The sequence below is a fragment of the Phragmites australis genome, chromosome 22, assembly GCF_958298935.1.
Source record: "Phragmites australis chromosome 22, lpPhrAust1.1, whole genome shotgun sequence".
Taxonomy (NCBI): domain Eukaryota; kingdom Viridiplantae; phylum Streptophyta; class Magnoliopsida; order Poales; family Poaceae; genus Phragmites; species Phragmites australis.
The window spans coordinates 8,499,375-8,643,553 of NC_084942.1; the positions used below are offsets into that span (position 1 = coordinate 8,499,375).

The 144,179-nt window shown below is 41.0% G+C and overlaps 6 protein-coding genes and 2 long non-coding RNA genes across 32 annotated transcripts; 1 reads left to right on the top strand and 7 right to left on the bottom strand.

Annotated features, from left to right (window-relative positions):
- Positions 1-3,094: 3,094 nt before the first annotated feature.
- LOC133905262 (uncharacterized) lies at positions 3,095-3,662 on the bottom strand. Its single transcript, XR_009907598.1, has 2 exons — positions 3,620-3,662; positions 3,095-3,413 (listed from the first exon to the last, which is right to left on the bottom strand). It is a non-coding gene; the product is annotated as an uncharacterized LOC133905262 (long non-coding RNA).
- Positions 3,663-4,806: 1,144 nt separating this feature from the next.
- On the bottom strand, positions 4,807-17,732 carry LOC133905071 (uncharacterized). The gene is made up of 7 exons (XM_062346776.1): positions 17,458-17,732; positions 15,971-16,243; positions 15,739-15,844; positions 14,675-14,798; positions 13,831-14,577; positions 11,306-13,274; positions 4,807-6,008 (listed from the first exon to the last, which is right to left on the bottom strand). Exons 2-7 carry the CDS (start codon positions 16,152-16,154, stop codon positions 5,593-5,595), a joined length of 3,546 nt encoding a protein of 1,181 aa, XP_062202760.1. The 5' UTR covers positions 16,155-16,243; positions 17,458-17,732; the 3' UTR covers positions 4,807-5,592.
- A 1,766-nt stretch (positions 17,733-19,498) lies between these two features.
- Positions 19,499-27,831, bottom strand: LOC133905072 (uncharacterized). Of its 5 annotated transcripts, XM_062346778.1 has the most exons (8): positions 27,411-27,830; positions 27,255-27,319; positions 25,816-26,100; positions 25,611-25,716; positions 24,564-24,687; positions 23,727-24,461; positions 21,403-23,356; positions 19,499-20,368 (listed from the first exon to the last, which is right to left on the bottom strand). In XM_062346778.1, the coding sequence occupies exons 3-8, from the start codon at positions 25,994-25,996 to the stop codon at positions 19,944-19,946; spliced, it is 3,525 nt and encodes a 1,174-aa protein (XP_062202762.1). In that variant the 5' UTR covers positions 25,997-26,100; positions 27,255-27,319; positions 27,411-27,830; the 3' UTR covers positions 19,499-19,943. The 5 variants fall into 5 exon arrangements, with proteins under 5 accessions (XP_062202762.1, XP_062202765.1, XP_062202764.1 ...); XM_062346781.1 differs by lacking the exon at positions 27,255-27,319 and having other exon boundaries at positions 19,499-20,365; positions 27,411-27,831; XM_062346780.1 differs by lacking the exon at positions 27,255-27,319 and having other exon boundaries at positions 27,440-27,830.
- A 31,996-nt stretch (positions 27,832-59,827) lies between these two features.
- LOC133904961 (uncharacterized) lies at positions 59,828-69,137 on the top strand. Of its 5 annotated transcripts, none has more exons than XR_009907537.1 (4): positions 59,828-60,278; positions 60,359-60,555; positions 61,209-67,646; positions 67,915-69,137. It is a non-coding gene; the product is annotated as an uncharacterized LOC133904961 (long non-coding RNA). The 5 variants fall into 5 exon arrangements; XR_009907538.1 differs by having other exon boundaries at positions 68,085-69,137; XR_009907539.1 differs by lacking the exon at positions 67,915-69,137 and having other exon boundaries at positions 59,829-60,278; positions 61,209-61,330; positions 63,862-67,807.
- A 2,130-nt stretch (positions 69,138-71,267) lies between these two features.
- Positions 71,268-81,568, bottom strand: LOC133904391 (putative disease resistance protein RGA3). 16 transcript variants are annotated; one of them, XM_062345865.1, is made up of 15 exons: positions 81,480-81,568; positions 76,855-81,379; positions 76,599-76,720; positions 75,658-75,851; positions 75,320-75,379; positions 75,162-75,240; positions 74,976-75,054; positions 74,478-74,880; positions 73,854-74,368; positions 73,451-73,773; positions 73,269-73,349; positions 73,105-73,172; positions 72,575-72,661; positions 71,946-72,198; positions 71,268-71,814 (listed from the first exon to the last, which is right to left on the bottom strand). In XM_062345865.1, exon 2 carries the CDS (start codon positions 81,366-81,368, stop codon positions 76,869-76,871), a length of 4,500 nt encoding a protein of 1,499 aa, XP_062201849.1. In that variant the 5' UTR covers positions 81,369-81,379; positions 81,480-81,568; the 3' UTR covers positions 71,268-71,814; positions 71,946-72,198; positions 72,575-72,661; positions 73,105-73,172; positions 73,269-73,349; positions 73,451-73,773; positions 73,854-74,368; positions 74,478-74,880; positions 74,976-75,054; positions 75,162-75,240; positions 75,320-75,379; positions 75,658-75,851; positions 76,599-76,720; positions 76,855-76,868. The 16 variants fall into 16 exon arrangements, with proteins under 16 accessions (XP_062201849.1, XP_062201860.1, XP_062201848.1 ...); XM_062345876.1 differs by having other exon boundaries at positions 73,451-73,765; positions 73,854-73,942; positions 74,031-74,880; XM_062345864.1 differs by having other exon boundaries at positions 73,854-73,942; positions 74,031-74,880.
- A 26,742-nt stretch (positions 81,569-108,310) lies between these two features.
- On the bottom strand, positions 108,311-112,611 carry LOC133904298 (protein Iojap-related, mitochondrial). Of its 2 annotated transcripts, none has more exons than XM_062345765.1 (4): positions 112,224-112,602; positions 110,979-111,066; positions 109,844-109,941; positions 108,311-108,663 (listed from the first exon to the last, which is right to left on the bottom strand). In XM_062345765.1, the coding sequence occupies exons 1-4, from the start codon at positions 112,503-112,505 to the stop codon at positions 108,595-108,597; spliced, it is 537 nt and encodes a 178-aa protein (XP_062201749.1). In that variant the 5' UTR covers positions 112,506-112,602; the 3' UTR covers positions 108,311-108,594. The 2 variants fall into 2 exon arrangements, with proteins under 2 accessions (XP_062201749.1, XP_062201747.1); XM_062345763.1 differs by lacking the exon at positions 108,311-108,663 and adding an exon at positions 109,482-109,610 and having other exon boundaries at positions 112,224-112,611.
- A 16,467-nt stretch (positions 112,612-129,078) lies between these two features.
- On the bottom strand, positions 129,079-130,334 carry LOC133905011 (uncharacterized). Its single transcript, XM_062346697.1, has 3 exons — positions 129,854-130,334; positions 129,705-129,777; positions 129,079-129,602 (listed from the first exon to the last, which is right to left on the bottom strand). Exons 1-3 carry the CDS (start codon positions 130,238-130,240, stop codon positions 129,085-129,087), a joined length of 978 nt encoding a protein of 325 aa, XP_062202681.1. The 5' UTR covers positions 130,241-130,334; the 3' UTR covers positions 129,079-129,084.
- A 20-nt stretch (positions 130,335-130,354) lies between these two features.
- On the bottom strand, positions 130,355-131,786 carry LOC133905010 (uncharacterized). Its single transcript, XM_062346696.1, has one exon. The coding sequence runs from the start codon at positions 131,649-131,651 to the stop codon at positions 130,377-130,379; it is 1,275 nt and encodes a 424-aa protein (XP_062202680.1). The 5' UTR covers positions 131,652-131,786; the 3' UTR covers positions 130,355-130,376.
- Positions 131,787-144,179: the final 12,393 nt, after the last annotated feature.

A 144,179-nucleotide genomic window follows, 5' to 3' on the forward strand; every position in this document is an offset into this window, starting at 1 on the left:
AAAAGAGAATAATAAGTTTCAGGTTGATTGACAACACGCATACCGGTGAAAATATTGCTGAAAAAAATATCTCAAGTAGTTGAAGACTTTGATCTCACAAATAAAATATTCTAAATCACTTTAGATAATACCGATGCAAACTCTAGAGCCATGGATATTCTTACTCTATTGTTTAGTATATATGTTGAATCTTGTTACATCAACGTTGTGCTTGTCATATTATCAATTTTATAGTAAAATCCGGTTTGAAGAGGTTGTCGCAATACCTAGACAATTTTCGTACTGCAATATTTTTTGTAAACTTCTCTCACCAACGAATTGCAGCATATAAGCAGTACTGTGTTGCAATGGGTGTGCGTCTACGCAAGTTTTCTGTGGACATACCGGTAACATGAAATTCTACTTTCTGGATGCTCAAAAATATTATAACATATAAGAGCACATTTGATGTTTTTATTCATACACACTATCATCAGCATGGGGTCCAATTTTACTCATGGAAGCGTATTGGTATGCTGCCGAAAAGATACTAGAGTTTTTTGAATTTTTTTATGATTCAACTGTGAGTTTATCAGGAGTTTATTATCCAACATCTTGTTTAGTAATGCATAATATTATTGAAATTGTTACTCATTTAAATAGCTATGAAAATGATAATCTTCTAAGAGATTGTGTAGTTCCTGTAAAATCTAAATTTTTAAAATATTGAAAAGAAATTCCTTTGTTGTATGCCTTTCCTTTTATTTTAGATCCTAGAGCTAAAATCGCAGGTTTTTTAGAGTTCTCACAATTCTAGGTGATGCTCTTGGCTATGATTATTCTACTTATTATACTAATGTTCGTTCTAAGTTATCCGATGTTTATAGTAAATATGAAACAAAGTACGTCGATGTTCGCGTGCAACGACCTCCACTAGCATCCACAACAAGTAAGAACATGATAATATGGGGGAAAATATTTAGTGGTGATTCTTCATCAAGAAGTTCAGACTCCCAGTTACGATCGTCTACGACTACGAGCGTTGGAATTCCAACATCCGAATGAGAGCTAACTAACTTCATCGATAACGACGTTATCAGTCATGAACAAGAAAATTTTAATATACTGCAATGGTGGCATGAGCACAAGATGAATTATCCAGTGCTTTCACTATTAGCACCAGATTTGTTAACGGTTTCCGTATCTACAGTTTCTTCTGATGCTGTCTTCGATCTTACTGGAAGGATAATCTAAGAGAGAAGAACAAATCTCATAAGTGAGATGGTGGAAATACTCACCATAGTAAAAGACTGAAAACAAGGTGAAGCGCGAATGCAACACACTGAAAAGAACACTGAGCTTCAAGCTTCATTCGAAAATTTGTATCTAGATATTGATGAAAACGTGTAATTTCTCATTTTCTGAGCTAGGTTGTACTCTTTTTTCTTTTACTAGAAAGGTTTTTAATAAGGCAACCTATCAATAAAGCTTTTTTTAGAATTAATTATATCTCCCTATTATTTCTGATTTTTTTCTTCTGATTTTTCTTTATTTTTTTCGAAAGTGACCGGGACCCACCACCCACCTATGATCTTGGCCTGTAAATAGCCACTATTTATTCATGCCAAACTTCCACTGATCCAAAGCCACTTGCCCACCTCAACAAATCAACTCTATATTTCCATTCATGGATCAAGATGCCGAAAACTCACGAGCATGGTTATGGGTGTGACAATATTTTGAAAAGGTCTTTAGAGAAATTAACGGGAAACATGTAAGATTTGCTAAGTGTAATATATACAGTTATGAATTAGGTACCAGGTATACAAATGGAACGAGACACTTGAGGAAGCATACTTATTACAAGCAAAATTCTAAGGTTTCTAATGAAATCATGTAATTTTCGAAGCATAGCTATATGTTGTACTCTTGTTTCCTTCTTGTAGAAAGGTTTTTAACGAGACAACTAATCAATAAAACTTATTTTATTTATGTTTTATATTTTTTTATTTTTTGGAATTTTGTAGCTACTAATTTTATTTCTATTTTCGGAGTGCTGCCGAACCGGCCGTGCCCATCCGTCCGACGGGCCAGCCATGGCTCCTCCGTGCCCACCGGTCCGCCCGTGCGCAGCCATGCCGTCGGGCCAACCATGCCGCCGGGCCGCAATTGTGCCCGGGCTAGCCCGGCCCGGCACGATAGATGATGGGCCGTGCCGTGGGCCGAGGGGGTGGCACGTGGGCCGGCAAGGCACGACCCGTTACAGTAGCCGGGCCAATCGGGCAGGGCCGTAGCCCGCCTGACCTAAAGGGCCCTTTTGGCCATCTCGCTTATTTGTCACTCTCCATATTGTTTTCGTTGATTTGCCATTCAGCCCTATCAATGTGGACTGTTAATCATTTGGAAGTGATGAATTGGGATTTGCTGATATATCCTTTAGCCTTCCTCACAGAGAGTAGTATCACTCAAAACCATCAGAAAGAGAAAAGGAACATCACTCAAAACCATCAAGTATCAGAGAGGAACCAGACACCGAGGATTTCTGACATTTAGGAAAACCCACTGAAAATCTTGCCTTGTAGCCATTGTTTTGATGTAAAATTGTGTTATATTGTTCTTGCATGTTACCAAACCAAAATATATATAACACGAAATTGTCAAGGTTTTCCTTAACATCCTACAGTACTATGCTATTTGTTTGACACTTTGACCACTATCCATGTTTCTGCTTGTGTGACCTGTATAATCGGTACTGATAATATTGCTCTGTCTCTGAACGTATAGTATGTTTTGTTCACCTTGTTTCTTTGTATGAAACACTGTGTGGCAACTTCAAATTCAGCATTCCTTCTGTTGTCATTCTTGTACTTCCATGCAAATCTAACCAAATACATTTGTCTGGACATGTCTATGCACTTTTCGGTTGGTGTTGTTTCACATGATTTCAATGGCAGTTATTGGATGTCATAATTTGTTTCTTCAGTTGCAGGCTTGCCAAGTGACAACAGCTATCACTGAATTCTGACAACATTTATCAGCTTATTGTAAATGAACAGCTATCAGTTCATGTCAAATCGCCAGATAATGCAAAATGTTAACACATTATAAAGAAATAGGAGCCAATGTTCACTGTTCATCCATTCATGCAGCAACATGGTAAAACATGACAAAAGTACAACAGGAGTTCACAAATGACACTAACAAGACAATAACATCTCAAAGACGCTGACCATGGAGGTTCACAAATGGTACTGACATGACACATAACCCTGCTTGCCTCTCACAAATGACACTGATTGGCACTTAACAGTGCTTAAATAACAGTGCTCAGGTCCTCTTCTTCTTTGGACTGAGCTTCCTTGGAGTACTCTTTTTGGTTGGAGGTGAAGCTGTCACAGCGGACTGAGAAAAGTCTTCTCCAAGCACCTTGTGACCTGAAATCAGAAACAAAAACAGCAATTGAGTGAGAACCAAGGCAAAGTTTTACACAATCACTGACAGATCCTATCCCATACTCTGCTCATGCCGTTAAACTTCAGTGCACAACGAGCATCGCAGTGCGCAATTAACTGAATCCGTAATAGATAGCTCACAATCACAACAATCAAGCCTCCGGTCCAGTCAAGCCAGGGTTACTTACCGCAAGAGGAGCATCTGGGTACTCCATGCCTCCAATCCGTGGCAAAAAAATCAATTTCCTCGATCTACATGCGAGTTGAACATTATAACGTCAAAACATTATACATAGGGGCTGTCATAAATTTTTCCAGGATTTGTCCCATTTCATTTTATTCTAGATTTTACCTTATTTGATTGGACCTGTATATCCCTCATCCTGTCTGCTCAAGGGAAAAAAATATAAATATGAGAGAAAAAAAGGGCAAAAGCTATAATAAAAGGTTTATGATAAGGCAAAATGATGTTTCGTGGAGTATGGCTATATCGTGTACCAGGACGATCAGTGTGCCAGGTTACTAGCAAAAACATTAAAAGTTGTATTAAAAATAAAATCATGCGTGGTGGATGGCATGAATGCGATTTCATTTTTTGCACTTGCGTTGCTCATGGTCTGTAATTGTTGTTTCTTTATTTGATGAGTTATAATGTAATTCACTCAATGTGTTCAAAAGATGTAACGATATGAATAGTTATTGGAGCGTGTAAATTAGGTGAGTAGTTGTGCTGACTCCATTGCCAAATTTATCAAAGCAATGTAGTGGGTCAAGATTTGGTAATTGGACAAGAGGAAACCCAAAATGGGGCCATTTTGGGGCCTATTTAGGACAGTCACGACTGTGAAAAAGCCAACTTATAGTGACAGTCTCTTGGATATCAACTACCCAAAAAATATATATTTCTTAGTTAATTTCTACTCCCTCTCTGCTGCTAATTGCTGCACATTATTGATTCAAGACGGGAAAACCACACTAAATTCTTGGAATCAAACATGAACAATACTCTCAATCTATAATATAATAGATCTAAAAATAGCAATTCACAGAATTATTCTATAAAACTAAGAAGAGAATCGGTATGCCACTTACAGATGGCATGGTAGGCAACCTCGTGTCACAAGCCCCAAAAGTTTAGTTCTCCTTATTTGTTATTCCGTTGACAGGTAGCGTTCGGCCAGCACAAAGAAAAAAAAAAACCCTAGTTGGCAAACCAGCCATTTCGGAAACTGGAGTAATCCTATATTAATAAAGGGCTTACAAAATTTCTACTTACATGCTGACCTGGACGACGAAAAACCTGACAGGATATTCTTTTTAATTGGTCCGTTGAGGGTCAGCATGTAAGATTTATTTATTTTTTCAATAAGGAAGCTTTATAGCATGTAAGATACATGGAGACGACATACAAGACTTCGGAGCCATCCCAAACAGGGCCACAATACACAGAATTCCTGCAGGAAGAGGAATTACAAGGGGATGCACCGTTTGGGGCACTCTCGACGCTGGTCCTGAAGTTGCACTCAAACAATCAATTGCAATCACTCAGTCATGAAATGGTATCTGCTTAACAACACAATTCCCTTATTTCTTTTCTTCTGGCCAACACCGTGAAGATAAACCAATATACATTTACAACTTCCTATGTATAGATACAATGTATTGCCATTGAGTCAAAACCTACACTTGCACTGCACCCCCTGTCAGGTATGCAGACATGTCGGGTGCACTCCACAAATGTGCGACACCATAACAAGGCACGTTCGCATTCGTTGTGAAAGAATACACACATTAACACAAACATCTGAAGTAGGAATTTCACACCCTCCCTTTGCGAGGAACTGAAATTGCACACTCTGCACAAACTAAAACCGGATGACATGACAAGCAAAACTTCATGGAATAAACACGGAGACCAAAAAGGAGAACCAAGAATTTACAGAAGAAATTGAGCACCTCCCCCCCCCCCCCCCCCCAAAAAAAAAGATCAAATTCACCGCCACCAGAAAAATTTGTAGCAGAAACCTGTTCCGAACTCATTGGTTGTCAATGCTGACTGAAGCAGGTGGGTGCAGGTTCATTTCTGCGGCAAAAACAACTAGCAACCATGGATTCAACATAGATCATAAGTGTCCTTGGCACATCGGATTGATGTGCAACTCTACATAATTGCACAGTTGCACTTTGATTCGAGCTTTGGAGGCTTCATGCTATCAGATGTCCTTGAAATTTCAGGAACAGGACGCACAGGTACAGGATCTTTAGCAACTACTTCCATCTCAGCAGTTTCTGTGATGGTTCCACCTTCTGATCTTTTCCTGTGTCTTGGCATTCGTCTGTGGGGCAGCTTCAGTGAACTATCCCCCTTCGGAATGAATTTTCCTACCATGGTAACTGTTGGGCGAGGAGCAGAAGCAAGTTCCGATTCTTGCTCACGCTCCAGTCCAATTGTTGCAGCCCTATATGCAATGTCATGAACAATTGAGCTACATAAGAGAATTGTATCAGTAGCCTCTTCTAAGGTGAAGCATCTCTGAGTTTGTTCGCTTGATCCCTCAACTGAAACCGGTGATTCTTCTACAGGTCAGACATAAATTACTGTTAATTGTTATATTCATTGATGTAGACATCAAATGTGCTTAATCAAATTCAAATGGAAAATGTGCTGGACTTGAAGCATAACCAAAATGCATAATTTACTTCAGTCGCTAGACATTAAGCACAACAGAATGCATTAAACAATCAATACTAAAAATGTTAAGCACATGTGCAGTGTAGATGCTACCTCAGCCCATGTGGCCCATCTCTCCCTTGTACAATGTATATTATCTAAACCTAATATGGATAAATATGCAGTTGTAAATTATATTCCTGTCCCCTAAATCTAACACTAAGTATGCATGATGATTGAAGCTTGTGTCCATGATACATCTATCCGTTGCCAGTTAGATTGAAGCCTCAAGTGCGTTTGTTAGATTGTACATGTTCCTTCAGACTACATTACATCTATATCTATATCTATACTAACATAAAAAGCACAAGTTTGGCTGGAACTTTTGATCTTCGTATTTGACGAATAGTCCAGATCTTGCTTGTGTTCCCCCCATAATTTATGCTGATTGGATACAGTGATTGGATCCACCCCACAGATTACACCATACCAATCAATTAATTCCTCAATTAGCGTAATTAACTTTCCATCTAATCCCCCTCCCCCCAACCCATTAACTTTCCATCTAGTCCCCTCCCCCCCCCCCCCAACCCATCCAATGTAACCCATCCTGCCAGAATCCACCCCACAATCATTCCATCTAGGCCAGCCGGGTTCAATGTATAGCAACTAATTGGCTCCAACGTATAGCAAATGTTATTAGCTTTGACATTCTAAAAGTGTCAGAAACCTAAAGGTTCGATAGTTTTTTTTACAAAAAATATAACAAGAACTTTTGCAATTCATCAAATAAGGATATTGCGATCAAGTCACTCTGATTTTTACGTGGGTGTGATAAAAAGGTTTTAAACGATAAAAAATTTATCACGCGTGTGACAGCCCAATTTCCCCTTTCTCTCGCTGCTGCCAACCGGGCCCACTCATCATAACCATCCCCTACCTCCTCCCAATCCTTTATCCAACCGAATCCGCCGGCAGCCGCATCAATTCCTGTCGACCCCGCGAGCAATCAAAGCAATTCATTGCCGATTGAAGCCTTGGATGGAAACCGACGACCGCTCAGTAAAGTTGTCGATCAAATTCGCGAAGGAAACCGCAAGGATGAAAGGAAACCAACGCCAGATTTCTCGTCGCCGCATTAAGACCCCAATTGACCGATTCAATCCGCCTTTCCCCTCTATAAAACCCAAATCAAACCCTTAGCCGAGCTTCTTTGCACCCCACCGCGTCCAACACCCCAATTCCTGTCATTTTTGCGCCACCAGAGCGACCTCGCGACGCCACCGTAGCTCCGCTACACCCCGCCGTCGTCGCCATGCCGCTCCAACCCGCCTCGACGTTGTCCGAGCCTTCGCCTGTGTGAACCGACCTCACCTCGACGTCCACGACCACTTGCCGTCGAGATTCGACGCCGCAACTGAGCCCTCGTCATCGCCAGACCTCCACCGAAGAAGCCCGCCATCACCGAGCCTCCTCGAACTTCCCCGACGCGCAGCGAGTCATCAAACGAGTTCGCCGTCATCAGCCCGACCTCCTCCGCCGTTCGCCGGTGTCTTCCGAGCCTGCGACGTTATCTCCACTTCTTCTCTGACAAGTTCTGCCACCCCGAGCTCGCCGCCATTGTCGCGTTCACCAGTCTTGAGGTAGCCCGTCTTCCCAACGTCAGATCTTGAATAGCCGGTTAGGATTAGATCAGAGATACCCCTTCATGTTAGACGATCTCGGCCGTTCGTTCTTGATCGCGTGGCTCTGTTTTAATGAAGTGCCCTGTCAGCTTTGCCACATCAGCGATCCTAGTCAACGTGCCACGTGTGCGGTCACGTCATCATTTTGTCCGACATGGCAGGTCCAGTCAGTGCTCTCTTGTCGAGTCAGCAACCCAGTCAGCCGATGACGTCAGTGTTGCGCAGTAAATCAAATTTCCGGTTAGCAAATAATTCGCGATAATCCGAATATTCCGAAAATTAGTTTTTTTCATTATAAAAATTCCAAAAAATAGAAAATACTTTATATAAATGTTTTTAGTTCTGTTTTTATTTCTGTAAATGTTATTTAATGTTTTTCTAGTGTAAAACTTATTACAAAATGCTAGAATAAATGTTTTAATTTTGAAAATGGTTTAGAAAATATATATTAATTATGATAGTATTTAAAAATGTTTTATTTGATAAAATAAATGATTTTAATATGTTTTGTTGCATATAAAAATTAGTTTTATTCTAGAAAAATGCAAATAAATTGTATAAAAATGTTTTATTCAGTTTATGCTATAAAATAATTCTAGAAAAATTTAAATAAATGTTTTAGGCCTTTTAAAAATTAGGTTTAATTCCAAAAAAATAGTTTTTAGTTGTTTAAAATTCATTTAGCCGTAATTTTCACATCGTTGCTCCTATTTAGGTGGTCCTTATGCGCAAATCTTCCTAAAATCATGCCCTAGCCAGCCTTAGAGTTTGTTTATTGTGTTAACTTTGTTCTTAGTGTTTGTTGTTTTATTCGCGTGTAGATAAGTTTGTCCCGGAAACGTTCGACAACATCGATCAAGACTTCAGTGATTTCGCGCAACACCTCGGAGAAGGCAAGTGTCCTTGAACATCTTGCATCTATTTTTATAAAGATTTGTTTTACAACTTGCATGCTGCTCAAATATGATATCCCATGGTTAGAGTTTAATAGTTTTCACCAATATTCTTTATAGTCGTAGTTTTTGGTTATAGTGCTATGGGTAGATTATGCTTAGTGTTTCTTACTCATGGGTAACTTAGGCAAATGATGTTTTTGTTTAATAATGTGAATCATGATGATAACTTTGGTAAATGCTTAAACTTGGAAAGTAGGGTCTGGGCAAGTTTGGCTTGATGGTTGGCCTGTGGATGTGTTCCAGGCAAGAATGTTGACTTTGTCGGATATTGGTAATCTCCCTGTGTTGGATGATGGCGGTCTTGCCCAGACCATGATTAAGTACCGATTCGTGGAGTGACCACCTATGAAAATAGTACAACCACAAATCTAATATGGGATGGGCCTAGCTGAGTAATTCGCTATCCTCTCAGCATGGTGAAGATCATTTGGTGGTACGGGGATGGAAGGGTGTACTTTCTGAAACCGCAAGAAGCAAGAGGGTTTCTGGGGTGAAGGGTGTACACTTATGTATGATGGTGAAACCTCAGCGGGTCAACATGTGCTAAGAGAGGCGTTGAAAAGGCTTTGCAGTGGAATTCTAGCTGCACATCTCGAAAGTGTGTAAGTGTTTGATCGACACGGGCAAGAAGAAGGACACGTCTTGTGGGTAAAGTGTACGACATCTGCAGTGTAAAAACTGATATATCAGTCATGCTCACGGTCATGAGCAGCATGGACTCCTCAGATGATTAGTCGGGTGTTTCCAGGATGGCCTTTGGTTGGTTCAGGTGGATCACAGTGGTGGGAACTGTGATTCAACCTTAGGTTTTGGATAGAGGTGGACGGAACCTCAGATGAGGAGCAAGATGATTGGAACCTTGGCTCAAGTTTTAAAAGATCTTTCACATAGTAAATATGTTGCTTTTATAATTGCTTTACTACTAAAATGGTATTTTTGCAAACAAACCCCTGAGTTAAGACATTTTTGATATTGGCCTCATGTTATACTTTCTCACACTTGCTGAGTATTCCATATACTCACACTTGCTATACCCAAACAATGTTGCTCAATCGAGGAATATTTTGAAGACTTCACAGAAGATAGTGCATTCTAGGGTGTGTTCTCCGTCGATTGCCTGTGATGTCGCCCGGAAGATTGAAGACTACGCTTAGTTCCGCTGCATCATTGGTCCCTTTTTGTAAGAACGAAGGTACGTTTAAGTAAAGGATATTGTTTCTGCTATTCACTTATAACGTCACTATATGTATGTAACTTGATCATGGCATACATATAGCTACATTCAATTTGATCTTAAAACCGGTGTGACAACGCGCAATTGCACGGGCCATTCTACTAGTACATAGTAAATGCACCACTATATACTCATAAAGAAATTACTTTCTTGGCATTGGCGATCTTCACCAAAGGAGGTATTTGGTCTGATGCATAGATTTACATGAGCTTAAACAGTCATACTTTTCATAGAGAAATTATGAGTTATCTAGTCCAGTAAGGAAAATGAAATTATCGTTCCCATTGGACCCAAAATTCCCCACTTTCTTGTAAATTTCCCAGGTTATCCTATATTCTTATACAAATGGTACCCATTAAATGCAATTATTTCTATAAAGCTGCTCTCAGGTTTAGCCTTCCAATCCCTTGCATGGATGGCAGATTGCATCTGCCTTGCCATCCTAATCGACCGCTTGCAACCCTTTCTTCTCCGCTCCAGTGTGAACTCTAAATTTGGTCATGATAGAATACGGCACTGGGCAATCGATATAATTAAGCCAACAGCTAGCTAGTATTCTATATTCCTATGTACGAATACTTTATTTTTCAACCGCGGTTTCCAGAATCCATGCAGTAAACTGTTTGAATTTTCATCTCCACATATACAAAAATATCTAGGTTTGCCACATACAAATAATAATACTAGCAGAGTTTACGAAACTGTTTTGGGGGTTAAAACCAGAAGCAGACTGATTCTGCTTTTAGCCTTGAAACCAGCGAGTTTCTGGATCCCAAAACTGGTCGACTTCCGTACAATAGTTTCCAAACTGAATTCGTACTCCCAAAACTTTTTTTCCAGGATTTGTAAGTTTGACCTAGGGTGGGTACCAAATTTAACTAGTACCCACCAGTTTGGCTGAAAACCTGAGTTACACGGACCGTTGCTGCCGGTATTTTCTCAACCCTGATCACTAGGTTTTCCGTTAAAACTGTTTTCTCAGTATCATATTCTTTTCCCTGAACTATAATAGTTTATTATTGAAACTAACAGTTCCTGTCTTAAAGACCTTGAGACGTAAATAAAATCACTTGTACATTAGCAGAGGTAAGTTTTTTCGTTGTCTTGTAAAAGAAAATGATTTTCTCAACAATGTTCTAACGTATCTAGCAAAAGATCCTTAGTATCACTGAAAATATGATTGTCAAATAAGGTTAAATTATGATATTGAAAATGCTGGCGAATGTGCATCAGTTACAAGTAGAGTACTGAAAACATGAATTTGAGAAAACCAGAACTTTTTCAAGCAGATAAGTGAATATGAAAATTAGCAAGTCATGAATGCATACCATCACCAGGAAGCTCCATTGTGTTAGCCACTGTTGCAGAAACCAACACATCCTCCTCAGAGATGATAGACACACAACAATCATCCAACCCATTTACCTCATTAGAAGCCAGAACTGCTTCATACTGCATTTGATAATTATCAATGCCACACTCGTTGCTTGGATGTTCTGGAGTGCCAACTGAATAGCACTGAGTGACAGCAGATGTAGCTTCTTCAGTTTTTTGTGTGCAACTTTCATCAGTAGCCAAAGACAGTGGGATATTACTACGCATTTCGGTATCTGATGAACACAAGTTGGCACTTAAGTTATCTTTGTGAGCCATCCCACCTGTACTTTCGTTCTGAATAACTGCATCTCCAAATGATTCACTATCATCATTAACAATAGCCTGGGCAGCAGACCAGCACTCTATAGCGCTTGAGAGAGTATACTTACAAGATCCATCAAGTTCTTCAGTACAAATCATTGTTCTTGAAGCACTACTTTCTGAATTGTCAGTTAGGAAGCCAGTATCTACAATTGCATCACTCCGAGGACAAAGTGAAACTGAAGAATTGCTAATTGACATATTAGACATAGATGCAATGCTTTGACAACTCATGGAACTACTAATCTGAGTCTTCTCAAAGTCATACCAATTACTTTTAAGGCGCTCTGAATGTACATCTGGTTGCCTTGATGACCCTTGATCAATGGAAGAAGCAGCTGATGAGCTGTCCCTTCCAATTGTTCGCTTCAGCATACTGACATTATCCCTTGTATAATAGGGTTCCGAACAGAGAATGTTTGTAGCAGCTAAGGGTCTCCCTTCTACAACAGGCCATTTGTTGCTGCTTGACTTCTGCAATAAGAGTACTGAAATCCCAGCACCCTCAATATTTTCAGCCTTAAGATTTGGATGCCCAACTGATCCCAGTTTATGATAATTATCAATGGTACGTGTATCAGAAACAAATTCAATGCTTTCACAGATTGAATCTGGCAGGCATTGGGTCATTTCATTGTGTCGGTCGCCAGTATGGTCTCTTAAAATGGCACACTTAATTACAGATGTTGGTTCTGTTTGTTGAGAATCACTTCCACTATATTGATGGGATGAAATGTCAGTGATATTTCCTAGTGAAGAGTCACCAGTATCATGTGGCCTTAAATTTTCAGCAAGATTCTCCACATGATGCCCCAACAGCATTTCCTCAGTGGTGTCCACTGTTGACTGAGATAGAGTACACCTTTGCAGACAATCAGCTTGAGGTTCATCATTCACCAGCTGACTGTCAAGAGACGCCTCATTAATATCTTCACTGCAATCTGGGCTTATATGAGGAGCTTCTGATGTAAAGAAAGGTTTGGAGTTTGTAGTTTTGTGATCTTGTCGATGTGTTTCTTCCAAAGTCTGTATCTTAGGGTCCAAAAAAGAAATCTCATCTATTAAAGCACATTCTTCACAGTAATCAACTTCTCCATCCACATTCATTGCATCGAATAACTTCCCACACCTAGTGCATCTGGCCATTTTACCATGTTCGACCTCAGAAATACTTGCAACATTGCATGAAGTCTGAGCTGTTCTGCGTCTTTCCATGTCAAGGTCATGTCTGGTGCTTTCTGCATATTTTACCGTGCTTGGTGATTCTGGGCCACTTTGAGTTGTTGCTAAAGTACACCGATGGAAATTGGGTCCTTCATTCAGCTCATCCAATTTATCAAACATAAATATGTCCTCATGAATTACGGAACTAGTTGTCGCTTCACATTCACCAACTACATCACGCCGTTCTTGGCCATTGTCCATACAAGGGCCAAAAGTGGCACCAAGCTCAGAGCTTGCATTACTGCTTGTTGTGAGTGAGGAATTGTGCGACAACATAGGCCGGTGCGCGTCATTTCCTTTGCCGACACCAAATGTGGTGGAAGGGACACTTGATAGAAGTGGCCTGAACATATCCTGAGGAGCTTTGCGATGATCCTAGAAATGGAGTATAACAATTTTTTGTATCTTGCAGACAATCCAAAAATAAGGCATGAAACAAGAGAAAGAAGTACACCCACTTGCATTAAAAGCAGATCAACTGCACCTATACATCAGTCTAAGTGCCTAACAAGTATAGTTCCACAAGAGAAGCTATATTGAACAATGAAATGATTACAGAACAATTTGCTATATGTAATCATGTAAAAGTACAAGGTCATATGAAGCCAGCAACACAATGAACAAAGACAGCTTTGGCCCACAACATACCAGCAAAGTAGGAATCCTCTCTATTTTTTAAGGGAGCATGTCAAACAAAGGCAATGACAAAATAGTTTCTAAGGTGAAAAATATATAAAGGACAAGTATATTCAGTAGAAAACCACATCAGCTGGCCAAAATCAGTTACAAAATTACACACAAAAAAACTGTGAGGTAAGCAATGTTGTTCAAGTTTACAAAACGAATTACCAAATAGATGCAAGGGGGGTGCTACCATGTAATGCAAGAACTTATATAATATCATCATACAAAAAAACAGAACAATGCTTACCATCAACCAAACTGCAGAATCAAAGGACCGCTTTGGAGCAGAACTAGGGGAGAAACTCTTGGATGCCTTCTTTGATGATGCAATAGTTCTGGTTTTCATCATTGCCAAGTTCTTTCTTACAGCTGGGCTACTGGAGTAGCTAATTGGTACAGACTGCATGGCATCCAGATCATCTTCAGCAGAAGATGTTGCGGAGGCTTTGCTGTACGAGCTGAAACAATCTCGGTCATTGCTATGGGATGAACTGGCTCTTCTTGACGGAGTAGGAGACATTGATTGCCTCCTGCCTCTCCAACCCATGTCCAATCCACTGAAAGATGGAGGGGATCCACCCCTTGAACGGGTAGGACGATCAGACAGAGATGTGCGGAGGTTCGGAGGTGCGTCAAAAGAGAAACCAGGGTCACTTGACTGCCAACCGTGATGTTTTGGTGAAGATGACCTCTGATTGGATTTAACTGGTGAAGCTCCCCTTCTTCCATTAAGCGTCGTGCCACTTGAACCAGTACTCATCCTCCTTGAAGCAGGACTTGGTGACCTTCGTGGAGGTGTTAATGTCTTAGAAGCTGGAGGAGTTGAAGACCTTCGCGATGGTGTGGCTGGTTGCAGGGCAAGTGGTGGGCTACATCGAGAAGATGAATTCGATGATCTTGTCCTTGTCAACACAGGACTGCTACATGAGCGTGGTGATGGACTAAGCCTACTTGGGCTTGCACTGCTTCTGTTAGACCTTCGAGTATTTTCCATCTGTGTAAAATCAGAAAAGAATATTCACACTTGATAGGTAGGTATTATCAACTGAATATTAAGAATACCAGGAACCTGTCATGAGATAAGCACTCACTGTAGATGACCTCGAAATTGATATTGGTTTAATCTGCACCCTGCCCCTTTGAGCCATACCGATGCACTGGTCTTCCTCATCATCCAATGAATGAAAAAGTGGGGTCTCTGGAGGAGTCAACAGCCTGTGAAGTGAATAGTTAGATGGTAGACCTGTGAAGTGAGTAGTTAGATGGTAGACATGTAATGGTTTACATCCGACACATAAATGGATAATTTAATTGAAAGAAGATTGAGCAATGCACCAATTTAATTGAAAGTCCAAAATCTTAACAGAATGCTTAGTGATGAATAACAAAAATCACCCCGCTGTTTTGGTGGGTCTTCAGTTCAGCTGTAGTACGGCTGGTGTCGATTGGGCACACCCAACGAGCTCCACCTAGGGGCAGCACAACCTAAGCTGCTGCATGGCTAGTTTCTTGCCCATCAACTAAGGAGAGTCTTGACTGTATGATTTTATTACTTTCTATGCATTAACATATCATTGTGAGGCAACTTCCTCTCTATACAATGGGGAGGAATCGTCAATAAAGGGAAAGAAGGAATTGTCAAGGAACACCCCCCCCCCCCCCAGTCCCTGTCTCTCTCCTGTGGCAAGGAAGGGGGCGCTCTCCTTTCCACGCCACAGGTTCACAGCTCCAGGATGACAGCAAGGGCCAGGACCCCGACCTTGCACCTCATCCACTCTCATATCCTAGACTTTTGCTCTCATATTGCGTAAGGTTAAGAGCAAACATATTTGATGTCAGAGGACCGATGATGAGGATATCTCATCTGCTGAACTACCTAAGCCACACCACACAATTAACCAAAAGACTGAGCAGTTTGTAACTCACTGCTTACCTACTAAACATCAGATGGTAAGAATCAATCTCTAATAAACATACCAAAGACAGGTATCTGCAATACATGTTAAGCAAGAGAAATTGACATCCACGACAAAGCTCCATGAACTATATTCATTGAAACATCTAAAAGGAACTATATTTGTTGAAACAAAACAAAGCAACATGTGTATTAAGTATGGAGCAAAACAAAGAAACATATGCTACCATGTGTACATACCAATCATAATCGTTTCTGTCACCATCAACATTAAGCAAATCACGGTTTTCTCCTTGTGCAGCAATGTTGACACCAAGCTTTAAATCCCGAAAATAGCTCAACTTTGCTGATACACAGGGTTCAGAAATAAAGAACTAACCGTTAATATCAATCATATCACAAAGTTGACACAGGGAAGTACAATGATACAAAACTATAGGCAGGTAAAAAGGACTATATTTACGAGCATTACAGATCGATTCATCAAAATCCTCTGCTGGTTCAAGTAAGAAGTTATCCCTCTCATGTTTCTGCATATCAGTGAACAACGTGAGTTCGTCATCCTTTGATTTAGCAGGCAGAATGCTCCCAAAACTGTGTCCCCTCTTGTGGAAAATCTCTTTCGGAGATCTCCTAGGTGATGGTGAGGGCGGCATCTTTATAGACTATTCGTCTCTCAAAGGGAATGGTGCTATGCTCCTTCTTTCTGAGATATTGGATTGAGACCATAATCCATTTAAAATACCTGCAACATAGGCTTTTGTCAGTAAGAACTAGACAAACAAAAAATGCACCAAAACTCAGAAGGCATTTGCCATGTATCACTGTGAAAGATATAAAGAGTTTCTGACACACTACAAATGAAGGGAAATAAATGAACGTAATAAAAGAACTCGTGAGTTGTGAACCATGCATTGCCCAAAGTAACCAATCCATCGCACCACCACACGAAATTATCCACTCAATTACACCTACAGAGCTAACATAGTTACTAGCTTCCTAGAAAGCAAGCAAACAGGATGAACCAATCAAAAAGGCCCCAAAAAGAACCCTAAAACTTGCAGTTGCCCATTCTTGTTGCACTCCAAAGCCCAAACTGCCCAATCCATCACATTCTGGATAAAAAGATCCACCCAATCGGGAGAAAAGAGCCAACCCAGTGGCACCTCCCCCAAAATAAGCCGGATAGCAAGCCAAACCAACACAACACCATCAGAAAAGCTCGCATTGAAGTTCACTATTTCGCAATCCATAACATCACAAGCTGCGTCTAGCAGATCAATGGAGCGAAATAATCTACTAACCAGACAAAGCATATCAAACATACACAATTCAAGAAACCCTTAAAACAAAACAACATGCCATAATCAATCTAATAACTTATTCCCCCAAGCGGCACCTTGTGAACAAGAAATGTGCCCGTAAAAACTTAGAATTACACTCGATTGAACTACATTCGAGCGTAAAGCTTCCAGTCTTGCTCTACAGCACTTGGACACCAAATTCAAGCACTCGCTTCTAGTTTTACCGCGCTGTATTCAAAACCAAAATGGAGGAGCAATAGTGACACCAACGAACAACGAGTTCTTCAAACTCCAAACGAAGAGCAGCAAAATTCGAGCAATCTTACCTCTTCCCCCCAAAAAAATGCCCCTACCAATTAGGCAATCACACGAGTAAACTTGACCGACCATAAACCCCCCAAAATTGAGCTCGAGTACTGAACCCCCACGAAAATGAACTGCAAATTGGGTTCCACGAAGTCCCATTGTATCAGCTAATGTCGATCTTGCGCCATGGAGATGAAAGAGAAGGACCTAATCTACCCATGGGTGGATGGATGGAATGGATTAGTAGGATAACACTACGGGGCACACAAATCCACAGCGAACTGAAATGGAGAGGAGGAACCAACCCTTACAACGATGAAATCCATCCAAACAAGTTAAGATTACTCACCAGCTCAAGAAGAAACCAATCCGCTTCCGGATGGATCTCTTCGCTCCACTCGATGCACGGAAAGAGGAGCGGCGCTGTCGCTGTGGGTGGCGAGAGAGGAGTGAGGAGCGGCGCGCGGAGGATCCGGCGGAGAGTGGGAGGGAACGGCGGCGCTGTGCCCGCCTGCGCTGCTCTGGGACTGGGAGTGGGCGAGTGTCACTCTGCCGCAGCACGCTTCGCCGGTCGGTTGCGTCACCAGATTTTCTGCGTTGTTTTTTTGCTCGAAAAGGATGGATTTTCCGTTGCAATTTATAAACCAACGGATTTAGGTATAGTTTGGAACCCAAGAATTTTACGGGAGTTTGGTAGTAGATTCAGATAAAACAATTCGAACACGTCGCTATCTGAGAAAAAAATAGCACATATTCTTACATATCAATGTTTATAGAAATCTTAGTCTCACTGTGCCGAATCATCAGCTCTTTCACGTAGCATCTCTATCATATGTCCAATGTTCTCAAAGTTTCAATTATGTTGGATTTTGCAACAACATCACTATAGTTGTCTATGTTGAACTCTTGGTCACGTAAGAGTAAGAAGAGATCACGCTTTCTAAGTTAAAGCATCTAAAAACTCGAAAGTTTTTAAGCGGTCATGTGAACGTTAGAGGGGCTTCCTTTATCGCTGGGTTTAGAAGAGCTTTTAGGGGAGGGAGGAAGGTCAAGTGGAGGAGGCGGGCACAGGGTGGAGCAATACCAGCCGCGGGAGGCAGAAGACCTTTGGTGGGCCAGTACTAGGGTGGTGAGCAAAAAATAAGTTGTTAGCTAGGAACAGACAATAGGCCCAATGAATTGCCTAAAATAGCCTGAGTTTACACATCAACAGATTTTATAATTTGACAGAAAGGAAAAACTTGTAGGAGAGCTCAAACAAAGCTGACTTCCTGTGGGCTTTGGTTCCTTTTTCTAAAAAGAAGACCTAAATGACAAGCTATAATTATCATTTTTTGCGAAATGCGGAAGAATTCATAGAAAAATTCCTAAAACCCTGCATAGAAACTTAGGCCGAATATCATTTTTACCTCTCGTATAATTCCTTCCACAGCTCCCACCTCTACTACTCTACATACTACAATGATTTAATCCGAACTAATTTGTTATCTTGTGGTCCAAACCATATGGGCGATATAAAACTTTTTCTGTTAGCAGATGACCACGATAAGAAGGGTTCCTATCACATATGTGCAATATAGCTACCCTTTGACAAACACTGTTTGTGGCGTGGATCTGATATTAATAACAAGGGGATTCAATTGCCTTACTTCAATAGAAACATTTGGCATTGGCGATTCAGTTCTTTTGGGGGATCTTGGGATTATGCAATGGCGGTTTCTTCATCTCCTTATCTTTGCGAGAAATAAAAAAATGTTGTATTGAAGTATCCATCTCCTGATCTTGGGATTATGCAATGGTTCGTATCTCTCACAGCAGGCATCAGATGCTCACGGAATCGTAAGGCGCAAGAGAAGGATTTTTACTCATCCAGCCGTGCTTATTTCATGTTGTTCTGATGGGTCAGGGTCAGAAGGAAGTGGGAAAGACCTTTAAACGGCTATAGGAATCGTGTTGTTGTACCAAGCAAGAGACTTTTCTTCTAGTCACTTCTCTTTCATCGCCTTAACTCTCGGTCTCTCGGAATTCAGCGTGCAAAAAGATCTGTCATGTGGCTCCTATGATTGTGTTAGATGCGCATCCTTCTGACCCTGACCCATCAGAAGCTTTGATTGGAACTTCACTCTGCCATTGATGGATAGTCATAGTTGCGTGTTGGTGCATTTGAAGTCAGAGAAATAATTCATATCCAATGGCAGAGAGAATTCAAGGTTGAGTTTGCACTGATTATTCAGCAAACAAATGAGCTCTTAGAATGCAGTCTTGGCTGACTACTCAATGTTCCTTTCTCTTTTTTCCCTGTGCATAAACCTTGAGACGTTAGAATATCAAAGTGCATAGTAGTAGTAGTAACACCGGGAACCTGCAGTGCTGAGCCGTCGTAATCGGTGTGGAACAAACACCCACAGTGATAACATGCATGGCAGAAAGCCAGAAACTGAGCTACAGGGGTGCTTACCATCATGATTCACAACAAGCCACGTGCATTGCAAGAAATAGGCTACTAGTAGTTTCACACTTTGGACAAACCGCAATGGACCACATGACAAGTGGAAAATTTCACAAACAGAATGAGGCGGAAAAAGGATTTACAAAAGAATAACTCGCAGTGCATTCTGTCACCTAAAACACAGCAAATGCACCATCAGGAAATAATCTAGCAGAAGACCCATGTCGAACTCCACCATTGATGATAATGGGTGCAGCGGGTAGGCATGCTTCAGCTCTGCACCCAGCTTGCATTCGAAATTATCAGAATTCCTTGTAATGCCGGAAGCGTACATGGATTCCAACCAACATCCCAAATCTCCTTCGCACATTGGATGGCTGAGTTAGTTACATAATTATACAGTTGCACTTGGACTCCAGCTTTGGAGGCTTCATATTATCAGAATTCCTTGTAATGCCGGAAGCGGAACGTACAGGTGAGGAATCTTTAGCGATAGAATCTTTCTCAGTTTCTGATACAGTTGTTTCACCTTCCAATCTTTTCCTTTTAACCTTACGATTTGATGCTCGTCTGTGCGGCAGCTTTGGTAAACCATCCTCCTTCGGAATAGATTTTTCAACTATGGTAACAGTTGGGCGAATAAACTCAACACATTTTGATTCCTGCTCATTCTCCAGGGCAATTGTTGCTGCCCTGTATGCAAGGTCGTGAACAATAGAACTACAGAAGAGAATTGTATCAGTAGCTTCTTCTAATGTGAAGCATCTCTGGATTTGTTTCCTTGATCCTTCTACTGCCACAGGAGATTCTACTACAATTCAGAGAGAATATATTATATTAAATACTTATTATTCACCAAAGAACACAAGAAATGTCATTGGTTATGTAAAGAAAACATGGCAGGCATGCATATCTCTGAAGATACACCAGGGCTAGAAACTCTAAAAAGATGGTAAATGGAACAAAGTACCATTTGGTTGATATGAATATGTACGAAATTCATCCTTGTACTACTTCTAGTTAATCATTAAATCCTTTTTGTTTCTCAAGACCACAGAAGATACGGGGGATTTGCCCAATTGCCGCTATTTACATGGTGTTTCGACAAATTGCCACCCCTCTCTCACTGACACATGGGACCACCTGTGTCAATGACATATAGGCCAGGATGACAATTCTTTGAAACGCAGCTAAATTAGTGGCATACAAGCAATTTTCCCAGAAGATACACAATGTCTACTAAAAGGGAGGCAACAGTAGCAATATTAGCTGTACATCTGTACAATCATTGGACTATAATATCAATTCAGTTCGCAGGAGTGGAAGCATCTAAGTTGACAGACATGCCAGAAAGATTAAGCATAGACAGCAGTCAGCAGCAACAACCCATGCAATAAATGCATTGGTCAGATAGATACATTTAAGAGTAGGAACTAGGAATTTCATACTAAACAGATCCATGGTCCAGTGTGCACAGAAACGGTAGAACAGTATGGCAAAAAAGAAAAACCATGAAGATGTTTTTTGCCACATGGAAATTATCCACCCCTCTTGTAAATTTCACACATTAATGATATTGTTATGCATGGTCCTTTGCCAGAAATGATTAACGCACCTACTTGAACTGACTGCTTACTTAATCCCAGAATTATATCCATCTTGGATTTTCACCCCCTTTGGTTCAAAGTATAAATCATATCCACAAAAGTGTTCTTATATATAAAACTATGTCCCAGACAAGACAAATAGAGGGCCAATGCATGATTAAGGCAAATAATGGATATACATGAGCTTTGGGACATGCAGAACTCTTGGAGGTGGAAAAAAGAATATGGAAATTCATACCATCATCAGGAAGTTTCATTATGTTAGTTTCTTGCCCAGAAACCAACACATCCTCCTCAGAAATGGCAGCCATGCAACAGTCATCCAATCTGTTATCATCATTTGAACCCTGAACTGCTTCGGACTGCATTTTAATATTATCAAAGTTGTTCTCGTCACTTGGATGTTCTGGAGCACCACTTGTATAGCACTGACTGATGGAAGAAGTATCCTCTTCAGTTTTTGGTATGCAGCTTTCCTCTGGTGTTGAAGACTTTCGGATATCACTTGGCATTTCGGTATCTGACAAACACATATTTGTACTGAAATGATCATCATCAGCCATCCTGCCAGTACTATGATTATCAATTGACGCATCTCCTTCTACCTTGCTTTCAAAGCTTGAGGTCTTCAAGTCAACAAGGCTGTCATCATTGACATTAGCCTGTGCAGAAGAAAAACATTCCATAGCACTTGACAAAGCATCCTTACAAGAACTACCATGTTCTTCGGTAGAGATCACTGTTCTTGAACCACTGCTTTCCAAAGTGTCAATTGGGAAACATGTATCTCCTATTGCATCACTCTGAGGGCAAAGTGAAGCTGAAGAACTACTAATTGACATATCTGACACAGAAGCAATGCTTTGACGACTAATAGTACTGCTTATCTGAGACTTCTCAAAGTCACCCCTCTTACTGCTCCTAAGGCGCTCAAAACATATGACTGATTGCCTTGAAGACCCAAGATCACTAGACGAAGCAGCTGAAGAGCTGTCCCGTCCAAAACTACGCCTCATTATATTGACACCATCTCTTGCATAATAGGGTTCTGAACAAAGCATATTTGTAGCAGCGAGGTCCCTCCCTCCTAAGACAGGCCATTTGTTACTGTTTGACTTCTGGAGTAACAGTATTGATATCCCAGTGCCCTCAGTATTTTCAAGCTTAGGGCTTGCATATGTAGTTGATCCCAGTTGATGAGAATTATCACTGGTCACAGTTTCAGAGACAGGTTCATTACATTGGGACAATCCATGATTGTCATGGTTCATTTGATCTCTGAAAAGGTTGTGCTCCACAGATGTTGGTTCTGTTTGTTGGCAGTCAATTGCACTAGATTGAGGAAATAAAATATGGTTGCTATTTCCTAGTGATGAGTCTTCAACATGTGGATTCATATCTTCTGCATGATTATTTCCCTCCTGTCTCAGTAGCATTTCTTCTGCTGCGTCAGCCATTGAGTGAACTGGAGGGCACTTGTCCAGGCAATCAGTGTAAGGTTCATTGTTCACTAGTTGATGATCAAGAGATACTTCTTTACTATATCCTACACAATCTGGGGCCATAGAAGGATCAGATGCAACGTAAGGTTTAAAATTTGCAGTTTTATCATCCAGATGGTCCGCTTCATCCATAATTATAGGATGAGCAAATATATTCCCAACCTTTGTTGCACATTCATCACAAAAGTCACCTTCATCCACATTCATCACATTGAAAGACTTTCCACATCTCGTGCAAGTTGCAATTTTACCGTAGCCAACCTGAAAACTATTTGCAGCATGGCATAAAGACTGATTAGGTGTTCCACTTCCTTCCATGTCAAAGTCCTGTATGTCACTTTCTAGATATTTTATTGTGATGGGGGAGTTATCTGTATACTTTGTGCTGTTCTCATGGATGCTTTCTTCAGTCAGCTCATCCAATTTATCAAACATAAATATGTCCTCATGGCCTCGACAGCTATCATCTGCCTCCCATTCACCAACCAAATCATGTTGCTCTTGGTTGCCATTCATATAAGAGCCGGAAGTGGCACCATGGTCAGAGCTTGCATTGCTGCTGGTTGTCAAAGGGGAATTGTGTGAGAACATAGGCTTGTGCACATTATTTCCTTTGCCAGCGCCAAATGTGGTGGCAGGGACACCTGATAGAAGTGGTCGGAACCTATCTTGAGGAGCTTTGCGATGATCCTGGAAGGGATGATCATATGTTTCATCTTAGTTTCATGTATCAACTTGAAAAAAATCTAGATCACAATAAACAGAAATACAGTCTCGATTTGCAGTAAAAGCACACTCACTGCATCATTCATATATAACTATGCAATAACTTACTATGTCAACATATTTTTTAGTAGAAGTTAGAAATGAATCATTTGCATAAAGTGCCAGTTATCTTCAATGAAAAATGCACCAGCTGACCAAAATCAAGTTACACAAAAGAAGAATGAAATGTATGCAAGGTGTCCAAATTTACAGAACGAATTTCCAATTAGATGCTAACATGTAAAACATGACGAAATATTCCACCATTGTAATATAAAGGCAGAGGAATGCTTACCATCAACCAAACTGCAGAGTCAAATGACCGCTTTGGGACAGAACTAGGGGAGAAATTTTTGGACAGATTCTTTGATGCTGCAATAGCTCTGGTCTTCATCACGGCCAAGCTCTTTTTTACAGCTGGGCTACTGGAGTAGCTAATTGGTATAGACTGCATAGAGTCCAGATCATCTTCACCAGATGATGTTGCTGAAGCTTTGCTGTACGAGCTCATACGATCCCGTTCAATACTGTGAGAAGAACTGGCTCTTCTAGATGGTTTGGGAGACATTGATTGTCTTCTACCTCTTGAACCCATGTCTAATCCACTGAAAGATGAAGGGGATCCACCCCTTGAACGGGATACTGGACGATCTGGTAGAGATGTGCGAAGGTTTGAAGGTGCATCAAAAGGGAAACCTGGAACATTTGATTGCCATCCATGAGGTTTTGGAGAAGAAGATCTGCGGTTAGCTTTCACTGGTGAAGATCCTCTTGTTCCATTCAAAATTGGGCCATTTGAACCAGTACTCATCCTTCTTGAGACAGGACTTGGAGACCTTCGTGGAGGTGTTAATGTCTTAGCAGCTGGAGGGGTTGAAGATCTCCGTGATGTCGTTGGTGGTTGAAGAGAAGGTGGTGGGCTAGAGCGAGAAGCTGAACTAGATGGTCTTGTCCTTGCCATAGAGCGTGGCGACGGGCTAAGCCTACTTGGGCTTGCACTGCTTCTACGAGACCTTTGAGTATTATCCATCTGAATATGAATAAGAAAGAATAAAATTGATAGGTAATAATAGATGCAAATTGCAACCTGATATAATTCTTGGAATAAACACTTCTGGACATAAGCACTCACCATGGATGACCTCGAAATTTGTATGGGCTTGCTCTGAGCTCTGCCCCTAGAAATCTGAGCGACAGACTGGTCTTCTGCATCATCCAATGAACGAAAAAGTGGAGTTTCTGGAGGAGTTAACAACCTGTTAATTGGAAAATTAGATGGTGGCCAAGCCATTACTCATTGCCAAGATATAAATGCTGCATAGAAGTACAAGCGTAGGAAGTATGAACAGGGCTAGAAATGCAGTAATTAAATTTAATTTTCTGTATGATAAACTACACAGGCATCACAACACAGTGCTATGCTACGAATTCTTCTGAGCAATGATTCTCCAATAACAAGAAATTAATATTAACATTCTTCAAACATGAAAAGTAGGTCACACTATCATTATCTAGAGACACATTCAAAGCAGTACATCAACAGTAGAGGTCACTATATCATTATTAACATTCTTCAAACATGAAAAGTAATATTATTTACTAATTTTGGCATTTTTGCAAAGATATTCCATGTTTTTAGCAACCACAATAATAGTGTTTAGCTGTTAATGAACTACTTCATACAGAACATCAAATAGGATGCTTACAGAAAGGGAGACTTCAATAACTCATAATATCATATGAAGTAACTGCATATCAAGAAAGAACAGCATTAATAATACCAATTTCTTGCTGACATTCGTCAAGAGAGTTTAGTGATCAATAATTAAATTATTAAATATTTAAAGGTTCGCCCTTTTCTCGTTCAATGTAACATAGGATTGAAACAGAACTACAGGATAACCATGTGAGTTTTCTTTTTTCATGAGTTGTGACAGATTTGTTAGAACTGAAGCAACACGCCAAACAAGTTAACAATTACAAGCACCACTAGCGCAGGAAAAAAAAGTTCAATCCATAATATGTAAAGTATCATATGAATGTGACAAAGATTACAAAACAAGATGCAAGGCAGATAGCTGAAATACATAAAGTAACAGATGTTGGTAACCAAGCTAAGGCTACAACAATTATACCATAGAAACTAGACAAGGTAAGATGTGCAATCAAGCGTGCATACCACTCATAATCATTTTTATCACCATCCACATTAAGCAAATCATGGCTTTCTCCACGTGCAGGAATGTTAACACCAAGCTTGACTTCCGGGAAATAGCTCAGTTTTGCTGATGGATAGAAAGAAAAAAATGATAAGTAACCAAAACAAATAGATAATACTATGGGGCAGTTTAAAGGGGGAGGAGGATTGCGTTTATAAGCATTACCGATTGACTCGTCAAAATCCTCTGATGGTTCCAGTAAGAAGTTCTCCCTCTCAACTTTCTGCATATCAGAGAACAAAGAGAGTTCATCATCCTTTGGTTTCGCAGGTAGCACGCTCCCGAAACTGTTGGCCCTCTTGTGATAAGTCTCCCGTGCGGGAGATCTCCTTGGTGAGGGTGGCATTTTTTCTGGCCTCTTAGCCTCTCTACTGCTATTATGATCCTTCGTTCTGAGACGTTAGAATGCAATCAAAACTCATCCAGATTAAGTGGAACATATATCATGACCTGCAATACAATGCAATGTTACTAAACAACTGGACAAACCTAAAATGCACCTAAAAAGAATTATGATAACTATGAATTGTAAAGAAAAAAACAATAATACAGGATACATAAACGGCAAAAAAAATGAGAAGAAACAAAAGCAGAGTTCTCATCAAGAATTACCCAAAAATAACCAGCACACCACCATCTGAAATATTCCACCCAATTGCACCCGCGAAACAAATATCTTTGTACATTCATCAAAAGTAATCAAACAGAATAAGCGAACCAAAAAGGCCCCAAAAGCCAACAAAAGTTGAAGCAATCATTGTTTCTCCCATCAAAGTACCCAAACTGCCGAATCCGTCACATCCAGATGAAACCATCCACCCAACTGGAACAAAATAGCTCACACAATGAGGAGTTCCTGGCATCCAATTTTGCTATTTTACAATCCACAGCACGTCTTATTGCGTCAAATGAACCAAACAAACACCCCTCAAACAAGTCTCCAACAAAGTACCGCAACAATCAATCAAGGAGTTCCTCAAAGCAGCATATTAACAACAACATTGTCTCCTGAATAGCTAAAATGGCGCATCCAAATAAACTATCAAACAAATAAAGGTCCCAAAGTTTATCCCTTCGACTCAACATTCCATGCCCTGCACCTCCGCCATCCCTTGTTAGAGCTAAATCACCGAACCAATTGGAGGCAAACACATCGCCGACGGTGACAGCACGATTTAATTAAATCCATACTAAATGTTAAATCAAACAGAAAAATCTGAGCCAAATTTCGACCTTTTAACACCACTCCATCACACGAAACATAAAATTGCATCAGCCACAGCGCAAACATAGCTCCACGCATGGCACGGTAACACGGTAAGAGCAAAACTGAATGAGCAAAACTGAATGAACAACAAGAAGTGAAAAACAAAAGGCACACGAGATCGATGTCAAACTGAGCAAACAACTCAAAACCGAATCTAGAGAGCAGAAACCACTGAGTACGAACTCAATTCCACTCATTTCCCCGAAAGAAGACCATCAAACAGCAACTTACACCAAAAACAACAAACTCCAGCAAATCGTCGGAACTTCCAGCAACAAATTGGACCCAAGAAGCTAGTAAATATACCAAAACCAACCCAAAAAAATCATCAAAATACCATCAATTCCGGAGAAATCCTACTCCGGCGTCCCCCGCATTCCACCTCCCAGCCCACGACACCACCTAACACCACAAATTCAAGAACCAAATCACCACCTCAACACCACACAAAATCAAGAACGAAATCGCCAGCGCAGGACGCCACTCCACCCACCCGCATTCCACACCACCAGCGGCACGAACCGGAGCCTCCAGTCCACTGCAGACGCAGCTCACCGGCCTCGCCGGCCACGCGCCCCCCGATCTCCCGCCGCGGGCGCGAGCCCCGAGGCAGATCCGGCCAATCCCGAGCGGGAGGATCCTAGTCCCGCCGCGCGCTCCTCCCCTCCCGCGCTCGCCCTCGGCTTCCGGAGCTCGCCGCGTCGCGCACTCGCGCCTGGGTGTTGCCGCGGGGGGAAGCAAAGCGAGCTCGCTTCGGTTGCTGGTTGCCTGCGTCGTGCCCGTGCGCTCGCTGGAGGAGGAGGGGGGGGGGGGAGGTGACGGACGGACCGGGGAAGAACAAGTGGTTTTGGCTTTTTCCTTTTAATTTACTTTTTTGTTGGGCTGATTTCCTTTTTGGTTTTTTTGGAGTTAAGAAATGGGAAAGATGGATTAGTTGAGGATTAGGGGTGAGGTGGAATGATATGGTATGGGCGGCCAGATTACGGTTTTGCCCTTGGAAGAGGTTGCTAATTACGTACGTGGCTGGGGTTTTCTTCTGGCTTGGCTTGATGCCAACTAGCAATCCATTTGGGATCTTGTTACTAACTTTTGCCAGGTCCGATCTTTTGATAAGCGTTTAGTTAGTTGCACTGTTTTGGAACGCCGCGGCTTTTTCACAACTTAGACAATTAGCAGTGTGGTGAAAAAAAGTATATCTAGATCAGAAGGCATTCTTAAGGGCGATCTTGTATATTACGGAGGTCGGCTTTAGTAGAAAGAGGATAAAATCAATCATCAAGCTTACGACCCCCGGTCATAATAAAAAGAACCGAGGAATGGTAGTGTCGTTGCCGTTGCCACCATGGGGAGGCTTGCTAACGTGAGCGCGTAAACCTCCTACCTCGTCCGCTCCGAGAACTAGACACCTAGAGTCAGAAAAAATACGTTGCCGTTAGGAGCTCAAGGACCATCTGGCAACGGTGTCACCACCAGACCCGTGGTGGTGCGTTTCGGGAATGCTGGATCTGGTGATGGCATCGCCGTCGAGATCTCCTGACGATGCTCGAGAAGAAAGAGAAAAGAAGAGTAGGATGTCTACCACCAGGGAAGATCTAGAGCCCTATCGTCTTTCCCACACCTCCCTAGTCTCTCTACCCGGGCTGCCACCTGATCCAGACTTCAGCGCATAGATTTGCTCAGTGGGAGTCAGGAGCGGAAGGGAAGGGCGATGTGTTGGCTGATGGGGAGGATGAGCACTTTGTGTGGTGGGGGAAGAATGAGCCAACAACCTGTGAAGGAACCATGGGAGGAGATGATGAGTTGGTTGGGATTTTTTATTTTTTATTAATAGATGGGTCCCATTTAAGATCCACCATGCTAGATTGTATACACTGCAGAAATTTGCAAAGCCATACCATTATCTAAGAGTGACCTTAAGAAATGTACGATAGTGATGTCCTTAGTCTAAACCTAAGTGAAGATTGCTACGCAAAGTTACAAGAAGTGTGCCATCTCACAAGCAAGTTAGCAAAAATTACCTTAAAACGGAGTCGATAAAGAATTCTCATATAACATAGTTGACGGCATTGGTAAATAGGGATAATTTTTTTAGTTTTTTCATCTTGGGGTGCCATTGGAGTTAACACCATCTTATGAGGGCATTGACATCAAGAAAAAAAAATCAAGTAGTGGCAGCTGAGAGATGATAACTTTTTTTAAGCGGATCGGGGGTTTTTATAACTTTCGATTACATGATAGAGATTGTATAATAGTAAAACCTACAGGCTACCTTAATATTCACCGAAAATGACAGAATGTTTTTTTTCACGGAAAAAAGACGAAGTGTGACGCTCACGGTGTCAGCATGAGTAAATAGATCCACAACTGCATGTTATAACAAGGATGTGACAAGGATGTGACGACGGTATTGTCATTGGGTCGTTGAATTTATCTGGCATGGTTTCCTAATAAACAAATTATGTGGCATGACAAGTGGGCTAATTTTGTTAACAAGTAACCCTACAATGCGACACACGTTTATAATTAGATGAGATAATTGTGATTACAAACCATATTAGCGGTATAAGTGTTATTAATTAGGTGAGATGAGGTGATGGTGATTAGGTGTCACATTAATAAAAAAGGTGTTATTAATTGTTTGAAGAAGGTAGGGCTTGAAGTCAACATTGGGTGAATAATGTTGACATGCACACATTAACATTGGTGGATGTAAGAAAAAAGAAGCAGCAAACAGTGCCTCTTATATCAGTATTTGATTATCACAATGATTGAAGTACTAAAGAAGTCTAAGACAGAGGGAATAACTTTTGAGTTTGGAGAAATTGGTGATACGCTACTGCAAATTTAAGAATGCAATGTAGTGTATCTGCAACTGAAGTCCTAGCAGTGTCCTTTGGGCTTGGTGGGCTTTACCCTAATATGGCGGCTGAGAAGAGCAATGAGCTAGACAGATTCCATGTTTGACCATTCCATTCTAAATTTTGTATCTGCGTGACTTTTACGTTTGGATCCTGAGATTTGGTTAGTGAAACACCAGATTTTAGGGGAAATTTGACAGCTCATGTATCTGAAATTCAATCGTGTACATGCTAGGCGCTCTATTTCTCATCTAGAAGATGAAATCTATATAATTTCTACTATGTAAATGCAAAACATTCAATAAATCGTAGTACAACCTAGGACCAGATATTTCTAATGTGCTAACTAAAAGGTCACGTAGGCTTGTTCTTTCTTTAATTCATAGCTCACCAATCACCATGCTCCTTGGTGACATTAGCATTTTCCTATAGACACTGATAATGAAAATTTTCTATAATAAATTTAACAAAAGATAATAAAATTACCACGACATTACGAGGCAATCCTAATATGAAGAGAAAGCAAAAGGCGCATCCACCAGCACCTGAACTGAAACTTCCCAAAAGTGTTTTGCCACACAATGAAAGGACAATTATACCCTTAATCGCCTCTAGTAAAAACATGACTTTTTGCTAGTATCAATTAAACAACAAATAAGTTAGCCAAAGAATCTGCTAGATCAACGAAGAACTGCAACTATCTTTTTTTTTAAGAAAAGAAAGAAAGGATAACTAGTAACTACTACTTTGATCTTAGCAGCACCTAACAGCAACCGTTGCTATTGACAGTTGGATTAAGAGCAGCACCAACCAGTAGCCAGTTCTTTGGCTTGTTTGTCCCGCTCCCTTGAGTATTAGCAGCCAATCCTGTGGGTCCCACCTTGCGATGTACAAAGTAGGATACAGGCTAATCCATGCTGTCGAGCTGCGACAGGAATATATAGTGTCTTTTCTCCGACAGAGATGCTGTCTTCTTTGCCACGGATGCTAACCTAGCTAGGCATCTCACCGGCCCCACCTGTTGGACCGCGGTGTCACCACCGCCGTTGCTAGCTAGGTCGTAATGTCATGATCGCCTTAATTTTGATATTGTTATAGTTAATTTATAGTCGTCGTAGTTATGATAAAGTAAAACTAAGATAGAGGATCTTGTAGCGTGATTATGGAAGAAAAAGATGTCTTCAGATCATCATCGGTCGGATAAGAATAAATAATTTGTTTGCACCAAAAATTTGCTCTTAACAAAATTGTTCCTTGTACCTTAAAAACCCAATGGCCCGTTGCTGCACAGTAGAAACACGAGTCCAACGCAACAGTCGTTCCCCCTGTGACTGTTGCAAGGAGAACTGGAGAAAAAAAGAGAGAAGAAAAGCCCGTTGCAGAGACGAATGCAGCACGACCCGTCGCTTTCAATTCCAACCTGCCCCCACATGCTGCCATGGATTGGGCACGGCCGCCGAGTCCAAGCGTACGAGCGGCCGGAGCGGAGCCATTGCTGGTCCGCGCGCCAGTAGGTGAGCAGTTACCGTTAGCGAGATTGGACCGGAGGGGCAGTTACGGGAGTCTCGTAGGTAAACAGGCAACATCCTTAATTACAGTGCTTTTCTTAACGTATCAACACTAATTAACACGTATTAACACTTATCAATACTAATTTTATCATAGTAATTAATTTTATTATATCTACCATTATTTTTCCTACACAAATTATTGTTTCAATTATGCAGTCATGTCACATTGTATAGTATTTTTCTTAATGTGAGTTAATAAATGAGTTATATATTTTTTAAAAAAACTTTCTCTTCATGAAATATGATGTAAATTACATTATATTTTTTTTTTAAAAATTCATAGAAGGTTTAGCATTGTCTCTAGTATTTTTATAATTTTTTGTGATTATTTATTTATTTATTAACTTTATTTATTTATTTATTAACTTCTGGGGTTTTTGCAATAAAGCCAAACTTATGGGGGATTTTGCAACAAAACAATTTCTGATGGGAAAGTCAAAATCAAGTGATTTTTGGGTTCTTTTGCAATTATCCCTTTTCTCCATTTTCAGCTCAACGAAGATGCCTTACAAAATCCATCCTTGCAGCTTGAAGATAACCCTAAATTTCATGATTGCTCTGGGAGATGGCCATGCATGCACCACAGCTCCCCTCACCTCGATGAATATGGAGCGTGGACCAATTCGACTTTCCGTTACACAACGGCAAAAGGTAACCTAGCGACTTCTCATTTAGGTGCACAAGGTAGGAACCTAAAAGCGAGATACTTGACTGGAAAGTATCTGCTCACCTTCGGCTCCATCAAGCATTTCCTTTTCTGATATGATTCCTTTTTTTTTAGAGGGCAATGCAATGCCTATGCCAAAACGAAACAACAAAGCAAATAATTCTCAAATATTTCATTTCGTTTGAGCGATAGGATCGACTCAAGAGGGGGGAGGGGTGTGTGATATTCATAATATTTTATGAATACTTGTATGTGTGGGCTTGTTTTCTCTATTTTTGATAATTCAGGACATGTTTGGTAGAGCTTTCTCTGAATTAAATTCTTTGCGAGGAGTGATTCTTTGGATGAAGTGATTATATGGCTGAAAGTGATTCTCTAATGATTCTCTAAAATAAAATATATTAAAGAACTGATTCTGTGTAGGAAGTGAATCAGAGAAAACTGCTTTTTTCAGCCCTAGCTTCTAGTTCATTTCAGATAATAACTACCACAGATTTCATTCAGGAAGTTAAAAATTAAAAACTGCTATTTGACAAAACTCCTAATTCCAGCAGAAAAATAGCTCTAAAAGCTCTACCAAATAAGCTCTCAAAATAGAGAATTCACCCTTCCAACTTGAAGCTGACTCTGAGTCTGAACTTCATGGTTGCTTATGAGATGTCTTTGCGCCATACAGTTCCCATCACCGTGATGGATGTGGACCGACCAATTTGAGTTTCAGTTACACAACGGTAAAGGGAACCTGACGACTTCTCGTTTAGGTGCAGTGCAGACCTAAAAAACGAAATACTTGACTAGCAAGTATTTGGTCACCTTCATCTCCACCAAACATATCCTTTTCTGCTCATCTCTGGGATTCGCTTGTATTCCAAGTACATGTAATCGTTCGTCGCAAGATATAGCCTGACGGCCATATTTTCCGTTCTTTATTTAAGGTGATCGAGAGGGTGATTAATTGAAGTGTATCGTTCACACGAAACCAAAGTTGCATCGCATGACATGATACATAACCTTCTGGAGGGTTCGGAGGTTAATTGCAAGTGTTGATTTAATAGAAAAGGCATATGTAACAGGAAAAAAAGGTTGCACGATAAATCCTAATATACTTGCTAAATCCTAATAAACTGAAACAACAATATATCGAAAAGCAATGCTAATGACTTTTCAAAGCCAATTACTCCCTCAATCTTAAATGTACAACGTTTTGGATATCGGTACAATCTCCAATATGCAACTTTGCACTATTTTTATATAAAACTGATAATAACAAGTTATAAAAATACTACATTATGACAATATTTTTCATGACAAATATGCCTATATGAGTGATCTAATTAGTTATTTGTAAACTAGTTGTCAAAATCAGAGATATTTGATTGAAAACTTCCTAGTGCATCATACATTTAATCAATTGAGGGAGTGGATATCATTTTGACCATGAATTATATTATTATATCTTAAAATGGTTAAATTAAAAATATTATTTATGATTGTATTTGTATGGCAAATTTACTCGTAGCACTCAATATCCAAATGACATATTGGACAAGGTCAAAATTAATATGGTTTCGCTGCGCATAATGTATAGACTACAAGTTGACGAGGATATATAATTATTTATTTTATATCTATTATAAATACAATATATCTATAAAGTGTATCCATGTACATGCCCTTTACTCGTTTCGATAGGTGTCGTGACCGTTATGGAGTAAATAAGGCATGAGTTGAAATACCTGACACTTAGTCATGTCCAACATAGAGATTATCCCTGTATTTGGGAATCTCTTAGATATTTGAGAGAGTTGCAATCCAAGAAGTTTACACTCAAAGGAGTCCAAATATGATGGGACTACCTCACCTCGACTATAAAAAGAGGGGGAAAGGGTACGTCCAAAGCAAACGCCTTTCAAGCCATCCAATACGCAAGACATTGCAAGCCACCTCGCGCCTTCATGAGCTACGGAGTCGCGAAACCCTAAAGCAAGTCTAGTTAGGTAGGAAACAGAGACACCCAATGAAGATCAACATCAGTTTTGTGTAAACAAGTTTTATTTAAAGTCATAACTAATATTTAATTGCCAATCGGCAACCCCACGGATGGAGCATATAAGTCGTACTCCTTGGTTTCTTTATGAGTTTATTAGACAATACTCAATTCTTATAGACTGCGATCAACAATCAGACTTATATAGATGTGTTCTTTTAAGAATGCTCTGTAGGACATATTTACTAATTAAAGTCAACAGAACACATTAAGACAATGGCCAACATGTCTTACAGATTCCGAGAGTATTGCACCTTCACTGGAGCAGATCGTGAGAAGTTACATTGAGCGTTTCCCAAAAATCTTATTCATCCTCTTCCGGTGCAATATCTCAAGAATGATGGGTTTCAGAGATTTGTTCTCCTGATCATTGGTACACGTCAGCACAGCGGGGTGGAGTTGTCTATCTGTGGTGGCACAACAGAGAGGAAGATGCAAAACCCCTGGCTTTTGTATCCTCCAATGGCGACGGTAGCCAAGAAGTATATATAGAGAAAAATGCACGATTTAGAAGTGCCACGGTCAGTTTCTATTTATAACCGTGCAACAAAAGAATAAAATTTGAAAATGAGGCTACACATGTGCAACCTAATGAACCTGATTTTGTGGGCCATTCACGCATGTGTTATGGGCCCTTGTCCCGGCCCTAGCTATGGCTTGGTGAGATGAGCGAGCGTACATGTATGTTCTTTCTAGTCCTCATGAACCAAGGGATGAAGAGGAGAATTCCTTTTAAGTTGATATCTCTTTACCTCTACTAGTAAAGTGGAAATAAATAATTACAATATTCTTTCACATGTTGGACCTATGAGATTTATTAGAAATTATTCAAATATTATGAGCCAAACTCATATATTTAACACTTTACTCTCTAGTTTCTTAACCTGAATTGAGGACATTGTTGAGAGGAAGACTAAGATCCGGGAGGGAGAAGAAAAAAGAAGCCTTCCTCGCTCCAGCTTGTGCGCTGCCGATCACTCAGGCCCGTGTGCTGCCATGCTCGCCCTGACCGACCTTTGCCTATTAGGCTATCACTGAGAGACAAAGTGGAGAGAGAGAGATCTGGGTAACGAGTGAGAGAGATTGAGACACTTCTGAGCAAGAGTAAAATGGTCATTTTGTGAAAACCTGACATCTTCTTTTGTCCTAACGGTGAGTTGAGGTAACGGTGGCGATGAAAGTGGCATGGATGGAAAAGAAAAATAAAATTAGTGGCATAAAAAGGATCATAAGTTTATTTATGGCAAATCGAGAATTTTATTATCTATCAGTGCACAAGAAATTCTCACATCTAAATATTCTGCAGAGGGCTATTGAAAGACTTTAATATAATCTGACTATCTAAAGTTAAATACAAACTAATTGTAATACAATTCCAGCTAAAAAAAGGTCGTGTGGTGGCATATACTTAATGGAGGGTAATGCCTGTAATTACCGCTATCTGCGTGGGCAATATTCTAGAATTGCCAGGCAACAGAGAGGGACACCGCGGGAGCATCTCCTCGAGGAGAAGAAAAGGCAGCACTGTCAGCTTAACTAATCATGCACTCACTCAACAGCAACCGCCCACCTGAAAAAGCCTAATCAATCGATCAATTAATTAATCAACTGATTATTATACCTTACTCTCCATTGGCCTCTGCAAGATCCTCTGCTCGCCTGCGAGGCGCCAGCTATAGCAGCTAATCAACTTCTCCGTGTGCATTGCATGCTCAACAGACATGCATTGACCTTGCCATTGTTTTTTGGTGCCAAGTTTTTTTCTTTCTATTTTTCTATTGGACCTTCAGCCTAGGCATTCACAATGTTTGTGTTGCAAAATGGATTATAAGCTAGTACGCTACAAGAAATAAGGCAAATAATGAAGATTATCAAAGGGCACGGGATACATTTTTTAACGTGGAATAATCCTTGCAAAGGAAAATCATAGGCAGCTAGCAACGACTGTTGTATAAAGTATCGGATTTTAGTTGGTTCGTCAGCTAAGGCTCTATTTGGCATAGCTACCACTTGCGGGAGAAGCTGTATAATATCAACTTCTGCTTACTTATAAGTGTTTGACAGCACTTCAATTTTCATTTTTCTTTGGAGAAGCTGTGGTAGAAGATGTGACAAATAGGGTCTAAATCTCACGTGGATACACAAGGACATATAAGGGCTAAAATATGATTAGGAGTTAAAAGAAGATAATAAGTACTTTCGTCAATATCGACAGAATTGGGATAACATAATTAACAAGTTTGTCACGTCATGTTACATCATATTAGTGCAATGTTTTTGGGTGTATGCTCAACTCTTCGCTCCTCTAAGGAGCTCCTTCCTAGGTTAGTGAACCTGTCAAGCTCCTAATTACAAGAGCATGCAACAACCATGAAGAATTCTTTTCGCAGGAGTAGTTTGCAACCTGTCTCATGACACTCTTAGAGTCTTCTCAGATACATTTTGGAATTTTATATATTACAACAATGCGATCATTGCTTTTTAAGGAGTTAATAATGTATATGTGTCTGCGATTATGCACTTCAGGTGCATTTTCCACCATAAAATGGAAATATGTAGTACTACTTTCAATTATGTCAGAAACATAAGCTTTTGCACTTCAAAGCACATAATTACATAACACGGTGAATTCAAAAGCACATACTAGCAATGAAAAGATGGGTGATTTCAAGCAAAATTCCACTAGAAAGTACCACTAGAAAAAGTAGGAAAGATTACTACTTAGCACGGTTTATTGTGAGACAAGTACCAACCACTTCATTTCTAAAGGCAAGGGTACAGACTAATATTCTCCACAAGGAGGTCCGTTACATTGTGCACATTTTTCTTCTAACTATAAACGTTTAAGCAAGGACAAAATTAAACGAAAAGAGGTTTGTTGCTCAGTACATTGTTCAAAGTCTTGAAACTTTTAGTTACTAGTTCGATGACTATGATCCTTTGTAACGACCAATGTAAATACTTTTCAGGACGAGACGATTGTGTTACAATCGATCATTTATAACTTAACCAAGTTAGATGATTTTAAAATGTAACTGTTTGAGAAAATCGCAACCAGTTTTTATTGACATGCAGCATCTTGGGAAATATAGATGCAACTACCGCCAAAATGCAAGCGAAAAAAATGCAACCCCTTCGAGAGAAATGCAGCATCTTAACACACCAGAATGTGGCACATTTGGATGTAAAATGGAACACTAAAAATGTCAATTTGGGCAAATCTGTCATGTAGGTCCAAGTAATCAAGTGTCGTCCTGTGATACAAACTGACAAAGAAAAAGTAGTTTTGTGAAAAGAATTCATAACACCATAGTTTTACACATTAACTCTAGTTTTGTAAAATCATCTCAACTAATAGTGACCCATACGCATGGACTCTAAAGCGCCTTATATTTCAATTCAAAAGTTAGCTTAGTACTGAATTTACCATATACTACCTATATACGCTTGTAAAGGCAAATTCTATATTCTTTATTTAGGAGGTGGTTAAACTGGGCACATCTTTTCCCTACCTATTGACCGTTAAGTCAATGACAAAACAAGGTTTGTTTGTCGGTACAATGCTGAAAGCTTAAAAACCAATTTTTGTACTTGGAACCGTGGCAGCCGGCCGGCTTGACATTTTGCATTCTGATTTACTCTTTGGACTGCCGCTGCTTTATGTTTCTTTCAACTTTGATTTTCTTCTGATATACTAATCTATCGCATCGTTGGGACGCACACAACTCAAAGTAAAAAAAAATAAATCATATAATTAAAGTGCAAATGAAAAAACTCTCTGACAAAAGGAAAATAAAGTACTTATGGTGCTTGGTTCATGATCCGACGTCTACAGCCTTGACCATCTGATCTCGCTTAAAGATGAAGATCTCAATCTAGTACTGCTGCTACTACCGCTACCAGAGAGCACTAGAGGAGAAAAAGAAGACAAAAAGGTTGATTAATCTAGAAGAGAAGAGTAATAAAGCATGCTTGCTGGGAGTTGCTACGCGGCTTCCATTCTCCAAGTTTCAGTCCATCTGCCGGTCCAGTGTTCGCATATAATATATACTTATTATTATTTTTTAAGTAGTCGATAGGATATTGTGCCAATTTTATTTATAGAGAAGAAGATATACATATTATATGATTTAACGTCGGCAGGATCATATATACGAGTATCTTAGAACACAATTCTCCCACAAGGAAGTGCCATTTGCGTCCCACTCTACCAAGAAGACAGCCCCTGAAAAATGAAGAGGATATTAGAAAACCTCGTGCATCGGATTGTACCGTCATCAAGATTGTAGCCTATCCGTGCCAAAGATAAGGTTACATGTATATTTGTCTCCTGCTGCTACCAATGGTTTTTTTTTTCTGACGCCATTTAGGTATCTTTAGAGTGAAATTCACCATATTTTTATGCTCGTGCGTCTTGTGTATCAAATAAAAACCAACACCTTTATCTAAAAAAATAATATAAAAACCAACAAATCTTAGAGCAAATCTAATGGACATAAATCTGCCTGTTGGACATTGGCCTCGAGCTAGATTCGGTGTTTTCTTCTGTCCATCGGCCCAGGAAATGCAGAGGTTTCCTCCACAAACTTGAGCTACCGTGGGCTAACTGAAATCTAAAAGAAAACGCAGCCTGGACCGACCCACAAAAATGCCAGCCTGTAGCTTGTTGGGCTTACTCGAAGAGGGGCCGAAGCAGCCCACGAAACTAGTCACCTCGGTCACTCTTCGCCGACCTTTTTCTTATTTTTTATATTGTTTGACTCCGAAAATTACAAATATACATGTTGTTTTGAAATTTTACAACTACTGGTAACCGTGTACGTGCGACACGTACCAACATTTATATAACTGCAATTTCTAAATTATGCGGACATCTTTTATATAACAATATTTAAGCCATCCTCCATAAATATTTAACAAAACACTGCAATCATAATAAAAACTAGTTTAATTTAATCATGCTGCAACCCTACAACTACTACAAGAAAAAATACAACTAGTATAAATCTAATATGTCTCACCATTCTAATACATCTCTATACACAATATTTTTGGTGCTCTTTCCTGTGGAATCGTTCAGAGACATTGACGTGAAAGAAAGAAATATTACGTGAAGACTCATGTCTGTTAGATGAAGAAGCAAACCAATTGCAGGATGATGCGAGACAACATCCAAGGCATCAACAAGCCGACGATCCAGCTGTTGGTGAGGAGGGGCCTGCTGCTGTCGAACCAGGAGCCATCGCCAGGGTGGGCTTCACTGAAGGAGCCCTGAAGCTAGGTGAAAGGACTCTCAGCACGACGGATTGGTCCCTGAAGTCATCTCGTGATTTCAACCATTGAAATTAGGTGATCTCAATCTCAATTAAAGTGGGGCCACGATTTAACAGAGGGCGCAATTTAGGGATTAAATTTTAGGGAGGAAATCAATGAATTCGAAATCGAGTAAGGAGAGGGTGGAGGGACAACGCAATCTCGACCCTTGGATTCAGATATGAGTAGTCAGGTTGTTCCGTGGATACTTGTTGGGGTGCACGTGCGACACACAAGCAATTGTACAATTATGACTTCTAAATAGTAACCATGCACGTGTAACACGCACATGCAATTTTTGTACATCTACAGTTTCTGATATGGTTTTAGGCATCAATAATAAAAATAAATTAATGATAAAACAAGTAATATATGGTTAAATAGATAGTCATGTGCAAATATAATATCACAACTAATTTATCTTTGAGAACATCTAATGCCTAATGCTCTTTGACAATTTTCCGTACACGGGAGGGGATGTCGTCTTCACATTCGTTCCTGTTATACTTCAGTAGGTCTACCAAAAACTGCTTCCTTAGTTGACTGTCGTTACCATCCTGCATGTGCATTTCATGTCAATAACAAGGATCTGCGTGAATTGTGCACCGTTGTGCGTTGGAGACGACTTACTCTATGAATTGTTGGTTCTAGCTTTTCTCCATTCTATGTGCGCTTGCACTCGATAACGAAGAAACCAGAAGTGTTCCTATAGAACAATTAATTGTTACATTTGCACTTCACAAACGAATCAATTAAAGTAAGGTTAGAAGCAAGATATCGATAATGAAACCGAGGAACACCATTGCAATACATCCATGTGCACAATGTTCTTGTTGTTTCTCCCCATGGCATCTATATCTTTATTTAGCTTAGCCAAAATCCGTGTCGATTGCCATGATACACCCCTTGACAATGCAACATGCAGTTGTCCATGAGAAAACACATTCTCAGGTAGATAAATACCAACATTAGGAATGGTTTGTACTTGAATTTTGTTTATAATCATTGCGAAGCTAAGGTAGATTGGAAATTGTTTCCTCTTGAATCTGAAAGGAAGTGAAATATCCTCTAAGGGGGACAAAGGAATCCTAAGAATAAACACCATCTTTCCAGCTTGTTAGCCACCAACAATCTTTGCATCAATGACATTACGTTGACAGACTCTAACCATTAGCCTTGTTCCGTTGCGTAGACCGTTGTGATGATCAAGATTTCGAAGCAGGATGACTAGACAGTTGCTTTTGAGTTTAAGCAAATGTGGTGGCAATCCATTTGGTGTGGTTGAGTTCAGAAAGTCAATCGGATAGTTATTTCGTGAGTTATCATCGACAAAATCAACGTTGTGGTATACTATCTCTTTGCCTGGAAACCTATTGATCATAATTGCATTCAGCTCATCCACATGTTCATTCTTAGTTGAGAGGATAGCACATGCACTCATGTAGGCCGCTGACGTAGAATTGTTACGGAGATCTGGGAATACAAATTCAATGAGTTTGTTAATTGATTCTTCTACAGTATTGTAACCAACCACGATATCATTTGGGAGACGCACATAATCATCACCAATCGTCTCTTCTGTTCCGTTGTCGATCATAAGGAGGTATTTGGAGAACCATGGGTCAGACTGCTCCCTCATATTCTAGGTTAGCTGTATGTTATGTATCTTCTCCCATATATAATACCTTTGTAGTGTAGCATCAATGATCTGTGCCCTCGTACCATGTGTCACCACTGGAAGGACCTGCCTAAAGTCTCCTCCAAATACCATGATCTTTCCACCAAAGAGCTGTGAGCATCCCATTATATCCTGGAGAGACCAATCGAGTGTTTCAACAGCTTGACGTTTGGTCATGGCATCTTCGTCCTAGATTATCAAGTGTGACCTACGAAGCAACTCAGCGGTATCTCTTTACTTGGTGAAATTACACATATTGTTGTCAGAAAGCTTTATGGGGATCTTGAACCTAGAGTGGGCGGTGTTACCACCAGGCATGATGGACGCTGCAATACCAGACATTGCAGTTGCAACGGCTATCAGACCCATCGAACGAACCTTTGCAAGTAACGCCTTGTACAAATATGTATTTCCTGTGCCACCTGGACCATCAACAAAGAATACATGGCTCTTAAAGTTGATTACGCGATCCATTATTTCATAAAATCCCGACCGTTGCTCTGTGTTCAGTGTATTAATAAGATTTAGATGTTCTTTTTCCACACCCACCAACAATTCCTCTAATATTTCTCTCGATTGATCACTATAATAATCAGCTATATGAACAATATAATACCGAAATATATTAACCGAGCCATTAGTTAACATAACAAAATGTTTACAATACAATGTTAAATATATAGGCGTTGACATAACTATAAGAGAACTGTCATTTGGCCAACCATTTATTCACATCATCATATTTTAGCCATATAATTGAGTCTAATTATTCGTATAGTTACCAATGAAATTGTTATATGTGTTATGTAAATCATAAACTTTAGTTGACAAGGCAAGGTGTTATCTACAAATCATAATTCATGATGGAGATCACATGTAATGTATTACCAAGAACTACTGACTATTGACAAAATAAGCGAAAAAAACATAAAACACTATGCAAGTACATCACCTGAGTCATCAACCTCCGGAAGACCATAATTCCTTACATCCTTGCTCATTGAATGAACCATGTTTCTAACATCCCTAAGCACCATTTGCTCAACCCTTGCTGCATCATTGTGTGTACGACGATATTCTTGTGACATTGCTTCAAAATGATTTTCCCATAAGCCACAAATATTTGTCACCTTGTAGAATACAATAATTATCGCAAATAGCCTTCTCAGTGCACAAGGCATGTGGAATGTAGCAGACTCAGCCAAGCATTCATCGAGGGATCTATCAGTCTCTACGAGCCCTATCATCTCGCATGCTTCTCTGAAGGTGAAACAAGTTTTCCCATGTACAGTACGAAGGTTCTCGTATGAAGTTGCATATCTCACATGGTTGAGGAGCATATGTAAATAGTACTTCTCCCCTTCAGCAGAGTTTGCATACACAATTCTCCCAACTTGCGGCCTCTTTACCCTTGACTTCCAGCGCTTGTCGGACTTGATCCACCGGAAGTGCTCCGGGAACTTTTTGTTTACGTGCCATGCTATCCACCAGGTTCATCTTGAAATACTCAATAAGCATCGAACTCTTAGATTTCTCCCGGTTGGCAACATCATTTAGGTTATCAGTAGATTGTATGACACAAGTTGCATGTTTGGCAAATGTAATTGGAGTTGCAAAACAGAAGGAGGTACGCATACAAAGGGAAACCAAATATCCGATACACGACCTCAGAGGGAGTTATGAACCTTGCATCCCTGTATTGTCGAATCTCGTTGATTACTGCACCATTTTGATCTTGTGGATCGATTGAGAAGGATGCACGGTCATGGCCTTTATATACATATTTGTATAGGTACTTAACTGCCTTGATGCTTGAACAAACTTCGACATTTGGTAGTTATACTGCATAAACAGTGTGGAGGTTGTACGGAACCGCCCATCTATTATCCAATACGACACCCTTGGTTACCACTCGGCGGCCATCTTCCCTTCTCCTATATATAGGATAAGAGTCTTTTCCTTGTTGTGTAGTTGAATAGAACTATCGAGGATAACGGAAACAACATTGTCCGTCTATCATGCAGGGGCAGTTTTTGTTGAGAGCACCACATGCTCCATGTAGCAAGTGCTTGATAACCAGAGCATGCAATACAAGGTACTTGTCAGGGTTAGGAATCTCTGCAGAAATAACCTTGTCGCAATCATCAGGACTTCTTAACTTATTGTTAGGGGCCATAATCAATAAGAAGTGCTCATGTGGCAAACCCCTCTTCTGAAACTCTGTAATATGTGCATATGATGTAACCTCACCCAAGTGACTCTTCTTGATTAAAAATTCGTATAAATTACGCAGCTTAGCCCGGTATACTCTCGCAACCAATTCTGATTTATCTTGTAGTGTCTGGCCTGGTAATAATTGCCTTGTTATCTCCTCCTAATGTGGATTACATGTCATTGTGACAAAGTAATCAGGCTTTCCAAACCATGTCACTAAAACCATTATGTCAAGGAATTGTGCTTGCACGTCTTGATCTCCTCCAAGGGAAGTCTGTGGGAGCACAATTCTTAGACCAATCTCAAAAGCACGTGCTTCACCAGTGGCAATTGTATCTATAATGCCCTGTTCGGTATTATAATAAGCAACACGTTAGACAAAAGGAGGACACATGTTAATGATACCATTCTCAAATAAATATGATGACATGTAATATCTGGTACAAGTATGCACATATGAGAGCTTGACTCTCTGGTTTTGAATACCAATTGAGCCTCATAAAGTCTATCTTTATGTATATGTTAGCAACCCACTGTTGGAAAAGATGACACCCATGTAATAGTATGTTAAATTCCCTAATCCTAATTTGTAACTTAAAACAATAATATTTCCTAGCACTGACATGTTTGTTGGACTGGCTACCACCATCTAAAAAACATAAACTTAGTAGCACAATCACAAGGGGTTAAGAAATAATATTAATTGTTCATGTAAAATTTTAAATTTGGGAAGATAGGAAATAGCCTACAGACCTTTCTCATCACGGTTGGCATCATCATTGTCATCATAACTGTTTGGCCAATCTACTAGGTTAGAGCCTTCATAAAGCATCTTACGTTGCCATCCTGTTTCACCACCAGGGAAAAACAAAGGATAGGCCAACGGATCGTAGCACCCATAGTATGCCTGAATATACCAAGGTCGGTCAGCTTTTCCATACACTATAACACTTCTATCGAAACATTTTTGTGGATCATTCCCTTCCATCTAGATAGTAGCGTCTTGTGAAGCTATGGGGGCATTGTACCTTCGTTGGTCAAATGCAATGTCTGTGTTAGCTCAATCATATAATCATGGAGGTTTGGAGCAGAACTAACACTCTGAAAGGTCTGCGCATAGGGGTTGTGCTCTAGTATCCTTTGAATCTTTCGGATCAAATTGATATCAAGAACAGGAGACCTTTTAGCTCTGCGTTCCATTGTCTCATCAGTATCATAGAAGTATAGCTGCAGGTGCCGTGGACCCTTCCCACCATGTACCAGCTGGTCCAGACGGTGATATAGCTGACCATGTGCACGTAATGCATATATACCAATTCCTGCAGCAGTGCTGACACGATGATAAGTGTAACACCAAGAATTGTAAAGAAGAAATGAGAATTGAAATATCATATGTGTTGTCTAAAGTATTTTGCATTGTCATCATCAAGGCTCGTATACAATCGTCACAACTCATGCGGTACATCTGGAATGAAGATTTTAACCTTTCCTTTCCTACAACAAAAAAAGTCCCTGATATTGGAACCGTTTGGTTCTACAATACATGCAGTTTTTGGCTTCCCTTAAAACATGATGCTTCTTTGGAAGATTTTGGTAGATGCGGTCGGACGGATCATAACCTTGCATGCACACACTATCAGGACCTTCCACCATGAATGATTCAAAAACAACATTTGCACAAATACAGAAATATTTATATGGACATGTTACATAATGAATCAGATAGACCAACATATAACATAGAACTGCAAATTGGATTGATGTTTTTACCTTGACCAGGATATAACCTCTCTTCGTCATCGTCGAAATCATCGGGAACATCCTGGACTACCTCGAGTTGCTGTATGGGTCGAAATAAGTAGTGTGATAACACATCAAAATAGAGTACAATGATGGATAATGTGTCACTTTCATCCGACGGATGTAGTTCCGATGGTTCAAATATGACAGAATCACAAAGTTTGTTATTAGGACATGGACGAATATCAGCATGATTCAAAGGATCAGGCATTCCAATTGTGATGTGCGTAGTATTTGATTCCACAAGTGCACCAGTGTTTTCATGTTCGCGGCTAATACGCAGGCTATGTAAGTATTCCGATTTATGCTCATCTGACATCTGCGTGCACCATTGTCGACCCTTTTGACGTTTACAGTCTGGCTCAAGACTAGAACCCTGATGGTCACTGCTCGTGGAACTGTCAATGCCACTACCAACTGTACCTATCACATAATGCACTCACATTAGTCTCCCTATTAAAATATGTGATAGATGATTTGTGGTGAAACGAAACCAAGTAATTAAACCATCACCATACATGTAGGATTCATCGGCTCATATGAATAAGGTCCTCGATCATTGAGACCAGACACTTCATATTTCTTTTTCTGTCAGGCTAAACGCTTCTTCTCTAAGTATTCAATCTTCTTATATGTAGACATTCGGGCATACCACGATCCATTATGAGGAGATAGTTGAGCCTGATCTACAACACTTGCATCTAGTTTTTTTTCCTGCACTCATCACAGATTGTAACCAGATCGAGCGTGAACACATGTTTTTTTGTTAGTTCAATGAATATATGGCATGTCGTTGTACCTATAATCAGAGTGATTTTTGTGTCTCCAAACGGAGTACGTACCACACATGACGTGTGATGTAACATTGTGACAGTGGATTTTCCGGATCCACCTTGGTCAATGTCCAATGCTGCAACTGAACCATGTGAATTATTAAATTTTGACTGTTGGTAGTAATCATTTCGGCACATCCAATAAGTATTGTCGCTATGAGCAACATTTTTCTTGTTCTATGTGGTGCAAGATTGTCTACATATACTTGGAATGCCTGCATACACATCACAACAAAAAGCATGGTCTGCTTCATTAGATACCCAAAAAAACGAAGGTGTTGATGAAAAACCTAGTAATGAATTGTCGGAATTAGCAGGTGTTATAGGAAGTGGATTCGATGTTTCACGACAACCAGGAGTGTGAATTGTCAAACCATTTATCATATTCTTATGCCACTGACGATTCCTTTTGAGACATTCTTCTTTCTTTTTTTTAGATATTTGCGCATACCGCTCCCTATCCCTCTGCCTCCTATATTCTTTGGGATCTGTGAGCGTTGGCTGTGTAGTGGTTGCATCATCGTTTTGCTGCTTACAAATTTCACGCTTCATTTGCATGTACCAGTCCCTTTTTCTCTCACGTTTAATTTTGAGCAACTCTTCTTTCTTATCTACAGGCATTTGCATGTACATGTCCCTTTATTTCACGGATCTCTTCTTTCCTAACTACAGTCATTTGTGTGTACATGTCCCTTTCCCTTTACCTCTTACTTTCTTCGGCACCCGTGAGTGATGGCAGCGCACTAGATGATGTAGACTCATCCAGGCCGTTAACGTCGGAGCCATCTAATAAAAACTCAATAGTAGATTTAGTCACTAGTTGACATATGGGCCGAGCAAAGTATATGGAAAAACAACCGCTTTAGAGATATGATGATCACACTTACTCGTAATATCGATGTTAGCGAGGTCATTAAACGTCGTGGTACAATTAGTTCACTTCAAAGATGACATCTACGATAAAAGGATACTTGACCGTTCATCACACAATATATTAACAAATTAAGAAAACATGGAAGAAGGCTTGATTGGTTTGTTCAAAAAGCCAAGTCAAATATCTACATCCAAGGAAATAAAAATATAATAGCATGTCTCATCTAAGGGCACATGAAGCAGCCTAAATCTGTACGTGTTTCCTAAAACAGCTTCATGTTCTAGGAAGTTCTCATTTTCAGAATAATAACATACACATATATTATTGGCACGGCGGCGGTACGGCCGTGAGAAGTTGGAGAGCCGCGTACGGACAGCTGACTATTGTGTTCGCACTACGTGCTGCTCTGTGTTGGTGCTGTGGAGGCATTGTATTGCGGCTAGACACGGGGCTCGGAAGAATGTACACATTACGGACTTGCGGGTGGAAGGAGAAGAAAGAATGCAATCGAGCATGGTGACAGAAATCCTACATGAACTTTGCAAAACAGTTATAAAAACCATGTTCCAAACATGGGCTATGCATGTCAGAATTCATATTTGACCTGCACATTCCAAGAGCATGAATGGAAACTGGTAGATGAATCACGAACATAACTAAACACAACATTGACAAAATTATGAGGTGATAACAAGAGTAGAGTAGAGTAGAGATGAATGGTGGCGGAGTTGAAGCAGCCAAGCTGCTGCTTGCATGGAGGCACCATTATATTCTTGGTTGGACCGCTTTGATTCCCAAAGTTGGATTGCACAATTACGATACTTTGCTACCAGATTTTTAATTTTACTATTAAGATGTCTAATATATCAATAGAATACAATTTTCCCCTTGTAATGGCTCAGATCTGTTTGTTGTTAATTTCTCTAGTTGATTAAAGTGTTTCCTAATTGGACAGCCTCTAATGGCCACCTTCTAAACTTGATACAGCTGAGGATTAATAACACACCTAGTCAAATCGGGTTCATGGATCAAAACAATCATTATACATTTTTTTTAAATAGTTGAATGCCCATGCGTTACAACGGGAGCTTAAAAATTTGCACATGATCACATTGTTGACTCGTCTAAAATCAACCATCATTGTGAAAGTATCTTTCAAGCTATAACATTATTAAAGCATTGCAAATACTAAATATATAAAAGATAGATAAAATGGTAAAAATTTGCATACTCGCCTAGATGGTTTGCAACTTAATCAGTCGTCAATGTCAACATGTAGCAACTGTCAACATATAGCAACTGTAGAATGAAGATGAAAACAAATCAAAATCTATCTTGAACAGACAAAGAAAGTTAGAAGCAGGGAAAAAAAAAATCAAATTGACATCCTATAAGTGTCATGCATGTCACCATTACGGTCACCAGTCTGTACTCGAAGTAAAAGAAGACACCGAGGCAAAATATTTTAGCACCCAATTGCATAGCATAACATGGGCAGAAATATCTCAGACTTCTTATAATATGACAACAAACATTTTTGCATGAATATCTAGAGATCCACTGGTATCAAGATCTGAAAACAGGGTGATAGCACAGAAAAATTGGTCGAAATCTGTAAGAAAGAACAATCAAAGAGTGGATTGCTGTACAGATTGACCAAGAAGATGATAAACAGCATGGCTGCAGGCTTCCCTCCTTTCAAATCCTACCTCCAAATTCTAAAGAGCAATTGTTTATTAAGGTGACCAAAACATTGTACGCCGTAGAACCATTTAATCAAGTTGATCATAGAGCACAATAGAAAGAATATAGAATCTGCCAGACAGATATTGATGATATTCCAGTCCTTTTAAAGTCTCTACATTTCAGCTATTTCCACGCTAAATTGCCGCGGTGGTCTTAAATTATGGGGTGATAACAAGAGTAGACCATGCATCGCTACATTAGAATGCCAACAAGGCGAACCTTGAGATTGTCAACAATCAAAAAGTACCTTTTTTTTTCAAGAAGCTCGTCGCAGTGGAAGTTTATGTGAACACAAAACCATAATTGGGCACCTTTGCGTGTTTCTAAAGCAACTGAACTGGAGAGGAACTGAAGAACAACGGGGTAGTACAGAAGAGCAACTGAATTGAAGAAGAAACTAGCTAAAACAGATGTAGCTTTTGATGCAGAATGCCCATGGTGTATGCAAGTATGGTGTCGAGCTCATGTACTTTGAATGGATATGCTTGTACCATCTATCCATGTTAATCAATGGAAATTCGTGCTGTTTTTTATTGCATTTTTTGCTGCATGACAACTGCATTTTCTACTAAACAAAAGTACTACTAGCAACTTATGCTGCAGTACACCAGCTATTTCTGCTGAAAACAATAGTTTTTGCTACATAACACTAGCAGTTTTTGTTGCGTAACATCTAGATACAAGATAATATATATGATCAGAACAACTAGAAATAAGTTAGGATATAGTAAAGCGAGTTGATTGCACCATATCTCCAAAAAGCAAATCTGACAGTGTATATCTTACATGACTAAAAATCACATGTTGCATATCATGCATGACTCAAAAACCATAACCGATATACACATTAGCATATCTGAATATTGTCTAGCCACACTAGTCTTCTAAAAACCCATAGCACTTGTAGCCATCACACTCAAACCACGGTTGCCAGGTACGTCCATCTATTTTCAAGAAATCTGTTAACAAAATGAAGATCCATATCTCCAGTGACCATCGACTGTCTTACAGCTGCATTTTTTAGTGGGAATGTTTAATTAGTATTTATCTAAAATATTTTCTATTAATTTCTTAATAAGAATATGAAGGGATCAATGATATTCTAAGAAGGGATGAATTAGGACACTAAGAATCTATTCGGCTCTAAAAACTACACAAGATAAATCTATATCAATTTCTATCTATATGTGCTCTAAGTTTATTCAGTGTGTCTACTCTACCGATCTAAAAACTTGCAACCTATCTAAGAAGGTAAATTGCTAGAATGTAAATGCGAAAACGTAAATGAGGTAGAAAGAGCAAACTCGACACAAGAGATTTTTATCCTATAGTATCGATAGCATGAATACCACCCATAGTCCACGTTGGAGCTCCACAAAGGATATGCTCCTGGTCGGCACCCGGTCATGGCTCTTGAGCCACCAATCACAAAGACAATGCCTCCATCCGGATAAGCCATCAAGCCACCAAGACAAGATCTCACCACTAGCCTCTCTTCTGGTTTCTTACCACCGTGATCACTTCGGAGCTTGAGATACACAAGTCAGAGGGTCAATCATTATGAACTAAAATTTTGATTCCCTTCAAAACATATGCATTAGTCATAATGATACGATTGTCATTAATCACCGAAACACTTACCACTTACTTAAGGGCCTAGATGCTACAAACACACAGAGCACCGAACCATCCGGTGAGGCAAATTTTCTTGGGACTTCTCCACTTCAGTCCAAGTTTGTCCTGGCTGCGACGGCTTTTTCATGTATTGCATTCATGAGACATACTAACATATATTCTTAATAAATATGTTAGTCTCACTGACTATATTATTATTAATCACCAAAATCGCAATCATGACCTAATAGCGTCATTTTCGTTATAATCTCCTCCTTTTTGGTGATTGATGACAACATAACTAAAGCAAGTGGCAAATAATAAATGATACCAAATGTAAAGATCATAAGCGAGCATAAAATCTTACCACATTGCTTGGATGCATGTTCTTACCACTTAGTCCCATTTTTGTTGTGGCTCCTTCTTTCTCCATCGCCATTATATCTCTCGATCGACTTTGGAAGAGCTTTCTTCTTCTCTCCTCTACAATGTTTATCTTGCAACTTGCATCTTGCATCTTGCTTTAGTTATCAAGATTCTCCCCCTTTATCAACAATCTCGCAAAAAAGATATATGCACATGTTGAACTTAAAGGGAAAACATTAGAGCACATAGGAGAGAGCTTCACAAATCACGATTCAATTAAAAGGATACCAATTATATGGATATTACTACAAATGAATAATATCAATTGTAGTCTATAAAAGCATATGAACCATAATTTATGAAACTCACATAATATAGTCTAAACTCTCCCTATACGTGTGCATGCATATGATGAGAAAGAAACATATGCACAACTAGATAATATATTAAGATAGGAAGTTTAAGCTATATAATGTATGAAGGTAGCTTAAATGAATAAAAGATTTGACAATGATACCAATTGAAGTATTTAAGCACTATATACCTTTGAGGACATGTTGATTTTTTCATAAGACTACAAGAGATACAACTTGGAACACATGTTAGTCTCAAAATCACAACCTATAGGATATATGCTCCCTAAAAGTGTGCATACAAGTGTTGAATATTGTGAGATATATGCACTTGTTATTGATAATAATAGTGATTTATCCTATAGATTGGATCATGACACATAAAAGATACCAATTATAAAAACTAGTACCATGAAATAAACCTACAACTAATAAACCATGTAGGTTGCTCATGGGTTAGAGATAAACACAAGCCACCTACCATATAAAAAGCTACACTAGGTATTACAATAAATTGAAATAAGCACATGCAATTCTAGATGAGGCAAATAAGATAGAAGAAAAAATAAATGCATAAATATAAGTTTAACTACCATTTACCTCTTTTACTTTTGGAAGGAGATTTAGGTATACGATGATCATGATTTTCATTAAAGCACATAAACTTGTATACTTGACTTCTTTGTTTGAACCTTCACTTCATCTTGTGAGCCAAGTCTCCAAATCCCCACAACCACTTTAGGTTTCAAATCTTCTTTGGAACCCTAACCTATTGGAGCCCCTTCATATTAATGATAACTTCCTTGGCACCCAAATGAGTTAGTTCCATCTTCAATACTTTTTCCCAACCATGTGTGCAACCACCTTGCCATTTGCCTTTTTTAGAGCTTGCAGTGGTTGCTTTGGATCTTGTTCTTGTAGTTGGGCTTAGTGTAGAGGTTGGAGGTCTTGTTAGAGAGGTTTGTCATCTTCTTCTTCTCTTTGATCTCCTTCTTCACTTGTTTGCATTAGAAGGACTTGTGACTTTCTTAATGGTATTTAAAGCATGTCATGGTAGACCCCTCTGCAAACTTTTTCACCATAAAAGCATGGTTATCTTGATGAGGTTGGACATGTCCTTTTCCCTTTAAACTCGCAAAAACTTCTTAAGCTTTTTCACTTCTTGCTTTAGTTCATCATTCTCTTATGCAATGAGGTTGTTAGATGATTCTACAACAATATTTTCAAAATAAATCTCATTGCAAAAGAGTGAGCTAGATAAAGCAATTAAATCATCACAAGAAATAGAAGTATCTACATTAGGATTGAAATTAAATAGAGATATAGATTGCTTCAAAAGACCTTAGTTTGAGATTTAGCACATTCAAATTTAACCTTAAGCTCATCATGCTCCTTGTTAGCAAATTGAATTTGCTCAATAATTATTCATAATTAGAAACAAAGGTAGCATTAATATCATCAAGTGTATTGAATTTTTTAAGTTCTTTAGATTGTTTCTTAAGGGCTCTTTGTTGCTTATTGATCAAATGATGTAGTTCATCATAAAAAGGAGAATTTTCATAGAATTCATCATCACTTACATTGCTATCTATACTTTGGGCCATAAGGCACTTGTGAGATGACTTGCACGATGACGATCTTGAGGAAGAGTTTTATTTTGGAGGGGTGGATGATGAATCTTTTATCACTTGAGCTTGACTCTTCATCGTCGCTCACCTATCTTCCTATGCTTGCGAATGCCTTGAACCTTCCCCTTGTCCACCTCTTGTTCTTGGTCTTCTTCTTCTCATTCTTGATATAATCAATCGTGTTGACCAAATCTTTAATGGAGATAGGATGATCAACCTTGGTATTGATTCTCTTCATATTTTTCTCTAACTTTGAGAAGAGTTTGACCATCTTTGGATCAATTTCGTCATTACTTGATGTGCTTTGATCATCCTCTTCATCACTCTCTTCATCTTGATCATCATCATTTTCGCTTGAGCTTGACTCTTGCTCTTGTCTCGTCATACTTGCCTTCGTGTGTTGGCATTGAGTTTTCTTGCTTGTGAGAGCAATGTTATTGGTGTCGGATGAGGAAGAAGCTTCCACCTCCATGTTCATTGTTATCTCATGGGCAGTGATCTTACCGAGCACTTGATTTAGAGTCATCTTCTTGATGTCATTGTTGTCGTAGATGATGGAGATAATCAACTTGTACTTTGAAAGAAGAGTTTGAAATATTTTTTTCATCACTTGATCATCTTCAATTGGCGTCAAACCTAACCCGTTGATCTCTTTGACAAGAATATTAAAATATGAGTATATGTCATTAGCACTTTCATAGGGCAGTTGCTTGATGTCATTGAGCTTAGTAACAAGTACATGATATTTCCTATTGCACATATTCTTTGTGCATTCATGTATTTCAATGAGACTATTACAAATATCATGTGCATTGGTGAAAAAATAAATACGATTAAATGCATTAACACATATAGATGATAAAATTATACTCTTTGTCAATACATCTAATTATCTCTCCTTATTGGTGATGTGAGGTTTCATTCCTTACTCGATGACTCTCTAAACATCCAACCATCGGGTTTGCAAATAACAAGACAATAGAATTTTTCATTAGGAGAAGTTTGTGCCATCAAAAAATGGTGTACTATAGGAATTCATCCTAATCTCGAATGTCACAACTCACTAGGCGGTGAAGCCTAACCGATCACAATAAGACTAAAGCTCAAATACCACTTGAATTAGTGAAATCTTATGAAAGGTGTAAAGCTCTAACACAAATTGAAAAGTTAGATGTGAGTTCTATAAAAGGATCAGTGATGTTGTAAGAGGGTAATATGCGGCACTCGAGGAGAGGGCTATTTGGCGTGGCTCCTGTCGTCGCCAGCGTAGTGGACTTCCCCGTGGAGGACTCCGCCAACCCGTACATGGTGGGGTGGGTGAGCTGCTTCACCCCCTTTTTTTTGTTGTCTGGAGGATTTGGTTGGGTTGGGTTGGGTCGGCTGTGTGCGATTGCGGAAGTGTGGAAATTTTGTAAGTTTCTGGGTTTCTTGGTTTGGGCGGCTAGCTGAAACTGCTACATTGAGTGAAATGATTGATCTATTTGTTTTCGTGTGTGTTTTGTTGGATAATGGTTGTCAGTTTGTCGGCTGTGCTGCTTAAGTAGTTAAGCTCATCCCTTTTCTCAGTTGAATGAATGATGATTTAAGTGTTTATGCCGTTATTCAGTGAATTTTTCATTGGGTGGATATTGTTTGCCTTGTACGAAGTTTCTCTTTGCTATATTTTTGGCCATTCTTTGCGGTCTTGGTTGAATTTTATTTTAGTTTGCAGATTTGTTCCGTTCGTCCTTATTATGATGCTAAGGTATAAATTTGCTCTTTTTTTGTGCGTTTGATTGATCCATTCCTGTCAATGTCAATGCTTATTTAGGAGCCCCATTCTGATGCGAGTACCAAATTTGTTGCGCTTTGCTTCTTCTTGGATCATATATTTGTAGAGTTGGTTCCAGATGGGAGATTCCTTTTGTCGCAATCCTTGCTTTAGGACCTGTTTGTTTGAGCTTCTGCTTTTGAGCTTTTCTTAAAAAGCTATACTTTTGGTTTGTCTGAAAAATTGCTTTTGAAAATAGGTTGTTGGCTCCTACAATAAATTTTTGGCTTCTCAGCACATAGCTTCTCAGAAAAACGTCTCTCAGCGAGCTTCTCAGCTTTAGTTTATTTTTCTCAGAAGCAGGCTTCTGTCTTCTCCAAAAGCCACTTCTCCAGAACCCCGTTTATTCTGACTTCTGGCTTCTGGCAAGAGCAGAAGCAGAACCAGAAGAAAAAACAAACCGGGCCTTATTTCATTTCCTCCGTTGCTTTTGCTTAAGGTCAATTCCAAAGAAAAGAAAATATTTTTTCCTTAGACTTTAGTCGGGGATGTCCCCCCTCTGCTATGTTTCTAGCCTATATCTTAACTGTTCAATTGAAAGGAGGAAAACAGTTTTGTGGAGGAGTAATCCAGGAAGGTTTAGAAACAGGGTGGTAGAACGTCCTGTGTTCGTCATTGAATGTAGCGATTTGTCACATAAGGATGCTATTTCTTCCTATCCTCGAATTGGTTAGGCTGCACATTTCAGTTTGTTACGCAACACATGCCACTGCGTTGTAATTTATTGACCTACTATTTGGCATTGTCATTTCACCAATTCATGCCAATTTTCATTCTGCAACTCGGCTTGTTGGTATTAGGTATAAGAAGGATGCATTTTTCTTTTCAATCTATAAATGCAATATCCCGTTTTTCGACTATTGCGTCATAAAGTTTGAAATTCAATTGAATTTGCAGGCTCTATTTGACCCGTGTGAGGTTGGGAAACCCAGCCAACGAATTCTTTGTCCAGATTGATACTGGCAGTGACATCTTGTGGGTAACTTGCAGCCCTTGCATTGTTGCCTAACATCAAGTGAACTCAATGTGAGGCCAAGTTCTTATCTTTGACTTCAACAAATGCATATATTTTCAGGCAATGTTGGTATTGGCTAGGGAGCTCCTTCTGATCAAATAATTAATATGATGATTCCTCATATCCAGTTGGAGTCCTTCAACCTTGACACTTCATCAACATCATCCAGGATATCGTGTTCGGATGATAGATGTTCAGCTACCCTCAAAATAGGGGAAGCGGTCTGCCAAACCTCAGACCCCCAAGCAGCCCGTGTGGGTATACTTTCACCTATGGTGATGGGAGTGGCACATCAGGGTACTATGTGTCAGACACGATGTATTTCGACACCGTCATGGGAAATGAACAGACTGCCAATGCTTCCGCCTCCATTGTTTTCGGGTACAGTTTCCTTGGAGTCCTATATCATTTTAAATTACCCATCAAATAACTGAAACCTATCATTAGTGGCTGATGATATTTTACCCAATATACCACTAGAAACCTTGCTAGAGAGGTCAAATGTAGGAGTGGTGATCGTTGACATGGTGTTATTCCTCGATAATGTGAACCATACATGTTGATAATTTGTGTCACGGATGTAGATAAGTTTAGATCTTTTGTTGATTGGGTTGGTACAAATGATGGATATAATGACAACAAACCATTGATGTCCTGAAACCGGCAGGTTGCTTGTCACTTTTGCAAGCATACTTCCTTTTCTTATTGTCACCTAGGACAACTGCTGTCACTAGAAAAGTATCAAGTTCCTTGATGGTCACCCTAAACAACTGCTGAATTTTTTCTTCCATCCTGAAGCAAAAAGATATCGGCATGTTACTAGAACTGTCATTGCATCCTCTGCTGCCAGCTGATTATATGGCTATTCTCTTGCATGCATACTGCAATGTCTTAATGGCCTTGATGTCGTGTCTTAAAAAATTTAGCCCTGGAGTTGTCTCCAAAATCTTTTAGTGATAGGAGTTCACATCATTATTCTTGTCTTAGTTTAATTAAGCTGTACGCCAGTTTCATGTCTATCTACACTTCTTGATTGCAATTTTGTTTACTCATTATTACTCCTAATAGTGAATTTTGCTGTCAAACATTGTCATTAGAAATTCTTTATCAGCTCATGAATGTTTCGATTCCTTCCAAGCAGATGTAGCAACTCACAGTCAAGAGACCTCATGAAGGCAGATAGGGCAGTTGATGGGATTTTTGGGTTTGGACAGCATTAATTGTCTGTCTTGGGGTGTCCCCGAAGGTGTTCTCTCATTGCCTGAAAGGTTCAGACAATGGTGGCGGCATTCTTGTGCTGGGTGAAATTGTGGAGCTAGGATTGGTTTATACTCCACTTGTTCCATCACAGTAAGTTCATTTCCTCGGAATTACTTTGGGTGTAAAACTTCAGATCCCTATATCCAGGTCCGCTATGGGTTTGACATTGACACATCAAACTACTCTCTCTAGCAAAAGAAGCTCAAACGAATAGCAGCATAACGGATGCTGTGCCGCCCGATCCGGATCGACTGGCAATTTTTATTTCTAGGCCAGATTTTTTTTGTTACCGTAGCAATGCACAACCAACAAATTACACTCCTGTGCTTATCTTAGTGTAAAAGAAGCAGCTGTGCAAAAGGAGGCATGAAAGGACCCTAATTTAACATGAATCATTTGCAAGGTCTTTATAAGCAGCTGTGCAAAAGGGAGGCATGAATGGATTTAGATCTCTGTTGCAACGTACGGACATTTGATTAGTAAATTAAAAACCATAGCTAGGACATATCAGGATTTCTCAAATTTTAACTGCTTCATTTGCAGCTAAAATCCTAAGATGCCAAATTGAATTGAAAGAACAAACTTGTGGTGACACTTCATCAAATTAACCAAGCATGAAAATAGCAAACAGGGAAGCCGCTAATCAAAAACTGTGAAGACGTTGTTTTGACATTAGCACCAACGTATAATGAGCCTGGCTGATCAAACATGTCAAGAAAATACTACGAGTTAAACTGGTATCTTTCTCCTCTCCTACGCTCCACGGTTGATCCAATTTCAATTGTAGTTGTAATCTATCCTCGCTTGATTCATATTTTTCAAAATAAAAAATGCACTGTATAGGAACTACATAAAAACCAATAATTTGGGATCTCGTGAACTCTTCTACTTATAGATGCAGTCCAATCATAAAGTTGGCCAATAAAAACAACGTTCCGACTACATTCCATCAATGTCAGGAATCATGAACAATCCATAATCACAAAATAATTTGTTCTTGGACATCAAGAACAACTTAGATCAGGAGGAACGTGCTCCATGCACGTTGGTAAGACCGCACGGAGCGAGTGGAGCCGGCGAGGGCTCCAGCCTCCGTCCCACACCCTTTTGGTCTCCTGAAGACCATGCAATTTGGAGGAAGCACCATTAAAAAAACAACTAGATTATATAGAATTGGAACCTAATCAAGAACAGCTATTCCCATCCAAGAATTCACCAAGCAAGATTACAACATATTATCTAACCTTATGCAGAATAATGTCAAATGGGCCTTGATCAGACAGTGGACGTTTTTATCAATTAGCAACAAATAGAATGCCTTTTTTCCTACAGTAATTTTAGAAGAATGAGAAACTGACAACCTAGATAGCAATGCAAAGTCTAGATCAATGTAGGAATTTTTTCAACCATTCCCATACTTGTAACACAGAAAGCTATTAGATTACAACATATTATCTAACCTTATGAAAAACAATATCAAATGGGCTTTAATCTTATAGTGGATGTTTTTTTATCAATAGCAACAAACAGAATGCCTTTTTTCCTGCAGTAATTTTAGAAGAATGAGAAATTGACAACCTGGATAGCAATGCAAAGTCTAGGTCACAAATTAAACAGAGTAATAAATAGGTATGTAGAGAAGTTGCCGAATAGGAGGAGAACAAGTGGCAGTCAACACAGATTCGAACTCAATGACGCTGTCTAAATAATCTAGAAGCACAAATTATAAGCATTTTTCTCCTATATGTAGTACCTTCATAGTGGCAACCATCCAAATGGTTCACTAAAAATCCAAATGTTTTTCCTCAGAGGAATCTTCAATGGGCGCTCACTAAAAATCCAAATGTTTTTCCTCACTACAAATTATAAGCATTTGCCTTCAATGAGCGCTTCCTTCCTCGGCCAAAGACCGATCCTCCCTCTGCCCTCCTCTCCGGGTTTATTTAATGATTGTTTAGTGAACCTCCTCTGCAACCTTTGCCATATATACGAAGACATATTTTTTAGAAAAAAAAAGGAATTTGGTAACAAAAGTTGATTTTGGTATGTAGAGATTTGCCATATATACACATTCTTTTTTGTACTCACCTTGGTGGTAGATCCAGTGAAAATCGCGTCCTCCCCGACACGGTGTGGCGGATCCCGCCCAAATCTCTACATATCGAAATGTAGAGATTCTGGGGCGACAAAGCCAGCGGCGATTGATGGCGGCGTGAAGTTTCTGGGGCTGTAAAATCGGCGGCGACACCTACTGGGGCACACCTCTTGGTTGGAGGACGACGACGAGGACCTCTTGGTCGCCAGAGGACGCTATAAGGGTGGCCGCACTACGAACGCCAAGAAGATCAGATGGGTGCTGCTGTGTCGAGGGAGCAAGGAGATCAGGATGAGTACTCGCTGAGGGCGTCGTGGTGCGGTGTCAGCGGCGGCAGTTGGGGGCGTTGTGTAGTGTGATGTTTTCGGCGGTGATGGCGGTGGGGTAACCTCCATGGGCCCACGACGAGGCACGAGGGGGGGGGAGGCGGGGGGTGCGGAGAAGCCGAGGGCGGGGCTGGTGGCGACTGGTGGGGGCGTTGTGTAGGGCGTTGGTCACGGGCTAACCTCCATGGGTCCACGACGTGGCGCCGGGTGGGCGCCTGGAGTGGGGCACGGAGAAGCTGGGGGTGGCGGTGGGCGGGAAGGGGGATGGGAGCGGGTGACGATTTTGGGAGTGGGTGGGGTGGGTGGAGCGGCAGTGCAATGGAGTTGAGTAAAGGGGGAACGTTGGATTTGATCGGAGGAGAGCAGGAAGACAAAAAATCAGGGGTGAAGCTACATTGTAGCTGGTGGGTGCACATGCACCCTCCTTCCATCTAAAATTACCACTAAACATATGTGCGATGAACAGTAAACGAACAATAATTTTGTGAATAGTAACCGTGCGTGCACCCCCTCGGTTTGGATCTAGCTTCGCCCCTGCAAAAAATGACGCATTGCGGTGGGAAGAGCTGGGGGTGTTTGATTCGATCTGGAGGGGTTGGATGTGTTGCTCAACATCAAACCTCATTCGTGCTTTTATAGTTTAGATATACTCTTGTCACTCAGACATCGTTCCAATACTTCAAAATTGAAAACACTATCAAAACTATCATGAAATTTTGAAAAAGAATGGTGTTAAGAATGTTATCATCTAGCTATTTAAAAATTTACAACTCAAAAAATTACTTGTACAATGAGGAAAAAAATTGTGGTGCAGAGGACGCATATATTTGTAATTTTTGGATTAAAAAAATAAAAAAAATTCAAGCTTCGCCCCTCTCAAAATTCCTTCCGGCTGCCCGCTGCCGCACTCTCCCCGTCGGCCAGCGCCCCCGTCCATGTCGCCGCCTCCAAGCCCTAATCTGTGCCCCATCCGCAACGGCACGCTTCTCCTCCCACCCGGCCACCCTTTGCCGCCCCCATGTTCGTGCTGCCTCCGCCTCCTCCTACGAAGGCAAGCGCGTCGTAGCCTCCACGCCCTCTCTTCTCTATCCCTCGCTATCTAATGCCGGGTCCGCCTCTCGAGGACCGGTCGCGGGAGCCCCACGTGCTCCGCCGCCACGCGGGGGCACCGACGTTGCCACCCGCAACTTATTATGGCTAATAGCCCGGGGGCGTAGAGCTCTCCATCGACGCGACGCTTGACTGCATCCCCGGGCGCCGGCTTCGATCCGACCCCGTTTCCCTCGCCGTGAGGTGAGCTATCCTTCGCCTCCTTGTGCCTAATCTTCTGCCAAAGCATGCCCTTGAGAGTTTCGCTTATTAATTTTGTGTAGTTTGCTGCTCAGGGAGGTTCCGTGGGCTGTGTCACCTCGTTGATAGGATCACCGTGTTCGTGTATGCGGATTGCAGAATTCTGGACACTGTAGGTAGGAAACATGTGGGCAAGGTCAAGCCTTTGTTTCTGCTGCAGTGTGCGCTGTTCCCGGCCTACTTAGTCCCTTTGGACTTTGCTCATGATTCTATTTGCTAGGTAATTTTCTAATGCTTATGATTAGATATCGCTGTTTAACTGTGGGCATACCCTTTGTTTTTCATAGGATGGCTTTGTTTCGCTACCTAGAATCATGCCAACATGTTACACGTCTTGGATTTTAGACAGTTTGCTTGGTCTATTCCTATATTTTGCAGCACCAAACCTTCTCTCTTGTTTAATCCTTGTGCATTTCATGAAATGGAATCTAATAAAAGAACCTATCTGTTTATCTAGTGAAACAATTAATTACAAGTATGCATATCTGCAAGGCAGTGCCTTGATCTTATCTTTTAGTTGACCACAGCTCAGTAATCTTTGTGGTACTGCTTGGTAAAGAGGGTTGAAAAATGAAAAGTTGCAATTTTTTCTGTGCTATTTAATTATGGAGTCCCAGTAGTTTTAGAATTTTTTTCCTGTCCTCCCCTAACTGAACTATAGCTGGTTACCATAGTTGTCTGTCAAATGTTATATTTCCTTAGCAATTGAAGTTCGGTCTTTTCCATATATGAATTCAGGTTCCTTTATTTTTTAAGTTAAACTTTACATACTGGCTACAGCAACATTCATTTGCTTCCATTTATTTTACTAATATTTTCATGTACTAAAAAATATCTATTTGGATTCTAACATTGAATTTGTTTTGTTTATAGGTCTTGCATTCTATGCATAGAACAAAGATTTGCATGAAATAAGTTGAGCCAACTTATTTGGGTTATGGTTAACACCTATGCTATGGAGTGGATGGAATGTTCCAGATTTGTAAAATGGATCAGTAATTACTTCATCCTTTTCCTCAGTAATCCCTGGTTAAAAAGTCATTTATAGTTGTTTTTAGAACAAGTCACTTATAGTTACGTGCCAATATTTTTTCTGTTTGCACTAAATGAATACTCTCGGTATCTCTGTATCAAGTTCAGGGAAATTATAGCATGTAAATTTCGATGGATAGGGTCATGCAGGGAACTTGGGCAACATTCTGCTGTTAAGCCATTGATGTTCGTTATTCATATCGCACCATCACCCTACCTTATTTGTTGTTCACGTGGTAAGTCAAACCGTCAAAAAGCATGAGGTCTAGCAAAGATTTGAGATAAGGAGATATAGACACTACACTAGGGTTCAACATTAGTTTTTTTGTTACTGCACAACTTTATCTTTTCTTTTTTATTATTTAAGTATTATGTTTAGAGACAAGACATCATGTTTAGAAGGGGGTGACATTGGGAATTAATTGTCTTTTGTTAATTATCAGGTAGTCTGTAGTCGTTAGTTAAGCATGCAGGCTACCATGGAGGCTAAGCTTGGTTTCGAATGTTTTGTTAAGTCTACCATAAGTTAGTGTGGCAATATCATGGAAAGGTGGCTTTCATATTTGGAAAGGGATGCCCAGGACACAAAAGGTGGGAGAGCCGGGTATGCTACCCTTGTGTTGACTTTGTATTTGCGTATAAGAAATGCCTGCCAGGATTTTCTAATCTCAAGTCCCATGTGTTAGAAAACTCTCACTTCCTTTACTTGTGTGTGTGTGTGTGTGTGTGTGTATTCCATAATGTAAAACACATCATTGTGCAATGTCTTTAGTTTCATGTATTGGAGCCTATTGCTTTTGTTTCCTTCTATCTCATACTCTACATCTCGAACCTACGAGTGCGGCCCTCCTTTCATGTCATGAATGCCACTAGCATCAATACCCATATTCCCCTCTCTTGATCTTCAAGACTCTTAACTACTCTTAATTATTCAAAACTCGCAACCAAGAGGGAGTAGTTTCCTGTATTCTTGGCAAATATGCCCTCACCATATTCCCCTCTCTTGATCTTCAAGACTCTTAACTATTAATTATTCAAGACTTGCAACAAAGAGGCAGTAGTTACCCGTATACTTGGCAAACATGCCCTTATGAACGATGTTGACAAGCATTGTTGTCTCAGGATGTTTGTCGATAGGAACCCGACCACATTATCCTTTCTTGGCTTTTTGGCTCCATCTCCATTGAGATCTTGCTAAAGCCATACACCCTGATGCCACCATACAAGCATTGCAGTCAAACATCGAAAAGCTCTTCCATGACATTTAGAAGGGCCTACATTTCACCTTGACGCCGAATTTCATGTTCTTGTTCCAAATTTACATGAAAATCATCGAATATTAGCATGAGTTACGTCTCATGGTCTTATTCACAACGACATGGCAAATACTGAAATTGTCACAATTTGAAATAGGCTAGATCGTGTTGGCCAACTAGTCTATGATGAAAGAAAGATGGAGACAATGTAAGACAGGTTGGCGTACATAACTGAGCCTCTCAGTTAGTGTCCAAATGTGTGAAATATTCAATGGTTGTCATGTCACATCGACCACTGAAACTACTACAAATGGCTTCGAAATAGATTTCTCATCTCTATTTGTTGGTTAGCTACTTCGCTGAGCTTCTTGAGTATCATCCACACTGCATGTGTGGTGGCAATGGAATAGAGCCAGGTAAGAGAGAGAGCAATACAATTGTGGTTCTACTAGCAAGAATCAAACGAGTTGAAAGGTGTCGCTTTCAACATGGCTCTTAACATTGTACTTGTCAAGAGTATGTAGAAATGGCTTAGTTCATTTTGTGTAGTTAGATGCTTGAACATTGATAGGAATATGAATTTTGATGCTTCTAAATGTTCATGGTGTCAATGGTAGGCTCTGATTCTACTAAAGAGAGTAGATATGTTGAATACTAGTGTATTTTATACACCGTTTTAAAGACCGAACTGGTAGTTCAATTGGAAAAACAGAAAATGGAGGGTAGCTCAATCCGGTTCAGCTAAGGGACCATTACCAGCATTGAACTGGTGTAAAGAACCGACTATTTTTCTAAGAAGTCCTAACTGGGTGCGCTCGTGCGTGAGAAAAGGTGTGAAGGAATAACGAGACAAAAGGTTGGAGGGGGATCGATTCCTGGTCTCTAGGGTGGGAACGTGTGCCCTTGCTACTCCACCACATTTCCTTGTGCGACTAGTATGCAAAATGTATTACTTAAGTGCTTTTGAACTGGTGGTTCTATGGCCCAACCCTCGGTTGCACCGTTGAACCATGAATTGAGAGTCTTACTGGTTGGTCGACCGATCAACGTGCACGTATATGGCTGTATGCAATGGAAGTTTCTTTAACAAGCTCCTCAACAATCTTGGTCAATACCATTCTGAATTTCATCTCCCTCGTTGACTTATCCCTTGCCACATTTTGGTTAATTGCTAGAGCACACTTGTGAAGGTTCCATTTTATTGATACTAAATAGTGCTGGTGTTTTATGGAGTACAGGTAGGGTCATCTTAGTGCATGGATCATGATGGTGTGATGACTGCAAGATTTTGGAGGACATTTTAAGAAACATGTGGAAATAGTCAAGCATTTGTTTGTAAATGCAGTATGTGATGTGCCACCATCCTTATATTGTTCTTAGGGGCTTTGATCAACATTCAATATGGTTGGTAATTTTTAATGCTTCTAATTATCTATGTTGGGTTCCATGGATTCTGTTGTTTTTTCCTCTTAGGATCTATTTGTTCTATTAGTAGTATACTAACACAATACATGTCTTGAGATTTTCAACAGACTGCTCGGTCCACTCAAAAAAGTCTGCAGCACCGAACACATTTAATATTATCAGACAGAATTTATTAAAAGCAATTGTGGCTGCAATCTGGTGAAACAATACTTCTTTTTTCAAAATTATGAGGCAATACTTAGATCTTTCCGTTTACCACTGCTCTAGTTGTTGTGCCAATCTTCTATATGGTAGTAATCATTGTGCGAATTCCAGATAAGGACTTTTACAAATTTGCTTGCTTATCTATGCAAATTAATAATTTACTTGTTTTCTTAGGAATACTTGCCATGACTTTGTTGAGGCTAAGTTTGTAGCTTATTTGTTGAATCTTATGGATAACAAATGTTTCTTAGTGCTTGCCTGCAGTTGGATATTTTACATACAATTGCCTTCGTTTTTGAAAGTTAAATTCACCTATGTCTGCATCGGATGCTTCGGTTTATTTTATTCATAGGCTTGTGCATGATCCATTTTTAATTTACCTGGCATTTTGATGATTGCTTGATTTCTAGCTGTCATGCACAACTGCCTGTACACAAGGGTTTATTGAACATTGGTTATTCTCATCACTATTCATTTATTTTCAGCAACCCCAAAACAATTCGACCAAAGATGAATGAACTTCCATACAGATGTAATGGCATGTTGTAGGCTTGGGGTAGAGAAAGTATTGGGTATGAGGGAGGGAGGTGGATGTTGGCTTTGGACCTTGTGTCCTGGAGCTGTAACTAAAATAGATGGATTAGATAGAGATGCGAATAATAAGGAAGGAGAGAAGAGCTCAGCTCGAAAAGAACATGATACATGAAGGATAGGGAAACATAGAAACAAGGTGGGTAATTCTATATTTTGTCTAATCTGAAAGAAATTTCTCCATCCTCTTAGATAATGGTCGGCCTAGTGAACTCAGCTAGAAGTAAGATGAATACAACTAATTGATAAGATGGATATATACTAAATGGAAGGATATCTGCTACAGTCCTAGGCGACTATTTGCTGCTTTATGTGCCTGCTGTTACTTCTTTGTGTGCCAAAACACTTCTCCCCTCAAAAGACATGTTGCGGGTACAAATCAGCAACTATGCCCTCCTAGGATTTTGAGATTTTGATAATTATCATTTAGTTTACTTTCATCTTATCATTTAGTTATTTCCATCTTTTTTCTAGATAAGTTTGTTAGGTCCACCATTAACTAATGGGATGGAGACATTATTTTCTAATGAAGCAAAAGAATAAGAATTAATTACTTGTCTATCTCCCTCATTGTGTCAAGTATGTTGTTTTTATCCTGTCGAGCTCTCCTACTCCCCTTAGATATTGTTCACATCTATCTGAACCACGGCTACAGGATGCAATGCTATAGAGCCATGTCCACTTATCTCTGGCTCATTCCTAATACGTTCTCTACCTGAACTCATAATGTAGATTAACTATTAGACTGAACAATGAAATTTTTTTAGTGGTTTTATAGTGAAACTGTAAGTTTGATTGTATTTTCCAAAAACTTGGATCTTTGAGTGACATATAATTAATTTTGTATCCTAAAAAAAATACTAGGTTCCACTGGGATTTGAATCCAGGTTGCCAGATTAAAAATCTAAAGTTGTCCCTTGATGATATTTATCACACAACATATCCAACAAAACGTAAATAAATTTATTAATCTGTGTCTTATTCTTTTGTGATGTATGTCATTTGACAATCGCAATAGCTGAAAAATGTATCTTTGAAAATATTGGTAAAGCAGTTTTTTGACCACATTCGATGATATGTGTGAACTTGTTTGAGTATCATGCTGGAAGTTTGGCATGTTAGAATGCACCCATGCCACGGTCGCATAAATTTGTGATTGTATATGCAACATAGAGCACACTCAAAATTATGAAATTTTAATTTGGTTCAAATCTAAGGCTGAGGCAGAGTAATCCATGGAATGTAGTGAATAGAGGACAATATAACTCAGACACTCAGTTAGCATAGTCCCAAATCTACATTGAATGGTGGCCAAATTCAAGCTATAAAATAGAAGAGTAAAATGCATCACAGGTCCTCAAACTTGTCAAGCTGTGTTATTTAGGTCCACAGACTTTCAAACTGCAGATTTGAGCTATTAATATTGTTAAGTCGTGCATCATGAGTCCATAACCCTTCGCGTCCCTCTCTGGTGTACATGTGGTGTGCCACCCGGGCGCCTGTGTGGCGTGCCAAAAATTTTAAAATAAAAAATAGAAAAAATCAGAAAAATCAGGAAAATAGAAAAAACAGATTTTTAAAAAACAGAAATAATAGAAAAAAAATCAGAAATAATAGAAAAAATCAGAAAAATGGAAAAAAATCAGGAGAAAAATAAGGACTCATGAATGTCACTAGTCTACATGCAACACGTCCTGGCATCTATATCCACATGCAACACGTAATGTCACTAGTCCACATGTGCAACATTAAATAATGCAGATATACATGCCAGAAAGAATAAAAAATTAAAGAGTATGTAGGACGTGTTGCATGTGGTCTAGTGACATATTACGCTATACTGCCAGTTAGCAATAGGCTCACTCGTTGGTCTTTCCTATTCTAAATCCTTCCTAAAAGTAAAATGTGTTATAAAATAGGATGTGTTGCATGTGGTCTAGTGACATATTTATGCGTCTTGATTTTTTCTATTATTTGTGATTTTTTTTAAAAAAATTCTGATTTCCCCCCCTGATTTTTTCTAATTTTTTCTGATTTTAAAATTTTTTGGCACACCACCTCTGCACTAGAGGGGGGGGGGGGGGGCGTAAAGGGTTATGGACCTGTGATGCACGACTTAACAATATTAATGGCCAAAATCTGCAGTTTGAGAGTGTGGATCTAAATGACACAACTTGACAAGTTTGAGGACCTGTGGTGCATTTTACTCAGAATAGAATTAGTAAATCATGGTATAATACGACTCTAAATATGGGAACTTTTTCGTCTGAATAATGTGGAATAGTGATACAACAACACAACTTATTATTATCACTCAATTTAGCATGCAAAAACTATCATTATACTAAACTGTGTGCAAATTTGAAGCACAGTAGCCCATTGGTGTCTATTTTCGTGCTCATTTGAGCTTTTGTTGTAGTTCCAAGTCCAACTACCCCACAATGGGCCATGTGCACGCTTTTGCTTGCAATGCTCAATGAAATGTGTTGAGGAAAGCAATTATGTTCCATATTTTAACCTATTCACCTTGAATTCAACAGAAACTGAATTCAGTTTTCCCAGTTTTGTATTGTTATTGTTCTGGTTATCTTCTTTTTCCTTTTTCCAGATGCTAGTATCTGTCACTGTCTTGCTGCTGGAACCGAGGATATAAGGGCCACTCACCATTTTTACATAGTTCAGATGGTGGCATCATTGCAAGTTATTTTGAAAATGCCATACGGAAGGTGAAAGGATGCCAGGATGGCGCTTGAGATGCTGTGATGATGCTCTTGAGCTGAAATATTATATCATGATGTCACCCGTAAGGTCAACTAACCTCAAGGCTTTCTTAGCAACTTCCATCATCTTTTGGGCCATTTGCTATTTCAGCCACCAGGCTTTGTCATAATTGTAAATTCACCACTGAATTTGTTGAAATTGCTATTGTGCCACTGAAAACACGCGTAATAGCATGTTCTGACACTGAGTTGTTATTGGCCATTTACACCTTTAGGTCCACAAGTATGACTGCACAAAATACCATCATATCCCTATTGTTTATTTTAAATTTGCCACTGCATCTGTTACAGAACATGGGAATTATGGTCTTTTGTGTGGGCAAACATGTAGACCTAATGGTGTTAATGCCTACTAAGGACTCAATGGCAAGGGACCCCCATTCCCTATGTTCTCAATGGCACCACAACATTTTCATTGACTTGGATGGCACTTTTACAATTGAACATGTTTGGGATGACAGAGTAGCAATGCTCCAGCACATGCAAGTGAGATAATTTTTTAGTTTGTTCGAAGAGGCAATGCTGAGCAAATGAGGGCTGGTACTGCTGTGCTGAGAAATCTGTCTACTGAAGTTGCAGCTGTAGATGAACAAGCTCCTGCAGAAGTAAACCTGCCCAGGCTGTGTGACTCCATGTCGTCTTCTTCTACAGGGAAAGTTCTGGCGGAACTCACTTTCATGACTGGAGTTGCTGTTGACAGAAACTCGATAACCTGTCAAGGTCCAGAGGCACACTGGTGATTTCACATTTTCACACTTGTCTTTAAGGAATTTCAGATGGGAGAATGCCCTTGAGCTTGCCAAACTGCGGTCTGAGGTTTTGGCCCATAGAACGCATGAGCAATTATTTCATATGAATAAAGGCTCCAAGCAATTTCATATGAATAAAGGCCCTGTTGCAGTACAAGAAACGGAAAACACGCGGAATACGTGAAATGGTACCAGTGGCACTACTATGTACACTTGGAACGTTATCATTTCGCTGTTGTCAAATCTTTTAGTGCTGTACTCAATATATTCCTGCAACCAAATGCCATTGTGTTATGTGTAATGAAAAGAAATTAGCTTGCCTTGGATATAACTGGTGGTTGCTGGAAACATCCACTCTCAGAATCCCAAGAATTTCAGCTGGTTCTCTACGTGCTGTGAATGGTCTTTTGAGTAATCTGATAATGTGCTAAGGTTCTTTGCCATCTTTGAAGGCCTAGCTGAGTTGCTGGTGCACCTAAGAAGTGAATTGGGTCTTGTTGCTCCAAAGTTTCTTCGTTCCCATTAGCGTTGTTTTAGTTCTGTTGCGATAATTTATGAGCTGAAAGTGTGTCCGTTCAATCAGAGAACAGTAGTTTACAAACATGGGATGTACATCGGGGGCCCAGGAACTATGGTTTTATGGTTTGAAGGGAACGGGAAGATCAAAGCTTAACCCTGACTCACTTGTCCACCGCGTCGTGCTGGTACATTTGCTCTGCGCGGCTCGATCATTTTCTGCGTGAAAGCGCAATCCGTTTCCTAAAAAAAATTAGAGCTGGGACAATAAAATCACTCGTGCCGAGCATTGCATTTTCCTTAGGAATTGCCTCTAGGCGGCCTACATGAACCTGATCTCTCGCATCTTACTAAACTGAAGTACTTGCAACCCATCAGGGGTGTGGATAGCAGGTTCATTGTGTTATCACACAGCATGCAATTGACCCAAGAGGGGCGCAAAATTTAGGTGCCGGCGAAGTCATTCTTTTCCATGACCATGGCGAGAATCCTGGACCCACTGCACTTCGGTAGAGGCTCAGGAGAGCGATGGGCATGGTTGGTGCGGTCGAACTTTCCAGCATGACGTTGAAGAAGCCGCGCCACTCGGAGTAGTTGGAGTGCGGATGTTGGTGACCTGGATCGCAGAGGAATAGAGTGCTCAAAGCTGCTGGAAGCAATCTAAATCTGTTTTGGTTCCAGTTTGTAGTATCCTGGCCCCAAATGAATCCTTCGCAATGCTAGATTGGCTTTGTATACATGACATGTCCTTAAGATAAATTTTCAGTGGTACAACAGGGTCATATACAATATGACTTCACCTTCGGATTGATAATGTTACATGATTTAACGTGAAAAAACTCTCTAAAGTGAAGATAAAAAACCACGAAAGATAAATCTGTATTATGATGACTTAGGATATAAGTAAAGGGTTGACCCATCATATGTGACCATCACATACACTAAACTGATGGTCTTAAAAAAATATGAATCACATAACATGATTATTAATGGTTCCTTTGAAATAATAATCTGGATGAAGATATAATGTGCAATCAACAAAGTATAAAGCATCTGCAATAGACCTCTGCAATTACGAGCGGATGTATCCGTCTCTAAAACAACAAGAGCATACTTAATGTCGTACCAAATGTTATAGCATCTATACAACATATTTCGTATTAAACCTCTCTAAATGAGCGAAGAAAACAAAAACATATTGTATTTGTAATACCAAACGTTGTAGTATCTAGTAGAAAAAAACCTTTTCTTTTCCACTCAGAATCCTTCACCTTGACTCAATGCAGAGCAAAATCTTCACTTTCAAATAACAAACTCTGAAGATAATTTAGAAACTATTAGACTGACATGAATATGTTGTTGAAACATCTATAATAATTAGATCAAAGTGATCAAATAAAATATTATCTCAATCTCTTCTCAAACAGCGTGAATAACAAACCAAATATAATAGCACCAATAATAATACCAAGGAACAATAAAACATACCATCGGTGAAAGAAGGTATATATCAACAATCAGCTGTATAACTTAGGGTGTGACCCACTACCAAATAGCCGGCACAAACAAAACGTAAGGATTACGTTGCTTGGCATAATACTCACTCAAAACTAATAAAAACCACCATATGAATATGAAATAAAATAAATCAGCATGGAAGAATACCCAAATTTACATTGCTCCGTTGCTTGATAATATCCTTGGTGTAAATCTTTAGGTATATGTAGAAATTTCAGTAAAAAAGTCACTACAAATTTCTTGGTAAACGCATCATTCAAATCTACATGTCAAAACTGTTTGTATCTTACTTACCATAAAGAAAATCTTATATCATAATCTAACAGTGGAATATCATATTTAATAAAAAGTCATATCTTAGAAATAAAAATAGCAACGGAATAACTGGTCCCTTTTTTATTTGAACTCCGAGGTGAATCGGAAAACTGGTCTGTGATGTATGTTGCTTCTCGTCGGAAAACCAGTCGGCTGAACGGGTTGGCTGCTCAGGACTTGGCTGGCTGGGAGATCAAAGCCGATGATCGGGCTAATTTCTTCGGTCAGGCCGGGAAACTCGCAGCAGATGTCTCGACGCCGTCACAAGCCAGCAGCAGATCGCCTCTCTTGGAGCGAGGCAGCAAATTTGTTTCGCCCGGATCAAAGTCGCGCGTCTGGCAGCAGATCAGCGGCGCGACGAACGAACTGGTGTTGGCGGCGCGCAGAAGACGGAGACACTGTAGACCGATCAGGCTGCAGATGAATAGAACGGTAGATCTGATCTAATTTTTTTTCTCGCACTCTCTTGTCGCATCTGGTTCTGGTGTCACTTATTAGGATTTAAGATATGAGAGGCACGATTTAACGTGAAAAAACCTTTCAAAATAGAGGTAAAAAATCACCGAAAACAAATCTATATTACGATGATTCAAAGTACAAGTACATGGGTTAACTTATATTTATAGACGCAGTTGGACTTATTCGACTAAAATTTAAGGTATAATATCTAACCCATAAGATCTTTGAAAGAAACTGAGGTTAAGTTTCACACTAAACCAGTCGAATCCATGCAATTAGAATCCCAAATGCTGCTGATTGCCGCGTCCATCTCACAGACAAGTGGCATGTGAATTGATAGGCAGACTGCTCAGTTACTTGATGTGATGCATCTCAAATTGCAGGAGATCGGTGAATGCCTTCCTAACCTATAGAGCATGCTTTGAGCTCCGAAGATGGCTCCAGTTAGTGCCGTCCCTGTTTGGATCTTACTGAGCATGCTTGCTTTAATTTCTCTGGATGCTTCAACTTAGTTGTTCCAGGTAAGGATCTGAAAGATGTAAGAAACCTTGACCGACTTCAAGCCAGATAAGCACAAGCGATATCTTGTGAAGATAATTGTGATCGATCTTGGCAAGACCTCTGGACGTAATTCCTGCTAGCCAAGTAACAAACAAGGTTGTAAAAACCTGATCAATATTTATTTCTAAGGGAAAAATTGATAATTACAACAAAAATTGCTACCTGTGTCAGAAAGGAACCTGAGCAATGTTTATAAACACTCACCTCATATCTAAATCAGGATGAGTGTCTGAGAGGATCGGAGCGTTTGGTTCTCAGCTGCAAAACGTGGCAACTTGGACAGGAGGACATCTTCGAATAATCAGCAGGTGGATGGATCATAGGACGAGTAGGGCGCAAGTGTGCAGAGGATGCGGCCAAGTCCTTTTGCGAAGAGACGCAGGACGTCAGATACAGATGAGTACGTAGAACAAATGAAGGTGCATCTATGGCCACATGAGACTCCAAAGGAGGTGATCTACATAACAAATGGAGCATCAGAACTTCTCACATTAGCTGCCCACACCTTTCCAATCAGCCGAATTGGAAAGATTAACAATAGTAAGCCTCTGTAATTAGCTACAAGTTAGCCAAGCTTGCAAGTGTGAGTCCAGCAGCATATAACTTGTTGATAGAAGTGATTTTCTGATTTAGTGTTCACTGATCAGAACGAAAAGAACTCCTTTCTTATGGGAAGTTCTTATCAAGTAAATATTATTTTAAACAATATTTTTAAAATAAGTATAAACCACGCCCTGACTAATTTCCAGAAATGGGCAGCAAAAAAACAATAAGAAGTAATCACACAATTCAGGGTGAAAATAAGAAAAATACAAAGATGTTTTTAAAGTTACCTTTGGTGCTTAGAAAATGAACATCTTCTTAAGTCTTGAGACACAGTAGAAAAAAAGAACCTGGGGTATTTTTTCCCACGATTTTTACTGCATTGAAAGAAAAAATAACAAATTTAATGGAGGAAACTTCCATGTATGGAATCGAAGAGGGAAACAAAGTATATGGTATACTAGTCCTCTTATAGTTCTCAAAAACTAAATATTATAGGTTGTTGACTTATACCCTGAAAAATTCCACTCTGATAAAAAATTTAGTAATAATGCAACTAAACAGTTCATTATCTGGCATGTAACCATGTCCAAGACCGGGTCACAGTTGCCTCAGCTGTACCAGACTGTCAGTGTGCAGGTGTAGGGGTGTGCATGTGTATGCGTACTCTTGGGTGCACTATAATCTAAAGAGACATGCATGCCATTTATTTTACAAATATATGAATATTTTGGCAAGATTTACAAAAGAAATTCATATGGAAAATCAAAACTGATGTCGTGTTATGGTATGGAATGTTCAGACCAATTCAGTAACTTACTTAAAACCATCAGCGTTGATCTGCTGTGAGCCTGTGACCGACATTTGCATAATTCCATACATGCAGGTCTGACATGGAAACCATTATAATCCTATTTAGGGAATTTCAAGAAACTCGAATTAATTTCTTGTGCAAAAGAAACATCATAGGGTTCTAGCCAGTACCTTCCGCATTATTTCAGCAGGAAAAAAAAATATAAAGGAAAGATGTAAGTTTCAGCACTTCACAAATGTAATGCTGTCCAACTGGAAAGAAGTAAACCAAAATACAGGATTCAGCATATGGATATTGGAATCATTTACCAGATTAGATTTCCATATAAAGGTAAGAAGAGGATTGTACATACAAAATTTGTAGAAGCAGACCAGCACAAACTGAAGTCTGAAGGTCCTTTTGGCTTACTGCAGATACAACGTGTGCAGGGGGCTGTATGCAATAGCCCAATAAATTAAGGTCTAATGAGAGTTGAACGCTCACAAGAATGTATCATCATATAGTTCAAGAATTATTTCTAACATGAGTACTTGGAGCAAATGAAATTTGATAAATTAAGCAATACTTTCTCCATGTTGACTGTTGCAGTGGCAGAATATTGCCTGAATCAACCACAATTTTTGCCAACATACGTTACACGGCCACATGAGGCTGCAAAGGAGATGACCTACAAAACTGAAGTAAAATTGTAACTTACAGGACAGCGTACAATATGTATTTGAAATAGAGAAGATTGAAAACGTTGAGGATCTTACATTTCCATCACAGGATAGCCATATGTGCACATGCGCAGTTGAGAAGAATACAAATCATTGGAATATGTTACATTCTGATCTAGTGCTATCTGGTCAGAACAAAAGAGTGCATTCCTTGTTAGTAATCTTATATCATGACATAACTCATATTGAACTTTGATTGTTGAATAGACTTACATGTATGCTTTAAGCCATTGCTGTCAATTACAACTTTGACTTTTCCAGGGAAAAGAATTTACTTTAGCACCTTTCAGCCCAAAGTTCTTATAAATATGGAACTTCAATGTACATGTATGCTTCTGAATTTCCGATCTTAATTGTGAATGTCCAAAACAACAGACAATTCAAACATCATTATTTTTTCACAAATACAAACAAAAGATAATCATATCACAGTTTCCTTTGGAGAAGGATTTCTAACAGCAGGAAGATTCAACTCAACTTCCTCATGTGCGCAACAGTGTGGTCTGAGGAAGAACTCAACAAGCCTAGACGAATGTACAGCTAGCCATGTACTGTAGATTGAAATAAGAAGTGTTCATGTCAAGCAGCAGTTTTGGAATAGGGCATTTGTAAAAAATGGCTTGACGTTCACAAGATGAGGAAAATGTAAAGTGCCACTACCCTGCATTTGTATAGTCTGATTCGAGCATTGTACTATGTTGTTAGTTAAGATGATCCAATGGAGATTATCTGGAAAACAAATAGTAGTACAAAAATATTCAGCGCTAGCTCTTGGCTCTTTGCAATCGAAACAGGAATGGCTAAAATAACTAATCAATACATACAGACATAAGGCTCATTATACTTCATTGTTCAAGCAAATTGAGAAATGCAGCAAAACATAATATAAATCACCATGTGAGAACAAGTTATTCCTATGTTGAGTAGAGATGGAGAATATCAGAGTTGAGAACTTAAAACAATTTCATAGCTAAAATAATAATGATGCAATATTTTCTGCAGCAGTACCTTAAGTCTAATGAGCAATATTTTATGCTACTTATGAGGCTCCAATAGAGATTATCTGGAAAACAAATAGTAGTATGAAAATATCCAATGTTAGCTCTTGTCTCTTTGTAATCAAAGTAGGAACTGCTGCAATTACTGAGGAATAGATACCGACATAAAGTTTAATACTCCATATTAAGCAAGTCGACAAGTGCAGAAAAGCACAATGTAAATCACTCTGTCCGAAGTCCTGTGTTGAACAGAGAAACGAGAATTTCAGAGTTCAGGTCTTAAAACAATTTCAGAACTAATTTCAGAACTAAAATAATTAGGATGCAATATTTTCTTCAGCAGAACCTCAAGGCAACTGGCATGTACTTGAAACAGGTTCGATAAGCAGAGAAGCATTCTCTTAGACTGGCCAAACTCAACATTTCTGCAGGACGAAATAAGTTCAGAATGAACATACTGTTGCTGCAAGTACTGAGGATGCAGGCTTATTTCTGCAACAATACCTAAGGCAATTTGGAAATAGTTGAAGCAGGATTTGCAATCTGGGAAGCCCTCTGAAACTGCTGAACTCACATTTCAAAATTAAAACCAACATCTGTCAGCACTGGACTAGGTGAAAATGGGTTAAGAGAATGGAGGTAATCTCCATGTATGATATAATGAAAGTGAAAGAAAAGAAAGGAGAACTAACATTATAATTCATATCAACTTCTTCTGAAGTGATACATAATATATTGTTTTTATCTTTCTAGATGGGTTTACCCACAAAATCATGTGCAAGGCAGATAAGATGTGCACAGGAAAAACAAACAGGTACATTTTTTTAGCATGTGGGTCTTACCTTGTCTGGAAGTAACGATAATCATCTCTAGTAATCTCAGATGATCCTAACATTAGCTTAGTAATGCGTTTCAGGTTCTTCAGGACACCACATAATTTTATCAGATCCAAGAAACATGGGAATACTGAAACGACTTATTGCTGATCTGGATTGCCTCAGAGAGCAACCTTTGTCTTGATTGAAAATCATATGGTCTTGGAGATCATCGAATGCACAGAATGAAAAATTCAGTATGTATCTGAGTAATACAAAATGTAATGAAAAACTTTGACTGTTAATTTCTCTTAAAATATGTTGTCAATTGCTATAAAATCAACATCATATTAAAAGTACTTTGAAATACAAATCTATTGAAAAATTTTGTATACTAAACATGCATATAATTTGACTAATTGTCGGTCAAAACTTATGAAGTTTACTTTTTTGAAACAAAATACGCCTTACAATCTTGAACAAAGGGAGTAGCTCACAGTCCGTCAGGAAATGTAGCATGCATGAAAAGCGTTAACTCTATTGATGGAGGCATAATATGAAGACAGGTAGTTTCTTACTAAGCAAAAGGTGATCATGGTTCCCATTAAGATACCTATATCATGTTGATAACCATATTGATCGCACAGTAGAATAAAGTCCACTTGATCAGGTTGAAAAACTACTTTGTATGTCCAGTCTCTATATGCCACATAAGTATTTTTTTCAAAAACTCTCCGACCCAATGGTTAAATTAAAAAAATCACAAAGATAATAAGAAAGACTTAATTGCCTGTGAGCAAATTTCTTGCTATTACGTTGCGTCAACTATAATACTGGAAGATTGAAACTACTCAAAGAATAGAAATTTCGATTAATTTCTACAAACTGTAGATCAACAAAGTGTCGATTAAATTTCTAAATAGTATATGGGACTATGGAGTGATTTTGCATAAAGGCAGCATACTAACCAGTTTTATGTACCGATTGAAGATTCGAACTTAGAATCTTGATGCTTGCCAATTCAGAACCGTGCATGGACATATAGAGAATGCCAAGAGGCTAGAAGAACGTACAAAATCCATGAAGAGCCCTGCGCAGAAGGTTAAAACAACTAGGTTACTTAGAGCACTGCAATGAACCAGACACGAAGAGAATGGCTTAGGCGGTTACGAGGTACGGAAAGGCAAGGGAAATTGATGGTACAAATGGGAAAGTGTTTGTTACCTTGGATTAGCCAGTCAGGCTTTGACTATTGGAATGATTCCTTTTAACTTGCGGCACTGCCTCCTTAGTTCATCGCTGCCGCGGCGGACATCTAATACTCGCAGTGAACTCGGGAGGCGTTCCACCTTGGGCAGCGACCGGATGGCCGGGCAGTTGCTGATTGTTAATTCTTGCAGCGAACTCGGGAGGCCTTCCTTGGGCAGCGACCGGATGGCCGGGCAGTACCTGATTCTTAATTCTTGCAGCGAACTCGGGAGGCGTTCCTTGGGCAGTGACCGGATGGCACACTGGAAGATCTCTAATGTCTTGAGGTTGGCAGGTCTATGCAGGCCTGCGGCGAGGCACTGCAGCCCGGAGAGTTTGAGGTCCTGGAGTGAGGTGAGACGCTGAAGGGCCTCCTCTTGCTCCTTTGTGAAGATGACGCGCTCCGCCTTGTAGCCTGATTGGATGTATAAGCTGGTGAGGGACGATGAGAGGAGGCTGCAGATGGGCGCAGCAAGGACTCCTGCGGCGTCATCTGTCACGAGGTGCTGCAGTCTGGAGGAACGGGGAGGAAGCACTTGTTCATGCAGCCGTGAGGGCTCCGAACCAACAAAGAGGTTGTGGGTACCAAACACGGATAATTCGGTGAGGTGACCTTGTGTGAGGAGAGACCATAATCCCTCGCATCTTAAATCCCCACATCTTCTTATGTCTAACCGTGTGAGGGAGGCAAGGTTTGAGAGAGACACTAGTGTCTCCTCCGTGTCATTCACATCCCAAAGACTGAGCTTTTGCAGGGAGGATGGGAAAGGGGAACAAGAAGATGGGGACGACGAATAGGAGGAGAACAACTTTGGGCAACCCCAAATCTCCAACGATCGGAGGGAACGCAGACATTGGAGCCCTCCTCCAATTCCCCCTGCTTCTGTGACGTTGGGGTGGAGGCTCAGCTCCTTGCAGGAGGCTATCTTCAACTCTTGAAGTTGGGGAGGCAAGAGAAGCAGCCCTTCTGTAGCCGATGCAGCTATTTCCTCCTCTCCTTTTGCTTCCTCCTGCTGCTGCTGCAGATGTACAATATGTGCGCCTTCAACATTATTAGCTGAGGATGATGGTAATGATGCGGTTGTTGCCGTCGTCTGCTGCTCAACTACACCCAGTCCTGCTATCTTCGGACAATAAGATATTTTTAGGTTAGAGAGCTTCGGGAAGTAAGAGAGTAGCCGTGTCAGTTCCTTCCCACTAGTACCGCAGCGGCTGATGGTGATGCTTTCAACTGGAAATTTGTAATTGCCACGGCTGCCACTTTCGTCCAAAAAGGTATTACTCGAATTACATATACTGAGTGTCTGCAGAGATGATAGCATTTGGAGGTGATCCGGCGCCAGAACAGGGCATTTATTCGTTTTCAACTCTTTTAGTTCAGTTAGATTATAGAAGGCAAAAGCCTTCCAGAATGTGCTTTCCGGAGCATCCTTACCCACAATTTCCAATGAACAATATTCTGATTTCAAATCTTTTCTATACCATAGCTCGGCAAAACCTGAACCAACTCCTTGTATGTAAGCATTGCGCAGAGCGGTGGTTATCCAAGGAAAAGGTGTCACGTACAATAGTTTTGGACAGTTTTTAATCTGGAGGTTCCGTAGTCTACGAAACCAAGTCAGGTTCGTCACTTGGTCGGGTTGACAGCAAGTACGATGTGAAAAAGGCAACTCCAATAGTTTGTCGCAATCTCTAATGACAAGTACTTCCAACTGAGAAAACAAATGACATGGGTAATTTTCAACCCATTTTTCCAAGTTTTTCATATTAACAAGTTCCACACTTTTCAAGTTCTTAAAGCTATGGCTCAGGAGACCTTCACCATGCTCATTAACCATCCTTAGATCCCCCAAAGGTGGAAGCTTTTGCCATGCTACATGATCAAGATGAAGATGTTCTAAATTTTGAACAGAGAGATTCACGCCTAGCCACGTCGGGCATTTAAGTCCTCGATGCCCTCTGATGCATAGCTTCTGAAGATTGCTATGTGGTTTAAGACGTTCAAGGACATTCTCTTCCAGTACTGTAGGCTGCGCTGTCCGGTTAAGATCCCAATCCAATGTTAACTCTCTTAAACAGTCCTTTTGTATTAGTTTTGCTTCATCTGCTTCTTCTTTTACTTTAACTTTTTCCAGATTATAGATGCCCAGTACTTGGAGCTCTAGTAGTTGCCCTAATTGCTTCAATTCAAAACCATTATTTTCCATTTTGACTTCAAATCTACTTAACTCCTTCAAGTGTTTTAGTTTTCCCACTTCAAAAATTTTAGAGTGAAGCCCATCATTTGAGACAAGAAAATGATGCAAATTTATGAGGTTGCTTATGTCTCTGGGTAAACTAGAGAAACTATTGCATCGTTCTAGATCTAGGATCCTCAACTGATATAATCTTGAAGTAGTGTTGGGAAGATTTATTCTCCCAAAAATGCCTTTCTTAATCCGTAAGTGGCGAAGATGGACAAATTCTGAGAAGTTTGGCAACAAATCCTCGACATTATAGGATGCTTCATAACAAAAAATTGTGCGAAGGGCTCTAGCCTCTCTAAACAAATCACCAAATGTCTTGACAAACCATCCATGGTGTTCCCCAAACAACATCACAGTACGTAGATTTTCAACTTTCAATGTTTTGTCTAATGCACTTAATTCCTTCTTGTAATCTTCAAAAGTCACTCTATCCTTGACATCTTCGTCATCTACAATGATAGACAAGTGACGTACTGATGGGGGGATTTGTATTGATCTGATATTGGAACTACATATGCTAAGACATTCGTATGATGAAACCTTTGCTGCCAGTTCATGTAGTAGGTCATGGACAACATAATAAGGACGGCCATTGTCTCTTTCATTCTTTTTGAGAAATGCAAATTTAACCAAGTCATCTAAATAGCTATGTCCAACATCTTCAATTCCTTTGTTCCGATTAAGTGAATGCAGAATATCTAGTCCTATCCATAAGTGGATTAACTCATTGCTATCAAATTCATGATCTTCAGGAAACAGAGCACAATAGGAAAAACATTGTTGCAGATGGAAAGGAAGATAATGATAGCTAAGCTTTAGTGCCGGCATAATGTCATTGTCGCTGGTTTGTAGTTCCCATTCTTTGCTTCGCAGAACTCTTCTCCAATGTTCTAAAGTAGGTTGGTTTCTTAGTAATCTGCCTACGGTTTTTGCTGCAAGAGGTGAACCCTTCAAATGTTTCACTATTTCTCTCCCAACATCTAAGAATTCATCATGACCACTCCATAACTGCTCGTGACCAAATACACATGCTCCAAAGAAACTCATAAAATCTTCAGGCCCTAAACTTCCCAGTTCCACAAAACAATCATCCGTTCTAACCATTTTTGCCACCTCAGGAAACCGGGTAGTGACTATAACCATATTACCTTTTCCTCCCATTTTACTATATGGTGTTAACAGTTTTTTCCACTCATCCTCTTGACATGTCCAAATATCATCCAAGATGAGCAAGAACCGTTTTGATTTTAATCTCTGTTCAATTATCTCTTCTTCTCTAGCATTTTTGTTTTCACCATCAACTGGGGGAATCATGTTCACAATATCATGTGCCAACCTATTTGCATTGAAATTTTGAGAGACGCATATCCAGATTGGGACCTGAAAATGGCTCTTGACTTCTTGATATATCTTTTGTGCGAAAGCAGTCTTCCCAATGCCCCCAGGTCCAACAATAGGAAGAACAGTAAGCTTATTGGCAAAATATTCACCACGAGTAATGCTATCCACGATTCTCTTTACCTCGTCATCCCTCCCATATAATTTAGGTTCTATAATTTCTGGGGTGGTTTTGGGTCTGTTCGCAGCAATGTCTTTGGTGGTACGGTTAGAGCCAATGAGCTCTAGATTAAGAATGGTGGAGACCATACCACAAATGGGCTTCAGCTGCTCTACGATATCCTTCATCTTTCTAGATATTTCCACCCTATCAAACAGCAATTTTGGTATTTGTACGTCATGTTTTTTCAGTTGTACCTTGGATAGCCTGGCACAACAGTGAAAACGCAGTCCGTTTCCTGGCATGTCAGGATCGTCCCACATGCCAGAGTGAGCATCAGCTGTGGTCAGAGAGAGCTTGAGCTTACTGGCAACGGATCTGGCAGTGTGGCGGGTATTGAGGACGAGGCCATGGATGCACCCGCCGCCGGCATGCACATCTGCGGCGGCGTGGTAGGTGCCGTGGAGGGCGTCCTGGATGCGGAAGTACTCGAGCTCGTCGAGCACGTCGTCGGCGTCGTACGCCAGCCCCCGCAGCTTGTGCAGCAGCTCGTTGAGGGACGGGTTGTCGATCTCCCTGCCGCGGGTGTTGTTGAGCATGGCCTGAGCATAGAGCAGCTGCATCTTGAGGGCGTCGATGTTGGGGCCGAGCCCTTCGCTGGCCGCCCACGCCTCCAGGAAGCCGTCCGCCACAGGGGCCAGCGCCTTGCGCACCACCCAGCTCACCGCGCTTACGGCCACGTCCATCCTATTCACGTCTGTATGCAGGAGGAGGAAATCATGATCAGCAAATGTAGCTAGAAGCCCCTGGCTACTACTGATACTTGTATTGGACAGAAAAGAGTGCACTCAACTCACCCAAACAGGGAGGTGAGTGCGAGAGGGCGCCGGCGCAGACGTCGAGATCTGGAAGGCTGTGGCAGATGAGCAGGCAGCGAGAAAGCAGGCTGCGCAGGAGTGGATCCTAACGGGTGGAGAGGGAGGAATAAATAGACGTCGGTGGCCATGCCGCTGCTTACGCAACGATGGTGACGTGATGCTCAAGGGCTTCCAACGAATCATCTTGTTGCGTAGCGTGAGCAAGGTCTGTGTCGGCTCACTGGATTACACTCTGCACGTATGCCATGTCCTGCAGCATCTTTATTCCTTGCGTGGCCTCATTATTACTCCATGGAGAACCTTGCCCAAAGAGCTTCCTCCAGAGTTCCTCCAAAGAGCTAAGGCAGCACTTTGTTGAAGTACAAAATCTAGCTTTATCTGTAGTTCTCCTTGATGAAGAATGTAACAGCCCAATGCAAGTAGTCCTGGCTGAGATCTGTTTTCGGTCGTTACTGTACTCTATCTGAAAACAGACTCCAGTTATAAATACTTCCTGGCGGCGATCGTTTTGATCAAGCCGGCCATTGCCAAATTCTCTTCTCTGAAATTTTACACAATTGAAATCATGGATTTAGCTTGTCCAAAGGCCTGTCTGTGGCCTTAAGTCTTGTCCCATGAGGTACACTATGCTTGCAGGTTTTCTAGGATGGCCACATGCCCACATGGGTGTGTTTTCAGTTGGAGAGATGATACAATGTTATGAGCCCTCTCTAGTTTGTAAGCTCCAATAAGCTGCAAACACAATCACCACAGAAGGGTAGCAAAATCTGTGTTGAGAAAGGCCTGAAACAGGTGAAAATTTTGGCGTTCATATCCATAAACTAAATCAACGAGACAACTATGGTTGAACTGGAGCACCTCCATGGCTCCATACATCTCAACATGTTGCAAAACTATATCCCTTCGAGAAGAGCTCTTTTACAGTACCCTCAAATAAATATAATTCATATTCTTTTTGATCTAATGGCCTGGATAAGTTACGACTTCCATCTACTCCACGTTGGAGTAGCATCCGTTGAGGGACATTACCACCGTACATTAATTTGACTCACGTACATGCATGTCCATGATCTGTGTAATTCCCGTCGGCCCTAATTAAGTAAATCTTAAAAACTTAAAACTATTTTGATACATACAAAAAAAACTATAACTTTTAGTGCTCATTTGAAAAACCTAAAGCTATTTCACACACCCACGATGAGAAAGTTGTAGTTTTTGCAACATGTGTCAAAATACTTGTAGGTTTTCAAATGAGCACTAAAAGTTATACATGTGGGCCCATGGTGAGAAGATTGTAGTTTTTGCAACATGTATGAAAATAGTTGTAGGGTTTTCAAATGAGCATCTGAAGTTGTAATTTTCTATAACATATGTCAAAATAATTGTACGTTTTTTAAAATTTTACTCGTCCTAATTTGATTGTTAGAACTTCGAACCCTAGCTGTCAGTGCTAAAACGATTGACTTTGGGACGACGATCCATTACTCTCGTGACTGGCCGAGAAGGTCATGCACTCACGTTCTTTCTCCTCTCCCTTGCATCCGATTGTTGGTGAAGAACGGAGAACAAGACATCATTGGTGGGGCAGTCAGGGGGGGGAACCGTTAATGGCATCGTACTTCTGCACGACGTGTACGAACGTAACTCCGCGCCAACTTGACATGACAGCGCAGTGGACGGTGGATTTCATCCTCATTTTTTTGACCTTTGGACGTCGTCAACATTACAACATATGTACATGTTCTATATGATTCATACGTTTATCTTTTAACTGAATCTTGTACGTGGCTTAATTATGGTCTTGTTCATATCAAAGTGCTTTTGTTAAACCGGTAAAAGGATATTAATGTCTGCTAATGGAAGGTAGAATTTATCAATGGCAATGCAAACATCGTTAGGATACTCCGCGTGCCCTGACCCTCCATCACCAATTCCGTTGGCCTCGTCTGCTGTAATACCCGTAAATATGAAAATTCAAATGTTTACTGTGGGACCCAACCCACAAGAGTACAAATTTGACTTTTTGAACCATTGCTCGGGAGACTACGTGCGTATAGATCCCGTCGAGATGATTCCGTTTTGCTATCAAACGTTCTGTTTGGATACTTGTGAAGCTGTACTAAGCCTAATAAATTTAGATTATTGGATGGTTGGAAAAAAAAGAAGGATAAACCTTGGGATTGGTCCTCATCCGATCCCACCTAACTCATGTTCGCCTGACTGCCATGCTAGCCTTAGCTACCACCCCGCCGTCGGTGCTTGCCGCCACCGACGCCCGCAGCCACCTCGCTGCCAATGCCCGCGGACCGGCTCCTATCCGGTGCCTCGTCGTTGCTGCCTTCACACCATGCTCGGCCATCGCCATGCCCAGCCATAGTCGCCAGCCACGGCTGGTGGAGGCCAGACCAAGCCGGGTCAGCATGACAGGGGGGCTAAGGAGAGGGCCGGTCGACCCTGAGGAGAAGAAAAAAAGAAATAAAGAAGAAGGAAAAGAAAAGGAAGAGGAAGAAGAAAGGAGAAGGAAGAGTGAGGAAGAAAAACAAGAAGAAAGGGAGGAGGATTTCAGGAGCTTCACCCAATCGGTCATCAATTCATGATCTTGTTGCTAAGATGATCCCCAAATAGTCATTAGATGCTTGTGGATTGGTGGGATTAGTCGTTGTTGGCGTCAGCTTAGCGTATTGGTGACCCTTTTAGCGTGCAACGAGTTTTTTCATTTTTGAGCCTTAATTGATGTCAGATTCGACATTTTGGTTAAAACAAAAGTGGTAGGTCTTGTTGTTATGTTTCCGATGGCATTGGTCTTGTTCTTTTCGGTTGAGAAGATTAGGATTAATCGATGAATCAATGTAGTAATATGTCGGGGGTTAACCCGCATGGTGTTTTTGCCTTTTGGTCTTCGACCTCATTAGAGGGGGTTCTCGCTCAATGTTGTGTAAGCATAGTGGTAGATGTTCTCCCATTATCTTCAGATGTTGTGTTCGTGGGGTCTTCAGGCGTACGAAGTATTTTTTTTGTGTGTGTTGTGGTTGCACTAAGTGTGCACTTGTCTAGGTGGTGCCGCCTCGAGACGCAACTAGTGGCCATATTCATCACCGATGAAGGCAAGTGAATGTAGTGGATGGCTATGCTTTAACTTGTTATTTGGTTACCTCCATCTTTTTATTTCTGCACTTACTAATAACTCATTAAATTAAATGTGAGCATGCGACTTACTTTATGCCTTCTGAAGAATTGATGTTTTCCTTGGATTATGAGGTAAAGGAAGTGAGACATGTCTTTTCTCTTGCAGTTGTTTATATTCCTCGAATATGAAGTATGACTTATATACCTATGTTGAACTTATATCATTCAATTATGCATGATGTCTTAATATTTACTTTATGAAGTTTAGTTGAATTCTTGAAATAAGAAGTGAAGTAAGCGAGATTTGTCATTTTGAAGTTGTTTATTTATTATAGTATGCAATTATGAAAGTATTATGCATATCTTGGAAGTTATGTTGTTGGCTATGGATGAACCATATCGTGAGCATAGCATCTTGTACTGGAAGTTTTATCGCCATCTTATGGCCACGACTGTATCCGTACAACATTATACGTTGTCCGTGGAGGGGTAAGGGTGAGGAAGAGTATGACATGTGCATACATATGCATTCATATGGATGTTTTTACTTTAATTGCTTTGATCTTGTTCTTATATTGCAAGGGAATCCTTTTTACCATTTTGGTTAATAATGATATGGTGAATCATAGCTAGCGGATGGTAGTATGTGATTATTGATGTTTTGTCTGGTTTAATCATGTTTCCAGATGTTGATAACCTATTCAGTTTCTAATTTTCTATTAAAGATGATCGCTTAAAGCAATTCACGTGTTGAGATTTTCGAATCTCACCCTTGATATCTTTCCAAGTGCGCCTTGAGGTGACGTCAAACATTCAGGAGGGATAACAGCATGACTTATGCATGACCACCTTTACCTCTTTGTCTTTTCGGTTGCAATATCAGTTCGGTGTCTCTTAATTGTTTTGATGTCTGTTTGTCTCGTTGTGGCATGGTTTTATGTTTGAGGCATGTTCGTCTTGCTAGGAAGCTTACTTCTGTTAATGTGACAATATTTTTTTCTCTTGTTCTGCGGTGTTTGGCTAGTTATACCTCTAGTTTTAGAGGAGGTGCTACCAAAATTTTCTTGTTCGGCAGGCCTATAGGTAGGTTAGTACCGCTTTAGGCTTGTTGAGGTCCCCGAGGTGTTACATCCACCACATGACTCATGGCATCGAAGTCGCCAGCCCAACGGGAACCCTATCGCACCTTGTAGCCGACTATTGATTTTTTTTAGGAAACAATAGGATCATCCCTACTGATTATATATTAATTAAAGAGAGAAAAGTACAAAGGAGAATTATGAACAAAAAATAAAAATCAAGAAAATACATATACATGTTATTCTAAAGATACAAGCCATTGGTACATTAAATTTGCATAACAAGCTCTAGCACGATGGATAACCAAAGCAATTTCCTTCTTAAAAAGGCTCCAAACCGCTTGGATAGAGGGATGGACATAATTGAGGATCCAATCATTTCTAATTTTCCAAATGCTCGAGCTCATAAGGGTAATCACCTCTATAACAAAAGGAGCTTTTAACTTTTTCTTGAAGAGCCTTAGGGTATGAGTAGGCCTATGAAGAATATTGATTCGGAGGCCCAACAATAAACTGCTATGAAGGAAAAGATGACATCTGCTTTCCTCTAGCTAAAGAATGCAGAGATCACATGTGTTGAAGGGTAGATGCATGTTCTTTCTGTGCAATATTTCTCTTGTGTTTAATCTATCCTTCAGGAGTAGCTAGAAGATAACTTTATGCTTTATTTGACAACAACTTTTCCAATTCCATTTGAAAATTGGGTGAACGCCCAATGAGAACCTTGTAGGACTTGCTGGCCAAGAAAATAGCATTACCCCAAATGTACATCCAGGTGTCATTTGTGAGTATTAAAATGAACATTAGATAAGTGCACTTGAAGCTAATCATAGGCCCTAGTTGTCAGAGGCAGGTTGAAGGCTTCATGAAAACTTTCCAGATTGGCAACCATTTGAAGAGTCATTCTGTCATCTTTGGCAAAAGAAAACAAGTGAGGGAAATTCTAATAAGGGACAAAGCCAACCCATATGCCATCCCAAAAGAGAATAGTGCTTCCATTTCCAACCTGAGAGTAGGCAATACCTTTGTAGATATCCACAAGCTTGATAGTATCTCTCCAACAAAAAGATCCCTTATTTGCATTTGCTTGAAAATTCCTAGTTGGGTAATAGTTATTTCATAGAAGCTGTACCCAAGGAAGATCATTTTATTGTAGAATTTATGAAGGTTTTTTAGCACAAGAGTTTTATTGTGTACCTCAGAATAGGTTATTACAGACGGATTTTAAACCCTATCATATATGGTTATAGGTTCCATCTCTACAACAGTGTCTGTGATTTTGATCGTATTACAGACAAATTGAGAACCGTCTGTAATAGAGTTACACACATATAGATTTTTTTCTGTAAAACTATCTGTGCCTAATAAGGATTACAGATGGTTAGAGTTATAGACAGTTTTTGTTGAAACTTGTCTATTTTAATTGTCACATGCAGAGTTTTTTTTTAAAACAGTCTGCGTGACCCTCATGACTTAGCTTCGCCTTGACACAATCTTCACGATGATGCCACATGCACTTCCACCCTTCTCACGGTTTTGAGGCCAAACCACGAAACCCCTAGCACGTTTCTCAAAGCATGACTCAATGCCACTTGCTTGACCTCAAGAAAGCATCCTAATGTCAACATGTGTACTCCGTCTTGCGATTTTTGACCGTTGTTAAGTCTCTCCCGCTCCCGATCCCTCGAGCCGTCTTGTCACTTACACCGATATTCCTTTCGTTTGACTTTATCAACACGAAATCTCCATCTGTCTTCCATACTTTACTTGACCTCCATGTGTACAGCTAGGATCACCCTTGACTCCACCTAGCCTCCTCGATTGTCCAGCACCAAGCACCCTGCTTGGCCCCGATCATCTCTCCGTAAGCCACCAAGTTGCATCCATTACCTACACATCATGAGGCAAGCAAACACATTTTTCTAACTTAGACTCTAGTTAGGCCATAATCGAAATGCTCAACTGAAACCTCAAATCAATTCAAAGTACTTCCAAAAAAGTTCCCATGCATAGAAGAAATTCAAAACTGAAAACACTATTTTATCAGAGCTAAAAACACTGTTCATCCGAAAGTTTCGGATTTCGGAAATTCCGGATTGACCTCCGAATGACCCTTCTCTGTCTCAACTTTGGCATCAATCTGGAAGTTCTGAATTCTGCTTCACTCAGAAATTTTGGATTAGAACCGGAAGTTCTGAATTCTGATTGGGCCGGATGTTCCAGATTTTGGAATGAACTTCCAGATTTTGGATAGAACTGAATTTGAAGAGAACTTAGCTCAAGCAATCCGAAACAAAACAAACCAAATTGACAACCTTGTCAATCACTCGTCACATATAAATCAAGATACATTTCAACTTGGTTTCTCAATCTTCCCCTTGATAAGTGCATTGACAACCCTCAAAGTATAAAGATTTTAGTTTGAAGAAATAAAGATGAGATAGGCTCATCCAAGTGACCAAAAACTTGTCACTTGGCATAAGAAAGGTTGCATAAGGTAGAAGAAAGACAAAGACAAGCCAAAACTTCAAAAGAGCAATAAAAGCTCAACAACTCAAAATCAAATTGCTCCCCTAGATGAATGCACATATTTCATTTATGTAAGATTTTTCGTTGTGATTTGGTACATATTTTTCATTTTCCCCCTTTTCATCATTTCTCCCTCTTTGGCAATGCAAACATCAAGGACAAAACCTTATGCAATGTATGAACATGCAAGCCTGATGAGCTTTCACAGGTATACCACAAAGCATTTGTAAATGCTAGAAACGTCAAAGAACTATGAAAAATAGAAGATGAAGCTCACAATTACACAAAGGCTCAAAAGAGACAAGGACACAAGAAAATGAAGCGATACAAGCTAAAACCAAAGAATTGGTTGGCACATTTAATTTCACAAAGGCGAATCATGTTCAAAATGACTACCACATAAGCATCCACTCGTGCCGAGGTAATCCAGACATTAAGGACTAGCAAACTTCAATCTCAAACTAGGCAAACAAGCATTCATGAGAGTAGACTTTGCAAATGCTAACATATGAAACCAAGACTTAGTTATATTAAGTGTTTGAAGGGAAAAAAAAGAACATTTAGGCACATTTCCTTTAATTCATTTTGTCCTCAAATTGACTTTAGCAACTATAGGTTCAATTCTTTGTCAAACCATATGAAGCATCAAGACAACCGTATTGGATCATATTTAAACAAAAACACGATTTTTGAAGATTATTCAAATTGCAAAAATTATCAAGTTTTCACATGATCAAATCAAGTAGTGTCTTTGCGACACAAGGAACACATGCTCACCCAAGGCTGTATCATAAGCTAAACACTTGACAAAGACAAAAAAAAAACATAGTGTAGTGTTCACTAATCCACAATCTTGAATCAAGAAGCCTAGAGCAAGATATTCATCAAACTAACCTTAACATACGCATTGACTAAGCCAAAATAATTATGAATATGGTGATAAAGAATGTAGCATTTCGTAGTCCACATGATTCATAAAGTTGCCAAATTTCATCTTAAGGAAAGCTAGCTTGCTTGAAATAATTGATGTCAGAGCATCAAAAGGAGCCTAAGATTAAAAGATTGCTTCACACAATTACTCAACTTAGTCCAAATTCAAGTCTAGCAATAAAAAATACTAAAGACATACAAGTCAAAGCTCAACTACTATGATTCTCTTACAACATGAAATGTAATATAAATGCAACAAAATTAAGATAGAGTATGTACAACTAAAACTCTACCTCACATAATGCCATAGGGATGGCACAATCCAAGCTCTCCCCTCAAATAAGCAAATCTTGTTGCATCTAGAGGCTTGGTGAAAATATAGGCAAGTTGGTGTTGGGTATCTATGTATCTCAAGTCAATATCTTCTTTCTCATTATGGTCTCTTAAGAAGTGGAATCTCATACCTATGTGTTTGGTTCTGAAGTGTTGGACTAGGTTATTGGCTAAGCTGATGGCATTGGTGTTGTCACACAGAAGTGGCATAGTCTTGAAGTCCAACCCAACATCCCTCAAAGTAGCAATCATCCACAAAATCTGAGAATAACAACTAGCAACAACAACATATTCAGTTTCAACAGTTGATTCGCAACACTAGACTATTTGCGAGAAGACCAACACACAAGAGAGGTACCTAAGAAATGAATGAGAAATACCGGAGGTACTCTTCCTATCAATTCTACAACTAGCAAAATCCGCATCTCAAAACCACAAAGCGAGAGAGAAGAAGATGTAGAAAATCAAAGATCATAGTCAAGGGTGTGTTTGAGATACCTCAATATGTGCTTCACCGCTTGGCGGTGAGATGTCCTTGGTGATGCTTGCAAGCGGGCACACAAGCACATGATGAAGTGGATGTCAGGTCTTGTCACCATTAAGTACATGAGGGATGTGAAGAACGGTAACGTACTAAGATGGAGAGGGTGAATTAGGGCACTTAGAAATCTAAACCAAAATGGCTCCAAAAACTTCACAAGAGAAACTTATCTTAATTTCTATCTAAATGTGCTCTAGGTTTATCTAGTGTGTCTACTCTACCGCTCTAGAGGATTGCAACATACTCTATCAAGGTAAATTACAAGTATGTAAGTGCCGAAACATAAATAAGATAGAGAGATAAACTCGGCACATGGTATTTTTATCATGTGGTATCGATGGTATGAATTCCACCCTTAGTCTACGTTGGAGCTCAATATAGGATATGCTCCCGATCGGCACGACTCTTTCGGTCATGGTTCTTGAGCTACTAAGTCACCAAGACAAGGTCTCAAGCAGTATGAGCCACCAAGCCATTGAGGCAATGTCTCACCACTTGCCTCTTTTCCGGTCACTTGCCACTGTGTTCACTTCGGAGCTTGAGCCACCAAGGCAAAGGTTTTCACGTCCCCGTACACATGTCTTGTCGTCGCTCAATACCAAGTCAGAGGGTCAACAAGCTTGAGCCACTAAGGCCCAAGATGTCGATGAGTCACCAAGACTCCAAGGTACTGGCGTACCTCTTGGTACATGCTAGGATCACTCCTTGATCCCTTGTTTAAGCTGCAACACTTAGCTACAACTCACTCTAGGCCTATAAGCACTAAACATTCTCTAATCTTACGCTTAATTACCTTGGATAATCACCTTAAGCACTTTGGTGGCTTAGATGTCTTCTCAAATGTGTATGAGCTTTCTCTAGACTCCAGTAGCATGCCACACATCTAAGTGACTGAGTGGAGGGGTATTTATATCCTTAAACCCGCCAACTAACTATTTTCCCAACAGCTCAGAAAAGCTGTTAACACCAGATGATCCGGTGAGAATTGTAGTACTGGATGATCCGGTGAGAATTGTAGTACTGACACTGTATCATCCGATGAGTACAACCTCAGAAACTAGCCATTAGACTACTACTCAAAGTCTCTGTGAACACTGGATACTCTGATGTGCCTTCAAATCCATCACCAGACCTTCCGGTGAGTTATCTTTAGCCATCTGAGCCTTTGTAGCCTCTCTATGTAAAATGCTCCGCTGCGTTCATCTGGTGTTCATTCTATTCACATTGTATCATTTGGTGAGTTAAACATTCTCTTCTTTTCCCTAAAAATGCTGCGATGCAACTATCTTTGTGATCACTAGACTATGCCCTAGTCTATTTCTTCTTTGGAGAAAGGTTGCTCAATTCAACCTAAGTCATCTTTGGAGGACAGAAGGTTAGAAAGGTTAAAAGACATCTTCCTTTTACTATGAAGAACCCAACTTTTCCTTATATGCATCCCACAGAAGTTTGGATTTGTCCTCACGAGAGGTGAAACTACTACCCATAGCATCTGATAGGGAGAGGATAGAGTTCTTCCTATGCTTGATATTGGCATCTTCATGAAAGAATTTGTTACACTCATCTCCAAATTTAACCCACTTAATGGTTCCTCTTTGTTTCCAGTAGATTTTCTACTGAACAAGCAAATGAGCAGGATGATCTTGAAGGATGACTCTAAAATTCCATTCTTGAAGGAAGAGATCCTTAAACTCCTCCAAAGTGTCTAAGAGAAGAATGATCATTTTTGTATTTGAGATAGTAGCAGATAAGCTAGAAAGCTACTTTTGCCGATGCTTGAGAACTCTTCAGAGATTTTTGAATTTGGCCACGTCAACATTTCTAGCCACATTTCCATGCACTATTCCTATTTATATGACACTAATGCCATGTTTGGAGCTAATAATATACTATATTCATAAGAAAAGTGCAATTGTCGTGTATTTCAGGAAAACAGGATTTTATTGGACTTTTTGGTGCCATTCCATTGAAGGAAGAAAAGAGCACTAGAATTGGTGATAAGTTCTAGACAAACCAGAATTTGGAGCATGCCATGTTGAAGCTCTCATGAGATGACCGAAATGGATATATGATTTTCCCCATTCAGAGTTCGGGTGACAAAGTTATGGAGCCCGGAAGATAAAACAATTTTTGCCAAGTATTTTCTGTCATTCAGCTAGGGAAATCCGTGGACGAACAACAGTTGCCCTAGAGGCCGACCAGTCTACATTTTAGGCCGCCTGACCTTTACTTCATCCTCGGTTGACCAAGACATGCATCAAGGACCGGCCAACCTAGATCATAATAAGGTTGCCCGACCTACCTCATCCCTCAACCGAATGAGATTTCCCATGATGGCGAAGGTCATACTTGCTAACTTCATTTTGACACAGACTGTCCTAAGACTTAGTGGGCCATTTTCAACCCCGAGTATCAACGTCAAAAGTGGCCTGAGCAAGTAGTCCGAGTGACCTCAAGTTCCTCATTGACCGGCCTTGGGCTCACCACACTTCCTGAGGTCCTGAGCCAAATGAGACCGGTTGGCCTGACAGTGGGGCTAGCCAGCAACGTGGATGAGGCCCACATGAGTCAACCCTCCTTACCACCTTCCAAAGGGATCCTAAGTAGGAACTGGCCTTGGACTAAGCCACCTGGCCTTGGATTCCCTTCGCGCCAAGTCAAGCAAACCTAGACCACCCAACCTACCACCTCAAGCATCCAGAGGCCGTCTGGCCTCCACGTCCATGCCACTTGGCCAAGTCAAAGCTACAGAGGCCAGCTGGCCAACTGACCTAGGCCACACGACCTACTATAAATAACCCTTGTTCCACACCTTGGGGCATCCCATTACCATCCACCACTTCCATGGTGTAATGTAGGACCTTGTGTACCTCCAAGGTGTAGTGTAGGTGACACCGGGAGAGCTAGTAGTTAGGTATTAGACTAAGAAAAGAGAGTAGAGAGGAATGGAGGAATTGTAGCATGGAGGTTGGAATGCCGATGCTCCGACAACTTTAATGAAGTTAAGGAGTCGGCTCCTCTTCCTCTTGTCAAGTAACACCTTTTTGTTTTTTTATATGCCATGTTGGGTAAATTAATTTGTGCAGTTCCTCAGCTAGTTTTGCAATGATATTCTACATTGCTTAGTATAGTTACATTACTTGATGATAACTCGCAAAGTATTAATTCTTTGCGTACTCATGGTATCTAGGACATAGGTTAGATTAGAATGCAGGTAACCCCATAGGAGACTGCAAATAGGTTACAGCTATCGTAAAATCAGCTACGTCTCTGGGTTACTTAGTAGGTGACCCGAGAGTGGCAGAGGCCATTCCTTGGCCCAGAACTTATCCAGAGTATTGAATTAGTGAACCCCAAAAACCATGAAATGGAGTATGACATATAGTAATCAATTGGTAATAATGTACCTATGGCTACGTTGAACCTTTTTAGGTCTTACATGCTACTAAACTCCAACTATCTCCATGCTCACGCTTGGTTGTGTCAAGTGCCATGTAACACCTTTGGTCGTGTGTGGCAGATATCATCACTCCTCTGATTATTTCTCTAAACCCCAATCATTAGAAAGTCAGTAAGAATTAAATACTTGATAATTTTATATTCCTATTTTACTTGCTTTCCTGTGGAAAATATTATAACTTAAAACACTCCAAATTGAAATTCTACGATGAACCATGTGCGCTTACGAATATCTATTTGCCTGGCACAAGGATAGAAAACAAGCATTTTTGGCACCGTTGCCAGGGAAGCAATGGGCTAGGAAACTATAACACCTTGATTTTTAGAATTTACAACTTTTTAAAATTTTCCAAGATTATTGAATATCTTCGCCAGTAGAATAGCTTTCAAACCCATTTTCTTAATCAATTAATCAAAATAGGTTATTATTTTGTGTGTATTGCATGTTGAGTTTTGTTAGAAGCCAGGTAAATGCATTAGAGTTTTTTTTTCTCTTTCTTTCTCTTTGGTGTTTCGAGTGAAAATAGATTCAAAAAGGTTTTTGTAAAACTCAATAGTGAATAAGTTAAAGACCTTAATGTTTGAAATTCAAAATTCTTGGATTTATCATCTATTCAATCCTTGGTCATACCTAATTATTCTCTAGTTCAATTCAAATCTTATCCAAATCCGTATTTCAAGTCAATATTTTCTTTTCCTCAAATCCTATCCAAATCTAAATTCAAATTCAAACCCTATTCAAATTTCTCTGCAAAAATTTCTTTTTCTAAAGCCCTAGATATGTCTAAAGTGCCATTGGGCCCAATCCTATCCATGCCCGAGCTCTTGGTCGGCACACAAGTCTTTTAGAAGCCCCAAACACAAAGGATCCATAAAATCTGTAAATTTTTGCGGAGTCCTGGACAGCCTCATCTTCCCATGAAGTTTTGGAGTTCAAAACGGCTTCAAATGCAAATCTTGACAATACCAAAGTTGTAGGTCTCGTCGAGAGCTTCAATTTTAACCTATGTAAGTCCCCTTTTGGTAATGGAGCTAGGAGTTATGGCCCCCGAAATAGGTTTTGTATAGATAAGTCTAAGTTCAAACAGTTTATCTTGTGATACATTTTTGAAAATCAATATGGACTTTTCAGAAGTTCAAATGGATACCAAAGTTGTAGATCGTTTTGAGTACTATAATTTAGTGTCCAGAAACGTCCAATTTGGAGTCCGGAAGGTGGAGATATCATCCTAGGAATAGAGAGCTGCGAAAAAGGAAATCCTAACCGACTCGAACTCAAACCCGATTCGTGTCCAGCTTGTACTCCACCTCAACCAGTTGCCCCTAGCCCTATAAATAGGAGTTTCACACCCTCTCCTACCCCTATTCCATTCCCCCAATCCCTAGACACTGCTACTGCCCTGTCCGTGCGCCGCCATTTGCAGAAGCTGCCACCGCCGCCTGTGATGCGCTACGTTATTGTCTCCGCGAATCCTCTTTCCTCGACCATTGAAGGAAGGTGAGGACCCTTTATTCTCCTCCCTTACTACTGTTTTACCATCATACTAAGTTCCTAGCCAAGCCCTAGCACTAGCCAAAGCCCGATCTACACATTCATGGTCGTCGCCATCGCGGACAGCCACACCATTACCGATTGGCATCGATGTTTCCGATCGAGCATAGGTCTAATCACCATATCCTTTGTCCAGATCGTGCTCCAGGATGTTTCCTATGCCCTTTCCAACTAGATCGGCTATTAGAGCACCGACGCTGTCGGGAACGCCATCACCGTGCCCTCTGCCCCAGTCTGGACGCGTTCTGCACTCGCACCAGATTTGCATTCGTGTTCCCTGTCAATTTAGAAGCTGTATGGATGTGCCATTAGCAGCATTGCGTGTCCCATAGAGTCTTCTACTTGACCTTAGACTTCCTTCACTGTTTGAGGAGCGACATGACCGGAACGTGGTTACCCACCGCAGCATGTCACAGCCATCACCCGTCTCATCTCTGCAAATCGTTCTTCCTCTCAGGGGAAGATTTGCCCAAACCCGTACTATAGCATTTTGGTTTGTCAAAACTCATAGCCAATCTACAGGAACGCGAGCGTCTTTGTTGCTGCATCTATTCGCAATCACCACCAAACATAGTAGTAGTCGTCTCTATTTTGCCGCTACCTTGGACGACCCCTTCCAAAACCGATCATTCCTTTGAGTTAGCCTTTCTACATTTTACACCATGTATTCCTCGTTTCGCTGAAATGGCACCGAAACCCAATGCCAATGTCAGTGGCCGTGAATTCGATCGCTGTCTTCGACGTAACCCGAGCCGCCGCTGCTATGCAGACTTACCGGTAGTATCCTTAACTTAGAAGCATAACCCTGGCCATATGATCATAGGTGATCGAGACTGGACCTCAGTGTACCTCTTCTTTAATCCAAGTTGATGCTTGCATAACATGCCGAGTTAGCACCACATCATCCTCCTTAGTCTAGTCAGCCCTATACTTCTTGAACCATGCATAATGACGTTGTCAAGCCTGGCGCAATGATTACACAATAAACTCTTTTCCCATAGGAAGATAACTCCAGTAAACTAGTTTATCCTTTTCAGCATAATCCATCTTAAGAAAGCCCATTCTCTTTCACCTTAACTTTGATTTAAACGATTCTTGCATCTAAATGTTTCTAAAATCATACCTATCGAACCATAGTGTTTTTAAAGTGTTTTAATGATGTTTGATATGTTGTTCTTAGTGTTTTCCTTTGTGTTGTTTGTCGATAGTTCTCGCGATTAGTCGATAATATTCCGTAGTAGTTCGAGGGACTTCAAGACTAAGATTTTGACAACACTTAGCAGTATTGGGTAAAAGACAAGTGTCATTGATCATCTTGAGCCTATGTTTTAAATATTTTGTTTTACAAAATTGCGTGCAATGTCTATCAACTTGATGGGTAACCTATGTTAGGGTTTTCCCTAGATTTCCCCTTATCATCCCTTGAAACCTAGGTAAGTTATGGTTTTGCATCCTTTATGGGTAGAGTTGCTTAGCCATGCTTTTGGGATGTTGGGAAGTGTCATATACATGTTTAGTGGATATATGCAATGGTGATGATGAACTTGTTTTAGTAACATGGAACCCTATGACTTGGGCAAGGAGTTGGTTTAGTAACATGCAACATATAAGGACCGGTTCGAGGAGCGACAACCCAAGAAATACCGTTCAAACACAAGACCGATATGGGTAAGACTTAGCATATCAATTAGACAATTAGCTGGCATTCGTTGGGGTACCAAGACCTAATTGATGGATAATACTTCGTAGTGATCTCCTGACGGCACACCACTGACGTGTGTTAAATGTCTAGCTAACACGCAACATGGATATCATGACTCGTGATTAAAAGTTGGACAACCTCTACAGAGTATAAAACTGTTATAACAGCCGTGCCCTTGGTTATGGGAGACTTGGATCCTCACTTGATTAGATGGTTATGGTATAATACAAGAGTACTAGTTGGTTATGGTTTATGGGATGGTTAATATTTGATGGTTTGTTATCGGGTTGTTGGGGTATATTCACTTAACAACTGCTTAATGCTTTTGAGTTACATTACCATTTTCCTTACTCACACTTACTCAAATATACCATGTGTTAGCCTATTCTTGTTGTAAGCCTACATATCATTAATTTTTTCACACTTGCTGAGCGCATCATGTCCTCACACTTGCTATTTTTCCTATACCATGCGACATGTGTGGTGCTGCTCAGTGAGTGAAGATGTTGAAGACTACAAAGACGAGGTTGTGACATTTTAGGCGCGTGTCCCCCGGTCGGTTGCCTGCGGTGTTGTTAGGGACCAGTGCTTCTGTTCCGCTGCAGATATTTTCATAGAAGACAATATATGTCAATTGCTGTAAGAGTTTATGTTTATTCTATAAAAGTATTATTTTTGTTATTTCACCTGTGACGTCATTATATGTATTGAACATCCTGAGCATACATAAGTTGCATCTGGTTTTGTCCGTTAAAACCTGATGTGACAGATACCAAGTTATCATTTATCTTTTTATTTACCAATTTCCCAATAAAACAGGCACTCCCTCACTATTGCATGGAGAACACTTGATCTAGATGTTGATTCTTAGTCTAGGGTACTCGCAAACATCTAATGTATGTGCTCACATCCAATGTATGTGCTTTGTTCAAGAAAATTAAGTTCTCACCATGCAAGCAAGATTCTGTATAAGCCAAGGGTGCGAGGTAAGACATCAAGTAGGAATATTAATGCAGGAATTGTCATCTCCTTCGACAATAAGGGGTCACAACAAATGCTATGCCCGGCAATATCCTTCATGAAATTCAACCTTAGAGATACAAGTACTCTCCCCCATCATGGTGCAAGTGTCAATGTCACGGGCACCTAGAAGTAAGAGTCATCTCGAGATAAAAAAGGTAACCAACATCGGCTACAAAACCTCAAAGGTCGTGCTTGGATGAACAAAGGAATCATCGCTACAACAACTCTGACAAATTCTCTATCACGTCTGAAAATAAATGACCGAAGAGGATATGAGTGGGAGGTTGTCTATCAATGTTTAGCCGGTTTTCTGCCCGTGGTGGTGGGGAGGAAGACGCCTGTAGGCGTCGGCCTGAGGTTGAGAGGACGGTGACAACAATGGATGAGATAATAGAGAATAGAGGTGAGAAACTAGATTGATTTATTGCTTAATTCTCAAAGTACCAGCAACTCTTCATATATATAGAGCTCAACCTTACGCTAAACAAAATGTATCTCTAACTCCAATCTAATTACAACTCGTTTATTCATTCCTACCAACTGTAACTCGATCCTAACCGAATCCAACTTGCCTGCTTATCCTAATCCGACTCTCCTAACATATTCTACTGATTTGACCCTTCAAACTAATTTATCTCTTTCCTAAAACCCAAACTACCTCATCTCTTTAATCACCTGCCACTTTTACCTCATCCCCTGCTATAGGTAATACCGCACATAACATCCTCCGTTTTCGGGTGCTGGCGATTAGCAACAATCAGGTATGCGCGAGGTTGTGCTTTTGACCTAAAATAAAGCAATGTCGTGAGGTAACTGAGTTCTCACTTGTACATATGCTATTTAGTTATAAAAAACAAAATCACTATTTCCCTTAGCCACAACCCATTCTTGTCTCTGTTTCGGAATTAGCAACAGGAGTTTCATACATCATCTACCCCACATGCTATAATTTGGTTGTATTTTTCTCCCATACAGCTGAGCTAATTAGATTAAGAATGGTGCTCAGGCTATTTGGCAGAAAATTTGAGCATTTATATCTCTATCATGCTTGGTTGAAAAAAAAAGGATTTTTGTACTCCCTTTACTTACTTAATCAAATTAGATGGTGGTGTCTAGGTTGATTAATAGACCCACAGAGATATAACCGCACACATAGATGTGTGGATATTTTCGTGAGCTAACTGTTGCAGAAAACTTCTCTGCTACAATCCAAGGACTAACATGGAGAGAAGATCAAGGTCTTATGTAGCCGAACTTCAAAATCATCGAGCAACATGCTTTGAAGTTATGCCCATGTTGCTACACATATAAGCCTTTCTCATGGGGGCACATCTCACCCTTAGTGGGTGCACAGTAAGCATATCATTCGTAGTCCTCTATGATTTGAAGTTTTGCCTATGTAGCTACAATACCTTGCTGCTTTGCCTTGTCTGTTTGGGTTGTTGCATGCTAAAAATGATGATTTAAAAAATTGTTTCCCTTCCATGCAAATAAATCCCCGGAACAAAATGCTAGAACTTGGTTTGTACCCTCATTTTTTTTAATAAAGGAACAAAGTTCCGGCTTTTTGCATCGTCCAATGCATACAGGCAAAAAAATATTATTACAACGTATCAAACCGCAGGAATCAAAATATGAAAAACGTACCATAATCCGCATAGCGTATAATTATGCGGTCACCCATTCTTGATGAAGAATTGCATAGCCACCACCTCCAAACAATGACATGCCTTTAGGATATGTTCCCTTTCTGATTTCTTTTGTAACAACATCCAGAAATGCAACCAAAAGGTTCCCCTAAAAATGCCCTGTATCAAAGTTATAGTTGATTCTTTATTAAAAACAACATCATTACGACAAAGTCATATAGGCCAAAAAATAGCAGCCACTCCTACTATGATTGATCTAGAGGCAATTCCATTTGTTCTTAGCCAACATCTCATTATGTGGCCCATACTTCTAGGTTTTTGGATTCCCAAGGCAATAGTGATTATATGCCATATGGACCTAGTAAAATGACACTCAAAAAACAGATGTTGTATGTTTTCATTGGTTGCAAAAACAACATTTTAAGCTGCCTTTCAAGTTTCTTTTGGCCAGATTATCCTTGGTCAAAACAACTCATCTACATAAGTAATACAAAAAAATCTTTATTTTTAGTTGGAGTTTAAGCTTCCAAAGTCCTTTTGATGTGGCAGATATGGGCTATGCTATCATTTGTGTATACATGGAATGAACTGGATATTTTCCATTCACATGTAACCCCCATTTGAAGGTGTCATGTCCATTGCATAATTGGACATGTAGTAATTTAGACACCATATTTTGCCAAGCAATTAGTTTATCTCAAATAATAGGTCTATGTAAAGAGAGGTTTAGTGGTGAGGAACTACTGAATTCCACCACTATAGTTTGCTTTCTTCTAACCACATTATACAATGACGGATATTATTCACTCAAAGTGGAATCTCCCAACCAAGTATCATGCTATAATTTAGTCTGGCAACCATCATTGACCTGGAAAGTGCCCCATCTAAGTAAATCATGTTTCACTTTCAATAAACCAAACCAGAAGTGAGAATCTCCTGATTTTCCTTGTACCTATGTGATAGATTTAATGTGTAGGTATTTATTTCTGAGCAATTGTTGCCAAACCCCATCCTCGTTAAGCAGTTGAAAAATCCATTTGCTGAGGAGAAAAATATTGAAGACCGAGAGATTAGTAATGCCTAATCCACCTCGGTTTTTTGCCGGGTATACGATGTCCCATCGAGCTAGTCGATATTTCTTTTTATGATTGTCCCCTTGCCAAAAAAAAAAAACTAGACCAAAGATAATATAGTATTTTAAGCACACCCCTGGGGATACCAAAGAAGGACATCATAAGTACAGGGAGACAACTCAGTACTGAGTTAAGAAGAACTAATCGACCTCCAGCAGATATTAGTTTCCCCTTCCAACTGGTCAGTTTCTTTTCAAACTTTTCTTCGACCACCTTCCAATCACAATTTTTTAGCTTCCTATGGATCATCGGAATGCCAAGATATCTGAAAGGCAAAGACCCAATATCACAACTGAATAATTGTATGTACTGGTCTTCATACTGTTTAGTAGCCCCATGGCAAAAGATCTCATTTTTATGAAAGTTAATCTTAAGCTCAGATAATTGTTCGAACACGCAAAGCAAGAGTTTTATATTTCTGGCTTGCTCGATGTTATGATCCATGAATCTGATGGTGTCATCTGCATATTGCAGAATAGATAAGCCATCATCTACCAAGTGTGGAACCACTCTCGCAATTTTCCCATCCTTTTTTGCTCTAGATATTAAAACTGCAAGCATATATGCAATAATATTGAAGAGAACGGACAATAAGGGATCTCCTTGTCTCAATCCTTTATGTGTTTGAAAATAAGGTCCTACATCATCATTGACCTTAATTCCAACATGACCCCCGATACAAAGCTTTGGATTCAGCCACACCATTGTCCTGAAAAACCTTTCATTCGCAAAGCCTGCTGAAGGAAGGATCATTTAACCTTGTCATAAGCTTTCCCGAAGTCAATTTTTAAGATCACACCATTTTGTTATTTCCTGTGCAACTCATGAATAGTCTTATGGAGTATTATCACTCCTTCTATTATGTTTCGACCATGCATGAATGCATTTTGAGGGGCTAATTACTTTTTCAGCAACTGTACCAATTCAATTTGTTGCAACTTTAGTAAAAATTTTAAGAGGCAAATTGGACGATATTCTTGAATCTTTGGCACATTACTCTTTTTGTGAATCAGGGTAATGATACCAAAGTTCAGACTGAAAATAGATAATTTCCCTAGGTGAAAGTCGTTGAATAAGGCCATGAGATAGTCTTTGATGATTTCCCAGAAAACTTGGTAAAATTAAGCAGGAAAGCCATCATGGTCTGGAGATTTATTATGCTCCATTTTGAAAATTGCCCTCTTTACCTCCTCCATATCAACAAGGGTGGTAAGGGTCTCATTTTCACTTTCACTTACTTGAGGAATATCAATAGTTAAAGATTCATCCATCGAAAAATTATTATGCTCTGGTTTGACAAAAAGGCCTTTATAATATTTGTGATATATTTGTTAAGGTTGGCTTCTCTAATTACAGTACCATCATCTTGTTCCAACTTATATATCCTTGTCTTTCTATTTTTACCATTGGCCACTAGATGAAAGAATTTTGTATTATTATCTCCCTCTAGTAGTTGTTTGACCTTAGCTCTTGGTACCATTTGAGCTCTTCTTCTCTTAGCATGTGAGCTAACCTTTCATTGAGGTAATGCTTAAATGCTATCTCATTAGGCGTTAAAGGATTATTTTCCACCCTTTTATCAAGCTCATTTATCATTGTGGTGAGTTGTTGTTTTTCTTTCTTGAGGAGGCTAGAAGTATGTTTGGCCCAACCTTTTAAGTATTGTTGCGAAGTTCTAATTTTATTTTTTCATTTTTCAATGGCATTATTTCCTCTATGCTCGTTCTGCCAAATGTTGGCAACCATATCAAAAAAGCCTTCACAGATCAATCAGCCTAATTCAAATTTGAAAAGTGGTTGAATACCAAACTGATTGGAAGCCCTAGTGCTAAGCAATAAAGAGGTATGGTCAGATCGGGACAAATCAAGCGCCTCAGCTATGACCTTTGGGTACTTAGATTCCCACTTAGTGCTCATAAGAACTCGATCCAGCTTCTCAAAAGTCGGTGGATCCAGTTCATTGGCCCATGTATACAGTCTTCCAATCATGTCAACCTCCCGTAAATCCAGAGTGCCAATTATTGCATTGAATAAATAGGGCCATTGGGGATTGAAATTATCATTATTTTTATCCTTTGGACATCTCATAATGTTGAAATCATCCCCTATGATCATTGGGAATGCTTCCAAACTACATACATGAGCCATTTCAATTAGAAAATTTGCTTTTGATTCCTCTTGAGCTAGTCCATAGGCCACATATAATGCCTATGTGAATCCATCTCCTCTGTTCTTTAAAAGGAATTTTGAGTAAAAACCTCCTTCAACTATGGAACCAATGTCAAAGACAGAGGCATTAACACCAATAATCATTCCCACCGATCTTCCTTGCGGTGGCATAACATGCCACATATAATCCAAACCACCACAGAAGTGATTAAGGGTTGAAGCAGGAAAAGTGCTTCTACCTATTTTCATGATAGAGAGGAAATTGATATGTTGTTCTTTTACTATGTTCGAGATATAATTGTGTTTAGCCACATCTCTTAGACCTCAGCTATTCCAAAATATACCTTTCATCAGATATGTATTTTGGACAGTGTATTTGGCTTCTTAGGTAGGCGAGGAACCTTACCTTTGTTCTTAGAAGAATTGGACTGTTTCTTTCTAGGGACAGCGTTTAGATTATCACAAACATGGTCCAAATTCTCATTATCAAGATTTTCAGTTAAATCATGGCATATGTGACTGAGGGTAACATCAAGTCCATCCATATCATCCTCATCCTCAAAATGATAAGGATCCAGAGTTATGCTATAATTTTTTACTCGACCTGAAGGCCTAGGTGTTTTTGCTACCACAGATAAATGATCAAACTCTATGTGTTTAATAGAAATAGCAGATTGTTTAATGATCCCATCATCTCTACCCATAGACACACCTAGGTTTTTAATATTCAAAGAAATAACATCATTAGGTAAAGAAAGGAAGGACTGATTATGCGTACCTCCTTCTAGGTTTCGTTCATAACTCTTTGCCTTGGTCACCAAGTCATCATCTCCCAGAGCTTGAATCCTGCTACTAGTGGGGTGTCGAGCAGCCATGAAAGTTTCTAGGACTAAGATTAAGTCGCAAGAAACCACCCCTTCCTGTGGTCCTACACCTGTAATGGTCACATCAAAGCTATCCACCAACAGTAACGCCTCTAAAGCCTCAATCATCTTAGAGTTTTTCATGTTGGCTCTCACCTCATTTTACTTGCAAAGGTGCTGCAACTGTTGTCTTGAGAATTTATGGATAACCGTCCTCCTGGGAACCTGAACAGCCAGGGAGTGCACACCCTCACTGGCCACACCACCTCCCAAGCTCGACCAGAGGCGCCGCACCCAGGACCACCCCAGCGTCTAGCTCGCGGTGGCCATCCAAAACAACGACCAATTCATTGCCATGAGCAAACACACCAGTGTCCTCCAGATTGACATATGAAGCCATGGCCTCAAGTGACTGCGTGCCCGGGACCACTGCTGGATAGGACCGAGCAGCCTGTTTCCCAGCGCCCAGCACACCCAAATTAGCATGCAACTCATCGCCACGGAAATCGTTCGCTAGTTTGTTGACTGAAACCATGGCCTTAAGCAACAGATTGCCCTGGATCACCATCCCAACATCCAGCTCTCCCAAATTAGTGGCCACCTCGTCTCCATGAGCGATGACGACATCGTTCTTCGGCATGTCAACAGGAACCATCACCGCAAGCGACAGCGCACCTTTAGTATTTTCGGTCGCCATCTCTGTCACATCCTTGTTGATGTGCAGTAAACCATTCACCACGGCAACATCGATCTGAACACCATCTCCTTCCTTCACCACCAGTTGACAAGTCCCACACCATTCACCACCCCTTCGGACTCCCGATCTGCAACAGAGATGACCACACCTACAAACTGTTCTATCGGTGCACCCAAGGTAGCATCGCCTACTGCACTAGCAGCAGCATTAGGCTTCACAACCTTAGGCTATGCCAAAGGAACCAGCACAACCCGCCTTACTTGTGAGACAACCTCCAAATCAAATGAGGTAGCCTCTAAATTCATCAACACCACCTTTGACCTACCCTCCCCAGCAAAGTCCACTATCTCGTCATCTGTCATGCCCTCAGCGATGATTTTATCCGCTAACTCTGATAAGAGAATTTCCACAACCATATCAATTGCATCATTTATCAAGTCCTTTACATGATTATCTTCATGAGTTGTAGAGTCATTATTCTTAGCATCTTGTTGCATAGCGTCTCCCCCTGTATATCATTAGACAGGGCAAATTTTTCTTCAGTTGAGTCACTCTTGGGTATTTTAGAAGCTCTATCTTCCATGTCCTCATCCTCCCCCTGTGGGTGTTCTTCATCACCATTATCATTATCAGGATTATTTTCCCATTTACCATCCTACAAAATCTTATCAACCTTGAAAAAGATCTCATACACTCCGTCATTTACCACTATATCAATGGCATCATGAATGCCTTTGGCATCCAGGACAACAACTAGTATACGGACCACCCATGTCCTCTTTGTATATCTCATGTCTACTTTCTGGGTAGCCCCAAGGATGGTTCCAACCGCCCACAATGGTAGGAACGATATGATCTCAAAAGGAGCCCCATACACATTAACCCACACCTTCTGTAAATACTATCGTGGTTCTATCTTGTGATCCCACTCGTGAAAAGTCATGACCCCCTCCCCTTTGTCTGTTCTGACCTCACGGATTGCCACCATTCTTTACAATTCAACTTTGCATGGAAATGGAATGATGAACCCATCTTCATGTTCTTGGACCAACTACGTCTATTATGAGTCGAACCAATTCTTTTTTGATTAATTCTACACAGATCACTCCTTCCTTGATACGAATCAGAGTGGTAGCTATCTCTTTCTTGGGTTGATTCTGCACTGTTTTACCATCTATTGATATTTGGAAAAACCCAAGATTATCACCTACGAAGCCACAAAAGGTTGCAGCCAACTTTGGAGCCCACAGAAGCGGATACTCTAGAGTGAGATGATCCTCCTCGTAAATGTGACAGCACAGAAACCCTTGCTTCTTCTTTCCAGCAACACCATCATGCACTCCTGAGCTTTCACCCTTCTCCGCCAAGTGCTTCATTGCTTGATTAATTGACGGTCTGACTCCTAGAGTAGTGATGAAATTCAGGGCTCCCTAGTTATTCCTAGGGGTATCCCCTTCACCATGCACTGGTGGCGCCAAGTTGCCACGCCCGGTTCCCCATCCGCAGACATGGCCATGGCCACATCCACCTCCGTTGTTGCCATGACCCCATCCATTACAGCCAAGACCTTGGTGCGCGTCACTAGCTCCACCATTGTTGTGACCATGAGCACCCTACCAAAAGAACCGTGGATGCCTAACACCCTCGTTTCCCCGACCGGTGCCCCTACCACCGTCGCCTCCGCCATGAACTCCATTAGCGTGCCCTCCGCCTTGACCATCAATGCACCCTCCGCCTTGAACTCCATTAGCACGCCCACCGCCTTGACCATCAGCGCGCCCACTGCCGGCCATCCTGTGAATCATCACAGCCGTGTATGAGTGAGACGATGCAAGAGTCTTGCCACATGTTCAAGTAAAGATCTCACGATGGCTAGGGCTAGATGGAGAAACCTTGAGACGGCCGTGGAGAGATGCCAGCCTCGGATATCTCCTGGCCCAAATAGAACCTGGCCCGTCAAGTGTCCCGTGCGGAGATTGATTCAAAATTTGAATACCCGTAGAAACCGCATCGGCCACATGTGAGCTGGGTTTCACCGGCATCTACGAGTCACGACGAATGAACAGCTCCGTCAAGCAATCACCCATCATATGGGCACGGCGAGATCCTTGGCTTCTGCAGCGGCCCTATCCAAGGTTTCGGCCACACACACTAACGCCTTAGCGCCACATATGCTATGATATCCTCTAGCGCCGTCACCTCTTGATGCACCGAATCATCTGTCGGGACCAAAAGGTCGGCCGCAATTGCGAGTTCCGTTGTAGAGTACCTTGCTCTCACCGCATTATTGACATTCTGTGAAGCAGTCGGTGAAGGTGTCTCCTCCAGTACTGATCCATCACACCGGAGATCTCCTTGAACTTGATATGCAGGAAGAACCAAACGGAAAATCCTAGCCATGATCGCTCGCTCCAGGTGTCCCCACGCTAGAACACGGCGCACATCCTCCTCCTTCCCAGCAAACGCGATTTCGCGAGTGACCACCGTGCGATGCCGTCAAGCAGCCCGAATCGCAGGGAGCCATGAAAATCACCTCATCGTCCCTCCCCCCCCCCCCCCGCACCCCCACCCCAATATGTCGAGTGATGTAGACCCCTCTCTACCCTCTTTAAAAGGAAATGAAAAATAGTTAGTCTGTTAGTACCATTTAGTATCATGCAAGTCTCTTGTTTTTATAACTTTGTACTCCTACAATTTGAGTAGTGTTGGACTAACATTATCACAACACTAGTCGTTGTCTATAACCATATAACCTTGTGGGTGCATATGCTTTTAAGAAAAAAATACCAAGTCTAGGTTCTTGGGATTTGTGATATGGCAAAGTAGATTCTGGTCTTCCCTCTCTTTGTAAAGCTAGTTCGCAGAGATGCTTTCGCTAAAAAAATGCTACCGTAAAACCCCAAAATGATGAAATTTTGTTTAGTGAGAATTTTTGTCCTACTAGAGCCAAATGGCATAAGAACACAAGAAAGCCATCAAAGTTAGCCATCTGTTCTTGTCGGCGAGTTCGGTCAAAACTTATGCCCCTATGGGACTTAGTTCTTCAAAGCAAATCGTTCCCTTCGCATGTCCTTTGAATTTGGTAGCATTTATATCAGGTCATGCAAACTCAATAGATATCAGTTACATGCATACTCCAATCCACCGGATATTCTATTCTATCGCGTAATCTTTGAACCCAAAGTATAATCTTCATCAAATGCTCAAAATTTCCTGGGAAATACGACACGTGAGAACCTCGGGAGTTATAAAAAAAAGAAAAAGAAAAAGAGTGAAAAAAGAAAAAAAAGAAATATATAGCTCAAAGATCTCCAAGATTCAAATAAACACATGAAAAATTCGACCATCTTTCCCCTTAGTACAACTTGTGGTAACGGATACTAGATTTGTTCCGGTTGGCGGCAACCCGTCGGAGCTCCAACGATGGAGAAGGCTGGAAAGAGAGGGAGATGGAGAACGGTCCGGCGTGGTGGAGGAGGAGGAGGACCTCGCCACCCAATTTCAGCCGCTGTAGCTCGCCGGACATCCAGAGCCTGAGAGAGAGATAGCGAAACGAAGTAACCGAGGGAGGAAAGGAGAAAAAAAAAACACAAAACTGGATGGCAGCATCCGATATTCGTGCAGGGTGCGGGACGCCCGTAAAAGATATCTTTATATATTGCATTTGAGAAACGACAGGACATTTCTACCTTTTTTAGTGGAAAATAAACATTTCTATCTTTAGAAGATAACAAAATTTATTATTGATTATTTTGGGATTCCAGCCTCACCACGTCGGGGTGGGATAAAGGCTCAAAATATTGCCAAGATTTGCTCTGTTCACTTGTTTCCGAACTAACTCCGCTCTTCGCGACCTGCATCGACGTCAATCCAAATTTCCGAGGTGTGCATATGTTTTTTCCAAAAAGGAAAAAAAATGTTGTTTAGCATTTGCATGAACCATAATTATATTGACGTGTATTGCCCTGTGTCCCTTGCAGCACTGCAGGCTTCAAAATTACCGACGAGATTGCTATAATTCAATGTTTAGGTTCCATCTTCCATGAGTATATTTGTAAGGATGCAAATGGATTGCCAATCCCACGACCTTGTGTGAACTTGGGTAAATTTGCAAATGAATCTTATGTTAAGGCGATTTTAGTTCATTACACATCACCAAAATCAGGTTGCACGAATTTTGGCGAGTAAAAGATGTTACAAAAGAAAAAATTGAGGAGCTCACATATCAGATCATAGCATCAGACCATCGAGTTCCCACCGGAATCCTTTGCAGTACTGCAGAAGCATTGAAAATCACTGACATGTGAGTTCAGATGCTCTTCATGGGTTTCTGTGATCGGTTTCTGCGACGTGTCTTTGCCAGCGAGGTCTCCAACTCCTGCAGAAGTATTGGGAGCATTGTAACTCAATGGGAAAAGAAAAGGTGAATCGAGTTTAAAATGATATAACCAAAACGAAATCCTAATAGCGGGTACTCGACTATACACAAATAACTGTTCTAGTCCATGTCAAATTTCAGACCAAGCAGAGGGACTGTGGTACTGCAACTAACCAAGGATTTGAACAGCACAAACTATACCGTGCCTCTGGTCCATCCAATTTAAAAACAAATGCTCCAGACGAAGACACAAGAAATGCAAAGTCTATTCCTGAAAAGATTGTGCAACTTAATTTCACATCAAATTTATCTGGATAATTTGATTCCCAGTTGAACGAAAGCACAGCTCCAGTTATTTCACTGGCAACACAGAAATTTAGACTGTTTTGAGCATGTCTCAGAGATTACTGGACTGCAGGAAGCCAAGCCCAAACATCCTACACACATGAAGCTTGGGAACCCTATTGCCACCGACATCCCCTCAAAGGCAATGACCATGGCACAGGAGTACCAAGCTGAACAATTGTAGATGTTAAGGGGCAACCTGAAGAGGCATACGAGGTAACCCTCTTCCTCTTTCAAATTATTTTCTTATTTTTCTCAGCCATCTGATGACAAATTTACTTGGACATTTTTCATAACTGACAAATACGTACGTCCCCGCAAAACCAAATTTGTAACCACAAAACTACTCAAAGTCAGCACCAAGTCCAATTGGATAGGAAATCATGCCTACATACCGGTTATGTGCCAAGCAAAGCCCTAAGTTAGGATGAACAGCAATGAGATTACTCATGTTTTTCTTTCTATATTGTGTGCATTTAATATGAAAATTACATGGTTTTTCCTTGTCTGAGATGTAAAGCTGGTGCGCGCGCGCGTGTGCACATGCTTGTGCATGTGGGAGGGGGGTATCCATGCGTTTGTATCACAATGTAGCCGTGCTGCTGTTGAATATCGCAGTGTACAGTTAATACATTTGTATCACAATGTAGCCATGATATTCAAACTATTATCATGTTTATACTTTCCACAACATGAAATGACATCAAAGGAATACAGTATGAAGTGCTGTACTCATTGCGGTTAGGAACCAACTTTAATAATCAATAATAAGAGCCATAAGATACCAGTTATCATATGGAAACAACAATAAAGAAACAGTTGTACTTTTGCTAACCTGAACGGAAATGTTAGGAGACACCTCTCTTGACCAAATGCTTTCTAAATCATAATACTCTCTAGCTCTTTCTTCAAGTGCATGGATGATTATACTTCCTGACATAAAAAAAAAATTAAGTTACACAAATAAGACGGAGAACTCCAGCATTGATCAATCATTCAGAACAACTTTGGATAACGTGGAACTGAAATGAAAGAAGTAAAACTTCCTGACATAACAAAAAGTTAAGCTGCACAAATAAGACATAGAACACCAGAATTGATCACTTATTCAGAACAACTTTGGATAGCGTATAACTGAAATGAAAGAAGTACACACCAAGAAACTAAAGTTTGGAATGCAAGCTACTCCGTTTTTAGGATAGTGTGTTATTAGTATCAAACTTAGCTTCTAAATTGCCATGAAATTCCATATATTAATAATAGTATAACCTGTCTGATCTATTGCTTTGTTGCTGTGTTATCCAGATTATAAACACTCACAATGTGACATAAATAGTCAAAGTTATATTATAGCCAAAGCTCACGTCATACCTGGAATTCATATGTTTAGTACATTTTTTAGGTCAAACAGCACCCCAAAATGTAATTATATTGCCAAAAGCTGATTCCAAATTCCACAAACAATTTAATAATAACAATGTAGTCACAAAATGCTCATTGCAATTGCACTGTTGAATTCTTACTTGAGACAAGACTAGTACTCACATAGAGTTGAACCTTAAAGTCAAATCTTTGCTAACGAAATTCAAGCTCCGTTGATTTTTGGAAACAGGTATGAACTAAAGGAAAAATAACAAAGCTAATAAAGTACTCAAAATTGAAGTTGAACACAATTACAAAATCTGTGATGAGAGAAATGGTTCATGGAGTGTTTTATGATGATTGTACTATGGTTAATCACTTGTATGTCATCTGGTCCAGTTCTATCAAAACAGTAAGAAATGCAGTTGTTATAGTAGCAAGATACAATGAATTGGGAGAAAAATCATGCTTCATGTCATCAATCAGATGATTCAGATGTCAATACAAAGAAACTATTTTCAATGTCATGCAGTTTTAACAAAAGTTAAAAAATTGCTACAATTTAAATTTACAAAGTGGAAAGGATGAATTTGAGTTGTAGCTGTTACCAGAATCAATGACAACCCACTTTCCAGCTTGCTGGCCTTCTACACTCGGCATCAGTATTCTATCAGAGCCCTTCTGCTTCTGCTTTATCTGTAACAAGAAAGGAACAATTCAATACCATAGACGTATTTTCCATGGGCATGACCAGTGGAATTTCTCAAAGTAGTGCATAGCCACTGAAGGGGAGACTTCAAAAAAACTATGTACACTACATGTCAATATAATGGAATATTCGAAGATATTACCAGGAATAAATAATAACCATTACAAGTAGTAAAAACCGAGAGATTAGGAAGTGGAGAAGAGCGTTTTTATATCAAGAAATTTGTGTTTGCCCCTCCAAATACGTGCAATGTTGTTTCTGTCATCAAAAATAATTTCTTTCATTTTCACCACTGCCAATTCTGGTTACATGTCTATCTTGCCATTGGTAGCAGTACAAGGTGTAGTCGAACACTCAAACTAACTGCTACAACAAAAACATGCTACAATGACACTTGTTGGCCTCACCCTATTTTTTCTCAGCATACAGAGTCGGCACAAGGCTCAGGTTTCTGTACGCAAAGACATGTCATGGGAGATGTATAAGTATTGTGCCGAACATGGGATTGGAGGCTTTCTAGGGTTGGTGCCAGGATGGACCATGTCCAAGGCATGTCCCCGGATATCTGAGCTAATAATGGGTTATAGCTTTCCCTTCTTAATTTAAAAGCTGAAAATAATCAGTTATGCCTCTTAGACAAGTACCCAGAAGAAATCACTACACAAATACACCAGTATAGTATTGGTGCATCAGAGAATGGTATAGTTCTCAAGTCTAGAAATTGATTACTAGTAGTAATAGTATATTTCTGAATGATTTCCAGCAGACGAGGCCAACAAACATGAGATTTCTTAAATCCACAAAGAGAAATCCTATGACCCAAATTGTCCTGGCGATTCCAGGGGCTGACTCAGTTCTGCGGCGAGAACTTACCCATGAATGCAATCAATTCGAACTATACCCATCCCAACCCAATTGCTGACATAAATCCTTCATCAAATCCCAGATGTTACTGATTCGGAAAATAGCGAACTTACGGCAGCAAAAATTAATCAAGAACCTAGCAGGTCTCAAATCTTGCAATTCAAGGCAGAATAAGCCACCAAGAATCACGCTGGTGTGATGTCCCAGGCAAAACCAGGAACCTTCCTTTCGCTCTCTTCTACGAGGGGATGCAGAGGAGGGGGGATTCGGGGGCACGTGCCTTGTAGAGGAGCGCCTGAGCGATGTTGCGGACGTGCCAGTCGGAGCGACCGGTGGCGACGACCATGTAGTCGGCGCATGCACCGCCGTGCAGACCGCCCTCGCCGACGGGGAAGACGCGCACGTCGCCGGCCCGGACGTCGCGCAGCACCTTCTCCACCTCCGGGAGCTCCAACAGCGCCTCCGGCGAGGCGACAGCGGAGGGGGATGAAAGGAGGCGCGAGAGGAGGTGCGGCGGCGGGCGCCACCGGCCCAGGGTGCGGGATCGCACGGCGGAGAGCATTGCGGCGGCGGCGGCCGGGTTTCTGTCTAGTTTTCTTTCCCCTTCTCTGTTTTTTCTTTTTGTTTTTTGAGAGGAGGTAGAACTGAGAGGGGAAGCCGGAAGGTTCTTCTGATGTATTGGTGGGAGAGCTCACAGTGCTCTTGGATCAATAATTGACGTTCAAGATCTGCCTCTTAGAGAGATGGGAGAAGCTACGTGTATTTATAGTGGGTTTGTTTGGGAGAGTTTTAGCTCCCTTCAAACTTCACTGTAAATTTAGATAGAGTCCTTCAGACACACTAGTTTTATTTATTCGTAGATTAGCTAACTCTATGAATAGTCTCTTCCGTAGTTTATTTTGGTGGAGTAATTAAAGAGGTACTCGACATACCTTATTTTCAAATGTCCTCACGGGAGCTAGGGGTAATTATGTTACTGTCACTAAGGTAATTTCATGTTCAAAAACCTATAAATATGTATTTAAGCATAATCATGCAACATAAGCAGCATATTTAATTTTGAGTAATTTTATTTTTAAGTATTAGAGCACCTCGGTTTGGGTAATAAAAAGATAGAAATAATAGAATTTACAGTTGAAATATCTTGTTTCTCTGACGCATATGACCTACTAAAGTTGGCCAACCACCCCCTCCCTCTCCCTCAGCTGCAGCCCCGCCCCCTCACTCCTCCCCCACGCCTCCTCACCCTCTCTTCCAGTCGAAACAGCAGCAGGAGTTGATGCTCCCCCTCTCTCTCAAGCTCTCCCTCATTCTCCCACCAAAATCCCTCTTCAAAGAGCCAAATCAATATATGCATGTCACACCAAGGCGTTCCCTAACTCATTATCTTCCCATCCATCCAATTCTTCCACTCAAGCATGAAGGATTCGAACCGTTCTTGACCTCTTTTGGTGTTTTTGATATTTGGGGCTAATTAGAGGAGTTCATATGAGTAGGAGCTAGGAAAACTCGTGTTGTAGAGTTTGTGGATGAAGGATAGAACCTATGTGCTAGTACAAAACCCTTTTTCCTTGGATTGGTGAGGTTTGTGCAAATCGAATCGACCAAAGTTCCTCACAGAACCCATGTTCTGCCCGAACCCGGAAGTTCCGAGTTCAACCCAGAAGTTCCGGGTAAACCAAATTGAATTATACTCAGAAAATCGTGTTGGTTTAGTGTGTAAATTGAGTCTAGAACCCTTGGGCTAGTTCATACACATGTTTATGTAGGACATATTTAACATGCAAGGTGAATCGGCAAGGAAATCAACAAGAACACGTTTTCTTTAAGAACCCGAAAGTTTCAGGTTTGCAACGCAAAAGTTCCTGGTGATCCTAGTTAGAGCTAACTGAGAACCTCAATCCAGAAATTTTGGGTATAGCATGGAAGTTCCGGGTAATTCGAATCAACTCTAACTGAGCATTCTCGCTCGGAGCCTCACCCAGAGCATCCGACCCAACCCGGAAGTTCCGGATATAACTTGAAAGTTCCGGATTGATCCAATTTAGGATTAATCGAGCACCCTCATTCGGAAGTAAACCCGAATATTCTGGCCCAACCCGGAGATTCTAACCTCAACCTGGAACCTTCGAGTCAAACAAGAAGTGGCAACCTGCGGACCCCCACCCGGAGGTTAACCCAAAAGTTCTAAGTTCAACCTGGAACTTCCAGATTCTGTCAGAGTTTCCGAACTTATTAGATTGTAAACTTCGTTAATCTTTCGTATGTCTTGTACTTTTAACTTGTTGTTATGCATCTTGTGGCATAAATCTTTGTATTTCTTTCATGCTTATCATTACATGTGTTCTTTAGAGAACGAAGAATCGGAGTGTGACACGGGCGTGATCGAGGGTGGTCTGGAATTCTGTGAATGTTGCACAGGTAACATCAGGTAGACGCCGGAGTAGCAAGGCAAGCATCTAAGCATACTCTACCTACTATTTTGGATCATGTGGTGTCTAAGTGATAAATTATGCCATATGTATGTTGTGCATGTTAGTGAGTCGGTGTTAGAAAATGGTGGGTAGCTCCTATGTTGATGCATTTGCTCCTACCTTGGTTATTTGATGTTTCATATCCTTGTAACCTGGGCTCAATGATGTGGCTGTCTAACTTAAAAATCGAGATGCTTAGCAGGGCATTAGATCATCAGTAGAAGTTAAGCGGTGGAATGTGCCATCATTTGTGAGCTATAGGTTTAATTATTATTCATAATGATAATAATAATGATGGGTTGATGAGTGGTGAGAATGAGACGTGATGTGGGTGGTGCTATGGGTAGGTCGGGAGAGAAACCCGAATGCCATTGACTGCTTGCATCGGTTAAGTACTGTCCATCGGTGCCGTTGGCTTTAACACTTTTCGTACTAACCGTATTTCGATCTAATGGTCGGATAAGCCGATTATCATACGCCATGCTAACACTTGTCGTGCGTCCCTATGACGTGTAATAGAAAAAAAATAATATTAGAAGCAAGATGGCAGGGAGCTGGAGGTATCCGGCACATGCTCGCGGTAACCTTGGTGCCATAGGGGGATGTGCAAGTGGGTAGTTTCTAGTATGAAAAAAGGTTGACATGAGTACACCTTTGTGTGGTCCTATGTGATCACGCAAACTGAATGGTTCTCGAGTCGTGTGGGTAAAGATGTACACCTATATGGTGTAAAAATAATTTGAATTTTCGTGCTCTCGTTCATAAGCATGCTTCTGTCCATCTGCATTGGTCGTAGAGTCACAAATGTGAGATGATATTGTATGGTATGTTGGGATGTAGTTGACATGGTTGTATTCTCAGATATATTTATGATGGTTCGAGTTACATATGTTTATATCACTGTTTACATGATAGAATGGTATAGGTGGTCATGTCTAGATGCTTACATATTTATGTCAAAAATTGCTTTAGCATGTGAATCTACTTAACCTTTGTGGCCGTTCCTTGCTAATCATCCAAATGCATGATTTTTGGAGTTGGATTATTTATATATATACTTATTACGGATTAAGTCTTGCGAGTACCTTCATACTCGTCTCCTTCGTACTCACGCTGCTCTTTCAAGTTCTGCAGCCGATGTAGCTGGCGGGTATGAGTAGTGCAAACTACTCAATTGGAGAGTTTTTTGGTGCTGCCTCAGAGCAATGACTTCACCCACTATTTGTTGTCAATAGATTTTGTTTTCTGTTGCGTAGTGTCTTGTAAATGTTTATGGCAACATAATAACTTAATGACATGTAATCTATTTTAATTACTCGCTCTTTCTTAAACTTTGTTGTGATGACCTATTTGAGAAGGTGTGTGTTCCGATCTTGAGCACAAAATATATGTCGGGACTACTGGAATGGTATTCTGGTTAATTATTGCAGTCATGATTATGGAAATGATCAACTTAATAATTAATTAGAATATTATTGAAACGGTTCCTCACAGCGTGATATCAGAGTAAGGTTTAATGAAGTAGCCTAAAATGCTTAGGATGTGGGTTAATAAAATATGTCAACATCATTGAAGCAACCTAGTAAAGTTTATCTTTAGATCCTAAGTGTTTGCTCTACTTTATTCCTCATCTTATCTTAGATTCTGTCATACCTCTTTTTATTGATAACTTGTTAAAATCTTGATCCCTAACTCGTCTCCTTAATGGGTTAAGGATAGTCGCTTTGGGCAAATGATTCTAAGTTGGTGAAGATGAGAGAAGTGTGATGGGGCATAGTTTCCTTTTATGCCCCGAAGTGTAACATATTGTTGTGTGCTGCACCTATATTGTTTGTTTCTGCATTATGTTGTTCCTTATTAGGTTGTCTTTAAAAATTTTATTGCATTGACGGAATCAACGAAGAAGGTAAGAAGGTAAGGAACGTATCCCGATGGTAATAAATATCAGGGGCTCAACCAGTGCGAGGTAGTGGCCCGGTGTGTCCCATACGATGATGGTATGGGAAGTTAATACGTTAGCAATAATGTATGAACATCTATCATACAATGGTAGTTATGGTCGTCTACCCATGTGCTATTACATGGGTGTCCCGTAAGGCGATGGTACGAGAAGTGAATACGTTGACAACAACGTATGAGACGTCGCTTGTGCGGTGAGTTGCACAAGCACCATTCATGCAGACACTTTTTTGTTTTCTTCTCGCGCAAATGGTGATGATGGGTGGGTTGATATATGCATGCCTGTGATGATTATGATCTTGGTGATTGTTGAGGAGAGATGCACTAAAGAAAGAAATATGTAGATAGGGATCGAGCATATTTTTCATTTCCTATCTCTCATTTGGTACGCAGTTACATATCATGGGTTTTAAGGAGCCCGCCTGCATTCGTGCTGATTTACACGTTCCTTCTTAGTCTAAATTCCCATTTATATCTCCCTTGTCAAGATCTTGTCGTCATTAAGCTTGCGATTGACGGTAGGATGAGGACCTGCAAAAATCTTAGAGACCTTCTTGAGGGTTCTAATGAGAACAATCTAGTGTCGCCTCCATTGCTGAGCAAAGCGGATGTGCTAATGCAGATTGAGAAAAACCGTCAAGCGCAGAAGTCTCTCCTCGAAGCTCTCATGCATAACATGGCTCCTCAAGAGGAGGTGGAGCCGGACGCCGCGATGACTTCTCGGATTTTCTTTGGACTCAGCCACCCACCTTCACTCGTGCTGAGGATCCACTTGACGCCGATCATTGGCTCCGTACCATCAAGCAGAAACTCACGCTTCTCCGGTGCGAGGACCATGAGAAGATTATCTTCACCACCCATCAACTTCAGGGTGCCGCTGGTGTGTGGTGGACCAACTATCTCTCCATGCACACCGCCAATCACCGGGTATTTTAGGCGGAGTTCCGCCAGACCTTTTGTGACTATCACATTCCCAAGGGGTTGATGAAAATGAAAATCAAGAAGCCGGAATTCCTGGAACTCCAGTAGAGAGGAAAGTCTATCATGGAGTACGTGTAGATGTTCAATCACCATGCACAATATGCATCAGAAGATGTCAACACCGATGAGAAGAAACAATATTGTTTTGTGAATGACCTCTCAGCCAAGATGCAAGACCACTTGTTGGCTCATGAGTTCACTGATTTCAACAAGTTGGTGAGCACCCCTTTCACGGTCGAGTTTAAGATAAAGAACCACCAAGAGGAGAAGAAGCGCAAGAGGGTCCCATCACCTTCCATAGGGGGGGGGGAAGCTACCAACGTCCATGGATGGAGAGTCAACCTCCTCCATCTCTAATAGCGACTTCGGCTGCTCCACGACCAATGTGGGTAGTTTGACATCCGTCCTCCTCTTTGCAAGGGTAACCTCCAAGACCCGTAGGATCGCAAGGGAGTGTGATGGGTGGCCTCAGTAGCCCATGTTACAACTATGTTCATGTAGACCACTTTGCGCGTGTCGGAGGATGAACTCCACAAGCGGGGATCCGGAGGGACCCCTTTGAGATTCAGTCGGGGGGATGATTCTGAGTCTACCTCGTACGTGAAATAAATGACGAGTAAATGAGATGCAGGTGGAGTGGACGATCGGATGCAAGAGGAAATAAATGCTCAGGGGATTTTAGACAGGTTTGGGCCGCACGGAGTGTAATACCCTACTCCTGTGTGTATTCTATAAATGCTCTGAGAATGCCTCTCTGAGGATCTATTGTGTTACAAGGATGTCTGTTTAAGTCTAGAGCTTAGTTAGCTTGTCTCGGTCCTCAAGAAGCCGTTATCTTCTAAACCTGTGCTTGATCTGCAGCGAGTTCCGATCTCCCTCGCTTGGTCCATCTATCCGGGGAGCCCGCCCCCCTTTTATACCCCGTCGGGGCGGTTAGCGTGCCCAGAAAGGATGACGCAAGTTCCAAGGCGCCATAAATGGAAAGCAACCATCATGGGCTATAGTTTGATGTTACGGGGGGGGGGGTGTTGAAAACGCGCCCCCGTCCAGTCTTGTCGTCATCATCCCGCTTTTCAGCGGGTGCAGTGGGGAGGGCCCACCGGGCAGCCACCAAGCAGCCCCGCGTGCCCGCCCGGTCAGAGCGAGCCTGACACAGCAGAGCGGCAGGCGATATGCCTCGAGCCTTGCGATGTTATCCTGAGGCGCGCTGGATGATGCGCGATGGGACCCGCCGAATTAAATGTCGCCACGCCTCCCTGCCAGGGAGTGGCAGGGGCTGACAGCAGGCGTGAGGGGAGTTGTTGGAAGTGACAGGTCACGCGCCCTCTTAAATGCAGCATCGGGCCTCTCACCAATTGACACCTCACCGTTGAGCCCCTATGGGGACCACTGACGAAGGACTTCTCAGGTCCTCGGGGAACTGTGAGTGCTCGGGGACTACTGTTCATAGCCCCGAGCACTCTCTCCCGGAAATGCCCTTTCTGGGTCATCAGGGAACTCGGGTGCTCAGGGACCACTGTTCATGGCCCCGAGCATCCTCTCCCAGAACTGTGCCTGCTCGGGTCATCGGGGAACTCGGATGCTCGGGGACCACTATTCATGGTCCCGAGCGCCCTCTCCCAGAACTTGTACTTGCTCGGGTCATCGGGGAACTCGGGTGCTCAAGGACCACTGTTCATGGCCCCGAGCGTCCTCTCCCGGAACTTTAGTCTTTTGGGATCTTCGGGGAACTCGGGTACTCGAGGACCACTGTTCATGGCCCCGAGCACCCTCTCCTGGAACTTGGACTTCTCGGATCTTCGGGGAACTTGGGTACTCGGGGACCATTGTTCATGGCCCCGAGCACCCTCTCTCGGAACTTGGACTTCTCAGACCTCGGGGTGGTAATCCCTGAGGGAGGACGCCACGTGGCACTCTGCTGTCCTAGCCTCGGGACTCGGGGACCCCTGGTTCCCATGTCACCGACAGCGCGGGTTTGCCCTTTTTCGAAGCTGGGAGCCATGGTGACTGCTCCAAGGCCTTCACTGTTAGCTTAGCCTGCTCCACAAGCTTCCAAGATGGCCCACGTTCCCAAGCGTGGCCAAGTGAACCACATCACCACCGAGGAAGCTCGAGAGGATGACAGTGTGCTCATCGGTACACTACTTGTGAATTCTCACCCTACAGTCATACTTTTCAATTCTGGTGCATCTCATTTATTCATCAAGGAAGGTTATGTCTTGAGTCACAATATGGTCACTCAGATCCTACATTCTTCATTCCATATCGATGCGCCCGGTGCTAAGTTGTAAACCAATCGGTTTGTTCCTTTGGTTAAGATTCTTATTGAAGGAGTTTCATTCTCTGCAAATTTGATCCTGCTTGATACTAGAGGAGTGATTGTCATATTAGGAATGAATTGACTAACCCAATATGGTGCTCATATTGATTGCACCAAGAGGGTTGTTTCTCTCAAAAAATACAAGTAGTGTGCAGATTTCTCTTCACCTTGGAGAGGATGGTCCCACACTTATATGCCTTGATGAGTGTGGCATCCCTGAGTATTCTGGATATTCCTATGGTCTGTGAGTTTTTTATGTCTTCCCAGATAAATTACCATGAATGCCATCCGACCGAGAAGTAGAATTCTCTATTGAGCTTTTACCTGATATGTCTCCGATTTTGAAGAGGTCTTATCGGATGCCTCCAAATGAATCGGCAGAGATGAAGAAGCAGATTCAGATGTTGCTCTCAAACGGTTTATTTGTTCGATCTCCTCACCTTGGGGATGCCCGATGCTTTTTGTGAAGAAGAAGGACTAAATTTTGCGGATGTGTGTTGATTACCTTCCGTTGAATGAGGTCACCATCAAGAATAAGTATCCACTTCCTCGAATTGACATTCTATTCAATTAGTTTACTGGTGCCGATGTTTCTCCAAGATTGATTTGAGATTGGGCTATCACCAAATAAAGATCTGACTAGAGGATATTCCAAAAACGACTTTCTCTACCTGTTACGGACTCTATGAGTATACCGTTATGTCCTTCGGCCTAACCAATGCACTGGTATTCTTTATGTATTTTATGAATACAGTCTTCATGGAGGAACTCGACAAGTTTGTCATGGTATTCATTGATGATATCTTATCTACTCCAAGACTGAAGCAGAACATGCAAATCATCTCTGAGTTGTTCTTGGCCGACTACGAGATCACAGATTCTATGCCAAGTTCAGCAAGTGCGAGTTCAAGCTTACAAAAGTCACTTTTCTAGGTCATGTATTATGTGAGAATGGAGTCATTGTTGACCTGAGCAAAGTACAAGAAGTCCTCAATTAGGTTCAACCCAAGAATGTCACCGACATCTGGAGTTTTCTCGGACTCGTGGGTTATTACCGCTTGTTCATCGAGAACTTCTCCAAGATTTCTAAGCCCATGACTAAGCTTTTGAAGCAAGAGAGTGTATTCGAGTGGTCAGGTGAATGTGAGTCGGCTTTTCCAAACCTTGAAGAAACTGCTCATGACCGCTTCTATTCTTGCTCAGCCTGAAGTGGACAAGGGTTTCGACATCTATTGTGATATTTTCTGTATAGGCCTTAGATGTGTTCTCATACAAGAAGGCCGAGTTTTTGCTTACACTTCACGCCAGTTGAAGCGACATGAAGAGAACTACCCAAATCATTAGCTAAAAATTGAGGAATATAAGGTTTGCTTTGAGCACATATGGAATGAATCTATTCAGTAACATGAGCAACCAACATAGCACTTGGTTACTTATTCTTTGTATCTATAATCTTCCACCTTGGCTTTATATGAAGCAGAAGTATCTTATAATGTCCCTGTTAATCCAAGGTCCGAGGCAACCTAGTAATGATATTAATGTGCCCCTAAGACCATTGGTGAATGATTTCAAACTACTGTGGTTTGAAGGTCTAGAGGTATGGGATCAATATAAGCTAGAGTAATGCACTCTACGTGCCATGTTGGTCAGCACCATCAATGATTTTTCGGCCTTCAGTAATATGTCAAGTTAGACTACAAGAGGAGGCAAAACCTACCCCAAATTATTGGATGATACCGAGAGTGTGTGGCTGAGCCAGTTGAGGAAAACTTTTTTCATACGTCATCAATGATTCCTTTACTATTCTCACAAATATTGGTTCATGTAGAAAGAATTTGATAGTACAAAGGAGCATGGTTTAGCTCTATGTAATTTCAGTGAGAAAGAGGTCTATGAGATGGTTAAAGACATCAATGTTGTTCTTAGAAAGAGAAGGCGTTCTCCAAATGGAAAGGTCATGTGGAAAAAGAAATCAATCTTCTAGGAGTTACTTTATTGGGCATAGTTAGATGTTTGTCATTGCATCGATGCCATGCCTGTGACAGCCCATATTTCACACCATATAATAAATAAATAAATTCTCTCTCTTCTTTCTCTCCATCACGTCGCATAGCCATCGTCGCTGTCTCCACCTCTCTCACTAACTACCTCTCAGCGACCCAAGGACCCATCCCTTGCTCTTTGCTCCCTCCCTCGTCCTCCCTCTATCCTATAGCCACACCCATCCCATAGCCCTTAACCAATGGAGCCATGCATAGGAGGTCGTTGTAGCCATGCCTTCATCGATGCGAGTTGCACACTCCACCTCCCCATTTTGCCTCTCACTCCTAGAGCCACCATCCCTCTTCCCTTTTTGCTCCATCAAAATTGGCCACCACGGCCTCGAACCACACTCTCCAATGCCAACCACCGAGCTCCCATCCTTTCGCCGATGAGCACTACCTCCCCTCTCTCCCTCCCATTTCTCTCTCCACCCCGGATCCGAGCCGCACATGATCCCTAACTCACCCACCCATGTACCTATCCACCGTTGCCAACCTCCTTCACCTTCGTCAGCAAGGCGGCCAGTGACAAATTTGGTCCACCACCACATCTCCCCTCTGCCAGCCTTCTCTCCCTCGACCCGTCGCTTGTCGTCCCCCTCCTCCCTCCGTTCCTCTCTCCCTCTCTCTATTTCTCTCTCTGTCTCAGTTGAACCAATCAAGAGCTGACCACCCCACCTTATCTCTCTTTGTCTCTCTCTGTGTGTGAATCTGACAAGTGGGCCCCATCAAGTCTGAGCCGAGCCGAGATGTCGAACCAAGCCGAGTCATCGACCCAAGTTGATTGAGACAAGCCAAGCCATTTCTGATAACCTGGCAATGATATAGAGAAATACTGTTTAACGTCCAATGCCTTAAATAAGTATTTAATATGCTGACCAACTTAACCTCATCGAATCAACCCATGACTAGAAAATACCTATTCAAAAACCAAAAAATCTGAGGATCAAAAAATCCCCATTCAATGACTGGAAAGCATCCTAGTCAGTTCTAGGCTAAAATCAATGTAATGCCTACTGTCATTGTTAGAGTTAGTTCAAGCCACCAACCTCCTGGGATACCAAATCGTGTGGCGGAGGAAAAGCAAAATTAAACTATGAAGTGGGCAATAATTGAGCACTGGTGGAAGCTTAACAATCTCTTCCACCACATACACCAAAACAAATCGAGGCATCCTAGTACAATCCCCAATCATCTTGCTCTATTCCACCCTATCGTACCAAGAAGCGACAATGACGATGACCTCCTCGGCCGCAGAGATGGCGGTCATGACCCTGGAGATGACGATGGCTACCACAACCTCCTCGATGGTGGAGACGATAGCCATAACCTCGGTGACAGTGACAATGACCATGAACTCCTTGTCAACGGAGACTGCGGGCTAGACCTTGGTGTGTTACCCCTCTCTCTCTCTCGTATGTAGCTTCTAACTTGTGCATGCACTCATCCATAGGGAACAAAGATGGGGATAGGGAGCCTTTGAAAGCAAGTCATTGTAGGTCATCCTTTGATGGGGAACCCTTGTTGTTGTCTGCTGTGGGCACGGCCTGCACAAGGACCACACCGTCCTCCGTGGAGCATACTAAGGAGAGAATGATGCGGTGATGGATGAGAAGAGCAGTATGGAGATGGGAAGGGCAGCTAGGTGCGGCTGTCGCTGACAACCTCGATGTCACGGATGTGGGCGTGGGCTGAACTATGGGCTAGACTGCAATGGGCTGGTGTTGGCCCATTCGACTGGTGTTGACGAATATGAACCAATGCATCGCCAAGCAGGGGGCATCGAAGAACATTTACCAGAGACAGTCAACCTTCCACCTTTGGCTCCTATCCTCTCCTGAGCTCCCTTTCTTTGATTCCCCTACCTTGTTCATCTCGAGTTCTCTCATTCCCAGTCCCTTAGGTAGTGTTTGGTTTGTGGGACGGGATGAGACGGAGCGGATCCATTCCATTTTTGAGCTATTTGTATAGAGAGCAGTGTGATGGAATGGTTCAAAATTAGGGAATATTCTTTAAAGATTCGGGATGGATCCATTCAAAAAAATAGTGGAACGCAGCCATCTCACTTCAAATATGACACTGACAGTGAACCCGAGGTAATAAAATAGACTCGTTCCATCCCACCCACCAAACAAACATCTATATATGAATAGAATTATCTCGTCCTCAAATATATGAATAGAATCATCTCATCTCACCTCGCTCTCCAACCAAACACTACTTTAGACTCCCTTTCTCCTTATTTGTATCCCTATATCCTGTACTCAAACTTGAACTAGCAGTATATGCTCGGTTGGAGTGGATTTGGGTTGAGTATTTGAGTTGTTCTATATGAATTCGAGTGGGGATTGTGATGATTGGTATCACAGTTGTTCGATCTGTGGAGTTTGTGCTATGGAGGAGGTGCTCAACAATCCGTTTTCCGCATTGCGGGGGAAGATCGTCGAGCAGGGTCAGCTCACAGTCACAGACAAGTTATGCCAAGCCTGCGAACTTCCTCACAGAAGCTCTGGCTAGCCGCCAGGCTGCCACCACAGTACCTATAGAGCTATAGGTTCGTCATGCAGCAGCAGCAGCTATAGAGCTCACCAGCCGGAAGCAAAGCGGCTGCCATGCGAATACTACACGGGCAACCTCATTGCACGTAGGTCGCCGTGCCAAGTGCATCTGACGTTGTCATTCATGGCTCCATTGGTTGGAATTGCCCTGGAGTTCTTGCTAAAACCTGAAATTCAAAGCTTGGACTAGCCAGGTACTTCTGGCGCTACAGTATGGGTGAACAGAGATGCACATGGCCATATTGCACCACCTGCATCTTTTCCCTGTGACAGTTCCTTCATCGGGGCAGCAACCTTCAGCAATACAAGCATGGAATGGGCTAGCAGCACAAGTGAAGCATTAGCCGTCAGCGTTGTGCAGGATGCAACTATTCAGCTTTCATTGTCTCCAGGTGATCTACATTTTGCGCAAGTATACAGGTTCATTGTCAACAAGGACAAGACCTTGGTGCAATAGGTCTCTGTTAAGCACAAGCAGAAGCTTGAATGTAGTGGTGGTTATGTCAAGTTGCTGGGCGGTGATGTTGACCAGAAGAAATTCTATGGGGACACACCATACAACATCATGTTAGGACCAGATATATGTGGGTAAAACATCAAGAAGGATGTTCCTTGTGAGACTGATCAACTGACTCATGTGTACACTTTGATCATCCACCCTGATGCTACCTATAGCATTCTAATTGACAATGAGGAAAAGCAAACTGGCAGCATCTATGAGCAATGGGATATTCTGCCTCTAAAGCAAATCAAGCCTATATGCGCAGAGGACAATCTGTTGTAGCAAATGTGATAATTTGAGCAATGATATTATTCCAAATATACAAAGACAAAAGGATAACAACATGAACCAAGTATACATGACCTTTGAAAAGGATAAAGTAAAGCAAAATTATCAGATTCCATAATCATGTACATCACAAAATCTAGACAGTAGGTGCTTATGAAGTATAAAAGAGCTCTCAGGAAAAGCATAACAGTTGGCTCCAGGACATATACAAGCCTGCTCCCTAACTGTTCTAAAGAATACATCATTGACTGGACAAAATTCACAAATAACAGCTAGATTAGAACTTGAGCAGTATCTAAAGAAGTTCTATTATCACTCTGGTCTTAGCTGCTGTCAGAAACTGAGTGAGGTATGTTGTGACTAGAACAATCACACTATAGCAAAATCAAATAAGAAGCCAAAAGGCTAATTTGGCTACTGAGTCAGGAAACAAAAGAAACATACACTCGGTACAGACAACAGCTATCAACCCAAGATTCAGGCAATTCACCAGAGTGATAACCAAAGCATTAAATTTGATTAACCAGATCAGATCAGGTCATACAAAGAACTTAGATACCAGTGGCCACCAAATAGAAACAAACTCTTAGATAATGCACAAGACTAACTATTGTACTCAAAATTCTGTCCAGTCTCTGTATATGTATTCATCACTGAGCAAGGTAAAATAAGTACCTAAACTGTCCAGATTCACAGAGAGGGGAAAGAGACGTGAACTGGTATACTCACAGTGCGATGCACTCAAACGAGTCAATCAACGAGGCAAGGCACGGCAAGTAAGCCGCTGACCCAGAAATCCTATTCGCCGCAATAGCCGTCGACGAGGAAGTCAGAGATACAATGCCTCACCGCATTGCGACAGCGCGTACGGGCGAGTCTTAGCTTTCACAGCTCCGAGCAACACCAACACAGTGACTCCCCACACAATCTCTTCAAGCACTGAAGCACCCAGATTGGAGCACAGAGGTTCTTTCAACTCCAAATCACGGATGACAACCAAATCGAAGAAGGAGACAATGAGAAAACCAAAAAGGGGAAAGTGTTTTTCTTCCTATGCAGGGAGAGGAAGCCGGCCTAGATATGGAGACCTCCACGCCCTCCATCTCAACGACTCCCAAAGAAATCGCCGAGGGTTGCACAGCCGCCACCCGCTTCCTCTGCCTGCTCCCCTCTCTTCTGCCTGCCCTAGCTGGCCAAGTGCCCAGCTGATTTTTATTCAGCCCTGAATGGGCCTAGACAACACATAGATGTATGGGCCAGCCGGTCCAGCAAAAGAAAAAAGCCCAAAAAAACATTGAAATTCACATTTTCCTCAACACAATCAAGCCTATATGTCTAGCCTATATGCAAGGATGTTATTTCCACCATGGTCACCACCTTGCATAAAGGCTATTATACTGTCATTCCGAGGAAATGGAAAAGTCAATGGAAAACTGAATGCTAATGGCAATACAAGAGGTGGTACATCTTGTGCCTTTCCTTGGTTCTGTGAGCAGGAAGGAGAGGTTCCAAGCAGCACATTGATGATCTCTATAGTGATTAATTTGAGGGAGAGAAATGAGAAGAGTGCATTGGGCATTGATATCAGTACATATTCCTCTACCCGAAGTGTTGCATTTGCTTAGTTGCTTCAATTCCTTGTCTGGTTGCAGCAAAAGCATGGTGGTCTAACTATCATCACTGGAGATCAAGCATGGTGCACTCAACTACAGACACCTCAATTGGAGATTGCTTTCAGCCGTGTGAATTTGACAAACAAGTTTCCTGATGTTACACTAAGCCATTCCCTTATTGTTCTCTCGATGATGATAAGCAAGACAGCTACTGATGGTGGAGGGCTAAGAATTACTCCCAAGGATTTAGAAGCACCATGGGATCCAAGTGGTCTCAAACTCGGCAACGACAAGACTTCAAGAGTTCTTAGTTCAATCTGCTCAATGAACAATTTGGTCAAGCGCTTGGTGACTAAGCATGGAGGTATTTCTACCAATGGCTATTGCTATGGTGTTGCTTTCCAAGTGTAAGCCTGTTGATGTAGTCTGTGATCAAGCAATATCAAGTTTGGGATCTTGGAGGTCAAATGCTTCACAAGTTCTCCGCTCTATCGGCTTGAGGTCAAGCTGAGTCTCAAAGGGGGAAGAATGTCACGGACGTGGGCGTGGGCTAGACTGCGGGCTGGGCTGCAATGGGCTGGTGTTGGCCCACTCAGTTGGTGTTGGCGTATATGAACCAATGCATCGCCATTCGCGGGCATCGAAGAACATTTACCAGGAACAGACCAACTTCCTCCTCTGTCTTCTATCCTCACCTAAGCTCCCTTTCTTCGATTCCCTAACCTTGCTCATCTCAAGTTCTCTCCTTCTTCCTAGTCTCTTAGACTCCCTTTCTCCTCATTTGTATCCCTATATCCTATACTCAGACTTGAACTAGCAGTATATGCTCAGTTGGAGTGGATTTGGGTTGAGTATTTGAGTTGTTCTACATGAATTCGAGTGGGGATTGTGACACTCGAGCGCCTTGAGGTTGACCCTGGGTGCCAGGAGAAAGAGGCAGAGCGACACTGCCATGTCAAGACCCCGAGGCCGCCTAGTTACGGTATTACTAGATCTAGGATTCTTTTTTCACAATTTATTTCCGAAATAGTTAATTTGGCTGTTCAATTATTCTTGTCTTATTATTGTGCATTTTTAGTTAGAGGATCCTTAATTAGGTAGGAGATTCATGGTTTCAGTTGCCATAGATTCTTCCACATGTTCCTCTCTCTTGCCTGGTCCTCTTTCTTTGCAATTTCTTTTGTTCATACAGGCTTGATTGGAGATTCGAGAGCTAGTTTGATGCTTGCTTGTGCATCAGAAAGGGGAGGCCATAAGAGAAAGAGGAGAAAGAGGACAAGGAGTTCGATGGTGGATCCTCGAGGGCCACAAGGACTAGAAAGCTCATTCGCGTGGTTTCTTGCGCCTTTAGGGCATGTTTGGAAGCAAGGGGGAGTGAAACCAGAGAAGAAAACCCCGAAGGGGATTTTGCTGTGCACATTCAATCCCCAGGAGAATAACCCCACCAGTGGAATCCTACTCGGTTGCTGTTTGGTAATTGGTGGAGGGGGGGGGGAGGGGGAGCATAATGTACTTGGGCAGCTGCTCCCACTGGCTGCTACTCACGGATGAAGCAGAAAATACAACTTGATCGCACATGAAGCAGAAAATACTAGAATTAAAATGCTCTTCGCAAAACACATATGAAATACGCCATGCTCAAAAAGACACATGACTCGTACTAATTTATCCAACTGAAATGCTTAAAGTCTGCACCAAAATTACAAGACCATCCATACATTCAAATTATGGATCCCTCCATCCATTAAAATTCAAGAAGACTTAGCTAAAGTCTGCAGCAACATTCAAATTATGCTTCTCTACATCCATACATCAACATAGATAACTGAAATATAAAATCAGACTTGAGTTCATTTCATAAAAAAGTTGAACCAAAGTATCATTGAGAACAACAGTCAGACTACCAGCAAATTCAGAAAGAGGCTATGATCATACAAAAGCAAGAAAACATGTCCAACTCTGTGATTTAACCAGGAGGTCATGTCATCTGCCTTCCACCGAGTACATGCAACTGCAAATGATAGACAGATTGGCCTGTGGACAGAAATGATACACCATTAGCATAAAGATGTCCCACATATTGTATGTCCTTTCAGTTTGGAGCAAAGAACTAAATTTGTCACAGAAGGAGAACAAATATGGACATCTAAATTGTATTAACTAGGGAATTAGCTTGCTAGTTAACCCAGAATCCACAATAATCTGACCAAAGGTGCGAGTGCACCATCTGAAATTGCAGTAAATTGCAGCAAAACAAAGATATATCATTTTAATTCTAGTATGCTTTGTTAATGTAGTAACCAATCTGCAGCACCTTTAATTCTAGTATATTTTGTCAATGTATATCAATGGATACATGATAATCGACTATGAACTAACAAGCAGAAATTTGAAAGGATCATACCTATGGAGTAATTTTCTTCTTCAGCCAAATTAATCGCACATTTGGATTCTTGGTTTTGATGAATATTTGTCTATTCACCTCACTTTCGAAGACCACCAATGCGTCTGCCTTCTCTTCATCGGTTAATTCTTCCATGGCTTCCAAGTTATCGATACACTTTTCAATGGAATAATCATCTTCACGTCTTTTCTTTTCATTCAGATTTTCCATAACTTTTTCTGTTTGTTCCTTTTTGTAGTCCAAGTAGTCTCCAAGAACAGCTGCAACTTGACTTTGCTTGCGCTTTTTCCCACTATCACCTTCTTGCTGTCCTAAATTATGATCGGATGGTGCAGATTGAGCTTCATTGGGTTCAATATGTTGATTTGATGTCCCTTGACCATCCAAACTTGAAGCAAATGGATTTGTTTCATTTGGAGGGGGCACATGTTGTATGCTTTGTTCGGAGGTACTTCTTTCATTTGGAGGTTCCACTCGCTCAGTTGATGTAAAATTTAAATCTCCCGTAGCAATGCTTCCTATTCCAAAGCAAAAATCAGCAACATGAAAAACTATAAAACTGATAAAACGAGGATCATAATTCTGAGAATCAAGCAAATTCTTATAAGAAACAATTTTACCTTCATATAGAGATGCCAAGTAATTAAAGAGAGGAAAAGGCTTTTGGCGGAACTTCCTCACTTTGGGGTGATCCTATGCAACATAACAATGTAATTAGTACCAAAAAAAATTACAAGATTAATATTTCTAGAGAGAGTAAATGTCTTACCTTAATAATTTTATCCCAGATTTTTGGTTCAGCAATTATCATGCCCATAGAATCATCCCAACCCGTACCACTCTGTTTCTTTGCATCCCTTATTGATTTATAGCTTGCTTTAAGTTCCTTCTCCTTTTCTTGTAGTTGTTGCTTTGTAAAATGTGCTATAGGGAATCTCTCATTGAACTTGATGGTGATACTCCTCCAACCCTCTGATACCCAACCATTTTGCCCTTTGAACTTTGGGTTGTTGTTATGGTCATGTAATATATCAACAAGACCTTTCTCATATGTGGAGTTCCAAGCAGCCCTTGACACTTCTTTTGACATATCAATTCTATGAAAAGAACGTCCAACATGTCCAGCATTAAAAAAAAAAGACAGCATATCCAGCATTTAAAAAAAAGACATATCAAAGTATAATGATGTCTCTTACATATAAAATCATAAGCAAACTAGTGAGTACTACTACTTTAAGCATCCATTACACATAGTAGAGGTACCATACTACTTTACAAGATATAATGTTAAATTAATTATTGTAGGCAGCCCACATCTGTAGTGCGATCTGATCTCTGAGAGTACTTCCATCACTTGACTCCAAGTCATTTGGGTAGTTGTCATCGCCCTCCGGAACATCAACATAGTTGACTGGTGAGATATTAGTTGGTTGGTCATCTAGCCACCCTTCTTGACCGTTTTGCCCTCTAATTATATTGTGAAATGCAACAGCTGCAGCTGGAATCTTAATCTGAGACTCTATGGGATAGAATGTGCCTACTTTTAGAATCGGAAAACGCTTCTTTAGAACACCAATGGCCCTCTCTATGTGGTTGCGAAGTATTGCATGACGATGGTTGAACAATTCTCTATAGTTAGCATAACCACTTTGAGATGAACGACGCCTCCTAAATTCACTGTGGTGGTATCGAACTCCTCTATATGGGGCAATAAAGGATGGTGTGTTTGCGTACCCACCATCTACAAGATAGAATTTCCCCTCCGGCACATGAAATCCCTTGCTAAGAGCAGATCTAAGGACCCCTGCATCTGATGCAGACCCTTCCCATCCACATAAAATGAATGTGAAGTTAAGATCAAAGTCGCATGCTAACATAACATTTTGAGACAGAGTTCCTTTCCTATTCCTATAGGGAGGGGCCTTGTCTTCTGCAATGGTGATTGGAATATGTGTCCCATCGATGGCACCAATGCAATTCTGCACATAAGGAAAGAAATTAAGGACTTGGCACTCAAGGAAAGAAAAGCTTGGGGAAAGGTATGTGTTTAGTATATGGCTCACCTGAAAAAAGGGCATAAAACGAGGATCTGTTGCAATTTTCGTATGAGTTTGGATTGAACTTGGGAGCTTCACAAATTTTTGAGTCAAGGCAGGAATTATATTGAAAACTTCTGCTATTTTCCTATGGATTATTTCCCCGCTGTGTTGAAAAGCTTTTTGTAGCCTCTGATTGCTAGCATTGTGTGAGAGCATGAACATGAACATCCCAAGCTGCTCCTCAACAGAAACACCTCGTGTGTCACGCAACAAATTCTCCCTTCTAAGAAAATTTGATGTGGCTCTAAATATCTCTGGCTCCATGCGGAACTCAACTCTACACCAAATCTCATGCCCTTCTAGGATTTCCTTAACCTTTTTAGCACCAGGAAGAGAGGAGGTGTGGACGGGCCTTTTCTCTTCTTGTAGGCATAAAAGTAAAGCAGGAACAAGTAAAAGGAATAGCTCATCGTCCTCTTCTTCCTCCTCTAAAAAAAATTGCCTAACTTGCTCCTCCCAAGAACCCATTATCTAGTAAAATGACAAGGAAACATGCAGATATGAATTTAAGCTGTAACAAACATGCAGATCTTAATTCATTAAATAAGATCCGTAAATTCTGTTATATCTGACAAAGTAAATCATTTGTCAGTGCTGATATAAATTACTAAAGCACTAGAAGAGCACTAGAAGCTCTTGTGTTTACCTGAAAACAAATTCATGCACAAACTAGACTCCAGTCCTACCCAAATCACTGGATATCTTCAGTGATCTAGTCCTATCCATCACTGTACTGGGAACTAGATACCATTCAGAACCTAGCAAACTTATCTCAGTGAACACTGAATCTAATGTACCCCATATACAGTTCATATGGACAACAGAACATTTTCCCAAACTGCTACTTAGCATAACAGTTGCAGATCATTTTCAAGACTTAACGGTGCATGGACCTAAAGATCAATTTCAAAACTACAGTTTTGCGTCTCAAAGGAAATGGGTTGTTCTTGCCGAAAGCCTATTTGGAGAAGTAGGAAATTATGTTCGTAGGTCCAAAAGGTTAAAAGAGTACGATTGTGTCACCAAATTAACCGATATGGAAAGGTAGAAACCAATTTTTATGAGAAACAAGTCAGACAGCAATATCACCAACATGCTAAGGATATGCATGAGACAACTAGAATTCAAATCGATAACCTTAATCATCGAGTCGTTCTGCTCTACCGCAAAGTTCAATGCAAAGTACCGGGAACTAGATACCATTCAGAACCTAGCAAACTTATCTCAGTGAACACTGAATCTAATGTACCCCATATACAGTTCATATGGACAACAGAACATTTTCCCAAACTGCTACTTAGCATAACAGTTGCAGATCATTTTCAAGACTTAACGGTGCATGGACTTAAAGATCAATTTCAAAACTACAGTTTTGCGTCTCAAAGGAAATGGGTTGTTCTTGCCGAAAGCCTATTTGGAGAAGTAGGAAATTATGTTCGTAGGTCCAAAAGGTTAAAAGAGTACGATTGTGTCACCAAATTAACCGATATGGAAAGGTAGAAACCGATTTTTATGAGAAACAAGTCAGACAGCAATATCACCAACATGCTAAGGATATGCATGAGACAACTAGAATTCAAATCGATAACCTTAATCATCGAGTCGTTCTGCTCTACCAGTAAAGTTCAATGCAAAGTACCGGGAACTAGATACCATTCAGAACCTAGCAAACTTATCTCAGTGAACACTGAATATCCATCAACCACACAAGAAAATGGCCAGATAGTGTATAACAGGTCCATAAGAAAGATCTCTAGCTAAACTGCATCCATCCTACTTAGGACAATGACGTGTGGTTAGGGCAATCCCTTTCACTGCGCCGCCGCAGCTCTCACGCGCTCGCAGATTTGGAGACCCCGTTGAGGAGGCAGCCAGGGAGACGCCCGTGACGCCGCAAGAGGGAGGAGACGGAGATGGATCTGGAGGCGAACTCACCGTTTGGGTTCGTCAGAGCGGAAGGGGCTGCGGGGTTGGAGGCGGAGACGAAGGCAGCTTGAGGCGGAGGCGGAGATGGAGGCTGCGCGGAGACGGAGGTTGCGCTGAGGCGGAGGCGGAGCCGGAGACGGAGGCGGAGACGGAGGCGGAGACGGAGGCGGCGGAGACGGAGACGGCGGGAGGCGGAGACGGCGGGAGGCGGAGGCGGAGACGGAGATGGCAAGAGGCGGAGGCCTCTCGTGTGCGACGGAGACGGGGAAAGATTCCCGATAGGTAGAGGCGTGGCTCGGGCCCCCGCGGAAAGGATGTGGATCGGGCCGAGAAACCCTGTCTGATGGGCTTCCAAATGGCGCGATTTTCTGGCCCGTGGGAGGTTGCCCAGTGGGCTTTCCAACCGGGGAAAAGGCTGGGATCCCGGAGTGGATTGGGCCTCCCAAACTAGCCCTTACTGGATCTGCCCCTAGGATTATTGCTTTAGTTCTCCCTCCAAAAAGAATTGATCAGTGATGAGATTGCCTTGTAATATGTTCTTGCTGTTGATGTCTAGCATCTGCCGTTTGCTTTAGGGCTGGATTATTTTGCATCGTTTTTTTTCTGTAGATATATTACAATCATTTGAGTGCAGTCAGTTCAGGAACGTTCTCTGGAATAAAGCTTTGGACATTGTCGCATTTATTTTGTACTTTGCAGTTATTTAGTAGAAATTAACAAAGAAATAGTCCACATAATCGCTGAGTACATCACATGTACGTTTGGATCCTAGTCAAAAAGATTTTCTAGCCTCGCTCAGCAAGGCTTGGTGTTTGGAATCATGAAAAAATCCTAGCTTTCGGATTAGAAAAACCTTGCTCTGGAGGGACAAATCGGCCAGCCGTCGATGACAAAAATAGGCGAGCATTAGCAAATGCTTGAGAGAACACTACTAGGTTATCACTGCTAGTTCTAAATTAGTATCACTGCTGGTTTTAGAACCGGCAGTGAATTATCATAGATTATTACTGCTAGCTTTAAAATTGGTAGTGATAATTTATCCACATGTGCAAAAATACTTTGCCAAGAACTCTTCAGCACAGGGATCGTCTCGAGTTTTTTTTATCTCAAACTTGAGACAAAGATCACATGACGAAATGTTCGTAGTAGAGTATTTTAAATTTAAATGAATGGCAAAAGCACAATAAGTAAAATTTGAAACCACAGTGACAAATAGACACGGATGTTGAAGATCCCCATACACTAAAAAGCTCCTGGTAGAGCAATTTTGCACTATCTATTTTACATCTTGCTCTATCCGAAGGTATCAAACTCGAGTTACAATAGTAAATCTTAATGAATGGCGAAAATACAATTATTTTGAAGTGAATGTGTTTTGTATCACTCATTTAGATCATCTTATTGCCACAATCTTGAGATAGGGCCGTGGTAGGCGATGGGGAGAAGATGGGCGTGGGAGGCACAATACGGGCACAATAGGCGACGTGGAGAAGCTGGTCGCTGTAGGCGATAGAGAGATGGGGAGCGGGGTGGTGCGGTAGTCGATGGGGACGGTGGCAAGGTCAGAGATGGGGAAAGACAGGCCCAAGGGGTAGAAATGGTCAAAGTGGCAACAGTGACAATTGCATCACTTTGATCGCAACTAGCAGTAAGGATCGATATTTTGGAGGGGAGTGAGATGGGGATCAGAGTGAGGAAAGGTCGAGATATTTGTAGACCTTATTACTGCCGGTTTAGAATATAAAACATGAGTGATCCCGATGGTATTGCTGTCGGTTTGAAATATGAACCGACTCAATCATTGATATGTCGGTTGAGCTTATGAACCAGCAATGATAATCCTTATCACTGCCGGTTCGTAGCTTAACCGACAGTGATAGTGGCTATCACTGCCAGTTTTTAATAGCTCAATATTAGATCTGCTAGGTCAGTTTATGAACCGGCAATGATAACTTATCATTGCCGGCTATTACTAAACTGGCAGCGAAAGAAGGGCAGAAATAACCCTTTCTTTAGTAGTGAAATCTTCTTTTTCATGCAGACTTTTGGTGCTAACAAGAAAAAACTTGTCACCGATAAGGCAAGACACGCATCGCTGGAATGGGGCCAGCCTGCCTAGCTGAGCTATAGCCCATCTCACCTGAACAACCAAACATACCCTACAGTTTTAGTTTTAGAAGAGGTTTTCCCGGTGCGTTCCATTCTCAAATTTCACCAAATCTATCTGTACCCTAGAACATCTCGAGTCTCCCCTGTGCATTCTCAGTTGTATCAATCGGACACATATGCATTGAGACCAAGACGGTAGTGCTTGGTGTAGACCAGAGTCAGGAAAGAGAAAAGAAAGATAGTAAGCCCAAATATCACACAAAAGTGCCGGTGGTGTTCATATATGTAGTAGACATGGCAGAGTTAGAGAACAAGTGATCCAGCAAGAATGGCTAGAGTTACTGTGGGTATCATGGCATTAGGAGGGTAGCTGGTGATGAAGCCAGCCCCAAGTCACTATTATACAAACTATTTATAGAGGTGGTTCGTAACCGATTTTCACAAGTGTTTAGTGTAACCGTCTGTGATCTAAGGCCTGTGAAACTGAACGATTTTTCCAGATGCAAAATAGACCGTCTGTGAAAATCTATTTCCACAAGCGGTTCACTTAAGGAGCTATATGTGGAAAACGATTTCCACAAGCAGTTCCTTAAGTGAACCGTCTGTAGAAATAATTTTTTTTACAGGCGGTGCACTTTAGCATCCGTCTGTAGATAGATAGATTTTCACAGGCGGTTTACTTTAAGAACTGTCTGTGAAAATATATTTCATTCAAAAAATAATGAGCATATATTTTTATTCCCTCCGGATTTCAACACATTTTCAAGATACATTTCAAATATCACAGATTTCAACAACATTTGAATCTAACACAATCAAATATTTAACACAAGTACAATAATATTCACAAGTACAATATTTTTACATCAAAAATCAATTTACATTACAAGCCAACATTCCTAAGTGTCTTTCTCTCCCACTCACAAAGCCTCGGATGGCTAGTCAATTCGTCTTGAGATCAAAGAATTTGCCACTTGTGATGACTTCGTGCATAATGAACCGGCATATGTCACATTGCATGTTTTGAATATCTTCATCTGTGAGACAGATGTTGGTACGTTCGATCATCCATGCCTGAAATGAAAACACAACTATAAGAGTTAAAACACTACCGACAACGGAAACAATACCAAATTAGAATGTGCAAATGCAATGATGAATTACATCCTCGGGGTTCGTTTTGTACCTCCCGTTTACCCTAAAAAACTCGCAAACATAATATCCACAAAGAACGGTATCGAAACCTTGCTTGTGGCACTTTAAAAAAAATAACGTATTTATTAGTTCAATAAGACACTTCATCATAAATAGTGAGATACAAGTATTAGAGGTGTATTATTACCGGAAAATATGTACGGATGGCCATCGCATCTGGCTTGGCCGTATCGTGTATCCCACCTTTCGTTATGTACCACTTGTAGGCCCTATTCGAATGCCAATAAGGAATTATCAATTCATAAATGATTTTTAAGAATTTTATGTATGAGTATTGTCTTTACCTTTGTATAACGTCGATAAGATCTCGATAGGATTTTTGGGGGGAGATTGGCTGAGTCAAGGACCACGAGTTTACTCGACTTCGGCATCAGCATTATACAAATAAAGTGGTCGCTATATCAATCTTAATGTTAAGTTCTTGATCGACCAATTAAGTTGAATACTTATGTTAGGTTCTTGACATATCACACTTACTTAAAGTTGTAGGGAGCCATGATGTAGTTCTTTATCTTGCATTTCTAGCATAGCTCTTCCTACGTAGGTTGACATTTCAAGCTTGCATGTTTTAGTCATTTCTCTTATGACCCTTGCTTTCTCCTTGTTACTCTTCTCCTTAATCTGAGGGCCATCAGTCCTTGAATTCACAACTAAGTTGGGATGGGAAATTTATTGCGGATTAATGAATCCGACCGGTAACTTCAACTTTTTGCATCGTTAAATTGCATCCTATAGAATAAGTCACTAGTCATTAGATTCTATAGCATACATAGGTAGATATATGAACGTAGGGGTAGATTGTAAGCACTTACAGGTACCACACTCTTATGAGATTGGTGTCGAGTTTCTCACGACAAAACAAAGCGTGCATGTCCTTAAAATACACCATGAGATAGGAGTCTTCGCTTAGATAAACGTTAGTAGGGACAAAAGCAGTTTATATAGAGAACCCTGCGCGACATGCTCTCATGTACCATTTATGGAATCTCCTCATCTCCCTTGGACTTTCTTGGAGTTGAAACAATGGCAGAAATGGCTTGCCATTCTCATATTTCTCAGGAACATCCGGTGTAGGCAAGAAATCCAACTGACGGGTACTTCGTATTTTGCCGGTCTCTTTCGCGAGATCACCCTTTGCTGGAGATTCCAGAGCGGATGATGCCTTTGCTTTTGAGGACAGAAGCCATCTCTTCACCGGTGATGTTAGAGTATTTTCGTATGGGGTAACCATGATAGGGACTCTCCTATGCTCAGGTGAATGTGCCGAAGGCGCAGACGTTGGAGGCGGAGATACCAGAGTCACAGACGCTGGAGGCGGAGGTGCCGGAGTTGCAAACGGTGAAGCACGATGCGAAGATGCCTAAGGCGGAGATACTGGGCACGGGGGCGAAGGTGCCTGAGGTGGAGAGGCTTGGCTCTGGGTCGGATGTGCCTGAGGCGAAGAGGGTTGGCTCTGGGGCGGAGGTGCCTGAGGCAGAGATGCTAGGTGCGGGGGCTGCCGTGACACTGATTGTGACTGATGACGACTGAAGATGATATCCCGTCTGGGCCACAGAATAAAGTTGCCAATAGCCTCCTTGAGAATCTCGATACCCTTAGGTGTGTTGATGTCTAGCTTGTACTTCATGAAAAGCGACTGTACCGAGTCCACTTGTACCTTGGCGTAACCGGTCGGAATGTCTTAATCGTGAAATGCATGGCCTGGAATGGCCTGGCCCATGGCAGCCTCGACAGTGACATCTCCCTTGCCAACCGGAACATGTAGAATGCAAGGGGTAATCTCTATGATATCATCCACATCATATCTCTAGTTATCGACCTGCATGGATCTGACGCTGCTCCGAAAGCCTGTGCTGGTTGGTTGATCTGTCAGCATTAATGCCGCCCTTTCCTTCTCCTTTTCATTCCACATTTTCATAAACTAGATCTTAACATGTTCTTGTATATCTTCTGCCAGGGTCTTCTTATATCTATTACGGGTCTTGTACTGGCTTGCGGCGTCTGGGAATCCATGCTTCCAACCCACTTTTGATCTGACGCCTCAAGTGTGATCCGGGTGTTCCTTGTTCCCCAGGGCCTTGTTAAGCAGGTCATTCTCCCTGTCAAGGTCTAGAGACCCTTTGTTAGCAATCCATTGAATGGTCTGGGTCACTTTCGTGGCCTAAAGGATAAGTCCCACAGTCAGTTAGTTCTGACCGAGCGTAGACCCAATTCCTGCTTCGCTCGTCACAGTTTTTCAAAGGGTTAGGTTTCCTAGCCCAGGCAACCTCTTCTTCTTGCCTCCTCCATTCAAAAATTTTGGGGGTGTACCCGACGAGCCCAGGTGATGGTGATACTTGTTCTTCTTCGCAAGGTGCTTGAACGATTCACCCAGTTTGATGGCCTCGGGTGTGGTCTTCTGTCGGACAAACTCTGCCAATTGGTCTGGCGTAATTTTTCCGTATTTATTAAAGGGTACCAAGTTCTTCTTCATGAAGTCCTTATTCTGCTCACTCTTCCAGCCTCGGAAGCTCTTTCCCATGGTTTTCAATGCATTCTGTTTGGCAGCTTCCGCTGTTCCAGAGGGGAATCAGATGGTTCTCTGCAATGTTGCCCACGGGAACTCCTTCGTCAGATCCAGCAACAACCGCCAATCAATTATAGTGATTGGGACGTACTCCTTGACTAGAAATTCACAACTGTTGCGGAATTTGATGCAGGCCTCACGAGGTGCAACATGCTCCCCTTCAACACCGACTTGAGTTATTGTATATGTGTCGGATGACAACTTGTTTTTGCTTCACTCGCCCCGTCTTCGTTTCATGTACCCCTAAAGGGACCCGAAGTTTTGAGCACAGAGGAAGCAGAAGGTTGTGGCGCAAATGATCGACGCTAAGATCTTTGCACCCTCACCCTCTAGAGAGAAAAAGGAGAGTTGACATAAACCACATAATTATTCCTCCATTTAAGAAGTATAAAAATATTGACTCAACTAATATCTCTTCGGCGGGATCGTAGTTGTTGTCACTTTCCCGACATCAGCTCTCCCGATCGCACGGAACAGGGCTCGGGCTATGATACGAGACCAAGCTTTCGCTGCTATCGGAGGAGGATGATTGGTGCGGGCTTGGGCTTCTATCAGACCTCCTGCTTGCATCCGTCCTATCTTGTATCGGGGCATCCTCTATTACGATGATCCTTTATGCCAGAGAGCCCTCTATTGTGAGAATCCCCTGTGCCGGGGAGCCCTCTATTGCGAGGATCCTCTGTGCTTATGGTTTCTTAGGGGGGCTTGGGCACCTATCCGACCTCCTGCTTGCTTTTGATTTTTTTAGGGGATACTGTCCTCTTCTTCTCTATGGTACTTAATCGACCACTGGATTAATGTTGCCTAGAAACCATCTGTAGAAATGTTTTTGGCAAATCTATTAATCATTGTCATTTTTTGTCACTTTTGTAAATCATTATCATTTTTTGTCACTTTTGTAAATCAATAATCAGATTTAAATATTTGGAGTAAATGCAACACATATATATATATATATATATATTTTATCACTTTTGTAAATCAATATTCAATACCACCTGTTTGAAATATGTTTTTGACATACCTATTACATAACATCAATGTCACATTGAAGCCCAAATCCCAACATAATACGGTGATCTATTTTCCATTGGGGACTTTTTTATCACCTAATGTGGCTTGGCTTTTTTTTATCTCTCGGGTCTTTCTCTGATCTATTAGAGCTAACTAAATTTAATGTACATCACCTATCAAATAATAAATCTAAAAACACTAGATCAGCGACTAAACTCAAATCCCTTTTTTAGTATGACAAAAGAGAATAAATCAAAATATGTAGGCTCACAGGAAGAGGATAGTCTGAAAGGATAGTCCAAGATGCACTAAATAGTATCATGGTGGGGAGGACCACGCTTGTTGTGGGTGTGGCACACCATTTGAGCACTGTAAGGAATGCTCACTGCATCTCAGTTGTTTATAAAGGAAAATTAGTAGAACAAGGTAACTGCCTCTTGAGCACATTCTTAACTTCGTTTTGTGACAAAAAAGGGTTAAGAAAGATGATTCATTTATAACAAATTACCTATAAATGTAGGACATCATAATGAATTGGTAAAGGATCCTAATGGAACATACTCTCAGCTTATACGGCTCCAAGAGGCACAACAAGAAGATGGCAGCAAGTCAGATGCTAGATTATCTGGCCCAGCATCTAAAAGGAGTGGGTCACTCAGACGATCAATAAATAGAAGTTCAGCAGGGAGGAGCCGTCATTCTTTAGGTCTCCCCTTTGGTGTTCCTGCGACCACTGAAATACTGGAATATAACTTTGCAGATGGTGCCAAACAAAATGAAAACACTGATGACAAGGTACCAAAGAAAGCACCAATAGGACGCCTACTTAGCCTAAACAAACCAGAGGCTGCAGTTCTTCTATTTGGGTCTATTGTAGCAGCAATTGACGGAGCTATCTTTCCAACGATTGGTTTAGTAATGGCTAGTGTTGCTAAAATATTTTATGAATCACCAGACAAGGGACGGAAAGATTCTACCTTTTGGGGATTGCTGTATGTTGGGCTGGGTGTAATTGCTATGATATCAAAGCTACTAAATAGCTTTCTTTTTGCAATAGCTGGTGGGAAGCTTATAGAACGCATCCGTGCTTTGACATTCCGAAGCATAGGACACCAAGAAGTTGCTTGGTTTGATCACTCTGAAAATTACAGGTAATTTATGCATATTTTGATTTATTCTCGGAACGGAACAATCAATAATACTTCCATGCTCTAATAGATCAGAGAATAAATCAAAATATGCACGGCCGGAAATTTCCATGCTCTTGTTAGGCTCACAGGAAGAGGTCAAGTGATATGTAGAGCACCGATGAAATATACATATGTAAATCTGGATATGTAGCACATCAATGTCCAATCATTCCAGAATGATGTGGGCTTGCACATTAATGATGATGGGCCTTCCGACAAGTGATGAAATGCAGAAGCAAGAAATAGTAAAGAACTATGTCCAACCATTCCAGAATTGTAAAACGGTAAGTCTATGTGGGCCTTCCTACAGTGCTTTCAGTTAGCATGAATATGATTTTAATGTAAAAATTGTAAGTATGTATGTAAAGATGCATAAATATGATAGTACTTTCTGACCGCAAACATTTAGGAATGATGGGTTTTGTGCAACATTTAGGGCTTGTTTGGGAAGAGGGGGATGGCTACTCACCACTCCAGGATGTCGGCAGTGAGGTAGATGGGGTCAAGGGGGAGGGAGAGGCCGTCGGCACCAACTGTGGTGGACGGGGTCGAAGGAAGAGGCCGTCGGAGTCGGCGTCGGCCGTGGCAGATGGCATCGGAGGGAGAGGCCTCCGGCCTTTGCTGTGGTGGACAGGGTCAGACCTGAGGGAGAGGTCGTTGGTGTCAGCGTCGGCGGTGGAGGTGCTCGGGGATGAGGAAGCCGGGCTCGGCTGGGCTATTGGCGGCCTGGATCCATGTCCGGAGGATGTCGGGCTCGGCGATGAGGAGGAGACTAGGCTCGGGGATGAGGATAACGCCGGACTCAGGGACGAGGAGGAGGCTGGGCTTGGAGGCGGCGTGGAGGAGAGGCAGCTTAACGGCACGGAGGAGAGTCAGTCAACGGGGTCTAGGGTTCCGTGGGGCTCGCACGTGCTATATATAAACATTTATTTCTACAGGTGGTTGACGTAGCAAACCGTCTGTGGAAAGGCGGTTCCCTAAGACAACCGCATGTGGAAATAATTTTCATAAGCGGTTGTCTTATAGAACCGCCTATTGATCATTGTCATTTTTTGTCACTTTTGTAAATCATTGTCATTTTTGTCACTTTTGTAAATCAATAATCACATTTAAATATTTAGAGTAAAATAATGCAACACATATATATTTTTTTTGTCACTTTTGTAAATCAATATTCAGTTCCGCCTGTTTTAAATATGTTTTTGACAAGCCTGTTACATAACATCAATGTCACATTGAAAAATAAGTTGCATAACATGAAAAACACATTAAAAACTAAGTTACATAATATAACACTATTTACCTTGAACTGTTTTTCCTACACCATCAAGGTGCATGTAGAGCATCACAGATCTATCGAGGATTGCTTCTACAAGTTTGATCTTTTTTGGAACTCCGAAAGGCGGCACGTTATCGAACTGATTGTATTCTTCCTCATCCTCCACATTCTCAACTTTGACAATTCTTTGTTTTCCAGCAACAACTATGTGCTTCTTTTCATTCGCGTGGTTGTTTATATAGAAACATGTGCGACGTATTAACGAGTACCCACGGGTCATCTTTGTGGCCTATAATGCTAAGGTCGACAGTTGTGAACCCGTAGTTGTCCACCGCCACGCCATTTGGGTGTTTCACCCATCTGCATATTCATTCCATAATCGAGCTCCCAGATTTCATCTATGAACCCATAGTAGGTGATCTTTTCACCTATTGTGTCATAGGCTAGTATCTGAACGCTGTTGTTTTGGGTCGTGCTCTTCTTTGTCCTTTACTTTGGTATAAAACATGTACCCATTAATGTCATACGCTTGCCATGACATAACTAAATTTGATGGGCCACAAGCCAACATTTTCATTTTTTTATCTATGGATTCATCATCTAGTAGGTTTTGGTTCTTGAACCATGTGGTGAAGCAACGCTTGTGCTCTTTCAAGATCTAATCATATGAGCGGCCTTGATTTTCTATGTGAAGCTCATTCAGGTGTTGCTCGACGTACGACACCATTATCTGGAGCTGCTGCAAGATAGTGAAATGTGTTTCTTCCACTGCTTTGTAATCATGATTGATGAATCTTTTCTTTCCTTTGGTCCTTCTCCCAAACAACCTCCCCTCATGTCGAGATACAGGGACACCAATCTGTTTAGAATCTTTTATGTAATCGATGCAATACTAAACAGCTTCTTCGGTACTATAGCCCTCGATCATGGAACCCTCTAGGTGAGCATGATTTCGTACATAGCCCTTGAGAATGCCCAAGTACCGTTCAAACGCATACATCTGATATAAGATTACAGGGCCCAGTGCAATTATATCATTCACGATGTGAACCAAGAGGTGTACCATGACATAAAAAAAAGATGGAGGGAAGCACATCTCAAGTTGGCACATAGTCTACCAAGTAACTATATAGAGCACCCAGTTTTTCAGCATCGATCACCTTCTGAGCAATTGAGTTAAAGAAGTGACACAACCGTGTGATGACCACCTTTATGTATCCTGGCTTGATACCCCTAATTGCAATAGGGAGCATCTGCGTCATCATCACATGACAATCGTAAGACTTCATGCTAATTAGCTTCAAATCTTTCATCGAGACTAGTTTCTTTATGTTAGATGAGTAACTAGTCTAGACTCTCACCCCACGTAAGCAATTGCATAGTGCCTTTTTCTCCTCAGGTGTCAGAGAGTAGCTAGCTGGGGGAAGATAATGTTTTCCATTTGGTCTATCTTTAGGGTGTAACTCTGGCCTAATTTTAAAATGCACCAAGTCCTTACGTGACTTGATTCTATCCTTTGTCTTACCCGGTATGTCCAGTAAGAGGCCAAGGATGCTATCACACATATTCTTCTAAACGTGCATGATATCGATGCTACGGCGAACGTCCAAGTCCTTCCAGTAGGGAAAATACTTAAAGAAAATCAACATATTCTTCCATAGCATGTTGGTCGGCGTCTCACTTTTCTTCCTCTTTTA

Coding starts and splice junctions, on each gene's coding strand:
- LOC133905071 (XM_062346776.1), bottom strand. CDS start 16,154: ATGCCGCCCTCACCATCACCTAGGAGATCTCCGAAAGAGATTTTCCAC. Junction 14,799..15,738: donor GACAGAAACGATTATGATTG/GTATGTACACAT, acceptor TTCACTTCACAG/GCTGTTGACTCCTCCAGAGA. Junction 13,275..13,830: donor ATTCTGCAGTTTGGTTGATG/GTAAGCATTGTT, acceptor CTCCATTTCTAG/GATCATCGCAAAGCTCCTCA.
- LOC133905072 (XM_062346780.1), bottom strand. CDS start 25,996: ATGCCACCCTCACCAAGGAGATCTCCCGCACGGGAGACTTATCACAAG. Junction 25,717..25,815: donor GGATTTTGACGAGTCAATCG/GTAATGCTTATA, acceptor TCTATCCATCAG/CAAAACTGAGCTATTTCCCG. Junction 20,369..21,402: donor AATGAAACTTCCTGATGATG/GTATGAATTTCC, acceptor TCTGAATTGTAG/TAGAATCTCCTGTGGCAGTA.
- LOC133904391 (XM_062345868.1), bottom strand. CDS start 81,368: ATGGACGTGGCCGTAAGCGCGGTGAGCTGGGTGGTGCGCAAGGCGCTG.
- LOC133904298 (XM_062345763.1), bottom strand. CDS start 112,505: ATGCTCTCCGCCGTGCGATCCCGCACCCTGGGCCGGTGGCGCCCGCCG. Junction 109,942..110,978: donor GTGGGTTGTCATTGATTCTG/GTAACAGCTACA, acceptor TTTTTATGTCAG/GAAGTATAATCATCCATGCA. Junction 109,611..109,843: donor CTCCTAACATTTCCGTTCAG/GTTAGCAAAAGT, acceptor GATATTCAACAG/CAGCACGGCTACATTGTGAT.
- LOC133905011 (XM_062346697.1), bottom strand. CDS start 130,240: ATGCTGGATATGCTGTCTTTTTTTTTTAATGCTGGACATGTTGGACGT. Junction 129,778..129,853: donor TCTGGGATAAAATTATTAAG/GTAAGACATTTA, acceptor TATGTTGCATAG/GATCACCCCAAAGTGAGGAA. Junction 129,603..129,704: donor CTTGGCATCTCTATATGAAG/GTAAAATTGTTT, acceptor GCTTTGGAATAG/GAAGCATTGCTACGGGAGAT.
- LOC133905010 (XM_062346696.1), bottom strand. CDS start 131,651: ATGGGTTCTTGGGAGGAGCAAGTTAGGCAATTTTTTTTAGAGGAGGAA.